Source organism: Talpa europaea (assembly GCF_964194135.1).
Source record: "Talpa europaea genome assembly, chromosome: 16".
Classification (NCBI taxonomy): Eukaryota; Metazoa; Chordata; class Mammalia; order Eulipotyphla; family Talpidae; genus Talpa; species Talpa europaea.
Genome location: NC_140084.1, coordinates 3420012 through 3564190, shown reverse-complemented (window position 1 = coordinate 3564190; position 144179 = coordinate 3420012). Strand labels below are relative to the sequence as shown.

At 46.7% G+C, this 144179-nt stretch overlaps 1 protein-coding gene across 2 annotated transcripts; it reads left to right on the top strand.

The window, feature by feature from the left end:
* Positions 1-32024: 32024 nt before the first annotated feature.
* On the top strand, positions 32025-130650 carry TOX3 (TOX high mobility group box family member 3; the record flags this gene model as incomplete). Of its 2 annotated transcripts, none has more annotated exons than XM_084257092.1 (7): positions 32025-32111; positions 100564-100629; positions 105454-105705; positions 118808-119077; positions 123277-123504; positions 125353-125433; positions 129845-130650. In XM_084257092.1, 7 exons carry the CDS (start codon positions 32025-32027, stop codon positions 130580-130582), a joined length of 1722 nt encoding a protein of 573 aa, XP_084113218.1. In that variant the 3' UTR covers positions 130583-130650. The 2 variants fall into 2 exon arrangements, with proteins under 2 accessions (XP_084113218.1, XP_084113217.1); XM_084257091.1 differs by having other exon boundaries at positions 105451-105705.
* Positions 130651-144179: the final 13529 nt, after the last annotated feature.

Genomic DNA, 144179 nt, shown 5'->3' with positions numbered 1-144179 from the left:
TCGCTAAGTGACAGGTGAGCGGACCAGTGGACAGGTGGTGCACCGTCCTTGGGAGGGGAGCCAGGAGCCAAGGCAGAGCAGGCCCTGCAGGCGCCCCACGTCTTGCGATAGCTCTTTCTTGCCTGGTTCTCTAGATCCACCCCAGAAAGCAGAAATGGGGAGTGTGCGAGTCCCCAGCTGCATTCTTCATTTTGAGACCAGTTCACATCCGGGGCCTTCAGGAAAAGCGGCCAGAACACTTTCCTGCAAACATGCAAACAAGAAATGACCCAAGGTGGTCAGCGCCACGGCCAGCGCCACAGCCGCGCCGGTGGGCTGCTTCCCGGGCGGGCGGTGCCTTCCCGGGGCGTTTCTGCAAATGTTGGCAGGTGAGGACAAACCCACTGGCATTTCGTTTGTCTGAAGTCCATTCTGGCCTTGGCGCTGCAAACACCTCGACCCATGCGCCTTTATCCCCGACGCCACCAGGAACCAGTCCTCTCTGGAGGATCCTCTTTGGCCCAAGAGGGTCTGCCCATGCCAGGCACAGGCCTGGTGTTCTGGTTAATGACCCCGGGCCAGAGATCCCGGGCACACGTGGGGCAACCTCATGCCCAGGGGACTCTGTTGAATTTTCCTAACTCTGTAAATATTTATTTGAGTGAGTGGCTGGAGAGGATTGTGTTGGTTTTGGAAGAGCCGAAGAAGGGGGTTCTGAGGATTCCTTGTCCTCCTCGAAATTGTCCAGGCTGGGAATTCGCTGCAAAGATCTAATTTCCTTGCAGAGAAGCTGGCTCTTGAATCTCTGCTCTTTCCATGGGCCAGACTCCCACGCTCCAGTCTTCGGTCACATTTTCAAACTAGCTGTGGGTGTGGCGAGGAGCCCGGTTCCTTTGAAAGGGGCAACTTTTCTGAGAAAGTGGGTTTGTCGCTGTTATGGGTGACGTGTCTCCAGTGAACGCTTGTGCAGGGGAAGTGAAAAAGCATCAGGGTTTTCTGCCCTCCCGCCTTTAGGATGGATGACGGATCCCTGCGGTCCCGGATGCAGGCCCGATGGCGGCACCTGGAGTGGGGTGTGGGCGTGTGTAGGTGGGATTCACCTGGGCTGAGGCTGGGCTGATAAGAGTGCTTCATGGGGACACCAGCAGAAGCAGAAGCACGAGAAGAACCATGAGAAACAGAGCAGAGAGCCCAGAACCACGAGAGCAGAGAACAAACAGGAGAGCAGCAGCAGAGGAGAACCTCAGGAGAAGCAGAGAGTAGAGCAGAGAAGCAGGGAGAACGCGAGACAAGGCCGGAGAGCCCAGAAAGAGTGAAGACTTGCTGGGGGGCTGGGAGGCTGACAGGCCTCTGCCTGCTGTGCACCCAGTAAAATGCCACTAAAAGCCTGAAAAGCCACTGAGGGCTTGTAGGGTAAAGAAAATGTCAGGCTTTTCTGCCCTTCCGCCATCGGGATAGATGATGGATCCTTGTCCTGAGTGCATGCCTGATGGCGGGCACCTGGAGCAGGGTGTGGGCATAGGTAGATGGGATTCAGCTGAGCTAAGACTGTGCTTTTAAGGGCGGCGTCACGGGGGGATGCCAGCAGCAGCAGCCGCAGCCGCCGCAGCCAAAAGAGAAGCCGAGAAGCAGCAGAACGAACGCCAGAGAGAGCCCAGACAGAGTAAAGACTTGCTGGGGGCTGGGAGGCCTGCCAGCCTCCCGGCCCCCCAGCACCCCTGCCTGCCGTATGCCTGGTGAACCCCAATAAAAGACCTGCAAAAAACCCACTGAGGACTCTGACTCCTCCTTTACCCGGTCTGCATGGGATCAGAAAACCTGCCCTGTGGCCAGTCCTGCCTTTACAGGGCTCCAGGACTCTCCCCTTTACCCCGTCTGCTCGTGTCATACAGAACCTGCGCTGTCCATTCCTGTCCCCCACACTTGTGTCCCAGCTGCCTCTGCATGTTTATTTTTTTCTCTTTCTAGATTTTTATCTTTCAAAAAGAAAAACGGTCTAGAACTTGACTTACTGACATATCCATTGCCTAGTTCAAATACCACACTTGGGAGTTTTACATCTTTCTTTCCTGAAAGTTACCTTATTTGTTGGGGCATCCTTTAGGCTCTCATCTTTTATTTTTTAAAAAGATTTGTTTATGCATACAAGAGCTGGGGTGTAGGCCAGGGGTGTGGGGGGTGAGAGGATTCAGCAGAGACAGAGTGGGGAGCAGAACAGGCGGATCCACTGAAATGCACTGCTGAGGGGAGCAGCGGGGAGACAGGAGAGGTCTGCTGCGCCCTGTGGGTAGCTCCCTGGCTGGGGATCAAAGTGCTGCAGAGGCTGCTGATAGCTTCAAAGTGCTGAGTCTTAACCTCTTGCGCCACCAGGGAGGCCCTCATTTCTCATCTTTTAGTCTGCCACAAGACAAACTTCTTTCAGCTGAGGTTGCTACTGTAATTGTCTTTTACAGAAAAGAGGTCTTTATACTTTATAAAATATGTCTTTACCTTTGACCCTTTAAAAATGAGACGGGCCCAGTTTGCTGGGATGGACCGAGCTTGCTCTTGGGGGCAGACGTCCCGTGTGGGTCCTGGTTGGATGTGGCCCAGTGTAGACACACAATCCCAGCTTCTTGCATCAGCCCACCCACGGCTCCCTGCCTCCAGGGACCTTGCTAAGGAAGCCATCTCCCAACAAGCACCCAAGGGTGGATTCATGAGCACAGTTAGCAGGTATCCAGGCGTGCAGCTGTTTTCCATGCAGGGAAACCCAGTGAGGGCCTCTCCAGGCCCCAAACCTGGATTCCTGGCACCTGCAGCCTCACAGACGTCACCTCCAATTTGGGACAATGAGCTTGGAGGCTCAGTTTGCACCTCTCATAACCCGGTTTCCAAGCCGAGGATTCAAGGGCAAGAAAGTTGTCTGTGATGATCTCAGCGGACACCAGAAGGAGACTGTGAGGCAAGGCGGGGAGACAGCCAATAAGTGACAGGTCAGCGGGCCAGTGGACAGTGGGGCTCGGTCCTGGCTGGGGGGCACCAGCAGCCAAGGCAGAGCAGGCACTGCCTGTGCCCCACTGACTGCGATGGAGTTGGGGTTAAAGAGGACCCCTCAATCATTAGTGAGGGCTATGGGGGGCATTAAGTCTTCAGGATTTGTGCCCTATGGGCAGAGTAGGCTCCGGACCCCAGAGAAAGCTCTCAGAGGGGTGCAGAGGCTGGCGACCGAGGGTGGAGCACTTGAACTGCACACTTGAGAGTCCTAGTTATCATTTGTGGGGCACCCCCGGAACAGGCCTCGAGGTAGGGTGACTGCAGGGGCAGGAAGGACCACTGAGCAGGTTTACTGATCCAGGAGACCGGGTAAAGGAGGAGTCCTGGGGCCCTCAGTGGTTTTTTGCAGGTCTTTTATTGGGGTTCACCAGACATATGGCAGGCTGGGGGGCCGGGAAGCTGGCAGGCCTCCCAGCCCCCAGCAAGTCTTCACTCTATCTGGGCTCTCGGGTGTTCTCTGCTTCTCTCTCGGCTTCTGTTCGTTCTCAGCTTCTCTTTTGGCTTCTGCTGGTGTCCCCGTGACGCCGCCCTTAAAAGCCCAGTCCCAGCCCAGGTGAATCCCATCTACCTAAGCACACACCCCGCTCCAGGTGCCGCCATGAGGCATGCATTCAGGACCGCGAGGATCCATCATCCATCCTAAAGGCGGGAGGGCAGAAAAGCCTGACATTTTTCCTTACCCTACAGTGACCCCCGGAACAGGCCTCGAGGTAGGGTGACCGGCTCCCGGTGAGGATGGGAGCAGAGTTAGGTCACGTGGACAGGGGCAGCGTCAGGACAGCCAAGGCAGGCAGAGGTCACTGGGCTGCCCCCCACAAAATCTGGGGCAGATGCTGGGCTGCCCCCCACAAAATCTGGTTAGAATCTGAGTCCCGAAGCTCCAGAAAACACTGTCCCCCAGGATCGGTTACTTCTCGGGTGACTCACACTGGGGTGAAAGGCTTACACTCGCTGTTCTGTTTAACCTCCTTGGGGCTGAGTGGCCTGTATTGTTAGCCCCATCGGGGGGCTGAGGACAGCGAGGTCCAGACAGGTTCAACCACACAGCTGGTGAGTGGAAGAGTCGGGGTTCAGGCAAGGTCTCCCCTTATCTCACACATACCAGACTACACAGCCCTGGCTTGGAGACGCTGCGTTTTCTACCTGGGCCTCCGCTGCGGGGAGCAGGTGTGTGGTAGAAGGAGCCATGAAAGAGAGCTGCACCCCCATCTGTCCCAGGGGAAGCAGGAGGGTCAAAGGTCACGGGCCATGAGGCCATCGCACGCTCTCCTTCCCTCCCCCACCTCCGGCTCCTGATCAGAACCAGCACAATCAGGTGAGGTGGTTGCTGTTTCTTAACAACCTTTGATAACGTCCCGCAAGGGCTTTGGCGTCGACTCCCCCTTCACCTGGCGGGCTCACCCCGAAACGCAGCCAACCCCGCAGGCGCCCAGAGCTGCGCCTCCAACGCTTTTTGAAAATTCTTCCTTCTGAGCAACACAAGGTCCCACAAGTTGGGGTCTTGGGGTTGCATCGTGCTGCTCCACGCATGAGGACAACAGCCTAATGCGGCCCAGGGGGAGGGTGCAAGGTCGTTTTGGGGCGGGAGGGAGGGGCACCCCTGTGCTGCTCGGGATACTCACAAGGGGGTGCTAGTCAAAGGTTTTCTCTGCTTCAAGGTTTTTCCCCTTGGCTCCTGCTTGGCTCTTGTTTCTACCATTTTCTTCCTGGAGAAGAGAGTCTCGCCCAGGAAATCAGGGCACCTGGTGCTCATTAGCAGAGTGCTGGGCGCTGCCTCTGAGCTGGGTGGCCCCAGCTCTTCACTTCATCAGCCAGGAGAGCCTTCTGCTCTCTTTTAAGGTGAGATCAAGGGAGCAGGTGAAAGATCACAAAGTCCACCCTTTAGAAAAGAAATTAAAATTAACGTTGAGTCTTAGTATTATTTTTAAGGGTAGAGTATACGTTTAAAAAAATACGAGCTCATTGGCATTCCTTGGCATTTCAGGCTGGCCCCCACGGCCCTCCATTCCCTGTGCAAGCTGAGTGTGGATACTGACCTCAGTGGGTGCTGGCTCAGCTGCCCCTGCTAGGTGGGGGGCTGTGTCCCACCCCAGTCCCACACTCACTGTGTGTTAGACTCACCTGTCTCCAGATTTGTAAGCGACTTGGGGAAGATATTGCCCCAAAGGGATCTCACATGCTCCTAAAAACGCATTTGGGTAGGAGATGTATGTGTCTGTGCTTTCGCGGTGTGAGGATGCAGAACAGAGCCCACAGCCAGGGCTCACCTCAGTGGCAGAAGTGGTATGTCCTGCACACACGGTTCTCAAGGTGAGTCACACGTCCCCCATTCTGGAAGCCACAGCCACCAGGTTCAGCTTGACTCTGCAAAATGACCAACTTGAGGGGCAGGGCGGTGCGGGGACTTGGTGGAAGATGCAGAGCAGGCAACTGTCAGCACCTGGGACACACTGGGGCTTGCTCCTCCTGGCTTCTGCGCTCCCTCACCAGCAAGTCTCTCCACCCGAGCTGGAAAATGCCTTGTGGTTCCTCATCAGCAGCTGTTTGCTGCTCTACAAGGGGGCAGGTGTTCAGGGCATCTGTTATCACACACATGTCAACAGGTGGGGAAACTGAGGCAGAAAACGGCACAGTGACATAAAAGCAGAGTAAAGGGTAGGATGGTTGGAGGGGTGGGCCTCAGCCTCTCTCTCTCTCTCTCCCTCTCTCTCTCTCTCTCTCTCTCTCTCTCTCTCTCTCTGTCTCTGGCCAGGAGATCAAGGGAGCAGGTGAAAGATCACAAACTCCCAAGCACCAACCTTACTTGGCAAATTTGGAAACATCAGCCCTGGATTCTTTTCCCTTTTTCTCTTCCTGCCTTCCTTTTCACGGTGAAAATAATCATCTAACAGCATTTTACATTTTCAAAATGCTTTATGGGCTTCTCAGTTATCCTTATCAAAATATATGAAAGGCAGAGTGGAAAGGTGCGTTCTGCTTCCCAAGTATGCATGGCCGGAACTGAGTCAGCCACGGAACCCCACACGTCCAGTGTCACCCAGTGGTTTCGCAAGGAGGCCGAGAGCCCACCCAGACGCCCTGGGGTTTCTGTGTGAGTCCAGTTAAGTCTCTCAGAAGAATTGTCACTTCGGTTTGGGGCATATCTACGCTATGCCAGCTACCTGTGGCTACCTTACACACAAAACCTCATAACTTCACAGACTATTCCCAGGAAGGCATCTAGTTACTGCATCTCACCACTGAGGGTGCTGAGGTGGGAGAAAAATGCCCAGGTTACCACCTCAGCCTGGGGCTCACTCCAGAGCCCACATGCTCTCCACCACACTGGTTTTGCAATAGGAAAAAAAAAATGTCCACCACGTTCCCCTACCAACAATCAGGGGTCCCTGCCTCGGGGTCTTTTCTTAATCCATCTACCCCCAGGGACCCTTCCAGGTGTTTGTGGGTTTCCTGCAGGTCCCCCAGGGTTGTCTGAAGACCAGCTCGTGTTTAGGGCACCGGAGAAGCAGCTCACACCTGCAGTCAGCTCGTGGGGCCCCGCTCAGGACTCCCCGCTAATGGGTGCCCCTTCGGGAGGGCAGAGAGCTGGCTCAAGCAGAGCTAAGAACATTCAGGAAGGGAAACCCGTGCCACACCCTTGACAAGGTGTACTTGGGAGAAGGGAGTAAATATTAACCAGAAGACAAATACGGAAACATCGAGGTGGTGTATGGAGCAAAAAGCAAGTGAGGGTAACAGCAGCCAGGCCGCGCTTGGAGATGAGCCAAGACCTGGGTTCAGGTCTTTCTTCTGATATTTGCTGGCTGCGGGGTGTCAGGCAAGCCACTTAGCCCTAATTCTCTCTGAAAATCGGTCCTGAGTCTTGTTACACGTGTTAAGCGATAGCAAGCTTAGAACGTGTTTCAGAGAGAGCCGGCCCTGCTCTGGCCTCAAGGATCACCCTTGTCAGATACAATGAAGCTGCAGTTAGAGTCTTCTGGGCGCTCTCCTCTCGCGTTTCTGTGCCATGCTCGGAGGCCAAGGTCCATCGGCCCAAGTCCCAGGCCTGCACAGCGGTGTCCTGGTCAAGCCATGTCACACAGAGATGGAAACTGCCAGAAGCAGCGGCCGTAGGTCTTAGGGAAAATCAGCTCCTGGTTCTGAAGAGACAGGATGAAAGCCGACACCAGTCCTTCCTGAAAAGAGAAAATGAGGGTGTGGGTACCTTTTTATGAAAAGGATATTGTGCCATTCGTGAGGCCCAGGGCAATGCAGGCCAAGCGACTAGGGGCACAAAGGCACTTAGAAGGGGAAGTGAAACCAGGCTGGCATTCTCCAGGAATGGGAAATTGACAAAGGGGATTCACCTGGTGACACGCATTCTGCGGTGAAACTTGAGAGTAGCAGGTAGGCCGGGCGCTGGAGTGCAGCCATCTCTTTTTCTCCCCGCCTCCTTCGGCTTCCCTCTAACCCACGCCGGGCAGGCCAGCCCGGAAGAAGGCTGTATTAACAAGGGCATTTACTATACGGGCATTAAAAAATATTCAGCACGTACCTGGAAACCCAACAGGAAGGTGGAGAATGACGTGCTGTGGGGTTAAGACAAGGAGGTGTCCACGACGGTTCTGATGATCTGAGATCGCGTCGAGGCATTGGAGAAACAGAAAAAGATGGCCAGTGGGACCTGGCTAAGTCTGCTTGACGTATTTTCTAGTTACCTTAATGGGTTAGGGTTGGGAAGAGCTTTTCTACCCCATAGAAACCTTAAGCACGGGGAGACGTGTTAGGGTGATTCAGAACTCTGTGTGCAGGGTCCTTGGAAGTGTCTTGGGGACAGTAGCACCTGGTCGCCCAGGGTGGGATGGTTGGTGAGGTGTTTTGAGTCAGAAAAACCCCAACAAGGGCGTGCACTTCAACCTGGCTGGACCGCAGGGCTTGAAAATTGGGGGAGATGGTTTGGGGCTGGGCTGGGTATTAGGTGGTAGTTTAATGTCATGCTAAGCGCTCGGTGCCTGCCACTGAGGTAATGGTTCTAGATGATGGAAGAAGGCCCAGGCTGGACCATGGAAATGCTTCCAAAGTAATCGGGAAGAGATAGAAGATCCTGTGAGAATCTTACCCTGTCTGCGGTGGGAGTAGCTGACTTATTGGTTCCACCACTTCGCAACCCTAATGTGCCCAGTTCCTATCCCACAGGCTCACAGTGCGTCTGATCATCTGTCCTGCCTCTTCAAGGACACCTACTGACTCTGCAAGAAAGCAAAACACTGGCACAAAACTGAACTTAAAGCACGACCAGGAGCCAAGCCCAGTCACAGCTCCACCAGACCCGGCCACGCCAGCCCGCCCACGCCTCCGTGGGGGACACACAGACGTGGCTACCAGACAATGCCGTGTTAATGAGGCAATAGCAGATTAAAACGCGAAGCAACAGCAAATAGGTTTCCTCCCTTTAATACCTGAATGCTCTTCAAATAGATGGAGGTCACTATTATTCCCTGAAAATATTATCATTTTGTTCCCATTTATCTCCAGCGCTGATGGCCGGTCCTGGTGTGACATGCATTCCAAATTCCCTCCTGTATGTCATTGCTCGCGCCTTCACCCAGGACTGAACTCGCAATATTCCAGACCTCACATACCCCTCTCAGAATCCACTAGGGTCACCACCGTCCTTTAACTGAAAATAATATTTTACTACTATGGCCTAAAATTGCTTGAACTTTTAAAAAGCAGTGTCGTTGTTGGGTTCTGTTGGGCTTTGGGTTAATTAAAACCCTTTGATCTTTTCTGATTCAGTGGCTGTCGGTCCAACTCCTGACCCTGTACTCACAGAGAAGACACATTTTTTTATGTTAAATGCAGATTCTATTACTCTTGAATTGTGGATACGGAGTTTTGACCTAACAACCTGTGGTGTCAATACAATTTGAGTCCTGATCCTGCCGTCAAACGTATCAACTCTTCTTCCCTCTGTGTGCCTTGCATAAATTTGGTGAGCATGCCTGCCATGGCTTCCTCTAAATCACCAAACAAGGAAAATTGAACACAACAGGGATAAAGACAAGACCTTCAGGCATATTTCTAGAGACTTCGAGGTTGAGCAGGAGTCTGGTTGGCTGAGATCAGCGACAGATTCCTTCTTCACTGTGCTGTCATATGTTATGTGTCTTGCCTTGTCGTCCACGAGAGTGACATGAAGACGTAACACAAGTCTTGTTACATCAGTTTATCAGTGAAGCCACTTTATCAAAAGTGGAAATTGGTACAGCACAATCCGCTCTCAGAGGACGATATGGGATCTTGGTAATTACTTCTTTCTTGTCTTTGTGCTTATTAATATTGTTAACAATCCCTGCCAGAGAACTGTTGGGAAACTATATTGGAATAATGTCTTTAGTCTTCAGAATCCACCTTGAAAATTAGTTAGGAATATCCTCATTGAGGAAGTACACGGTTTGGTATGAGGTACCCCAAGATCATGTGCCATACCAGGGGAGGCCCCCCCAGCCTTGGGCCAGCTCCCCTCAGTGCCTCCTGGGCCAGCTGCCACACGTGCCCCCCTCCAGAGGCATCTGGGCCTTGCTGGCAGCTGGGCAGCCTGACTCGGGCACATACTGCTCCCACGGTGGGGCGGCAGGCTCGAGTCACAGGAGGCACTGGCTCCAGACTCTTGGGGTTACGTGGTATCTCCCCACTCACCTCCACATGATGCACTGCTTATTTCCTGCTCTAGGACTCTCCTGTTGCTGCTAAGACACTGTGACTCCCGCTGAGCAACTTCCCATCACCCAGAGGTGCAGAGACACAGGTAGGGCTGTTCATCTCCTCGATGCGGTGGGGCTGCGGGGTGGTGGGAGACTTGCCAGCATCCTGTGGTCTCCAAGGAGATCTCCAGAAAGACTAAGTGACTAGCCTGTGGGGCAGTACACTTCCCTGGAGGGATCTCTCTCCTTCTGGCCTCATCAGCGCCTAAACTCTGGCCATAAGTATGGCTGATGCTGATGGTGTCCTGCCCGCATGTCCTGGTTCTCACTGGCTGCACCCCCCCCATCAGCATGTTCTCTGTGCCACAGCCTCAAGGCAGGCAGGCAGGCAGCAACTGCAGGAAATCCGGGCCTCTGGGAGTGGAGGAGAAATACTCCAGATTCCTCTCTCTTTGGGGGAAGTAATCCTGAAGTGTGTTCAACACTGGCTCCCGGAGGCACCAAGCCCAGCTGCCTGCGGGTTAACCTTCCGCCACCCACAACACCGTGTATTTGCTCATGCAGATGACCAGTGTCTATTTCTCCCGTATGTTTGGTCGGCAGCCCAGGTTCCTGGCTCACAGCTCCTAAAAGCCTTGGGATTTCTAGGGCTGAGGGTGATGAAATTGTTTCTTGTTATGTTAATGAGGTGGCTTTGGCGATGCACCCAAGGGTGGGGGCTGGTTCCCAGGAGAACCAACCCTGTGATTAGAGGGTTAGAACTTCCAGTCCCACCATGACTTCTGGGGAGGGGAGAAGGTTGGTGATTGAGTTCGGTCACCAATGGTGCAGGATTTCTCAACGGCGCCCATGTAACGGCCTCCATCAAAGCCCTGCCGGAAGGGCCTTAGGTGAGCTTCCAGGCTGCGGAGCCAGAGGGCTCCCATGCACCCCAGTCTCGACGAGGACAGAGGAGCTGTGTTTAGGGCCTCTGGTTGCTTCCCACCCTGCAGTATCCATGGCAGCCCAGTGGCCAAACGGGTTCCTGAGTTCCCTGAGCCACCCAACAAATTCATCCACACCCAGGAGGGGGCTGTGGGCGCCACTGGCGTCTGAAGTGGACTGTGGTCTGGAGAGACCAAACCCTCACCTGTGGAGTCTGAGGCATCCCCAGGTGGAGTGAGGTGTGAGTGCAGTTCTCAGACACCCTGCCGGTGGCCGAGGTTGCAATGGGTTTGGGTCCAGGAAACCCCAGCGACACCCTATTGATGCCCCTGCTTTCTTTTCATTTATTTCTTAATCAATGTATGTAGCATTAGGATCTCCCCATCAGGAGCCTCCCCTCTCCAGCCCCTCCCTTCCTGTCTTGTCTCCATTTCCCACCCCGCATTTTGTATCTCCTGGGTTCACCTCCCCGATAAACTACTTCCCATAAAATCTTTGCCTCTGGACCTGCTTCTTGGAAAACCCAGCCCGAGGCACTAGGAAACCTGCGACTTCCCTGCGACTCCGCCCCACCCCCATCTGCAGTCCCACGAGTGACAAGGGTGTGCGATGGTCAGATGGGGGTTGATTTTTCCCTACGTGCTCGAACGCTGTTTTGGGGTAAAGTTTCATCAGAGGCCTCGACCATCGAGGCCCAGTGAGTGTCCCCACAGTGAGGCAGCTCACTCGCTGAGCGCGCTCTTAGGAGAGTTCACTTTTTTGTTGCATTTTTGCCCAAATGTTATTTCCATGGTTTGAATAAGTAATACATGGGAACATGGGGAAAAAAAATATGTGCAAAAGGATAGCGAAAGGAAGTCTCTCTCCTCCACCCCAAGTCTGCCAGTCTGCTAGTTTCTTACGTATTGCTCCCAAAATAGCCCGTGCAGTCACAGTCTCACACACGCGTGCGCGCGCGCACGGACACACACACACACACACACACACACACACGTTCATCTTCCTTTCATTAAATGGTGGAATCCCATCCTGCCCCAGCAGATTCCCTGGGGCATTGCTTCCTTGTGTGAGAACAGATCTGGGCGATCATCTCACATCAGGAAACCTGGACTTGACCTTCCTTTTTTTAAATTTCTCTTTAAAGATTTATTTATTCATGCATACAACAGCTGGGGTGTAGGCCAGAGGTGTGGGGGTGAGAGGACTCACCAGAGACAGAGTGGGGAACAGAACAGGCAGATAGACTGAAATACACTGCTGAGGGGAGCAGCGGGGAGACAGGAGAGGTCTGCTGCGCCATGTGGGTAGCTCCCTGGCCAGGAATCGAACTCATGCTGCAGTGGCTGTGGACAGCTTGAGACTTAACTCCTTGCACCACCAGGGAGGCCCAGGACTTGACCTTCCTTGAAGCAGCTGCACAGGTCCCCTATGTGGGTAACCATAGGTGCCCTCATGTCTTTAACATAGTCCAAATCCTAACATACGTTAGATCTTAAAACAAGTGTCTCCCTGGCTCACAGTACTGAAGTCTGACCTGGGCTTGGCTGGGTGGTTCTGTTGGTCTCATGCGTGGGGAGGGGCCGAGCTGGGGGTGGGCCCAGTGGACAGACTGGGGTGGCAGGTCACCCGCTGTCACTTCATGTAGTGTCCAGGCCCCTCTCCTCCAGTGAGCTCTCCGTGGCTCTGCCCAGCCTCGCCAGCAGGGCAAATGGGCTTCTAAGCAGCAGCTCAGGGCTCTGAAACTGGCCTCCCCGCACCTTTGCTGCATTTGACAGGTTGAGCCAGATCACGGCCCAGCCTGGTTTCCAAACGAGGGGGCATCACAGGATGCGGATATGGGGCGTAAGATTCATTAGTGGTGGGAGGGAGTCACCGATGGCATAGACTCTTTCAAGGGACCGAGGAGACTCACCAGTTGAGGGGTGAGTCTCAAAAATCTCAGATTTGCACTATTTTATTTGAAAAAAATCACACTTTTTAATAATGGCTGAAAGTCACTAACTACAGCCTAGAATTATAAGAGGATTTAGAGAGATCATCCGATCTTCCCTGTCATCTGCCCAATGAGAGATCCGAAACCTGAAAGATGAATGGTCAAGAAGAGTTAAAAGCCCTGATTCACGGTCAGCTCCCCAGTTCTCTACGCCCCTTTCATCATCTGTTCCTGCTTCCCACTGATTTCCCGACTCTGGGTTTCCACCCATTCAGCTTCTGGTTGAACATCTGTTGAGCGCCAGCTGTGTTCCTGGCACACAGAAGGTCAGAATCTCAGCGATGTGGCTGTCCCAGCCCCACCTATGTTAGTCCTGTGCTGTTGCCAGCTGGGACGTTCCTGAGATGGGATCGCTCACCTCCGACCCCACGCTCAGTGACATCACATTGGGAGCTTGCAATCCACTGGAAACCGTGGAAATACGTACAGCACAAAATTTAGCAAACACTATCCACCGGGACTTTTTTTCTTCCCAAAGAGCTGGTGGGTGGTTAAACATTTACCAGCACATCCTGGACTTAGCCTTCAATCACGTCATCTTTCAGGTCTAGAGGGGTTCCCAAAGCACAGCTGACCTGCGGGTCTTTGTAATTTCATTCATTGTCATTCAGTAAATATTCATCCATCAACTGCTTTGAGCGAGCCCTGTCTACAGGGGGCAACCTCTGCTCCTTCCCAGGTACCTGTCTTCAAGCAGGAATGCAGGCCTATTGTTACTAGGTCTGGCTTGTTAAGAGAAGCTGGTCATCCAGATTTTGAACATAGACTCGCTCAGCAGTGAAGTGTGAGCAACAAATTTAAAAAAATTTAAAACTGTTGCCTGGGCCAAACGCAACACGCCCTTATGCGGTGTTTGTGATGGGGCCACCGGTTTGTCAGCTCTGTTCTGATCCCAGCAGAAGTGTATCAAGGCCCCAGCCCTTCTCTCCTTGAGTCCCCCCAGTCTTGCTACAGTTAAGTTGAAATCCAAACACACACACAGTGTCCCCCCATGTCCACTGTGGTTTTAGATGTGCGCTGGGCTCCCTGGGGAGCCCACGTCTCCAGTCTCACCCATTGACGTGCCACTGAGCTGCACTGGCCTTCATAGTTTTTTGCATAGTCCTTTCCCCTTGGCCACAGGGCCTTTGCACTTGCTTCCACCCCTTCCTGGAACAATACATTTTGACTTCATCAACACAATGCAAAGATTATTTTCTCAGAGAATCACCATTCTCCTCGATCAACTCAAGTTTCTCTACTTTATCCTCTTTTTTTACTGTATTTCGTTCCTTTGTAGCATTGCGGTGGCCTGGAAAATGCCCTTCCTAGGTGTCTGGCTAAGGGATGACTGGAGATACTCTGAATCCACTGCTACCTCCTGCTGAGGTCACACTCCCAGTGGGCAGCTCCAGCCTGTGAGTGAGCACAGCAGGACCATTCTTGAGAATGTGAGACTCTCCTCGTGGGCAGCCTTGGCCTTGGCAAAAGTTCCTTACAACTACACTCTCTTCCAATACCACCCAGCTGGCTCCTTCCCAGACCCACTTCACCATTGGATGGATAGATCAGTCTTTTCCAGCCACCTTCTTATTTTCACTCACCAAGAAATCTCTTGCAAGTTTAGTCCGTCTTAGCATCTCCTTCTTGGAGGATCTGAACTAAAACAAACAAACTAAAACATCTATTATGGTGGCAAGTGTATTTTTCTATGGCAATGATTTGACAAATGTTGACCTCGCAGACTAGACTGTGACTGCAGGGACCAGCTCAGGGATATGTTTCTCTTTAGTTTACCATTTAATCCTCACTCCTGTCCCTGGCACACAGTGGGGGCTCAGCTAACACCCACTTATTTAAAAGATGAATGACACAGTTGAAAACACAATGCCTTATGAAAACGAAGGTATCGCTAAATGCAGTGGCTGCTTGTCCTGTCTACAGACTGTACTGATTTGAGCTGAACTTGGGAGGGTTTCCTGGAGAATAATGTAAATAAATGTAAGACAAATACAGTTTGTCCAAATAGTCCCTGTGGCAATTTAGGGGCTTTGAACTACATCATGTTTCTTGGCGGGACCTCTGATTTCTCCTTTCCTTAAGCTTTGTTAGCTCGGGGCTGGAGAACGTAATACATTGACAAGAAGAGTCCATTCAGTACTGTGTGATTGACAGACTTGCAAGTGGTAGCAAGGAAAGCACTTGGCAAAGGAGTCTGGGGGCCTGACTAGCTGGACATCTATAATGACCTCATGATTCAGGATCTCGGACCAAACCCCTTCCCTCTTCAGATCCTGGAGTTCCCATCTGCAATGAAAGAGGGGGTACTGGAGGTGTTGGGGCACTGCTAGCTTGGAAAACCCTGATTCTAAGTGGAGTGAGCAGAGGGCAGAGGGAAGTGTCCTCTTTCTCCCCCCTTACTATATACCCCAACTTTGGTGCCTGCCACCAGGGAGGTCCTCAACACACTTGCTTGAACGCATCAATGAAGGCATGAATGGAGGCGAGCTACCCTCTCTTTCACCAGGTACGCAAAGTTTCAGGAGTCCAATCTGTGCCAGCAGGGAGGGCAGGAAGCCACTGTTTACCTTTGAGGGAGCGGCTGGGTGATGTACCTGTGTAAACAGCCATTTACCCAGTATCAAGAAGAGCAACTGAAAGAGAACACACATTTGTTCCTGTCGTCACAGAATGATCCAGAAATCCCAGCTTGTCCCTCTGCATTTTTCCAGGCACGGTCGGAGGGTGGGGAGAGCCTGGTTTTTTTCCTTATCTGGACTGGGATTAGGCAAATTCTCACCCTCAGTCTCCCACTTGCACCCCAAGTCATTCCCTCTCCAGTGAAACTTTGGGGGAATTATCAGCATCTGAGGTTATCTTACGATTGAATTATTTTATTTATTATTTTTTGGCCTGCATGCTGTTTGTGTCCTTCCACTGCAGTGGAACCACCCCGAGAGCAGACCTGACTTCTGTTCCTTGTTCTCTCCCTAGTCCCGGGGAGTGTCTGGCACTTGGTGGGGCTGCTCAGTACCTCGAGGTGGCTTGACCGATGGGAAGTGACATTTCCTCCAAATCTTGTCCAGTGCCATGGCCGGCCTGAAATCCCCAGCAATAAGGTGATTTCTCTGGAGTAAATCAGCATTGCTCACCCACCCAGGAGAGAATCACTTTCAGTTTTTGTCATGTCTCCTGCTATTATTGACTTAATATATTCCTCCAGTTCGTCTCTCCTCTTTAATTAAAATAAATGTACTTAAAAAGCACATTGTATGTCATGACTTCTAATGGAAACTCATAATACTCTCCAGAGGAGGAAATTAACAATATAAATAAATACAATGATCACAAACCTTAGTGCTAAGGGAACGGTGGGTGGATGTCTATTTCAAGGTATTTTTTTCCCCTGGAATACCTGGCACACTATTGTCTGCATGTACACACACTATTTTATTATTATTTTTTTACATAGAGGAACTGGGGTATAGGCCAGAGGGAATTCTGGGGATTCACCAGAGACCCAGTAGGGAGTAGAACAGGCAGATCTACTGAAATACACTGCTGAGGGGAGCAGCAGGTGAGACAAGAGGGGTCTGCTGCACCATATATGGGTTAGCTCCCTGGCCAGGAAACAAACTTAGGCTGTCATAGTGATAGCAATGAGATTTAACCCCTAGCCACCAGGGAGGCCCCTACACACTGTATTTTGATAAAGGGCCCATTGGCGTCCCCAGACTTCCAGCTCATGGCAGTCAGTCAATTTCCAAGCTAGAGACCTGAGATTTCTTTGTGAAAAATGAAAGTCAAATAGTATCAGGTCAGCATGAAAGACACATTAACACCAACTGGAGACCCTTGTACGCATTTTACATTTCTGATGTCTCACTTTGCATTTACATCTCATAGGCATCTCTTGACGAAATATTGTGCATTTAGTTAATTTTACTACTTTTGTCTTCTAATTTTTGTGCTTCCTCTATAAGTGACTGATCCACATCTTTCAATATATAGATATACCTTTTCCAGTGAGTTTTTTTCTTATGCATGGTTTCTTGATGTTAGTTATGACTATTTTTCAGCTTAGAGAAATGGACTTTAAATGTCCTTTAGAACTGTCCTTTTATTCTTTGCTGTTATCTTTTTAGCTGACTTTCTCCTTCTGTGTAAATTTCATAGGTAATTGTAGATATATATATATATATATTATTAATTATTATTTTTTGTGGGACCATCACCGGTGGCCGGGAAACGAACCAGCGCTGCACAGGCTGCGGGCAGCCTCGCAGCCCAGCGCTCAACCGCTGCGCCACCAGGGGAGGCCCTGTAGATATATTTTATCTGTGAGAGGAGGTACTTCTGATGATACCAGTTTCTAATGTGTTTATTATAGCCTGTTTATAAACCTTAGCCTATCCCAGGATCAGGAAGATATTCTCCTATATCATCTTCTGGAATTTAATGTTTGCTTTTCACATGCACATCTATAACCCATTTTGAGTGCATGAAGTGGTTGAGTTAAGATTGTTTTTATTTTCCATTTGGGCTGCTAAGGACTTAGAACTTTTCTAAAAAGGTCATCCCATCCTGTTGTTCTGGAAGGTCACCTTTTCCATAAAATTTTTCTGTTTGTGTTTGGTTGGTACTAGTTTTATTACAATGTGCTGGGTACTGAGTTCTCATATTTTCCTTGTTAGAAATCCAAAGTCCTGGGCAGAACTTCCACGTCCCAGTTGCCAAAACGACCAAGACGAGGGGGACGAGGCGAGGCCTCACTCACCTGGGCCTTTGAGAAAACATGGCCCCGTCCCTTTTCCCACACGCATGTGACTCTACAAGGTGAAACTGCAGACCTCAAGGGGACGGGCAGCATTCGAAAGGACGCTCTGCCCATGTTCCCATGACCAAAGTGGAGGTGTCTGTGATGTTACCCAGCACGCAGTTGGCATTATAAACGCACAAGTAATGGGCCAGCTTCCTGCCAAGAGATTTAATGTTTGCATTGAGCACACCAAGCATTCGAAGAGCTGCGATCGCTTCCTGAAATGCATGAAAGAAAAGGACCAGGAAGAAAGGCAGCCAAAGGGAAAGGTACTGGGGTTCAGCGGAAGCGCCAGCCTGCTCCACCCACAGAAGCTCCCTGGGTGAGAACCAGCCTGAGCTGCTGGAACCCACAGGGGTGAAAAATAATGAAAGACCTCTGGACTATAAAAAAACTCAAAGTCCATCTTGAATCAGTAGGTTGAAGTCTTAATTGTTTTGAAAAAACGTAGACGTTACTTTTTGTATTATTCCCCTCCCTCCATGCTCTCTTCCCTGTTCCTTGGAGACTCCAGCTACACCCCCCTTTTTAAAAGACCACGTCCCTCTACCTGCTAGTCTCGTCCCCACATCCATCTTTTCCCTTTCTCTTTGCTTCAGCTCAGCTATTTTCTCACATAACTCCCAGTTCACTAACCTTCTCTTCATCGGTGGCTAATCTACTGTAAAATCCATCTGAGTTATTAATTTCAGTTATTTTATTTTTCAATTATGGAAACTCCATTTCATTTTTTATAGTTTCCATTTTTTTTTCTGCAGAAATTCTCCATATGATAACAAAATGTTATTTTTCAGCCTCTCTCTGTAGTTCATCTATTGTCAGAGTCTGAAACTCTGAAAAAGGCCTGCAAATCCCTGCCAGGCATCCACCCAAAAGGTGTGAATGGGGAGAAGAGTCATTTGAACTTAAAGTAGGAGAGGTTTTGAAGCTATTAAACCACCTCCCTCATGCCTATGGAATATCATTCTTGGTCTGTGCTCTCAAAACACATTTCTCTTTTGAAATAAAACAAAGTAATATAATGTCCTTAGATAATAATTGTCCTTATTTTGAAGCGTGTGTCCAATGACTGCAATATCTGATACTCCTTAACTATGCTTCTATCGTTGATTTTGTTTCCTAAAATTGTTACAGGGCAGCGTGGAGGGGTACCCCAAGCACCCCAAACCCACCCACTCTAAATTGTTCCATCTGCTGCATCAAGACAAAACATACGCAGGCGTGTAAGGCCTTTTATGGAAAGGAACTCTAATGCAATTAGTGTGCAGCAAAGAGAAGGGAAATAATATAGTTTCCAAATCAAACACCAAAGTTGCCCATCCCCTTGTGAGTAAACGTCCAGCCAAACAGGGTTGGCCTAAAGCCACGGAGGCCCGAAAGGTGCCACAAGTCTAAGGCACCTCCCGGTGGGGACCCATAGGAAAGGCGCAGAAGGGGCCCAGCACATCTGGGACAGAAGGAGCAAAATCAAAATTAAGATAAGCACTGCCATGGTGAACACCCCCTTCCCCGGGGTCTCTCACCACGTCCATGTCACCCAGTCCAGGACCAAGAAGCAAGAGCAGCTTCTTCACATGTCTCTGCTCCATGCGCCTCCTCCGGGTCTCCTACTGGCTCCCCATCCTGCTTCCTTCCCTCTCCAGCCTCGTCTCCAGCTTCTCCTCCTCCCTGCTCAGCCCCACCCTCCCTTGAGTGGGGCAGGGAACCCGGAACCTCCCCTTTCCCTGGGGACCCCCCTGTTACAAAATGACCAATGGTTTAAAATTTGCCAGGGGTTGTATATTTAAAACTAAAAGATAATTTAGGGCACTGGGCACCTTATTTTCTTAAAAGGATGTGCTTTTACTTCTGAGTAGAAACAATGAGGAATTGAGCTTCTTGAAGCTGAACTACAAGCTTTGTGTGAGGGTGGATTGATTTCTGGCGTACCTCTATTTCTGGGGGAGAGCCTTGCCTTGATGCCAGCTGAAAATCTGGGGTTATATTCATGGCCCCTTTCCTTAGTGGGTTTTAACCCCCAGACCCCCTCAGTACGGTCAGACGGCGGGAACACCTCTGAGCTTCTCTGCGGTCAGTCCCTGCCTGTGAGTCAGATAAAGGCCTGAGCACAGAGCACACTGACCTGAGCTTCCCTCTTTGTCTTTTCTCAGGGATCTTAGCACCTCACACCCCTGCAGCCTTGGTTGCTTTCAAACCAAATCAATCAAATGTTTTGTCTGACTTTTCTAGTTGTCCGTGGCTGATGGATTGACATTCAGCAAACATGTCTGCTGTTAAAGGCTCTGTTATATATTGTTACATGGGAAAATGAAATCACAAAAGCGTATATGTAGTGTGATCCTATTCATTATAATGAAAAAAATCGACGATTTGCTAGAATATGCACGCAAGTATAATCTGAAAAGAGAGTCACCAAAACATTGGCACTGGTGGCTCATTATGCAATATTTTATTTTCTACACAATGTATTTGTGTCATGTTTGGACTTCAGTTTGCAATGAGGATGTATTCATATTTGATGGGAAAATAATAAGGTTAGCTCAAAAAAAATGAAAGAATAAGCATGGGGTCATAGATAAAACAGCTGGAAAGTGATCTTGTCTTTCCTTCTGTTTTTTTTTTTTAATGTGGGAAAGCGAAGAAGTCTACACCCTTCGAGCTATATACGGAGAGACAGAGAGTCGTGGTTAGGCCCATATTAAGCAGCAGGAGGGAGGTCCCTCCAAGATCAGGGGTTGTCTAGGTTGATAAATGACCCATAGCGCCTCACAATTACTTACTGGGTCTTGTTACCTACTTGATCTGCAAATAAAAGGGAAACCAAAATTATAGCAATGTTCCAACTCTAGGGAAACATTTACTTAACCAAACGAATGTTAGCACGCAACTAATTAGAAAGGACTTGCTTCTTGAAAAGAGAAGACACAGGCCTATTGAATGCTACCATGGACGAGGCTTCATTTGAAAGTTCCATTCACTGTGTCACAAGTTAATTCTGAAATCCAAATTTAAAAGTTAATATTTATCTGAGCTAATTTTCATCTTATTTATTCTAACCAGGTTTCTAGTCTATTAGGATGATTTTGAATCTGAATTTTGTCTCTAATTATATTAGCTAATGTTCTCATTATTTTGTCAACTGAAAATTCAATGGGCCTGTCTTCTTTGTCCTAATTTACGTTATTCATTAAAATGTTGGAAACATTTAAAAAATCAGAGTCAAGGGCAGAATAGAGACTTTACTGAGGCTGCACTGCGGTTGTCAATAATAAATCAACACCTTTTTGTGTCTGATCATTCGCTCTACTTCAAACCCACCTGACTGCAGTATGAAAGTATCCACATTTTCCCCATGCCACAAGAACTATCAGATATTTTTCCCCTACCAAAATTTTTTCTTTTGTGAACTCACTTAGTCATAGGCTGAGTGTCAGCCCTGATGTATGAGGGTGAACATAACCGGGCCAATCATATATTCTTTCTCAAGAATTTAGGAAAAAGTTGGTAAGAGAGTAGATCTTCAAGTTCTCATCACTAGATAAAAAGGTAACTGAACTTACTACGAGATTCATTTCACAATGTATACAGATCTCGAATCAAAATGTTGCATCCTTTTAAGGCATCCAATGGTGTAGATCAACAGACCCCCCCCCCAAACTGGGAATACTAGAATAAGAAAGAGGATTGGATTTTGAGTCTGTTGGCTGGAGGGAGCCAGCAGGAAGTCATGTGTCTTTGAAGCTGATACACTGTCATGGGGCATTCCTGGGGGGCTGGCAGGAGAGTCGAGGCTGATCTGCATGGAGAAAGAACCAAAGCAGACACACCGAGAGAAGGAGAAATGTGAGCAGACACGTCACTTCCAGACCAGAAAGAGGGGGAAAGGTGAGAGAGTAGCTGTCCATTGGCTTCCCAGTTGCCATAATTTCTTCTTTTAAAAAAAAGATTTATTTATTTATGCATACAAGAACTGGGGTGCAGGTCAGAGGTGTGGGGGGTGAGCAGATTCACCAGAGACAGAGTGGGGAGCAGAACAGGCAGATCCACTGAAATCCACTGCTGAGGGGAGCAGCGGGGAGACAGGAGAGGCCTGCTGTGCCATGTGGGTCAACTCCCTGGCTGGGCATCGAACTCAGGCTATTGTGGTGATAGCGCTGAGACTTAACCCCTAGGCCACCAGGGAAGCCCAGTCTCAATTTTAGATTAATTCATTTTCCTTCAACCATTATTAACCAAGCATATACCATGAAGGATACCCTATAGTAGTGGGGATCAGGGACAAGCAAGACAGGGTAGGGTGCCTTTCCTTGTGTCAGTTAAAGATGGGGCGCTGTACTGATCAGGTTGGGCGGGGCGATGCTGCAGTAACAAACAGTGCTATCTCGGGCTCAACACCATAAAGATCGGCTTTTTCTCATGTCAGTTCTGAGGCATAAATGGCCCTCCTCCATCTTCCATCCATGCCATCTGGAACACCTGGCCTCCAAAGGCCAAAGAGATATGGGGGTGCATATCAGCTCTTAATAGTCTCAGCCGAGAAGTGATGCAAGTCACTCATATTCCACTGGCCAGACCTGGTCACATGACCTCTCTCCTACTGACTGGCCAGATTGGGAAATGCAGGGGCCCTGGGTGGCTGGAGGAAGGAAGGGGCACAGGGATGGGCAGAGGGGTAGCCCATGAACATGTGGTTTGAATCCTGTTTCCTCCAAAGGATTCTCTACGAAATAACGTAGGTAAAGGTTTATTTCTTCTTTATTCGCTTATAAAGTTGGATTATGCAAAGAGTGGTTCTATGAACAACATTTTAATGACAATTTCTGCTTGAGGAGAAAAAGTATCATATTAACCTTGCTACTGGGCTGTAGGTATAAGGGGAAGATAAAGAATAACAAGTCAATACTAAAGAAAGGTGACATTTTTATTTCTTTGCCCTGCAGTGATGCAGTAGGAAGAAAGACCTCAATTTGCACGGCAGCTCCTCCGAGCTACTTCCACATCCATAAGCAAGTCATTTAACCTCTGTGAGCCCACTTCTCCAACTCACAAAGGAGGGAACAGTACCACCCACCGTGGAGAGATGTCCTGAGGGTTTATATTGTAAAACTGCATCCTTATATGCAAATGTCCACATTGCATTGCACATGGCACAGACAATAGACTCACCCAGTGGCCAGTGAGTCTGTAGTATGTGAGTCAAAACCAGCCTCAGTTTCCAGCACCCAGATGCCTGGCTTGTCTTCCTTTTTGCAGCAAATCTAACCCCACTGCCTGGCCTTCCAGAGCCATTATGTTTCACGTCTCCCTGCAGCTTCCCAGCACGTTATGGCAACAAGCTCTTCCACACTCACGCACTGCTCCTGATAACCATTCTTATTTGCTGTCTGAGGCTTTTTTTTTTTCTGATGAGTTTTTTTAAAAACAAAACCAGGGCCTCCCCGGTGGCGCAGCGGTTGAGCGCTGGGTTGCGAAGCTGCCCACGGCCTCTGCAGCGCCGGTTTGATCCCCGGCTGCTCCCCGGCCACCGGAGGAGGGTCCCGCATGGCGCGCAGACCTCTCCTGCCGCCCGCTGCTCCCCTCAGCAGTGTACTTCGATCCTCCTGCCTGCTCTGCTCCCTGCTCTGGCTCTGGTGAATTCTCTCACCCTCCCGCGCTTCTGACTGTACCCAGTGCATGTATAAACAAAAACAAACAAACAAATAAATAAACAAACAAATAAAACATGCCTCTATAAAAAAACAATTGAAAAAAAAGAATTTAAAAAAAAAAAAAAGAACCAAAAGCCAACCTCTTCCCCATCACGATATTATTGCAAAATATTGGGGGCACCTCCCTGCCAGACATTCCCTACTGGAGGGTCAAACTCTCTGCTCTAGTGGCATCAGGCTGGGGCGTGTGACTGGCTTTGACCAATGAAAAGTGAGTAGGAGTGATGCGAACAGAAGCTTCCGTGGCCACCCATGCTGTTCCTTGCCACAAGACCAGAGAGCAGCTTCTGTTTCTGTGTGAGTCGTGAAGTGAAGGTGTGGAGCAGAGCTGGGGTGGCCAGGCTCATGGGTGAGAAACAGCCTTTGCGGGTGGCTGTACATGAAGATATTAGGGATTATTTGTTACTGTGGCATCATCTATCCAAGAGATGCAGACACAGCCTCATGTGCCCACCAAACTGGTGACCTCTCTCTCTCTCTCTCTTTTTAATGACTGTGTTTAGAATCTCCCTCTGTAGGTCACTTTCACCCTCTGGCCTCCCCCAAATGCTCTTTACTTTCAAATACCTTCTCAGTAAATTTTCCTGATTACACTCATCACGGGCCATCTCTCCCTTCTCGAAGCAACGTTACCTGTAACAGTGTCTGTAAATAAATGTATCTGGGGGCCTCCCTGGTGGCACAAGGGGTTAAGTCTCAGCACTATGAAGCTGTCTGCAGCCACCGCAGCACGAGTTTGATCCCTGGCCGGCCAAAGAGCTGCCGACATGGCACAGCAGACCTCTCCTGTCTCGCCAGCTGCTCCCCTCAGCAGAGTATTTCAGTCAGTCTGCCTGTTCTGCTTTCCACTCTTCTCTGGTGATTCCTTTCACCCCCTGCACCTTTGGCCTACACTCCAGTTCTTGTTTGCATAGATAAATAGATCTTTTTTTTTAAAAAAAAGATTTATTTATTTATTTATTTATTTATGTATTTGTTTATACAAGCACTGGGTACAGTCAGAAGTGCGGGAGGGTGAGAGAATTCACCAGAGCCAGAGCAGGGAGCAGAGCAGGCAGAAGGACCGAAGGACACTGCTGAGGGGAGCAGCGGGCGGCAGGAGAGGTCTGCGCGCCATGCGGGACCCTCCTCCGGGGGCTGGGGAGCAGCTGGGGATCGAACCGGAGCTGCAGAGGCTGCGGGCAGCTTCGCAACCCAGCGCTCAACCGCTGCGCCACCGGGGAGGCCCAATAAATAGATCTTTAAAAAAATAAACGAAATGTGTGTGGATGTAAGGGCGGGCTTCTTCTCCTAAGTGCTTATAATATTTCATTATGGTAATAATTTTGCCATGGTTTTTCATGTTTAGTGTAGATAGATCATGCATTTTCCATTTCTGGGAGTTTAGCTTCACGTACCTAGAAAATGTGCTGGGCAATGATGCCCAGGTTCAGTTCTGTCTACGACGGAGCCACCACTTTCTGCCCGTCTCTTGCAGTGTTCACAGCTATGAAACTTGGAACTGGGTGATGTTTCTAGATTAAGAGAGTTCGCTCTTTCAGAACCACCATCGCTGACATGGGGCATCAGACTGCAGCATGGATCTGCAGACCCAGCTCAAGGCAAAAGCTTCCAGAAGCTCCTTTCTCTGGCTCCGAAACCTGGCCAGTGCCAAAGATCTTAACCAGAAAGCTGGATCTTGGATGGCTGGTTTTGCTGTTGTTGGTTGTCAGTGTGTGAGACAACAACTAGGCTGATAGGTACTGATCTCCCCAGACCTGTGGCCGCAGCCTCCCCAGGGAAAGGTGTGGGCTGGCACCAAGGGCTACGAAGACAAGGAAAGGTGAAGAGGCAGGCCTGTCATGCTCATGGCCGTGTTTGCCTGGCAATCCGGGTGCCTTGTGCAACTGGCTTTATTTGACAGGGCAAAAGGTATTTTGAGGCATAGTAGAGAGCGCATCTTAAAAAAAAGCTATTTACTCCCAGGGAAGAATAAAACAATACAAGATATGGTAGCGCTGGAGAGATGGGCTTATAAATTAGCAACCTCACGGGGGGAAAGTCCAATTTGCGCTTTAATGTAACGTCTAGAAGAATCCAGGACACTCATGGAATGTGTTGTGGGTGAGCAAGGGACAAGATCAAAGGGAGAAAGAAGCGAGTAGGTGGTAGCAGAAGCCGGTCTTAGAACCAGCCACACAAGTTGTGAGGGCGGCGCTCCGTCCTGGGGATGCTTCCTGGAGCTATTTAACCAGGCCCCAGGTCTGAAAGGTCGTCTGCCTTCACGATCTTCACTTCCAGCCTGCCCTGTGGAAAGGATGTGTGGGTTGGGGTAAATGGAGAAAGGGAATGGCCTTGCTCTTCCCTCGCACAACTGGAGGGGGCGCCACCCCTACCCCTTTCATGTAACGGGAAGGAAGCTGTAGGGATTTTCCCCACCGGTGACCTTCACCAGGAGGAAACATGATATTTTCCCTGAGCCACTTGCCAAGACCACCTTTCTGTTTGATTTCTATTATCTATTTAGCCATTCTTTAATTCCCAGAGCCCTAGTTTGAAATTTTTAGTATTTTCCTTCTCTTCCACCTGCTGTGGACACAAGACACGCCGAGTAGATAACACGAGATGACTTCACACCCCAGCCTTGCAGAGACAAGCTCTTTGGCTAACGAGTCTCACTTCTTCGAACAGGTTTTACAAATCACCAATCCTCTCATCTCACTCGTGAAATATTTCATATTTGGGATCTATGGCTGTCGTGGCCATCCAAAAGTCGGGGTGGGGACAATGGCAGCCGCCGGGCTATTGTGCATCGGTCACGAAGCCATGAGGTGGCTGTTTCTCCCAGGTCAGGAGGTCAAGCGCCACAGCATTAATTTTGCTGAGTTTCTTTGTTATAAATAACAAGCAAGGTCATTTATTTTCATTTTCTTGTTCCTAATTGCATGCATCTACTCTCCAGGATGAACTCCATAAACAGGTGGCTGGAATGCTGGGGAGAGAGCCTGAAGCTGTTCCAGAAAAGAGGGCCTGTCCCGCTCGGTGAAACAGTCTGATGAGTTCGAGATTTCGCCACTGTGGGGTACACACCTGCACGGTTCCCCGGAAAGCAAACATTCCCCTGTTTGGCACACACAGATCTATGTAAATGAGGGGAGATTATTTTGCTGCTCATCCTTGGCTGTTCTGTGATCAAATGCAATTGTTTCCCATTTCCACAGGCACAGAATACAGACTCGGTTCTTTTCTCCGTTATTTTTACGATGTTATTGTTCTACGGTTATTAAAAATAACATGCCATATAAATTAAGCCCAGAAATGCAGGTGCTTATCAAAGAAAGGGTGCCATCAGAAGCTCCAACTAGAGAGATATTTATGTGCCATGGTATAGAGCTCTGCCGTGGAAGGTTTAATTAATATCTGCCTAATGATTTTCTCTCCTAATGCCCCTATAGCTGTCCCCGGTGAAGAATAAAAAATGGGTTGACCCCCACCCATTCGCTCAGGGAGTCCGGGGTCTTCTGCTCTCATTGTTCAGAGGAGGGGGGTGGGGGCTTCGTGGGTAACACTGCAGGGTCCCTCGAGCCTCCTCCTGATTTCCAATCCTCTATCAACCGCCTCCCCCACCCCTACCTTTGTCTCTTTGGGGGAAAAAAAAAAATCTTTCTCACTTGAGCAAAATAAAAACTACCCCGTATTTGTTTCTGGAGTGTAATTATAAACTTCATTGTACATTCTTCCTGGCTTTGATGCTTATCTTGAAGAGTTCAGTGAAAATAAATTGTTTTTATGAAAGCAGAGAAACCATTTGATAAACACGCTGTCTCTGAAAATTGTTCCTGCAAAAGAGGTCATTCTTTCACTTTAAAAGAAATAGAATATATTTCAGAAAACAGGCAGGACACTAGCTTAGGGTTTCTGGGAATACAAGATTTTTTTAAGGCAGGGTGTAAACACCCTGGAAATTGCACACCTCCCGATTGTGTTGAGTGTATTGGTTTTTAAAATAGCTTTATTGAAGAGCTACTTAGGTCACAGGCAAATACGCGCTGCATTTCATATTTCTGAGAATGAATTCTCAGCGCAGGACTATTTGGCTACCAGGGTTTTGGGGGTAACTATTCCATAATTACTTTATATCTGTCAGAACCTCCAGGTCTATCTATTCGTAGTAAAAGTAATAGTCAACTGGGAAAATGATTCTTTTTCTAGAGCTCTCCTTATGCCTCGTGGTCAGAGACCAGTGTGGCCAAAATTGGTTGAAATAATGTGAGAAGCAATTTCACCCACCTAACTGAATATATATTTATTATTGTGCATGGAAAGTTCACTAATTTTTTTCCCACTTGTCCATCTTTCTGTTTTGGGGGCCTAAGTAAAAAAAAAAAAAAAAAAAAATATATATATATATATATATATATATATATATATATATATACCCAAATAGTTCCTTTTTCCAGACCAGAAAAGCTGGAAAATTCAAACTAATAATGACGATGCTCAGGGATTATTTTTTGAATTTTCTTTTTTAAATTGTAAATGCTCAGGGTGGATGGAATACCGTCCTGGTGATTAGTTGTTGAGTCTGCTTGAGACAGGCAACAAGGGCCTGGCTCAGAATTCTTCCTCTATGCCACGTGTGCAATCACTATTGTGGAGTCGAGCCAGGTCCTGACTTGATTTTATCTGCATGTGATTTAGACTATGGATGTGAGGTGCTGCTTCTCTGTCATGAGGGTCTCTTCCATTTCAGGGAGATGAATTGCACAGACCCCCAAGAATCCATGCTGGAAAGAAATGCTGTGCTTCATGACAGGAAGCCAAATTCAGATACAAAACCAAATAGAAGACGTTTTACTAATATAATACATTAGCTGTTACTATGGGAATAGATGGGAAGAAACTTGAGTAGCTCTGGCCTCGTTAATTTCCATTTGGAGCTGCTGTTAATTTGGCTCCATTACATATTGCAAACAAGGATCATAATATTTAGATAGGACATTTCATCACCAAAACTCAGGAAAATTACACCGTCGATGATGTTTAATAGGGTCCACATCTCAGCTGGGCAGGCAGGACACAGAGTGGTTAAATTACTGTTCCCAGAGCCCCGAAAGTAGGGTTCCCGTGCGCTCTTTGGTTAAAAATCTCAGCAGGTTTAATGCAGTCTTTGTGGGGATTTTCTTGCTTAATTTGGAGCCAGATAAGTAGAGAAATGGAGTTTTTGAGTTGTCAACTATACACCAGCGCTTTCTCTGCATGTGAAGCTGCTGTATTTACCCCACCTCTCAGAGGTGGCTGCATGGCACGTACCATTTAACGAGAAACATCAGACTTATCAATTAGAAAGACTGACAGTTTTGACCCAAATCATAAAAACACCCTCCAGCCGTTTTCTGATGCCCAGAACACAAGAGCCCCGCTGTAGTTTGGCTGTGTGACCCATTACTGTAGCACCCGCCTTAGAAACTGGGAACTGTCAGCCCCTCAGCATAAATAAAAAGCATGCTGAAGATAGGCTCTTGCAGATGTTTTTTCAAATTCAAGGCCAACCTACTACAAAGGAAAACTTTGTCTATGGCATTTCAGAAACAAAACTGCTGACCAGCTGTAGAAGGTAACACACAGCATGACGGTTGCCATGGCATTAAAATTTTAAAAGCATCATTTGAAAGTTTTTAACGGGTGGGGTTCAAACTTTTAATGGGTGGAACCCTTAAAATTAGAGGTATTCTGAATGCCATGGAGAGTGTGATCAGACAGTTCTCAGGGAAACATGGAATTCCTGTTCCAATGGGCACAAGGCACGTGAAACAGCAGAGCGCAGAGGCGCCCTGTCTCTGGGAGTTTGTTCTTAACCAAAGCCAAGGTCCTGGGTCCAAACCCTCCCCGGACCAGGTTCCCCGGGAATGGAATTCCACTAGGAAAGCATTTTTTCTTCCTCCTCCTTTCGCCTTCCACGCTCCCTTTCCCTCTCTCGCCTGTGAAAATTTATTTATTGCAAAACACTAAGGACCAAGCATGGCCCGAGGTTGCTGGGAGACTCGTGATCCAGCCTGGGCCCTGCCGGCCCTCTGCTTGGGCTTTCTTCTACCCCTACCTTGGAGGCAGAGAATCTGGCCCCCCCTGCACCCCATGTCGGTTTGTGGGTCAGATCTCATCTCTCATAGCAGCAGTCACAGCCTCCTGACATGGCCCTCAGGTGACCCAACGGGGCAGGGCATGTGCACATGAACACACGTGCACATGACAAGTGTGCGTATGAACACGTGTGCATAAGGAACACACACAAACAAGTGGCCATGCGCACACACGTGAACACATGTGCCTGCGAACACATGGAACATGTGCACCTACGTGTATATGAACCCACGTGCATGTGCACACATATGTGAAGGAGTGTGGGGGCCTCTTTCTCCTACACCTGAGCCTGAAGCAGGGTCCAGCTGAGCAGGCCTGCCGAGCGCTCGCAGCCTGGCTGGGCACCTGGCTGACCTCCCACACGACCTGTCTTTGTTGCAGTGATTTTTTTCATCTGAGGTGCTCAACACCCACACCTTGAGTGGCATCAGCTCCTTAGCTCTCTTGCCTCACCCAGATGCACACCCACGGCTCTTGTCTACCTGGCCACCTCGGCCACCCTCACAGCAAAACCCACACCAGCGTTTCCTTCCCAAAGGGGCCTGCACTGCAACAGGGACGGGGCTTGTCAGAGGGAGGCTTCCCCAAACAGTGGCCAAGCCCTGGCATGGGACCTGCGTGGGGGCATGTCTGCGTCCTGGAGGCTCCGGGGAGAAGCTTCTCGCAACAGTTTCGAGGCTGGAGGCCCAAGGCGCGGCGGCGGGATGCAATTCCAGGCCTCACAGCTAGTGGGGCTTCCGCTGGGAATAGCCGTGTGCCTGCGCCTCGAGGTCGGCTTGCAACTTCAGGTCTCGCCGCTCTGGAACTTGGATTCCACTTTCCTTCCCCTCTGTCATCCAGCTCAGATCGCTCCAGACGCGCCACGGAGCGCGCAGCAGGGCACAGCGCGAGTGCGCACGGAGACCCGGCCTCGCAGCCTCCAGGGCTCCCTTACCCACTAGCTGGGGAGAAAATAATTTCTGTTTTGGCACCGCCGGGCAGCAGGCTGCCCCGCTCCTGCGGCCAGAGGCTGCCCCCGGCGCCATTGTGCGCCTGAGAGTGAAACTTAAAAGATGTTCTCTTGCGGACAACAGGTGGCCACTGCCAGCTCCGGTTCTGATTGGCGGAAAGGCCAGAGGCGCCCGTGGCCCAGAGAAAGGGCCTCCACTCCTGCGTTTCCAGGACCTGCTCCGGGGGGTGTTGTCCCGACACCGGCTCAGCTCGCGGCCCGCTGGGCCATCAGGGAGCGCCGGGGGCGGCCAGCGCTCGAGGGGGCTCTGGAGAGGTGGCCCCGGCTTCTCGGGAGGGGGGCCCGGCTCCTCGCGGGGACACCGTGCGCGGTGGTTTCTCCCCGAACGCCGCTCGCTCGCGCAGCTCCGGCACGCGCTTCTGCGGGGCGCAGCGCACCCCCAACCCTCTCCTAACTGAGATGTGTTTTCCTGTTGGGTCCGGAGAGGGGGTGCAGGGCGAAGGCGCGGGCACAGGTGCTGCCCGGCCCGCGGGGCCACTCCGGGGAAGCCACGGCGGCAGGAAAGCCCAGCGCGAGCCGAGTCCGGGAAAGTTCAGGCCCTGGGCCCGCGGGGCGCGGGCGGGGGTCCCCGGGCCGGCGCAGGTCTCTCCCCGGGCCGGCGCCGCTCCCGATGGCCCGGCCGGGAGGGGCGCGGCGGCCTCCCCTGCCTGCTCCCCTGGCATCCAGGCTTTGCCCTCGCGGGGCCGGGGCCGAGCTCTCCAAGGCCCCCCGCGCCGTCCAGCCCGGGGGTGCGGTGGGGCGGGGGGCGGCAGCCCAGGGACCGCGAAGGCAACCCAGAGGGGCGAGCGCCGCGCGGGGAAGTTAATCACCCAGAACCTTTTAGGAAAACAGGGCATTTCCCGGGAGCGCAGGGACGATCCGCCCAGATCCAGCGACTCCCCTGTCTTCCGAACACAAACAGGGGCGCAGGCGACACGCAGGGAACCCTCGGGAGGCCGCGCCCGGGCGGCTCCCCGGCCGCCTACCTGGGACAGGTCGCCCCCCCCCCCCCCCGCAGGGGCCGCAGGTGCGCGCGGGCCGGCCCGGGGGCTCCGGGGCGCGGGCGGGGCGGGGCGCCGCGGCGCGGGGGACCCGCCGGGGCAGCCGGGGCAGCGGCGGGGGCCGGGCCGGAGGGGCGCGCGCGCGGGGCCGGGCGAGGAGGGGCGCGGAGGGCGCGGGGCGCTCGGCGGCCGCGGGGACAAAGAGGCCGAGCGCCGGGGCGCGGGCCGGGGCGCGGGGCGCGGGGCGCGGGGCGCGGGGCGGCGGGCGGCGGGCGGCGGGCGGGCGGCGGGCGGGGCGGGGCGCGCGGGCCGGGGCGCACCGGCGGGGCGGGCGGCGCGCCAGCTGCCCGCGGTGGGAGGGGCGGAGCGCGCGGGGAGGGGACCGGCGCGGAGGCAGGAGGGGAGAGGGGCGGGGCGGCCCCTTGTCTCCGCGCTCCGCGGCTCAGTCCGCCCGGGAGGAGGAGGAGCAGCGGGCCCGCCGCGCCGTCCCGGCCTCGCCGCGCACCTGGAGCCGCCGCGCCGCCCGGGCCCCCGCCGCGCCGCGCCCCGGGCCCCGGCCCGCGTCGCCTCGGAGCCCCGGCGGGGCGCGTCCCCCGGGCCGCCCCCCGCGCCCGCTCGCGTGGCCGCGCCTTTGTGTGCGGCGCGGCTCCCGGCGGCCCGGCTCGGCCCCGCGCCCGCGCCCCGGCCCCCGCCCCGCGCCCCGGGCCGCCCGCGGCGCCCCCGACGGTGGACCCGGCGGCTCCGAGGAGGCGGCCCGCGGCCCCCCGCCCGCCCGCGCCCCGGCCCCCGGCATGGACGTGCGGTTCTACCCCGCGGCGGCCGGGGACCCCGCCGGCCTGGACTTCGCGCAGTGCCTGGGCTACTACGGCTACAGCAAGGTGACCGCGGCGCGGGCGGGTCCCCCGGGCGGGCGCCCCGCGCCCCGCGGGCTCGGCTCCGGCCAACTCTCCCGCACTCCCGGGCCCCCGCCCCCCCTTTGTCCCCCCGCGGGCCGGCGCGCCCCGCGCCCCCCCGCCCCCCCGCCTCTGCCCCGCCGCCCCCCCCGCCCCCCGCCCCCCAGCCCCGCGACCCTCCCGCTGCCCCAGGACGCGCGCCGGCCCGGGCGGGGCAGGGGGCTCGGCGCGAGTCTTTGTTGCTGTTGCTAGTAAACAGGGGCGCAGCCCCCCTCAGTTTGGGGGTGGGGCGGGGGATGCCGGGCCCCCGGTTTCGTGGCTCTCGCCCCCCCTCCCCCCGCCCCCCCCCCGCTCCCCCCCCTCGCGCCCGCACCCCGCGCCGCCGGGGCCGGAGAGGAACAAACTTTGGCGCGCGCCCCGCGTGGGGGGCTGGGGGCGCGGTGGTGGCGACACCCCGCAGGTGGCTTCGCCGCCCCCCGCCCCGGCGCCCCGGGGCCGGGGGTGCGCGTCCCGCCGCGCTGGCACGAGGGGCTCCTACCCCTGCCGTTTGGGGGACTCGGGTGGAGGCCGCACCCCCCCCCCGCCCCGGGGCTCCCCGGGTCTCCCCACCTCCCGCACCCCGCCGGGGCTCAGGTGGGGCTGGAAGAGCGGCGGCCGGGCCGGGGCGCGGGGTCGGGGCGCGGGGCGCAGCCGGGGCCCGGGGCGCGCGCGCTCGCGCCCTGCAGCCCCCGCGCAGCCCCCCGGGCCGGGCTTCGGGGAAACAGCCCCCCGAGGGCGACTTTCGTAGAAGGAGCCGCGCGCGAGGGCCTGTGGGGTCTCTTTCTCCTTCCCCTGCGCCTCCCGCCTCTCCTTGTTCTTTCACATCGTAGTTTGTTGATGGTTGCGCGGCCGGCCGGGGAGGACCTCGGGCCGCGGAGGAAGGTGCGAGGCAGAACTAATGAATAAATCACAGGCGGGGAGCACTTGCGTGGGGAGCCAGCGAGGAGAGCGCGCGGTGCCCCTGGCTGGCGAGGCTCCTGGTCCTCGCTGTGTGTTTACACTCCCTTCCCAACTCCGGTGCTGAAGTTTGTGGAAGACCTTTGGGGGGTCTCTCTGCCTCGCCTGCACCCCGCCCCCCCTGTGTCAGCGGGGGCCAGCCGTGCTGTGCGCCTGGCACCGGGGCCTCCCCCCAAGCCCGGTGTGCTGGAACCCTTGGGGAGGGCCGGGGGCGCATCACGCTCTCCAAATTCCAAAAGTGATAGGCGCAGGTTGAAAGAGAAGCCAGAAAAGGCCTCTCCCAGTAGACAAAGTTAGGGTTTACTTTCTGTCCTCTGATTTTGGATTTACTCAGGTTATTAAATGCTTTAAAAAGTCCCCTATGGACACTCAGGGAGGGACTTAGGCAGCCTAATTAAGTATGGAGTGTTTCTGAGAATCCATCTAATTGTTCCAGTGGGGTATTATTTATCTCCCTCCAACTTCGCCTGTGCAGCAGGCCCTGGGTAGCTGGGCACGCTCTTATTTTTGGGAAGCCATTACCTGGCCTAATGTAACTACTTCTCTCTCTGATTTAAGATCAGCAACACGGAGTGACACCAAAATAGAAACCTTTTGTGCTAATCCAGTCACTGCAATGCGTGGCAAAGCTCTCTGTTCACCACCTTCCCAAGGGTACTTCAAGAGACCAGAGGAAATTGGGGGTGTTTCTGTGCGTCTCTTTTTATTTTTTGGAGAAAGGCTGTTTTGAGTCGATTGAAACTCAGAACATTTATGTCAGGGAGGAGCGGATAGGAGGCTGGAAGACAGACATCCCTTACTGAGATCCTTGCTCAGCAGTGGAGATGCAAGTTGGTTGGCTGGCCTGGTTTCTTCGTGCAGCTATTTGCCTGAAATAACTGGGGTGCTTAGTAATTCAGCCCTCTGCCGTGTGTGGGTACCCAACTTATGGAAGTTTGTGCTTCCTCTTGGGAGAAGCCACACTGTACTTACCTCCAGGGAGGTTTTTGCATTTCCTGTAGATAAAAATACAATTATTTTTAAACTGAGCCACACTATTTTATTTTCCTACACTTGATTTCTGGAGTGAAAAACTCCGTTTTATTCCCCGTGATTTTTCTTTATAGGGAGAAGGTAGTCGAAGAGGAAGTATTAACTTTATGGGTATAAAACAGCAAGTGCTAATTAAAGGTTTATAGCATTTTGTTTCACAGCTAACTTGTGTGTCTGGAGTGGGGCTGCTGTGCCGTCTGGGTCTATGCTGAAAATGTAAACGCTTGCACACAAAGGCAGGCGCTTATTTTATTTGCAAACACTTATTAATCTCCCAAGACTTAACTTTTGATGACGTGTGTTATCCTTCTGGATGGAAAAAGAGAGACTTCCAAGAAAGTAGGTTTCTGCTCTCTCTTGTTGCTGTGTGACCTTCTGGGAAACTTTAGGAGACGTGCAAGACCCTCAGCTCCAAACTTAGCCAGTGAAAAATTTGTGCCGATCTTTAAATTTATTTACACACCGTGAATAATAGGGTGTCCTTCATTTTCTCTCTTTAACAAATGACCCGAGTCCTTTGTATAAATTATAGGCGTGTGTATTATCTTTACCTTCTGTGACTATATGGATCCTTTTTAAATGTCAGCACCCGTGAACGTGGGCTCTATCTATGGAGAATGGATGAAAGAGTTGGGAGAGTTCAAAAGTCGCTGCAAGTAGGAGAATAACTTCAAATAAAATATAGCCAGGATCATTAAAATCAGTTAATAATTCATGAAGCAGCCAGTGATGTATAAACTTAAAGTCATCTCTGTTTTCTAAGGGCTAATTTCCATTTTAATTTCAAGTGGAAAATCTACTGTTTGAACATTTCTTTTTCTGGTGGGGCTCACAAATTAAGCTCGCACCCACACCCAAGTGTTTTTTTTTAAAGGTCAGATATTATTCAAGTGAATTGGTGACCTACTGTCTATAGAATTGGAATTTTCCTTTCCCTGCATTCAACTTCTCTCTCCACCAGTAAGAAGATGATAGGCGACGTATCAATGGGCAGATGGGTGTCAGAGGTCTTTCACCCCCAAATCAACGCTCCTATTTAATGTGGGTCGAGCGAGGTGAAGTCGCACAGTGGGTTAATAATGAACTTGGACTGAACTCTAGTGACTAGCTTTTCCTGCACATTCTTAGGGGTTTTCTGCCTCTTGCAGAATAGGAGCGTCGACCCCATACCCTACGTAGGAAAGTCCTATGTTGTTTTTACGCCATTCGTCTCGAAACATGCTTTCTGATGATTGTGTTATTGATCGCTGTGCTTAATGAAGATGTTCTAATATGAACGCTTTCAGCCCGGGTCCCTGGGCTTTCGCCTTCGCTGGCTTGAAGGGTGAGAGGCCTGCAGGGTAATTTGTCATGTGTCTGTCTTCTTGGAGACTCTGGTTCGGATTGAGAACATATTGAAAGGAGGATTTGATTGAAACTCCTCTTAAGTGGATATCTTGTTCCAGTATGAGAATTAATGATGTTATCTCTGGGGTCTGGAGGATTGGCCTGGTGAATCTGGAGAACAGATTGAGAGATTTCCATGTCAGGCTTTTAAACAAGAGATTGAAATGACATTGTGAGAGGGGAATCGGGTTTTACGGAGGACATTTGACCAGGCCCCCGAAACATGTGACGCTAGGGCTTTGGGGGTCAGTGGGGATGCGCTCGGTCTAGAGGGGTAGCCTTGTGTAGCACAGTAGATCGTGGTCATGCCAACATTTGGACCACATGGTTTACTGTTTTCAAGAGAGTAATCTGATTTTTATGTGAAATAGCTTGAATTAGGGATTTTGCAAGTAAGTTAAAAATAACTGAAATCACTGTCTGGGGTCCCCAAAACATGCTCGTGATCTACAGCGTTGAAACTTTTTGCTGAGACACATTCAACCTCATTTTCTGACCAGTCACTTAGGGCTTGTGTAGGACGAGCCCCATACACTGCCACCTTCGGTTGCTTGGACAGTTCAGTTGAGTAAGTGGAGAATGTTTTAATATGGTTCCAATCCGACCATTCGATCATTTGTTTAATGTATCGTATGTTAATATTATGGTCTCACGTCAATGGAACAACTCTAGTTGGACTGGTTCTAGTGGAAGAGTCGGTCCCACCGGCCTGCCACTTATTTTTGTAGGATCAGTGACTTCATGGTTTTAACCTTTTTAAATGGTTGAAAGAAATCAAAAGAGGGATGATGCTCATGACTGAAAATCACATGAAGTACACATTCGTGCCCATAAAGAAGGTTTTATTGGAACACAACACAGGCTGCTCTTTTGTCGATGCCTTTTCTGTGTCTGTTTCATGCGATGGTGGAAGAGCTGAGTAGATGGGACAAGACCGGATGGCTTGGACAGCCTAAACATTCGCTACCCACCGCCAGACAGAGTTCGCCAGCCCCCCGTTCTGGGTTCTAGATCACCAAACCCCTTGATGGTTCCCTCGTCATCCTTTGTTTCAAACTTCTGCAGCAGAAAGAAAATGGAGTTAAACAGATAGAGTAATTGGAAAGATTATGATCGCAGAGAGTGTTTCTCAGAATGCTTCTAGAACTGTGGGTTCTCAGCCCTGGCTATACTTAGCCCTGGGTAGGATGGGAGGTGGCAGTAACAGATCCTCCTGGCCTTGCCCCAGGCAAGTTCAATAAGAATCTTTGGGCTGGGATGCAGGCAACAATGTTTTTGATGGTTAGTGATTCCACTGCCCAAGCACAATTGGAAACTCTTTTAGGCTGAGGAGCCTGCTTTGGAGTGGCGAGCTAGGCTCTTTGGATGGTTCGATCGTGTCTTCAAGGACCAACCTCAAGGAGCAGGGGAACAGCATCAAGAAATTTATTTTCATAAGGAAGACAAGACTTTATGCTGACGCTCAGGGCCTTCCCAGGACCTCGGCTTGTCCCAGGCACTGGGGACCTGGCTCCCCTCTGTACTGTATCAGACATAGAAATGCTTTTACCTCCTGCACTTAATACATGACGCCATATCTGAGTCGATGTTGATTAGTTGACTTATGTTTGCGTTTTGTACACATTTAATTGAGCCTCTCTGAGTTTGAATTTTGTACTTCGTGCGTGTTGGGTGGCCAATTAATGTTTTCTTACTTCCGAAACATTCTGTGGTTGAGACACTTCTAGCTAGTTCTAGGTGTCCAGTGTATAGTGAATGATGGGTAGAACAGTTCTGCTGATGCTGACTAGGGGCCTACAACCCACCCCCCATTTTGCTACCCCAAGTAGCCGAATGCTGATGAAAGTCATGTGGTATTATTAGCCAGAGTACAGTAGTTTGAGCCATTTTAGATTAAGCCAATGAATGTTAGTGGTCACAGCGTTGAGCGTACGCGGAGATCTTTCCTGAGCTGTCAACTTCACATCACAAACTGTCAGGGGGATCCTGAGTCCACCTGAGAACCTGTTCTGTTTAACCTGCATCTAAAACCCTTTGCATGTAAACCTGACCCTCCCTACCATTTTGCTTTGAAAATAACCATCAACGTGGCAATACCGACTCGTCCCCTGCATGGCACCATCTGCTGTTGCCTTCCTGAGGCTGTGCCCCCATGGGTCCTCCCCACGCCTGGCTCTCAGACTTAGCCTTCTGTATTCTTCTCAGGCCCTGGGAGGCTTCAAGTTTGAACACTTTGAGAAGTGGTAAAGTTAAATGAGCAACAAATGATGCTCAACCCTAGTGAAGTGAGGTCACTGTCACTGGAGTAATCCAGGCCTAGCCCTTCTCATGATGTGTAGGAAGCAGATGAAATTAAAAAAAGTTAAGGTGTGATTATATTATGGAGCACGTCATTTACATGCTAAAGAATCACTTGGAGAGCTTTTATAACACAGACTCTTGGGCCTTATCCCTGGAGATTCTGCACCATAGGTCTGGGGTGGGCTGCCCAGAGGGTGCTGATGTTGTGGGTGTGGAGACCATGCTGTGAGTAGCACAGCACAGAGTACATGGGCAGGGACAGAGTTTGCTCTCCCAGGCTTATCAATTAGAATGTTTTGGACAGCAGGTAACAGAATATCCAAGAAACAGTGGCATAAACCCTAAGGACATTGTTTATTTACAAAGAAGACTAGGTAGGCAGTCTTAGGCTGTTTTGGGTGTTTGCAAGGAGCTTGTTAGTTTTTCTTTCAGCAGTCTCTTCATGCTCACAAAGTGGCTGCTGTAGCACTAGGCATCACATCCCCAGGTGATAGTATGCAGAATGGGAAGCAAGGTAGGGGTGGAATGGTCGTGGGAGGGATAGATAGAAAAAGGTCATTTCATCCTTTTGTGTATCTCCTCTGCAGAAAAGCTTGCTTGGAAGCACTTCCTCTCTACTTTAAAAAATCTTATTGATCAGAAATGGATCCCCTGCTCATCATAGGCCAATCACTGATGAAGACAGTTGCTGTGATTGGCTTAGACCACTCCAGTGTTGTCCCTGGGGCTGAACATAATGTCACATGAGTGTAATTGATGGTATGCTCTGCCAGCAAAGAAGAAGGCTGTTGCAAAGGCAATTAATAGCGTCTACTGAGTATAAGGGAGAGCAGGAGTTTCATGTAGACCAGTGGTTTGGTTAGAATGCAGGTGGATCTGACCCTTGGACTAGCTTAGTGCAGGATCCATGAGAGGTGGTGAGGAGAGCCAGGGAGGCAGCCATCACTCTACTGAGATAAGGTGTGAGGAGGATTCAACTCAGAGATGTGAATGTGGATGTGAAGAAGAGGAGGCACTGGACAGGCATCTCTGTAACTCAGGAAGGGACAGAGGGGCGCAGAGATGACTTAGGTTGTTTGATCCTGGTTGCCTGGAGGGTGACAGGCCCTTGAACAGAAGCAGAGAGGTCACAGGAGAAACTGGTTTTGGTGGAAGGGTAAGGCTGATTTTGGATATTGTGGTGGAATAGTGGCACAGAGATTTCAAACAGGCACTTGTGCCAGCTCCCTGGCGCCAAAGGAGAGCTCAGGGCTGGAAAAGGAGATTTTGGAGCCTTCCTGCACACAGTAGGGCCACAGACGTGGGTGTGACTTCTCCATGAGCAGGGGGAAGGGAGGTGCATACACTCTCCTCTGTCCTGAGGGCTGAGCGGTGTTTGCTGATTGTTTCCCAGGTAGTGAGGTGGTCATTTAGGAAGCAGTCTGGATCTCAGAAGATTCCGGAAATACTGAACCATCACAACAATGGTGTAAAGTGTGTGTGTGTGTGTGTGTGTGTGTGTGTGTTTATGTGATGGTATGGCCTTTCTACCTTAATAGTTATTTAGAAAGAAACATGGTTAAATGGTTGTTATTAAGTGGGAATGATGTACCATTTGCAATCAGGTAATTTATAACCCTATCAGTCACTTATGAATTAAAACATTTGATGGCTTTTTTCCCCCTTTGTGTCACAGGTGCAGTTTCAAATTGGATTTTGTGACATGTTAATAATGTCCTAAGAATCTGGGAGAATTTGTTTTGAGTGTGGTTAATCAGGGAGGACAGGGTTTTTGCTAACTATACATATAAATTCAGTGTATTTTGAAGGTGGATTCGGCTCTTTCAAAAACCTGTTTAAAATATAAGGAGTAGAAGCTTTTATTCAAGGTCTGCACGAGCTTCTGACAGGTTTTATCTTCTCCCTTTGTAGTACATCATTTTCTTTTCTTTGTTTTCTAGGCTTGTGTCCTTAATCCCCTCCTCAGGGAGGTTGTGTACTCTTAAATATGTCCCATGCTCGTGTAAAACACACCGGGCACTGTCAGATGGCCTTCTTGTAGGACCAGCTTGCTATTTTCAGTCTTCATTTAATTTTGCTTTGTTTATGAAAGAATAACTTGAGTGACTTGATAATCCATACATTAAACAAGTTGGCCAACATCAAGACGCATTTGAATGTCACTCTCCATGCAAAGCTGAATGATGGAGAACTATTTTGCGAGGAGGTAGACTTGAATCCGGGCCCTGTGCTTTGGAAATTTTGTACCTTTTTGTCGCTTCTTCCACAAGGACTGACTTCTTTCTTTGGAGGAATTAGGCTAAATCTGATGATGGGAGTGTGTTGTTATTTCAACTTGATAACGTGCACGTCTCTCCTCCGCATTGTGAGATCTTTCCAGCAATTTCTGCAGTTGATTTGTAGTGAGCGAGGGAGTTTGATGGACAGGAGTAAAATAAAACTCCCTCACTTTGTTTTAGGAACCCTTTAGGGCTAGGAAGTAGAAACCCCAAAGGCTGACCCGCCTGGATAACCTTTATGAAATAGGAGTGATTGAAGTGGGTTTTCTGCAGTCAAGGACAAGTTAGAGCTGGACCCCCTGAACCGTCGGGAGCGCACGCGCCAGGCCTGCTTTGCCGCACCTTCGTGTCTGTCTTTAAAGAGGAATTTGACTCCTGTCTGGCTTATTTAAACAATTCTAAGCAACTGAAAGATTCTAATGAAAATGTTTAATGGAGAAATGGCTAACATTTGGGTTGGTAAACATTGTTTTTTGATTGCAAGCGATACAAATGCCCCAAATAAGTTAAATGGAGAAAGGTCGGTAGGCCTGTGCTAGGCATGGCGGGGCTCAGGGTTCGGGGAGCTGTCCCAGGACCTCTTGGGTCAGCTCTGCTGCCATCTGTCCGCCTTCTTGGAGCTTGCGAAGCGGGAAGATGTCCCTTAGCTGCCCCAGGTCATGCCCCCTCAGCTCATCCTCCCCAAGGGGGGGAGATTCTTTCGCACTTTCTGCAACTTTTCTGGATGTCGTCTCATTGGACGGCTTGGGTCGTGTGGGGAGGCACCAAGACACAGCCCCAGCTCCGGACACTGTCGCTGTCGCCCACCGGGAGACCACCTGGGCTGAGTCCCCAGTAGAGCTCCTTGGAGGCGAAGTGCCTCTGAGCCAGGGAGGGCGGCTGCGGGCCAGGCAAGCCTCTCCGCTGCGCAGCGGGCGAGCCTCCCTGTGGGGGGATGTCTGAGCACCGAGTTGTCCACGCTGGTCCTTACTCTGTGGAGACCGGAAGTAGCCTGCCCTTGCCAGGTGCTGGTGTCGTATCATTATTGGCCAAGTACTAAGAGAGGGATGCACTTCTTGTCTGGGGCTGGCCGTGGATGTGGTGTGTCTTCAAGAGACCTTTTTGGTAGGGGAGCAGGTGTGGGGGGTTTGGGGGGGGAGAGAGAGAGAAGCATGTACATGTGCCCGAGGGAATGTTCTAGGCTGAGTAGGCTGAGAGCAATGATGGGCACTGGTGAAGGTGCCCCTGGAACAGATTGGACCAGGGAGAGGTCCAGCGTGGGGTGGAGGTGTGTGGGCAGGTAAGAGCAGCTGGAGGCCATCAGGCTTGGCATGGACAAGTAAGAAAAACTGGATGTCAGAGAAGAGCAAGCAGGAGAGACTCGGGACGGGTCTCTGTGCAGGAGCCGGAGCCTGGAAGTGGCCCCGAGAGGCCTGGCCAGCCGGTCTGTCTGTGATGCCCAGGGGGGTGGGAGCCGTGGTGGTGCAGGAACATCTGGTGAAAGGCCCGAGGGCTGCAGTCATCACTGGCCCCTTTTCCTGTGCCCTGTGCTGTCTTTTCTGTCCTTTCTCCAGTTTGGGGGTTTTATTTTGGGCTTGCTTAAAATATCCAATGATTTATGTCCTCCTTTGCAGAACTGCAAATCCTGATGTCCTAATTTTAATTGATTACCTATATTTTAGGCTGAGATTTCTCTTCTTCCCCAGATACCTCTTGCTTTTTTATACTCCCAGATCTCAAGCCCTAACTTGGGGACAAAGTTTTGAGCACCCATCAATCTCCAATGCCCATTTTTAAAACTAATTTTCTCTCATTGAGGCTTTTTCTTTTTTATCAAGCGTCAGCACCACTGGCCCCTCCCCCAGAGGCCTGAGCCCTTCAGGCCCTGCCTCCTCCCAGGCACCCCCTCTGTTAACCCCTGGGCCTTTCTGCAGCTTCTGCAAAGTCCCATCAGCCCAAGCTCCTGACCCCTTCCCTTCTCAACGCCAGGAGGAGTGAAAGCTGTCCCTTACAGCTGTCCCTGTAAGTGTGACATTGTGGGCGCCAGGCCCTAGCTGGCCCTGGCTGTTTCTTCTCATGGGTGTGCAAGTCTCCTTTCTTCCCTGCACACCCCAGTCAAACCAACCCCAGCTCATCCTTAGAAGGGGGTTCTCCTGCACTTCCTGAGGAGCAGCTGGGGTTCTCGGCAAACCACAGTGTCTGCTGTGGCTGCTCCTCTGTCTCCAGACAACAGTTCTCTGCCCTTTCTGGCCTCCAAAGAGCAGTGTTTACCCTTCCTCACCATCCAGAGTTCTCCCCCTACCCCCTCTTTCCTATTGGTTCCTTCCTACTCTCACCTACACCCCGGGGTGCTCAGTGCCCCCAGCAGCCTGGCCAAACCCCACTCTGCTGAGAGCCACCCATCACCACCTTTGCTCCTCCTGCCACCCACTTATCACACGCTTCTTCATGTTTTTGTTTAACTTAGTTTCTCCCCTTCTATTAACGTGACATGAAGACGACCACAAAGGGAAAATCTTGCCACTTTTCATAGACAGAAGAAAATCCTAACAATAAACACCCGAGGAGTCAACTATTTTGAAAGCTCCCTGGAGACCCTGCTTGCCTCAGGCCCTGCTCTCTGTTTGCTGAAAGGGGAGATTTGCAAGTGTTAGGGAGGTGCCGGAGACTTGTCAGCACCAAACTGAGGCTCTGCCTTTGATTTTATCTGGGGGGCTTGCATGGGAATCCCAATCCAAATGACTATCTCAAGATGTAATTAAATGTCCTTTGGCTCCGTGCACAGCCTGCGGGGAGCCCCAGACGCACAGAGCAGGCCAGGGAGTGGGCATTGCTGACCCGCTGCCAGGCGATGGGCCCAGCCAGACTCAGAAGTGGACTGCCCACACTCACGCTTTAGTCAACCGAGCTCCCCTCGTCAGCATCCCAGAAACACTGTTCAAAAAGCTGCTCTGGGGGTGCAAGTCTTCCCCACCCAGGCCCTCTTAATGCTCCTTACATCCAGGAAACAAGTTCTCTCTCTGGTGCAGGGAGCCAACCCGCCCCACCCTGCCCCGCCCCACCAGGGCAGACCTCATTCATTCATCCAAGACCCTGGAGCCACCACTGCATCCAGACCCTGCTCCGCGCCGCGGGGTGCTGCTTGCCATCTCTCTCCAACGGGGCGCCCCCACGCCCCTTGCGCTCACGCCCCTGGCTCCCCAATAGTGAATATTTTTATGCCACTTGTTGGCTTTTGCTCCATCACCTAGCACTGCTTTCCTTCCTGTCCTCTGGCAGCGGCAGTGTCCTGCCAGGGCTCAGCTTTCCGCTCTGCCTCTGTATTCGCTCACTTTGGAAGTGGTCTGCCCTCCCCGGCAGCTCTCTCTCCGGTGGTTGTAGCAGTTGTCAGATGCTGTGTAACAAACTAAACTTGGCCACTTAGAAGTATTTTGCTTGTGATCTATCAGTGGGCAATTCAGGTTGCAATCAGGGGTGGGGATTTTCCTCTCACTGGGCGCCCTTAGGTGCTGGCCGGGGGGCCTTTGATTTGGAGTTTGGCTGGCTACCCGCTGGGGCCCCTCATTCTCTTGCTTGTACTTTCTCGCCTCTGGGCTGCTGAGGAGCACATCACTGCACCCAACCCTGGCTCAGAAGGGGCATGCTGTTTCTTCTGCCCCTTTCTCCAGCCACCAGCAAGTCCTGGAGGCCAGCCAGGCTTGAGGACTTGCACAAGGAAGCCTGTATAGCTTGCAACGTGTAACAGATACCATTTCTTGCAAGGAAGAGCTGTAGAATCCCAAAGGGGCAGCTGCAGGGAGGGGGGAAGGTTATGGCTACTTTGCAGTCTATCCCAAGGCCCCAAATTTCCCTCTCTCGCTCCATCTACATTTCTCCCCTATTTGTGGCAGCTCCGCAGAATAGATCACCTTTCACTGCTGGCCAGCGTCAGCCACAGGGAAAGCTGCATCTCCTCTCCTCAGAGTGGCCCCCAAGTTTTCACCATCTCTCTCAGTGCCCCTATCATTTCCCGATGAAGTGACTGTGGGTGACTTGGCCTCTCTTGATGGCTGCGTGTGGTGGGGCTGCATGTCTTTATTTCTCCTTCTGAGGACCTCTTCCACCCTGTCCTCTCCCTGTCCACTGCTGGTTCCCTGTTTCCTCCTGGGCCCGTGTCCCCTGGATCTCCCCACCCCCAGTGAGTCTGTGCCCCACTACGGTGTGTCCTCCAGAGGCCCTCAGTGCCAGCGGCCACTCTGTCCTCAAAGCCCTTCCAGAGACCTGTCGTGGATCGTGGCAGTGCTTTCTCGGCTTGGGGCTTCCTTGCGACCATCCCATCCCACCGCCGGACTTCCTGTTACTCTGTTTTACATTGACTCACCTTTAAATTTTTATCACTGGTGTATGAGGCAGCCTTGCATGGCTTGTAATATACACAAACTACCCGACACCTGCTCGGAGGCCCCACTGGGTTGGTGTTGGATGGTGAGTGGACATTTGCTGGGAGGACATGGGGAGAAAGTAATTTTGGAGCCTCCCCAGCGTTGTCAACCAGTGTCACCTCAAAAAAAAAAAAAAAAAGCCCATATAGTAAATACAAAACTATTAAAATTTTTAACAATTCATTATATCCCAATTAAATTCACCCATATGCATAGTAGATACTGGGGTGCCTGGTCTACAGGATACATTGCTATGACCTTAACGTGACGTCGAAGACCCTCCATATCTCATATCACAGTTACCATGTTAAGCAAAAGCAAAATCCCTTCGAGGAAAGCCGCGGAGCTGTCTGAAGCACCAGCACCCCGTCCAGGTCTAGTGCAGCGGGTCTAGAGCAGAACCACAGTGGGGTGCCGTCCTCATTCCTGCACATTGCTGACATGTACTGTTTTGAAAATACTTACTTGAAATAGCTAGTTTCTGTGTCCCTCCAAAGCCGAGTTTTCACAGTAAGTGACTTGCGAGGGGGCATCGTAGCCCTGCTCAGCCCTGCTCTGTCTGCGTTAATCACTTCCCAAATAGCCTCTCGGTTATGGCTGTGGCGTAACAGGTTTCTAGTTGCCAGTTGACTAAGTCAGAGACTGGATATTGCCCTTTTCTGGGTCATCTTAGTCCTAGATTCCCAGTTACCACGTGTACTGCTCTCGGACCATCTGAGCTTCGCTTCAAGGTCAGACCCTTTCTGGAAGGTGGTGGTGGTCAGCAGGCACGGGACGGAGGCCTGCAACAGCCCCCACGGCCTCCTTCCTCCCGTCACGTAGGAGAAAGTTGTGAAAGTCCAAGGCAGAAACCAGCTGAAGGAAACCAAGTCACGTCAAAGGAGTTGTGATGGATGAGGAAGAGAAGTAGAGAAGACAGAAGGCAGACTTGAAGAGAGACTATGGATGAGCGCTTTCTAGAAGATTCTCACCAAAGGGGAAGACAGTATTCAAAGATGGAGAGATAAAAAGGAAAGATGTATATTTCTTTTCTTTTTTTTTTAAAGATTTTATTACATAGAAGACCTAGGCTGTAGGCCAGAGATGCGGAGAGTGGGAGGACTCACCAGAGACAGAGTGAGGAGCAGAACAGGTGGATCTACTGAAACACACTGCTGAGGGGAGCAGCAGATGAGGCAGGAGAGGTCTGCTGCGCCCTGTGGGTAGCTCCCTGGCCAGCTGGGGATCAAACTCAGCCCTCAGGGGTGATAGCACTGAGCCTTAACCCCTAGGCCGCCAGGGAGGCCCGGATGTAAATTTCTTAAAAAGCAAAATAATATGTCCTTGCTTGATGACAGTCACTAGCTACAATTTCTCATTTTACAACCACCCACATATTAGAATCCACATTCTGGGAACGATTTTCCGATGATAAATTTTGCCATCACATTTAACTATGAATACAGAATTTTGTCCTTTAGCTTCTTATCAGAAATTATGATCTGATGTCTCAGCTGTTGGTTCCTTATTAAAAACTCTGTTGTAAGAAATAATGTCTTTATGGAGGAATGCCTGAAGAAGGCTCCGTCCAGCCATTTATCCACATAACCTAATTTAATGTGATGAGAGGGCTGCAGACTGGGGGTGACACGCTGTTCTACCCCCCTGCGTCCCTCTGCGTTTATTGAATTGTATACTCTTAGGGCTTCACTTTCCATGGGGGGGAATCATGAATAATAGTGTCATGGACATCCTTTTTGGGGGTCTTATTTATGTATGTATTTCACATCCCAGCATCCTGATTTCCTAGAGAATATTCTTAGGTTATTACAATGGCCTGAGGAAAACCACTTAGCCTTAGCTTGTGGGTGTTAATTCATTTCATCATTTTTGCTTCTCTCTTTCCATTGGCTGCCAAGAATCTTGGAGTCCGACATGAAACTACTCTAGCACAGACCATCGGCTGGCCGGCCTGTGTGCTGGGGACATCTTCATTGCCATATCACTGATTTTAGTTTTCTTGGTCTTGCAGGTCTTACCTTTCTTTCTAGAACCGGATATACTTTTAAAAAGTCACCCCAGTTCTTTGTGGGGAAAAGCAGGTTCTGAATAAATACTGGGTGAGCTCGGAAGTGCAGTGCGTGTGTTTGTATAGTGTCAAGAGTACTTTGCATATCTTTCTACAAGAGAAATTTCCACTTAAAAAGTGAAAGTCTACTTCTTGTGTCAACATTGTGAAAGTAAAAAGCTCTTATCCATCCCCCTCCTTTTATTTATTTTTTTTAACCTTGCTAGAATTTGCTTCTCAGAGGATATTACCCCCAGGATTATGGAACTTACTGAAATGATGACAATAGGGGAGTCGGTAGGCTCCTGAGCTGTTACTGCTTGACCATTGTTCTGTGAGTGGTCATTCTGACGTGTCACCACCGGCGTGTCCCTCAACCCACAGGTGGGGTTTGGATTCCACCTGAAGACTGAGCGGAGGTCAACACGGACGGGGGGTATGGGCGTCTGCTGTTGGGGTTGGCTGGTCCACACCCAGACGTGTGCCCCCAGGGCCCACAAGTTGGCGCATTAGAGTCAGAAAGAGCTTCTCGCTGTCCCAAGGCCTTTGTCACCTTGGGCCTTGCTGCTGCCTGGCCAGGAGCTGGCCTGGTGGTCCCAGGAAGGGCTGTAGGGACCTTCATGGAGGACTGGCTGCCTCTGAGATGACGTCCGGTCACTCTTTGGTTCCATCAGCTGCCTGAAAACTGAGAGACGTCGTGTTTCAGTAGCTTTGGAGAACAGCCTGCCGCCCCGCCGCTGGGTGGCTGTGGCTCCGTTTGGCTGAGGTTGATCAGATCCAATGGGTTTCAGCAGCTCCAAAGCCTCAGCGGTTGGCACGTGTGAGGAGAGAGGCTGGATTTGCAGCGGTTCCTCCCACTTCTCAGCTGCGTGAGCTCCAGAACCTTCCGAAGCCTCCTTGTCCTCAGCAGGCCTGGGCAGACAGCGGGTGAGGCAGCAGAGCAAGTCCCACCCCACACGTCGCCCTTGCAGGGGCTGATGGACCCACCTGTTATGTGGGATTATTAGGTGTCGCAGATTTGCCACGTAGAGAAAAATAATGGTATTTACAGCATCAGGTTGCGGTAAATATTGACTCTGTGTCGACACTAAACACTTGGGTAATGCTAGCTATTACGCTCGTTATTACTGGAAGCTGTTGTTACCCAAAGATCACATACATTTCTGCACGTGTGTGCTGGTTGCTAAACACAGGCCGTGGGGGAAGGATCAGGGCTCTGAGTGTCCCCATATCCTCACGCGCTGTTGGGAGGACATCAGGCCTCGTGCACCCACGAGCCAGCCCCTGTCCCTCGCGCAGTGTCTGTCCGGCCCGAGCAGCTTTCTCAGTGTTTACACTCTTGACTTGTTGGGGGTGTCTTGTGTGTTGTGCGAGGCAGAGCTTCTACCCGCTAGATGCAGGTAGCCCCCCAGTGATAAGAGCCCACAGATGTGTCCAGAGCTTGTCAGATGTTCTGGGGGCAGCAGAAGCAGCCCTGGTTGAGAATCACCGAGCAAGAAGAATACTTTGGAAAACTCTCTGGCGGTGTCATTTAGAAAGTGCTAACTGGGATGAGTGGCTCCTTTGTTACAAAGGGCATTTATCTAAATATAGGGCGGTTATTTCTCTGGGGCCTCATGGAGCTAAAAGGAGCTTCCATCACCGCCTGTCCCTCCGCGGAGCTGAGAGGGCCAGCCCCAGCCTGCGGAGCACGTGCTGGCCAGGGAAGGGCCGGACCGGGCGGGAGACGCCACACCGCAGCAGCCCCTCAAGGCGGTTTTCTTTCTCTCCGGGTTATACAAAGTGTCTCTCGAGTTTACAAAGCTGGGTGACGTCGCTGATGGAGAAGAGCAGTCCCTGTGTCCACTGGAGGCAGCGGATCTGCGCGCGCGGGGACGGGTTCAGCTAAACCCTCCTGCCTCTCCAGGTGCTTGAGCTAAGCCAGGAACCGAGCGGCTGGGATGAACTGGAAAAATATCCCCGGGAGCTGGCTCTGTCCAGTGGCTGTTTCAGAAAACAGGATTTTGCAGAAGGAGGCAATGTTTTTACTCCATTTCTTCTGATTTTGTGGGGGCCCATGAAGTTGATTAACCTGGGCGTTGGGTGGCTCCCAGTATATCTGATGATCATTATTATTGTTATCGTTATTATTATTATTACTAGAATTATTTTTAGTCTCCAGTCACGTGAACCCCAGGCTCAGAAGTCTTCCTTCCTTCCTTCCTCGGGTATTTATGGAGTGGCTGAGTGTCTGGCCTGGTCCACATGGCCCTGTGAGAGAGAGTTTTCCTTCCCAACTGTGACCCCTGGGCTGCAGTGACACTTCTGTCTTGTTGGCTGCTGTGTCCACATCACCCATCCCCAGGCCTGGCCTGTAGGAAAATCTGGGTCCACAGCTGCAGGCCAGATTTGACTCTCTCTTCGGCATCCTTTGCTTCAAGGTTTTCCAGGCTGATTGCGGTCCACAGTTTTTGAACAATTAACAGGATGTCTTAAGGAAGCTTGTAGTAATGTGTTTAAAAGAACAAATTCCAAGGAAATATACTGGGGCGATCCAGCCTTTCCCAGCAGCACGTCTCAAAGCCTACCTGCCCGGCCCTACCCTGGGCGGTTACCACCCCGGGCCCCCCCTCCTCCAGGCCTGGAATTCCCAGAGGAAGGAGGGAGTGCTGCAGCCAACAATGCCCCATCTCGGCTCTGATCAGGGTTTTATTGTCAGGAAATCCCCCTTTTCAGGGACTTCATTGTCACATGCTCTCCCCAGCCCTCTCCCCAGCCCCCAGCCCGGGCCAGCCAATGATTTCAAGGCTTTATGGAAATGAAAAGTTGCTCTTCTTCACAAAAAAGATCGGGGGAGATAAAGTGATTAACACTTATTTTGTTCGGGAATCCATCCGCGCTACCACCCTTGAACACTCGTTTGGCTTGTTGGAAGGGTAATCTCTTTCAGAAACATTGGACAGAATTGACCAATTCATTATGTATGTAAGTCTGCTTAAGAATGTTTAATTCAGCGAGCCCTGTCGCCTGGCTTCGTAATCTCCTGCCTGGCTATTCTGTCCTCTTTGAGTGTCTGCAACTCATTTCTCCCCTGATTATTGAATCTTTCCCTGGACATTCCAGGCTTGGTAGAATCTCAATGAATAGATTTATGGGGGGAAAAAAATTCCATACTCTTACTTGGCTCTCGATGACTGTATTGTTCCAGAGTAATTAACTCGGGGAACGACACATTTAGACAGAAAACTCTGAGAATACTTAAGTCAGCGGGGGTGTTAGGGAATGTCTCAGTGGTATTAGGAAGTTCTTATAAAAAGTGGCTTTTTTGGACAACACCAGCAGCTCCTGCAGGGCCAATTAGGGGAGATCTATATGGAAACAAATGAACGTTTAATTTTTTATGGGCTTACCAGTATTTTTACTCTTTAAGGGTAAGAGCCAGTACTCAGCGGTGGGCGTCTTTCAGTGACACATTTTCTCAGTTTCTCTCCCGTCTGGGTTCTCATTACATTATAATCACTGGCATTACGTGGAACAGCAGAGTATTGGCAGGTGTCGGCAGGCCTGTGTGCACCCCGTCTGCACTGGACGCAGTGGTCTCCCAGTGCAGGGAGGGAGTCGGGCCTCCCTGTGGGCCCTCCTTTGTGGCACAAGCCGGCCGTGGCTGAGAGCGAAGAAGCAGTGGCCTAGACTTGTGAATGCGCCACAGTGGCCTCTGATTTGAAATGAGCGTTTGTGCCTCTAGGTCTCCTGGAGGAGTTAGTGGAGGCAGGCAGGGGGCAGACTTCCTCACAAGTGGCCAGATGCCTGAAGTCGAATTTGATGTATTACTGTGTTTTGTGTGGCCTTCCTGTCCTAGACATTTAGGTGGGTCCTCCGACTCCAGGTAAGTTTCCTTGACATTTCTTCTCGAGCAGGACTTGAGGGAAAAGGTCAAAAGCCAAAAATACCCCAGGCCTCCTTCAAGCGGCTCACGGCATGGCTAGAAATGCAAGGGCGGCCCCTCTCCAACCCTCAGCCTCTGCATTCATCGCGAAGTTTCTCCGGTCATTTTATTTATTGTAAGATTCGGGGCAGCGCAAACAGCACACGCAAAGCCTGGGACTGTCAAGTCCTGCTGCTTTCTCTTAAAAAAAAAAAACAAAAAAAAACCCAAACCTAAAAGCTTTGCTTTTTTCCCTCCACTGTCTTCCCTTTTAGATTTTGGAGACCAGAATAGAACAAAGTTGAATTTTTTCTTTTATAATTATCAGCCAAAGAAACTTTTTTTGGGAAAATTGAACCTGAACAGAGAAGAACCTTGGGGTGGCTGAGCCAGGTCAAGGGGAGAGCGTCATGCAGAGCTTTCAAGGCAGACAAGGGGGTTCTCAGAGGGAAGAGGCCTGGAGAGTGGGGGCCCCGTGTTGGAAGGTCTTGCCTGCAAGCTGCAGCTTGAGATTTGCCTCTCAGGCACCTCCAGGCTTCCAGGTCACGCTTGGATTTCTGTTTTGGGATTGCAGAGGAGCTGGTGCAGGGAGACTGGGGAGCCCAGGAAGGAGTGGCCTCTGTGGGGAGGGAGGGAAAGGCACAGAGCCTTCACCTCGGCCGGCCTCGTTCTGCGAGTGCCGGAGTCTCATTAAGAGACTTTGTAATCACGGCCACGTCCCCGTGGTGATTTGAAACCATTTGCATTTGCTGGTCCATACATGTAAATCACAGTAATTTTAGGAAGAAAGAATTGCAAACATCTAAAAAATTCATTTGAATTCATTGCTCACATTCCACTTTTATTTTTTTTTTTATTTTTTTTTTTTTTTAAAGAGGCATGCTTTATTTATTTGTTTTGCTGGTTTGTTTGTTTGTTTTGTTTATACATGCACTGGGTACAGTCAGAAGCGTGGGAGGGTGAGAGAATTCACCAGAGCCAGAGTGGGGAGCAGAACAGGCAGAAGGACCGAAGTACACTGCTGAGGGGAGCAGCGGGCGGCAGGAGAGGTCTGCGCGCCATGTGGGACCCTCCTCCGGTGGCCGAGGAGCAGCCGGGGATCGAACCGGCGCCGCAGAGGCCACGGGCAGCTTCGCAACCCAGCGCTCAACCGCTGCGCCACTGGGGAGGCCCACATTCCACTTTTAATACATCGTCTTGCTTTCAGACAATCTCATGTCGTAGCACAATTATTTTTTAAAAACCCAAATAGGCCACTTTTAGGCCCTGTTGGATTCAGCGAGTTATTAAATTTCACATCTTCCAGGGTTTATTTTTTTCTGATGCCATAGTTCAAGATAATGTTTTTTTAATACTACATGCAGAATTCCAGAGATTCATAATAGCTTATGACATCTTAATGTCCACAGTGACATTCCGCTGGTCATATCCAACTGTGATAAACAGCTCTGTACTCTATAAAGACGACAGTCGCTAAGTAAAATGCAGGGAGAGGCCAACAGTCCCTCAATCTTATGAATAATGTTACAGATCCTGAATGTTAATTTTGAAGAAAACACATGCTTAAATTTAAAGTTTATGCTTTCAATTCATAGTCCTTTTATTCTTCCAGGAAAAAAAAAAATATCAAGCAGCTATACTTTAAATGAATTTAATGAACTGCAAAGACTGACATTTTCACTATAAAAGTCACACTTCATTTAATGAGTAGTTAAATATTGATGCTATATTAAAATACAGGCAGAATAAAAATGGCACAATGGATTTCAAAATAGGGATTCAGGGTTCTTTTATGTTGAAAATTTCATGAACTGAAAAAAAAAAGTGTCGTTCATCAGAATGTCTTCATAAACACAAATATCCCAGTGAAATAGCATATTCGCCTGCAGGACGTAAATCCTACTGGAGGAAGTGAGGTAAGCCTGTCACTCTTTGATTCCATGTTAGTCTTTGTTGCCAGATGTTGAATGTGGCTTCTGTCTTTATTTTTTTTTTTTAAGATTTATTTATTTATGCACACAAGAGGTGGGGTACAGGCCAGAGAAGCAGGGGATGAGAGGATTCACCAGAGACAGAGTGGGGAGCAGAACAGGTAGATCCACTGAAATACACTGCTGAGGGGAGTAGAGGGGAGACAGGAGAGGTCTGCTGTGCCATGTGGGTTGCTCCCTGGCCGGCCTGGGATCGAACTCATGCTGCAGAGGATGCGGATTGCTTCCTAGTGCTGGGCTCAACCCCTTGCGCCACCAGGGAGGCCTGGCTTCTGTCTTTAATGGGAAGCAGCTGAAATGATCCAAGGGCAGGAATCTAGTTTCCTCGAACTGGCCTACTTGGGTATGAAGGAGAAAAACAAAACAAAACAAAACAAAACAACTCTATGACCATTGATGACTATTCTAGATAAGTGATTGAGCTAGATCCCATCAGAGCTCAGAGCTCTCCAGAGCCTTCCTGATTCATTCATAATTAAAGCCAAGTGCGCACAAAGGCCGCCGTGACCACCCCACTCCCCCTCCTGGTTATCACCCAGAAATCCAGCTTCACACCCACCTGTGCCTTTGGTTTTCTCCCCTCTGCCCCAGATCCAGTTTCTTTGACTCTCTTGGGGGCTTGCCTCTCCATCCTAAGGTCTTGTCTCGAATGTTCTTTTTTTCAAGGTGGCCTTTTAGGATCACCGTATCTGAAGTTGAGCCTTCTTCCGTGTCTGTGTTATTCTCCACCTCACTGCCCTGCTTCATTATTGTCTAAGCATTGGGTCTTACAACATCCTCTGTGTTTGTTGACTGCTTGCCTGTCTGCCCTCCCTGTCCGCACCCCCTCCCCAGAGGACATAACTTTGTGAGGGCAGAGTTTGGTCTGTTTTGGTCACTGCTTTGTCCCCATTTGCCCAGGCCTGTGCCTGCCACCGTGGAGGGATCCTGCAAGTATTTGCAGAATGTGCTAAGGAATGAGGGGTAGGTGGGAGGGAGGGGCGCGGAGAGGGTTACAGAACCCACTTACAGACACTTCTGTAGCTAGTAATTTGATAGTGTTAAATAGATGATCTTGTTACTGTATTTTTTCGGGTAGTTATGCTCTATTTATGTTGAAGAAGACTGGTTGTTTTGTACTTAGGATATAAAGTTTTGTTAATAAAAAAGCACCATTGTTTTTATTCAAATGCTTCATTAAAGAGAAATAAATATTTGCAATACCTGATCCATAATTCCAGAATTCTAGAAGCTCTGCAAGGCAAAGTCTCAAAGACACCCAAACAGTTCATGGCAACACATTTGCAGCAAAACCTGCACTAAACTCGTCCAAGACTGTTTTCATTCTGTATTTATCTCGCTTTGTGTGAATATGCAGACATTTTGCTGTAGCACTAGTCATGTGTTTGTGCTGTCCCAGGCTGAGAGTCAGCTTGCAATAAATGGGATATGCACTGTCTCTTTGAAATTTTAAAAACTCTCCATTCTTGTAAAGCACATTTGGCCCCAAGATTTTAGACAAGGAAGGATGTGGGCCAGCCTTCAGTGGCAGGATTCACAAAGGTGTGGGCACATAATTGAAATATGGCAGTCACTGATCTAGGAGGAAGAGCTGTAAATTTGAGGTGAGTCTATTAACATGAGCAGGAAAAAAAAGCCTCATACCTGTTGGGGTGTCTCAGTGTTGCCCGCCGCCCACAGCTGGTAGAACTGCACCTATTTGGTGCATGGCCATTGGATTTTGCATAAGATGAGGTGTTAGTCCTGCCACTAAGCCTGATCTTTCCAAGTAAAAGGCTCAGGAAAATTATAGTATAATAAACTAACCGAGTTTCCCTGGAAAACTGAAATAGTCAACCATGGGCCCATTTTTAGATGAATTCAAAAAGGATTTAAAAAAAATGCATGCCTGGCTGTGAAGGACCCGCTGTGCCTGCGTGGATTTCCTGGACTAACACTGCATCATCTGGGCCACAGCTGACACGGGCTGCGGCAGCCACTGCACTTCCATCCACCCAGGCTGGACGTGTTAGTAGGTCAGACTACACCTGCCTTGGGGAGAAGTGGTGCCTGGATTTCAAGCCTGTCTTCTCAGTGTCAAACAGATCTTGTTGCCCAATCTCAGGCCCCTTTAGTCTACTGCTCAGCCCTCTCTTTTTGCACCAGCCTAATCCAGACGAGGGACTGAGGACATAGAACCCAGTAGTGAAGGGGGGCTCAGGTGCGCACTAGCACTCAGTGGGGCCCACTGCTTTTAGCTCAAGGTGCTGGGCTCCTGGACCTGAGTCCTGGTTACCTGCTAACCAGCTATCATGCAGGAAGAGCTCCTCTCTGGAGAGGTTGGCTAATGGGTCTTGGTGGACCGACTGACAGCGTATTTGATCAGTCTGTGTGATGAATGAACTGGCCCTTACGTATCTAGTTTAAATAAGATGAAAATGATTGGGAATAATGAGGTGTAGATTCCAATATAGCATGCACCAGCTAATGTAGGTTTCATGGGCTTTAAACAATTTGTAGCCTCCAACATGTTTGTAGATAACTCAAGACAACTTAGCCTGGTGCTGGGAGAGGTTGGTGTCACACACCTTGAGTCATACAGTTTCTCTTTGATCTTCCAGGCCCTGGTGGTCCCCTAAGCCTTTCTCATCGTGAGGAAGGATTTTCTGATAACTGGCTGTTGCCCTCCTGTGCCTTCTTCTGGCTTCTAAATCCAGGCTCATTACTCATTGTCCTTTGTGTTTACACTCGAGTGTAAATTTTGGTGGAAAAAGATTGAAACGATTTACTCAACCACAGAATATTAATGATCATTGAAATATGATTCAAATCAGAAACACATGCGAGGAAAATGTTTGGGAAAGCGGCTCATTGTTCACTGTGCCTGAAATCCCTGAGAAATGTAGCGAGTGAAGTAGTTGTTCCTTTTATTTTTGTTATTCAGATGGCTACGGAGCCCCCAGTTCTTAATTACCGTGACTCTTTTCATCCCTGTGCCATCTAGGATTGCATTTTATCAAAGCAAATGTAGATATTTAAGAAGTATGTGGCTGCCAATTCTTGTAAATATTAGAATTCTGTATGGGAATATTGATATTAAAGCTGTATCAGGACTGATACCATTAGCAGCAATATAGAGAAGATGTTTTATTAAATACTAATTTCGTATGTTATTTAACAAGTAGCTGGCTTTGAACACATTAATCTCTCTTTTTAATTCAAGGTTGATGGTCTGGGTCTTACATATTGTATCCCTGAATAGGCCATTCAATAACTATGCAAAATATCTATTTCTCCCATGGGTATTTGTGCTTTGATATATTCTGATCCTTATTAAATTTAAACAGGATCAAATTTATACAGCTCTGGCAGAGATTTATTAAAATACACCGAATGGACAGCTTGTGGGAGCACAGTGTACTGTAATAACATATGCCTTTTACCAGAGAATAGTAATTATTGAGAATCAAATAAATCTGTAGGAGGTTAAGTATATATGGAAAAGATATCAATTGCAGTTCTTCAAAAACTAGCCTGAAATATTATTTAAGGATGTGTTACTGTACAAAATAATGAACCTCATCCTCTCAGACTCTATTTTTTTTTTTTTTTGCAGACTCTAAATATTTAGCAGTATTTGAGGCTGCAGGTTTTAGGGATGTTTTCAATTCCAAAAAGGAAAGGGGAAGAATTCAGCATTATCAGAGGTGTGACTTGCATTTCACATACTCCATCTGTAGGGGCACCTGTTTTTCACTTTGCCCTACTTTTTATTAAATAAAATGGAAAGCACATGTAGTATATATTTTGCAAGAGGAAAAAAAAAAAAAACACCACCAACTGGTTTTTTTGGGAAACAAATCTGTGTCTGCTTTGCTTGGGGGCTTAGAGACAGGATCGTGGATGGGCTGACCACTTCTTTCATATTCTTAGTAGTTTATATTTTTAAAGGTTTTATGCTGTTGCCTTTGTGTCTTCCTGCACACTCTCAGAGTGGTCTTGGTGTGTTCCATGTCATTGGAGAGGTTGCAGGAGACCCATTGGCTTGCTTGGTGCTACAGCATGTAGGGGATGGCTGTGAAGCCATCAGCCCTTTGGTAGGACACGTGTAGCCTGTCCCTGCTCAGCTCCCACGACTCTCGTATTTCATCCTTCATAAATTACTTCATGATGTTCCATTTGCCACGAGGAGTACTTTCCCCTCCTCTTCCTATTTATAGACTCTCTTGAGGGCAGGCAGGGGCCCCGGTGGAGAAGAGCGTGAGGTGGGGTGAGAAGGTGGCCCTGGCTTGCCACTGCTCGCTGCTTCTTATACTTGAGTTTCTTTCTCTAATTCTTTCTCATAGAGAGGCAGAGACACAGGTGGAGTTGGGCCTCTCTTAGTGTTTATTGGGCAAAATAATATGCATTTCAGGTGAGACTGAAGTGTCTGGAAACAAGGGAATTTTGATGGTGGAAGTGAGTTTAGGTGGCATGTCCAGGAATGCTTGCAGTCCTGCTCTGAATTAGCTTGAGCCCTGGCAGGTGATGGTTAGAGTGGCGGCAGGGAATCTCTCTTCTGCTGTGTACTGTAGTGTTTAATTTCCGTGCTGGTTTCTCCTTAGCTAGTGTGTATGTTTTATCAGCGAGTCACTCTTGAGGCTGTCTATGCTTCGTAGTTTGATGTTGGGTCATAGTGAGATGCCCTAGGTGGGTACTCTTAGGTGTCACGGCACACCATAGCTTTGTGTGGGTTTTGGGCGGTATTTATTGAGCTATAACTTACATACAATAGGATTCGCCAATTTTAAGTGTACAGTTTTAGAAGTTTTGACAAAATTGTGTAATTAGGGACACCCACTGCCACGATAATAAGGGCCATTTCCATGTCCAAAATGCTTCCTTGTACCCTTTGCACAAGTCACCCCCAGCCATGAATGTGCTCTCTGCCTGCTCCATGTCTGTGAGGCCGGGGACGTGAAGGCAGCTAAGTTTAACCAGCAAGTATGAACATGTTTAGCTCTATCCATGTTAGCAAATCTTTATGGTTACCATGTATGTTTAATTTTTAAAATCCTTTGCTACGCTTTGGTAATGTTGAGTCCACATCAGAAAAAGGAAATGTCAGAAACTTAAGTAAAAAGTTTATAATCAACTATAGTGAAAAAGGTTTTTAATTGCCTCAAATTATTTGTTACTTAGACAATCATTGGTTCTATTGCCAACTCTTCTTCTTCATTGTTGGTGATGAATGAGACAGTTTTCTTTTTTTAAAAAAAGATTATTATGCGTGCAAGAACTGGGGTACAGGCCAGAGGTGCGGGGTGTTGGTGGCGAGAGGATTCACCAGAGACAGATTGGGGAGCAGAACAGGCAGATTGACTGAAATCCACTGCTGAGGGGAGCAGCGGACGAGACAGGAGAGGTCTGCTGTGCCATGTGGGTAGCTTCCTGGCCGGCCAGGGATTGAACTCATGCTACAGAGGCTGCGGACAGCTTCACAGTGCTGTGCTTATCCCCTTGCAGCACCAGGGAGGCCCGAGATAAGAGTTTTCTAAAGGCATATAAAGGGCAGGTCCCTTTCTCCTACATAGTTTTCATTTACATGTTTATTTTCTATGTTCTAGATCCAGAGGGTTGTATTAACCTAGTTTTTTAAATTTGGAAATTGATAAAAAATATCGGCTATGATGATTTTTAAAATGTAAATGTGTTCCTGTTAATCTTTGTTGGCTGATCTTCTTAGCTATATACCCATGGCCGTGTTGGGTATTTGTGTGAAACTTGAAACTTATTTTATGCTTGAGGTTATCTGCAGTACTGCGACTTTGGACTAGAACGCAAATGCCCTTTCATTTCTGGAATATATTATTCTTTTGAGTTTTTCAAGGCAAACCTGTATTTGATTTTTATGTGTGTGAATGTATGTAGATTTATGTATATATACAGTTTCACACACTCACACACACACACAAATTATAAATGGGAAAGAGAGAAATCCAAAGACATTGTGTCTTTGGTATTTTAGACTTATTTTTCCAAAGATTGATTATAAAAATAATTTAAGATAACTTAGAGACATTCTGTATGTTGACTATGCCAGAGCAAACATTGAAGAAACAGAGAGCTAATATATTTTGCGATGGGAAACCAAGAAAGAGAAGTTAAGAGAGTAAAAGGAAAAAAAAAAAAAGCAGCCTCTGATGTTCTGTTTTACCTCTTTCAATTTTAGAGTAACATGATCACTAGCTTTGTAAGTGCCAAGCTCTTAAATCCTTTGCTGTAACAAGGGCATGCTTTAGTGTTGTCAGAACTTTTGTTTGCACCTGGTGTTACACTTGAGCACTGAATAATTGAGTGATAATGACTGTTATTTTTAAACTCAAGTATAACATCAGGGGAGGATGAGAAACACACAACGCCCAACTTCCCAAAGGGAGTAGGGAAAATATTTATAAGTGTTAAGCGTGATAGAACTGTTGAAACTGCATGCAGCCAGCTATGAAAACTCAGAAAAGAAGTCACGGAATGATTTGCTCTACTGCTTGAAAAATCAGGCTCTTTTTTATTTTATAAGAGATGAAGATTTAAATTCAAATTCAAGAAAAACCAATAAAAATTGGACACCCGTGGGTTGAGATTAGGAAACTCTTATATGTAGCCAAAGTTAGTTATTCAGGACCAAGGACAGGGGCACAGACAGGCCTCTCCCCACTTAAATTTGCTTAATTTTTTCGGATAAACTCTTCATAGCTATGCTTTTAAGGTACATATTTGCTTCATTAATCCAGCAGTTACCTGTTGAGTATATACTGTGTAACAAAATAAGATGGGCCAGAACTCAGGAGACTTGTATTTGCTTTGGTCCTTTTATAAAGTTAGTTCTATCATAAAGTTTTGTGCTTCTTGTAGGATCTGGCCCCTCCTCCACGCTACGTCCAGGCTCCCTACATACCCGTCTGTTTAGACTCTCAGCCTGCTGGTCTTCTTCTGATCCATCTCCCTGTCCTCCCGCACTTTTCACAAGTCTTCTGTTTATTTCTGTCTCTATTGAACTTGCCGGGAACGTTCTTATCTTAGCTTTTACAACCCTATTGAGAAAAACAAGCCCTATTTTCCTTGGTTTTAAATGGCTGTTGCAAAAGTGGATGAAGTGTCCTGTGAGTCTGTTAGTGCTGAGGAACAGTCGGGATCCACGCAAGACCAGTTGTGGGATGAAGTTAAATTTGTAAGCGTGAAGTTCAGTTCGTAAGCATTGGCTCTTGAACTGTGACTGAAATGATACCCAGAATCATAAGGGAAAGATCCACAGTGTGTAGTAAAACGGTGTCTTTTTGGTCCCTAATAATTTGGAATTTGATAAACTTATATATTTGAGAGGCCATGGATTTATGACCTGATAACCTTGCTTTGGTCCCTACAGTTGCCCTTTATTAGCTTTGTGTCTTTGCATTATTTTGTATCTCTGAACCATGATTTCTTCTGGAATAAGGAGGTAGCAATATCCACCTGCCTTCTTGGAAAGGGCTCGTGTATGTCAGACGTCTAGAATAATAGACACACGTTCCCTGCGCTCATCAAGGCAGATGAGTCAAATAAGTAGTGAACTTCCTCTTATTTTAAAACTACCACAGTTTTGACTTTTCAAATCCAGATTGGGCTTTTGATTTCAATTCTGGGTCACTCTGCTTCTGCTCAGTAGAGTTTTTAGATTTATTTATTTGCTTGTTTATTAATCTGTTTTTTTCAGCACATGGCAAGTTGATTGAGTGAAGGCAAAGGAATGAGATCCTTGGCCTAGACACTGGGGAACTGTCTTGGGGAACAAGAGCTGCTAGAGTTTTCGCTTTAGGACCAGAGTGGAAACCACGCAGATAACTCGGTCACTTTTCTTTGGAAAGTAAACAAACATTAAGTGAACCCTCACAGGGCTCTGCAAGGAGCGTTGCACATATTTTAATGGTGAGAAAAGTCGTTTTCAGTGTATTTTCAATTTCTCTCTCCTCCAAGCTTCTGTGATGTTCTCTCCTGCCTCAGCCCTGGTAACGACGGTGGTTAGGTGGGTGTTTGGGAACTACAGGCCTGGCCCTGAGTGTTTCTATACGTGGAAGAGAGAGAGAGGAGATGCCATTTGTCATCTTTGTGATGAACATACTGCCCATCTCATCACACCCAATGTTTCTAGCATATGACGGCTTTGAAATCCTGGTGTTGGGTGGCAGAGACACCAGCGAGTGGAGAACTGGCCCCAGCCGCGGTGGGCCAGGCTGTGTGTGGTTTATTCAGCCTTTTGTGCTGGTGTCTCCACCACTTTTCCCTTAAACTCCCCAAAGAATCAGTTGCTGTGTGTTTGCATTTAGCCAGTCTTTCCTGCTGATTCGCTGCTGTGGTGTACAAGGTGCTGTCAACGTACATGTAATTGTTTTTGGAATTGCAAAATGGAAAACCAACCAACTCTTGGATGTTTTTTCTTCCCTTGCTTGCTCACACCAGGTGTTCCTGTCCCTCCCTCTCTGCCCCAGCCCACATCATGATACTCCTGCCATTGACTCTGCTTAAGCCATCTTAGCTTCCTTTTTATTTTTCTTTCTTCCATCCTTTTTTTTTTTTAAAAATGTCAGTCCTATTCCCAACTCGGGCCTCTTCCCCTTATTCTTTCTTCTGCAAAGGATGCTTTTCCGAGCTCTTTGTATGGCCAGCTCTTCACGCCATTCATTTCTCAGTATAAACATCACCTCTGCCCCTCCTCAGAAGTATCCTCTCACCAGGTGACTTCTAAGTAACCTCATTTCATTTTCTCCATCTGAAATTCTCTGTTGTCATCAGTCTCTGTCCCACTTGTCAGGGACAAGGACTTGTTCTCCGTTGCTCACAGCCTTAGCATGCAGACTGTGCCTGGCATCAGCAGGACACGTGACATTTGTTTTGTAAATGCTTGTCTTGAGCAGTGACTGTGCGCTGGGTCATCAGAAAGCAAAGCCTCACGACGGTTGGAATGTCCCTGCAGTCAATTCGGAGGTTCTAGAACATGTTGGATGGGGTGGTTTTGAGCGAGTTGGACATAACCCATTGGCTTTGTAGCTTTTCCTTTAAAAACCTTCCTGGCACGTTGGCATCTATTTCTGAGGCAAATTTTTTATCCCTTTGATTCAGTTGAGAGAAAATCAATGGGAACCGATATTTCTGTGTCTTTCCAGAATGTGTCCTGATTTCTGGGGCTTGGTGATTAAAGAAAAAAATCTTATTTGTTTCATGGTCAAACTATCTTAAAGATAAACCACCAGACTCAATCAGTTTACACATATCACTTCACATTTGGCCTGCCCACAAGAGGTATGGCAGGTGTTAATATTTTTAAAATTAGCAGAGAAGCAAATATTTGGTTGCTTGAACCTGAAATATCTGTTTCAAGTTTACTTCTCCATGGGGTTCTGTTGTCTTCCATAGGAGTTCTGAATTTACTCAGTTGGGTAATGTCTGTGTGGCTTGGTTTTAAGTATTCTTTGAAATTATAAAATCAAATGTGGTTTTGCACTGAAAAGCTTCTTTTTCAATACTTAACATTTTTTTTTTCAATACTTAACATTTTTAAGTGAATGGCTTATCCTTATCAAACTTCTTGAGACCTTAAGACTCAACTCTTCATACTTGCTGCAGTCCTTGTTTTCTCAGAGTAGTTTTTACTTTGCTGGAGCTGTTTGGGTGACACAGAGTTCTTATATCCATTCTTCCCCCCCCCCCCCCCCCACACACACACAGAGAAAGAGAGCGCGAGAGAGAACAGATCTGGTCTCTGGATGAAGTACGTGTTTAATAGGTGGAAGCAGAAAATCCAAATCTGTAATACATCATCACCTCTTAAAATTTTTTTAAAAAAGTTTTTTTTAAATTTATTTATGCATACAAGAACTGGAGTGTAGACCAGAGGCACAGCGGGTGAGAGGATTCGCCAGAGACAGAGTGGGGAGCAGAACAGGCAGACTGACTGAAATACACTGCTGAGGGGAGCAGCAGGCCAGACAGGAGAGGTCTGCTGTGCCATGTGGGTAGCTCCCTGGCCGGGATTGAAGTCAGGCCTTAGCGGTGAAAGCTTGATAGTGCTGAGACTTAACTTCTGAGCCACCAGGGAGGCCCTTAAAATTTTACTTTTAGTATCTTGTAATCACTCTTCTTTTGTATTACACATACCTTGTTTTGTGTGTGGCATCCTTTACATAACTTTTCTGTGTTAGCATCCTGAACCCAGAGCTTCTGATAGGATGCACCTGTGCTAATTGTGATTTCTACTCTCAGTTGATGTTCAGGTAGTCACAGCATGACTTGTTGGGAGGGAGTCTCCCCACCTGCCTTCCAAAAGCACCTTTGTTTTCAAGACCTTCTAGATTTTCTCCCAATGCATGGAATCAGTTATTCTCTAAGGAGCTCTGATTCTTTTTGGCAGTGAATGGCATTAGAATCAGAAACTCATACTCTATTCTTTTCAAATGCCTCTGGAAGGAAGAAATACCTCCCCTGGTAGGTCATTTTAGGGACAGAACTGGAAAGATAGTTTTTTCGTCAAGGTCATGAGTTCAAATAGCTGTTTCTAATTAAAATCCAGCATTGCTAAGTCCATTTAAGTCCATTTTTATTTTGCTCTAATACAAATTTTTCATGTGTGTTTCTGCTCAGCATACTCTAGATTTATAAGACCCTCATCCTAAGTATTGCTTTTATTCCTTTCCCTTCTTTAATCTTTATGCCTCATCCACCACTTGAATATTTTTGACACAAATATTTTGAGATTATCCATGCTTATCATAAGGCAAGGGGACAGACAAGTGAAAAGGAAAGCTTGTTTGATCTTGAAACGACATCATTTTAAGCAAGACTCCTATTTTGTCTTTTCTTTGGGAAATCCAGGTATTTTTTGAGGTCCAAAGGGTGGAGGTGTGTTGCTGGGGATTGGAAGATGTGACTGATTTTGTACTTAGAAGCTCCTTCCTTAGCATTATCAACCCCAAATATCTCTGGTTTCTGGGAAGAGTCAGACTGGGGGTCCTTTGTATTCATTTCACAAACACCACGACTCTTCATTGTAGCACCAGCTTGAGAACCCCTGTGAATCTTAGACTTTGGACTTGCCAGTTCAAAATTTAAGGTTGATTATATTAGTAGAACCGCCGAAATAATCATTGTGGTCAAAACATAATAAGTTGGTATGCTAAAGCTCTGTTTGTTTAAACAAATGCCTAGTAGTTAATGTGTATATATGTACTTAAATATTGTCTGTGTGCATGCACATGTACACACACACAGATAAACATTAGGCCACATTGCATCATCTGCAGGAATTCTGAGTGGGCGTATGTGATTGGCAAGTGTGAAATTGAATTTAATATGAGAGTCTCTGTCTTAGGTAAAATATTTAAAAGAACACTGATAGCAAAAAGCTGTCTAGCTTTGGAAAAAATGGCTTAAGTGTTTTGGGAGCCAGAGGTCTGAGTGTTAAAATTTCATTTAAGTGGCAAAATACTTTTAGAACTCCACTAAAGAGTTGGTTTTCGTGGGGAAACTTTAATTTGCCTATAACATGAAGTACAAGTTATTAATTGCACCAAAGATAACATACTAATTAAAAGGTTCATGTATAGTTGTCAGAGGTTAACAGTGCATACTGACAGACTTGGAATAGAAACTAATTATATTATGTTCTCTAAAAGGAGTATTTTTACCCTCTAATGTAAGATACCTTATTATAGTACTGTTTCTTCTTAGCTGGGAAAGAAATCTTTTAGATGTTCTTTGTAATAAAGCGGCAGTGATGAGCATTCAAGCCAATGATGGGGCTATATAAATAGCTTCACTTGCCACATTAGCTTCAAGCATAGTTGTGCAGCTAATTCCAAATAAACATTTATTTATATTTGTAGCTTAGAAGAAAGATCCACAACATGGAAATTTCCTAAATTTTATTATTATCCCGGGTTGAAAAAACGTCAAAACAGCCAGCATTTCTGGAAATAGTCTCAAGCTATCAGTAATGACCATCTTTTGATGCTTTGGTCTATATACTCTTACTGCACTTTACACCTCTTTGATGTTACATTTGTAATAGATACATGTCTATAGAATTATACATGTGAATATACATTTTGAAATATATTTCACTTTCAAAAGTATAATTAATGAGTACATCTAAAGACTAATAATGGCATGATCACCTCTGTTTGCCCAGTAACCACCTTAATTGGAAGTTATAAGTGATTTTGTAGCTCCCGTGTGTTTTTCTCAATTGCAGCTCCTTCCACCTCTATCCCCAGAGATAGTCCATGTCCCTTAATTTTGCACTTATCCTTCCCTTCTTTTTTTCTTGAGTTTTTAAAAAGATTTATTTATTTATTTTTGTACAAGAACTGGGGTACAGGCCAGATGCGCTGGAAGGTGAGAGGATTCGCCGGAGACAGAGTGGGGAACAGAACAGGCAGACTGACAAAATACGCCGCTGAGGGGAGCAGCGGGCGAGACAGGAGAGGTCTGCTGCGCCATTTGGGACCCTCGCCGGCTGGCCAGGAGGGTTAAACCCGCGCTGCAGAGGCTGTGGGCAGCTTCACAGTGCGGCGCTCAACAGCCTGTGCCACCAGGGAGGCCCCCCCCTTATTTTTCTTTATAGCTCTGCAGTGCATCTATTTACCCCTCAGTTTTGTTTTGCGTTTTCCTGATTGCTTTAAAAACAGAGTTATACTGTGCATTCTCTACCCTCCCATATTATTTTTGTGGTATTCATCTAAATGGATATATGTGATTCTGCCTTTACTCTGCTGTATTGTATTCCTTTGCATAAGGATACTGTCAGTGACATTTGATTTCGTACATTTTGCTATTATGAACAGCATCTCTGCAGATATACTTGTATCTGCTCCCTGGTGATACCTGTAAGAATTCCTCTTGTGTTTATTTTAGAAGTGGAACTCATAGGTTATGAGCTAGATTCTGTGCTTGACTCAGTAATACTGAACCCTCTCCCAGAGTGGAGGTGGTTATTTACATGCCCATCCAGAATGTATCTGTGTTAGGCATCTTCTCCAAATCAGCCTTCATAATAATGTCTCCAGATATTTGGATGATTAATTCTCTAATGAAAGCAAAGGACACATTTTCTTATATAATGGAAACTTATAGGAGTTTGCTATGACAGCATATTTCCTTGCTTACAGTGCTTAGTCAGAATCACTCAATATTTTTGATCAAATATTAAACATGTTCAGTAAAAAACCTGAAGCTCATTTATAATACTGTTATCATTGGGCTTAATTGTGATATAGTGGCGTCATCTGATTTCCTTTCATTCCTCCTAGACTTCTGTCACCTGACATGACTGGAAGCCATTATTTATTTTCAAATAGTATGAGATAGAAGCTAAAAAGGAAAATAAAAAGAGAGGTACTTTTAGCTCTAGCAAAATGTGATTAAGATCCTAGATAAACTGTAATCGTTACCAAATGTACTTTATTTCTCAGCATATAGCCACTGCAGCAGCTAATAGGTGGGCTTCCCCATAGTGTTCCTTTGCTCTGTTAGTCTGGAAACCGTAGATACCATTTTCCTTAGAAATAGCTTTTGAAATAATGTTGCTTGTTTATGACCGACTCTGCTTACTACAATATGAGCGAACAATTCAGCATAAATGTTGACATGAAGATAGCTGGATTGCCTCTAACGGTCACCTTCCTAAAAATTGCCTGATAGCACAGAAGGCAGAAAATCCATACTCTTCAAAGTCACTTAGTCTGCAACAATTTTTAAGTCTCTTCTTTTATTATATAGATTCTTCCACAAGGTCTCTTGGTATTTGCCATAGTGCGAAAGTCACCCACTGCCTCTTTCCCCCCGTACTTTGAGTAAAATTACTGTCTGGGAAGTTGATGAGTTTATCCCATGACTTTGGGAATTTTCTGGATGCACCCTAGGCCAGACATTAAATGTGAACCACGTTTCCCTTGCATCTCATTGACCAGTTTGTGGGACATTTTGAACAGTTTGAGCAGAATTCAAATCTCTGTCCCGACTCCCATCAGTGTTTCCAGCTGCTTAAATCCATCAGCCAACACGAGACCCTCCTGAGAGCTTGACACGACAACATGAAGATGGCACTACCCAGGTGAAGCAGGTTTTCGAAGGACGTGCTGAGAAAGTCCGAGTTCTCAGGAGAATGTAGTTTTGAGTCTTTAAAATGATTGTAAGTTGGATCTCATAGTTGGCAGCCTCACCTGCAGCTGTCCCCCGCCTTCCTGTGCCTACCTGCACCTACCTGCAGCCTCCCTCAGGTCCCGATTACGCCAGGAACTGGCCGCTGTGCTTGCGGGGCTGGCAGCTTGCGGATGAGCCAGCGGCATGACCACGGTCATGCTAGTGTCAGACCCCCCCTTCTTCAAGAAGGACTGAGAATCTATGGCCCTTGTGCTGTGCACTGAGCCCCTTTATGTTATCTTGGCATGTGGTCTGTCCAGTCTGGTGCGTTACCTGGTAGCTGCACTGAGCTGAGAAGGCACCAGTTGCTCTGAGAGGTTGTCCACCTGGTCCTTGCCGCTCTCTTCGCCCTGGATCTGGCTTCTCGCAGTTGGGGAGAACCCTTCTCTATGTCTTTCGTTCATAGCTTTAGGTAGTTCGACCTCGGGGTGGGTGGGTAATGAAGCTTGAGCATTTTATGTGCTTCAGGCATTGGGTCTCTAAGTCTTGAAACCAAGAGGCGCTGTGTCCTTTAGTGTGAGAGGAGTTTTCATTGCTCAGCTCCTCAGTCTTGGTGGCTGTGGACGAGCCTTTGAATGGTGACGGCCTCGCCCTGCACCCATGGCTGCTGTGACCAGGAGTGTCACTTCAGGGCCACGTCAGTAAACTCCTCGTTGAGCTTTCAGGTAAGTGTAGGTGAGCACTGGGACTTGCCTCGAGGGTCTTCATTCTTGCTGCGATACAAAATTACCTAACTCTCTGGATGTGACTTTGACTGTTTTGCAGTCTCCTGAAGGAACTTGGGGCTTATCCATTGGGACATTCTCCGGACACCAAAGCAGTTAGTGATTTTTTGTGTGCGTGTGGCCAAATTCCTTTATTGGCGTCATGCAAATCCAGTCTAGTTATATTATCTGGAATAAATCTCTAATAATTCCTGTGCTTCCAAATTGTCCATCGGTTTGTGGAATGGTTGGTGTGGAGACGGTGGTCCTCAGTTTATAACAGCTAAAGAAACAGCTGTTCACCCTCTGAAGAGACGGATCAGCCAGATGATGCTCTTTGAAAGAGAGTGGTGAGATGGGCAGGCCCGGGGGCTCCTGGGTCCTGCACTGCTCTCCTAACCTGCTCTTCACTGTCTCATTTCTGTAAAAGTTCCTCCTCGTTTAATCCATCCCCAAGGACTGCTGCTCTATTAAACGCCTTTCATCTCCCCTCCCACTTCCCTTGATCCAGTGCCTCGCTTGATCTTTCTCTTACGCGTGCTCCCCAAGCGTTGGGGTGCTTGTCTATCCCGATAGGTTTCCAGCACCCCCTTTATCCCATCAGTGATGCCAGCCACCTTCGCCCACCCCTGGACTCTCACCTGTGCTTTGAAATGCCAGGTGAGTGGGAGCACGGAGACATGGCTGTTCTCCAGCCAGTGTTGGGGTCCCTGGGTGCACCCAGGTATCCCTGGTTTCTCTTTACTGTAGAGCAGCTCAAGGACCTTCAGGTGAACCTTTTCACCCTTCCCCAGTAGAGAGACTTGTTGCACGATCAGAACGGCTGGCATCTGCTTCCCTTATGTTCAATTTTGCTAAAAGAAACTACTTAATCCCTGGATTTCCATGACCTATTATTTATTACATATCTTTCCTCATCCTGTGCTGAATATGAAAGTGGTGATTCTGTTAGAGAACAGATACCAGAATATGCCTATTTGATTTTGAAAACAGCAATAAAAAGTGGCTTTGGAGTGGTGTGTAATTATCCGACACACGGGTTCTCGGAGGAGTCTATCATGTTGGAACTGGTTAATTTACAATATGTGTGTCATTCCCATAAACATCTCTTTGTTTCAATGGGTAAATAACTTCTTTTCATTTACTTCTTATTTCTTTGGGAGTTGGAGAAAAACAAGTTCTATAGAATCTTTTCTGGAAAACCTACCCATGCAATTTAAATATTAACTTCCGTTCTGTGGCCTTTTTCTTTTTGGAAGATGCAGGTTATACATTGACCTGGACACTACAGTCAAATTGTGTCATCTCTCTCCCTCCTTTCACCTCTTTTATTTTTGCAGTATCGTGTCCATCTGTCGGCTTTATGCTGAGGTTAGAGGTGAGCTAGGAGAAAGCTGGTAGCAAGTGGATGCTTTGCACACAGTCATTTCTCTGCCCCTCCCATGTAGGACTCTGAGGTCAGAAGAGTCATCATCTTGAGTTTGTAGGTGCAGAAAGCCCCAGAGGTGGGCGATACCTTGCTCACAGTCAGTCACACAGCTGTCCTGGCACCCAGCCTTGATGACTTCCCAGCCAGGGCTCGCTCTTCATTCTGCATGGCTGTCCTTCCCCGATGAACAAACATATTTGTGTGGTGGAAAGTTACCGATAAACATCAGTCTTTGAAACAAATCAACTAATTTGCAACTAATTTAAGGCAAGGCGTCAGCAAACTATGGCCACGGGCCAGTCACTGTCTTTATAAATAAAGTTTTGGGCCTCCCCGGTGGCACAGCAGGTTAAGCATGGTGCTGTGAAGCTGTCCACAGCCTCTGCAGCACGGGTTCGATTCCTGGCTGGTCAGGGGGATTCCCACATGGTGCAGCAGACCTCTCCTGCTTCGCTTGCTGCTCACCTCGCAGTGTCTTCTGCCTGTTCTGTTCCCCACTCTGTCTCTGGTGAATCCTCACCCTCCTACCCCTCTGGCCTGTACCCCAGTTCTTGTATAAATAAAAATAAATCTTTAAATAAATAAATAAATAAATAAAGTTTTATTGGCACACAGGTGTGTTCATCCCTTCATGTCTTGCATGGCTGCTTTCATGCGCCTCAGGCAGGCCTGAGTGCTGGCAGCAGGCACTGGGCGCCCTCAGAACCCAACATATTTCCTCTCTGTTCCTTTCAGATAAAATTTGCTGACCTCTGATTTAAAGTGCACATGACAATGCAGTGTTATTATTAGTTGTAGTAATAGGCCAGCCCGCCAGTGTTAGACGTGATACATCAGCAATGTTATTTGACAGTGTTTTAAAATTCCCAGAAATTGAGTTACTGAGATTCAGTGTTTATTAAGGTATCCTGCATTTTCATATTAATCACTCAAAAAAAAAAAGTACGTGTGAAATACTTCCACTGCTGTTGGTTTTGTTGAAAGTTGTGTTGGAGAGATCTTCCTGGCATTCTTCATTTTAACTACAGTGGGATTAATTTATTTGGTTGAACTTTAATACTAAAGATTTTCTTAAAAGCTAACTGCTTTTTGCTAGAAAATGGCAGTCTGCACCGATGGCATTTTTCTTTCTTTACTATTGAAATATTTTCTCAAGCTGTACTTTTTGTTGATAACAGACTTTTACATTTTGACTGAAAATTATTCCTTTTCTTGAAAGTGCATTCTTGTATGTTTGGCCTGCATAATATTTATTGCTGCTTATTTAGCTGGAAACTGGCTTTCTGGCTAATATATTAGAGAACACATTTTAGAAATGAGTGTTAAACTTGAAGCATGAAGAGTGTGACTTCTCCCTCCCATGTGAGACTTTCCTCCTGTTTTTTACCTTGAAACCTTCTTTCTGAATGACTGTAGATTTTATTTTTCCATCCTGGGTAGTTCTCACAGAATGGCTAACAGTAGGTGCTCAGGAAGTACCCAGGTGTTTATCTAATTGTGGGGTCAAAGAAATTTCCAGAAAAAATGGGGTTACAGGGCCTCCCTGGTGGCGCAGGGGATTAAGCACTGCACTATGCAGCAGTCTGTAGCCTCTGCAGCACAAGTTCGATCCCCGGCTGGTCAGGGAGCAACCCACATGGCGCAGCAGACCTCTCCTGTCTCCCCGCTGCTCCCCTCAGCAGTGTATTTCAGTACATCTGCCTGTTCTGTTCCCCACTCTGTCTCTGGTGAATCCTCTCACCCCCCACATCTCTGGCCTGCACCCCCCCTGTTGTATGCATAAATAAATCTTTTTTAGGGCCTCCCCGGTGGCGCAGCGGTTGAGCGCTGGGTTGCGAAGCTGCCTGCAGCCTCTGCAGCGCCGGTTCAATCCCCGGCTGCTCCCCGGCCACCGGCGGAGGGTCCCGCATGGCTCGCAGACCTCTCCTGCCGCCCGCTGCTCCCCTCAGCAGTGTACTTCGGTCCTTCTGCCTGCTCTGCTGCCCGCTCTGGCTCTGGTGAATTCTCTCACCCTCCTGCGCTTCTGACTGTACCCAGCGCTTGTATAAATAAATAAATCTTTAAAAAAAAAAGAAAAGAAAATATTTAAAAAAAAAAATCTTTTTTAAAAAATGGGGTTACAGAGTCCCAGAAAACCATGCATTGAGAAGCCACTTGGGAAGCTGTGACTCCCTCCTCCTTACTGACTCGCCCAAGCCTTATTTGTATTTAAATTATAGAAAATCAGGACTTCTCCTCTTTTCTACTACTTCCTTCCCTTGAGCAGTTGCAGACTAGTGAAAAGAATCTTGCTGTCCAGGACAGAAGGCAGAGGGAGCTTTGGTGGATGGCATGGTTGTCACTTCTAGATCATTCCAGAAAGGGAGGGTTAATAGAAGGAATCTGTTGAGCGCAGTGACTTAGGGCAGTAGCTTCCTTAGCTTAAGTTAGAGTAAGCCTTAGGGTTGGGGAAGAAAGTATTAGTAATGCAATTTGTTATCTGTTTCTGTTACGACTTTTGATCTGTTTTGAAATATGGATATCAGAATGTGGCAGTTATGTGTCTAATTCATGAATAAATAATACATAAACCCGCAGATGCCATGTGTTCTGAGGAAGTGGTGCAGTGACTCTGCAGCATATGCTGTCCACAGCCCTTTGTGGCTCTGTGGAATGGGTGCAGGCCAGCCCCTCTCACAAGCCATGAGGATGAATCCACTGGTCCACACACGAAGCGGCGTGGAGGGACTGGCACCAGGGGCATGCAGAGGAAGGTGTTGACTGTCGTTTACGTGAACACCTTTTGTAGCGATGTGTAATAATAATAAAAAAAAAAAAACTGAGAATACCTCCTTGGAGCCTACGATTTCAGAATCAAGCCATTCTTGCTTTGAGTTCAGGCTTCCTTCCTGTGTTTGTGGACAAGTCACTTAATTTCCCTGAGCTGTGTTTCCTTTGCTGGAATATAAATGGGGAGGGTAGTCATTATAACAATACCAATCCCATTGATTGAGCAACACATTTTGGCACATTTGAACCTGTATCTTCCAATCAGTGGTGTCTTCGGTTGTATGAAATGTGGTACTTTCTACCTCCGAGGGTGGTTATGAGGATAAATGAGATAATGAATGGGAAGTGGTGAACCTAATGCCTATCCTGCAGAAGTTGCTTGGGCAATATTAACTTAGTATTAAAACCTATTGGCAAGTTCATGATTCTAAAAGGGAGGCGAGAAAGAAAAGGTGGTGACAGAGCTTGGAGGGTGTGGACACCAGCCTTTGATCTACTGCACTCTTGGGAACACTGCTCTCGTCCCAGCTTGAGGACAGGGGCGGTTTCACTGGGCTCCAGAGCCTTTTGCAAGCCATCCCCGTGTGATGTTCCTGCTTCTGTGATCAAAGGCTGTCGAGGTTGTCCCAAAACCCGTCAATTAGCCGAGGACGTGTTGATTATACACCGGTGCCAGGAGGCTTGGGTGTCCCCGGGGTGGGCCTGTCTTAGCTATAAACTCCCTGCTTTTTGTGTGTGTGGTTTTTTTTTAAGATTTATTTATTTTTATACAAGAGCTGGGGTACAGGGCAGAGGTGCAGGAGGGTGAGAGGACTCACCAGAGACAGAGTGGGGAGCAGAACAGGCAGATCTACTAAATACACTGCTGAGGGGAGCAGCGGGCGAGACAGGAGAGGTCTGCCGCACCATGTGGGTTGCGCGGATCAAATCCACGCTGCAGAGGCTGTGGACAGCTTCACAGTGCGGCGCTCAACCCGTTGCGCCACCGGGGAGGCCCACCCCCCTTACTTTTTGGCTTAGCCATAGCGCCGCCTCTTCCAGTCACTGGGGTGTGCACACACATGTAGGAAATGTGCAACCATAGGGCAAAATTTGATGCATTGCGACTTCCTTTGCCAACTAAACATTAGTAAGTTGTTGTGTTTTTTAACTTTCATAAATAGAACACAGTCTCTCTTATTTGGAGAAGAAAACCTTGGTCAGCAAACCCTTCCAGTTCTAGAACGCCCTGTCTTTGCAGAGATGGAAAACTTCTGGCCTCCATGAAAGTTTCCCTTCTTACAGTGCAGAAATTCACAATGGTCACTTTGTAGCCACAGGCTCCTTTTGAGGCCAGAGATGAGAGCTTGCTGTGATTTCCTGCAGTCCTGGACATGTCGTACACGGTCAGAATCCCGCTGAACCCCAGGGAGAAGGACCGGGAAAGAAGTTTCGTAAAGGGCCTTGCATCTGTCCCTGACCACCTAGGGTGGCGGTGGAATTACTGTTCAGTCGCTTCTGTGTTCACCTTCTACCTGTCCAGGCAGGTGTATGTTTGAAGCCAGAGGGAAAGCATATTTTCAGCTCTCTAGAACCATCTGCCAGCAGAGAGTATCCTGAGGTGGTTCTTAGATCCTTCCAGACTGCCAGGGAGGAGACAGGTGTAGAAATAATCACAAGATTTACCTCCTTTTTATTTGGAGTGGTAGCAGGGATAAAAGGGGGACTTTGACCAAAATCCTCAGGCAGTTTTCCTTCATCATTTTGTTGATTGTGGATTTTTTAGACTCAATCTGGTCCTAAAAGTCTGTTTCCAGGAGTGATGGATTCTTCAGACTTTCCTGAGCATCCTTTCATTTTTTTTTTTTTAAATCAGAAAATCTTGCGTTAATACAGCACTCCAGCACAGCTCTAGTGAACATGACGAGTATTTGCAACACACGGCGGGAGGAAGCCGGGCTGGATTCTGCCGTCTTTCTGGAGTCCGCGGCCCTGACTTCCTCGGACCATCTGTCTGCACCGCGGCGGGGTGTGGGGGCACCTGACTCCCTTTCGTGCCTACTGGCGTTCTAATTTTCCCCTGTGATCATAGTTATAAAACCTAATTTCCAGGGGGTCTTGTGAATCATATTAGTAGCTCTGTGTTATAATAGCAATTTTATATTGCATTGGTATTCATTTTCACTATTACGGAATAATCAAATCAGCTCCTCTCTTATTATGCTGTTGAAATAGAAAATAATGGGACTGTAATGTAAAACTGCTAATGTGGTGGAGCTGGCTCATTGTGTCAGGCTCCTTTCTTGTTCCAGCTCACTTGAAACTGTGATTGAGGAAGGAAGTGGAAGGCATTTCTACATCTGTGATAAGGCCCCTCGTACATCCTTCATCTGAATATGTGATTGTCTTTTATGGCTGGGGGGGGCGTGCTTGTTCATACCCTTGGAGGCCCCCCCCCAACATGGGGGTACTGTGATGGCCATCGGGATGCGGGGAAGACCATGCTCACCCCGTGGCTTCCCTACATGGAGAACAGGTGGTGTCTTCTGCTTCTTTCATACTCATCGGGACCTTTTTCGGGCTTTTTTCCCCACCCCCAGCCTGAAGAGCATATTTAGGCCACATGGCTAGAAAGTACGGCACCCCCTCTACCCCGACCCACCCCCGGTGGTTGTGATTTGACAGGGATGTGGGGAGGCAGGTCAAGTGACCGCCTAATGAAGATGAATGAAGAAACTTGCTAGTCCGGGGTCACGTGGGGCCTCCAGCCCAGGTTGTTGAAAGTGATGGAATCTCTTCGCTTCATTTATCAGTGTCATATTTGGGCTAAAAGTGAGCGGTATTGTTCTCCTTTCTCCCAGATGGATAGGTCAACTTTAATATTTATTGCTCTTGTAGAACATTTGTTTGATGTATTTCCATTAGCTAGGCAATAATAGAAAAGCGGTGGAGAGAAACATAAAACAGTTCCCTTCCTATTCGGTTGAAATACAGCGTACACTAATGTATAACTACGGTTTGAAGTGCCATTGATTTCCCCCCTTTTGGCTGATGACATGATTGTATATATTAAAGATTCCCGTGAAAATAATGGGGAGGCAGCATGAATATACTATATATTGAGAGCAGCTGGCAGGGTATAAATTGTGTTGTCTTTTGATTCTCGTGATTTGGCCACATAATTGGTAAATTTCTCTTGACTGTATATTAAATTCTTAGCCCAATATCATCTTTTAGAATTGGGAATAATGTGCAATAGATCGCATCATCCGCTGGGTTCTACGGCGAATCTCAATAAAGCTAGACTGTTCTTCCCATTACAGAGCAAATTGTTTTCAGTCGCGAATAACGTTGATTTTTTTTTTCTTTCTATCTTTGCGGAGAAAAATACCTTGTTATGAAAAGCATCGTCCCATATGTTGTGAATACGGTAAAGATATGACCCTAAACATTCAAAAACATGGACCCTGCAGGAACGGCTCGCTCTCGATTTATTAGCTGATGTTCACATTTTGCAGGAATCTGAACATTGGGATAGGATTTTATACTGTGAAACAAACCTCGTTCTTTGTGAGGTAGGTGTTGTCTTAAGTGCAAAGCAAACATCCTAGCCATATGTTTCTATAATTTAAATTAATTTGGTACAGTCATACTGTTAATCTTTAGTGACTTGTTGATTGGCATTTTGCAGACATATTTCTGGAAGGCGCCCAATGCCATTTTCTGCAGCCTTTCTGGCAGTAGCAAAGAGCAACATTTCCACAAATTGGAATCTTGTACAGCACTGGGAAGCGAGCCAAGATTTAAATTAGACAATAACCTCTGCTCTGTATATAGCTTCTATTCTTCAGCTGTAGGCATAGTCATTTGTTTAATACAGTCAGCCCTGTAGCATATAATAGACTGATATATGAGTCACTCCTTGGCGATGTGTGTTTCTTAAATTTATATAGATTGAACAACTGGTTGGTAATGTACTTAGTTACAGTTGTACAAACAATAACTATTAGCAGGGCTGAAGCAGGCCTGGAAGAGCTCTGTGGGGCTGGTGTTCGTGAGGATGGGATCCTGAGTGCTGCCGAATTTCAGGATAATTCCCCTTTGGAGGCTAAGGGAGACTCTATTTCATAAACATGAAGTGTGCTTTTTTAGCAACGTGGCAATAAAAGTTTTATGTTATAGTTTTCTGTTTCTCATTTTCTGTTTGTTCAAAATTGAATTGGGGAACCTAATTGGCTTCAAAAATTAAACTTAACGTAAGTCTACACTGGGGGCTGGATGATTTGGTCTCAAGGCTTTGTCGGAGGGGGGGAGGGGAGGTATTTTATTTTATTTTTTTCAACCTTTGCGACTTCTTTTCAAAAGAACCTCGGTATGAAAACATGATTTTCCATTTCTTTTTCCAGGTTAGACTGTCGCTGGCATTAACTGTGCATAGGTTGAAAAAGATCTTTCACAACAACAAAGATCTTTTCTTAAGGGAAAAGCTTGTGTCCCAAGCTCAGTTCATGTTTATTTAAAAGATTAAAATCATTAGACCAGATCTCACTTTTTTGTCCAAAAGAAAATTGATTTTGCTCCCCATAAAAGTGGGATCTGAAAGAGGATATTCAGGAATACGCAAATAGAGGCGATGTAGAAATCTGTTTGTGCAGCTGAACAAAGCAATTCTGTTTTGACGCTGAACATTTACTTAGCCTTGGTGTGAAAATTTCTGAACAGAATTGTCACCTGTCTTTAGAAAGTGCTTCTTTTGTAAGTCAAAGGGGATCGTTTTGATCTGAAATGTTTTAATGCCTTTTTTTTTTTTACTTCTGCCAACTCAAGGATTTATAAAATAAAGCACCCTGTAAATATTGAACAATACAAAGACATCTTTCATAACAGTTTATAGTATGTTGCGTGTGCTCCGTGCATGCCAGGCAGTAGTTAGTGGCAAATGATATGCCAATCAAAAATTATTATTGCAAGTATAACCTGGTATAATGCAGTATCTTATCTGGGAGTGTCAACTTGATATAAGCCACGTCTTTGTCTTTTAAAGTTAAGCTCTTGTTTGCCCTCAGTTATTCTGTCTCCCAAAGGCTCATTTGAATTGCATAAAGGATAATCTACTTGACAGTTTTATACATTTAAACAATCTTGATTATATGGTATTTTACATGTTTTTTTAAGCTCCCCGTTACTGTTTTATGGAGGGTTTTAAGTCTTTAGTTAGAAAAGAATGAGAGAAACTCATAGGTAGAATTTGATATTCTTTTGTGAGCTGCGTTCAGTACAGCTGGCCCCGGGATGGTGACGGTAACATTATCTCACCATTGCTGGTGGGGTGGAGGTCGATTTCCAAGTTTCTCATACCAAAATCCTAGTGAGAAGCCATAGAAGCAAATAGAATACTCGAGTGTCGCTGTATTGAAATCGAGACCTACAGATAATCTCTTGCCATCTCCCCGTGAAAATTTGGAGATTTTTAAGATGACTTTGGGGGGAAATTTCAGGATTGGGTGTCTTGCTGCAGGAGCCTGGAGATGCCGGGGTGCCAGCCACGCCCTGGAAGGGCAGGGCTGCGCCTGGCCACGGCAGTGGGGTGAAGAGAGCCCCGTCTGGCCTCGGGTTGGCCTCAGCTCTTGTGTCCACCACCCGCGAAGGTCCTGGGCGACATCTGGACAAGGGCTGCACGCCCCACCTGGCAGATCCTGCGTCTGCAGCTGCGGCCGTGGTACGTCTTCCCAGGCCTCCGTGTGGGCAAAATGGGCCACGGGGCCTGTGATGTTTCTGCTCACATGGCCTGGCTGTGGTTCCATGTGCCAGAGCGATCGAGAATTGGGCAGAGCTGGACCAGAGCGGGTGCTCGACCCTGCTGTCCTTTCACCAGCACGCTGTGTTGAGGAGCCATGGGAAGTCACACACTGTGCTCCGGAGCTTCCGGAGACATGAGTTTTGATGGGAGCATCAGGGACCAGGGAGGTGCCAGTTGAGAGAGATCTGCTTCCAGAAGGACTTTCTGAGCTGCTGCCCTTGGAGTGCCACGGGGGACAGGGGCTCCTGAATCCACTCTCTCATCAGCTGGTGGATAGCCGTCCTGGAGGCCAGGACCAGCATAGCGCCAGGACCAGGAGGCCAGGAGATGGGCACTTCGAGGGTGTGAGGACGTTGTAAAGAGCTGACCGCACCCCAGCTGATAGGCTTTGGATCCAGTGTCCCCGGGAATGCAGACTCCCAGCCCTTCCCAAGCACAGCAGGTGGGTCCCCATCCTTAGAACAGCCTCTTCAGAGGGGACGCAGCAGCCACCCTTCTGGGAGCATCCTGAGGAGGGCGCTGTCGACCAGTCGGCGTAAACTCTCGTGCCCACAGACGGATGGTGTTTCAGGAAAGCAAGCGGACTGAAAAAGTACCTCCTCTCTCCTCCAGCGTCATCTAATCAGGTCGGCAGAATGACTTTGCACCTGACGTCAGAGTGCTGAATAAATATTTGATGGCGGGATTGAAAGAGTGACACAGCCAAGAGCAAGTGGCTGTAATTCGGACAACAGACAAGCGTTGACAGGATGGCTTTGGGGGGAAGATCTTATCAGATGAATTTAATCAATGATTTGAAGGACACACGCTAATCTAAGTAATGTAGAACATCTGAGATGGCCTGGAAAGATAAGGGATGCAGCAATGAGTACACGGGGTCGGCGGCCAGCGAGGACAGGCTAACAGCGGGACAAATGGACTTGGAATGTGAATGGGGCAGACGTCATGGCCGTGTGTTTCTTGTTCACCTGCACAGCATCGCTTTGTCGCGTTGGTGGTACACCTGGGCTGGAGGAGACCCTGCCACTTTCTTTTAACCAACTGGCGAGGGAGGGACAGAGAAGCTTCCAGAAACCACCCTTGCTTCTCCAGTGCTGTGGTCCCCGCTTGCAGCTCGAGTTGCTCTGGCAGGTGAGCTGGTGAGAGCTCACAGCCTGCGAGCCTATCCCGGGCCACCAGGACTTTTAGAAAAGAATTAGCTGTTGCTGCCACTCATGACAAGCAAGTTGGGTTGGCAGTTTTAGAGGATTTCTCGGGCGTTGGAAGAGCGATTATAAAATTATCCTTAAAATGGTGGGTGGAAAGTAATAGGAGAAGTTTGGATAACCGGCCAGAAAGTACCTGTTCTGAGATAGAAATTCATGCCTTTCAATATTGGTGAAGATAAATGTTTAAAGACCACGTGCCCGTGGAGAGCGGTATCAGCTCTGGAAAGGCAGCTCGAGTATTGACATTGACTGTGAGGTGTGGCGATGAGGCACTGGCTGGTAATTATGTGCTTCGATGGAGAGGCGTCGGGGAATAAGGACCCCCTTTCTTTCAAATAAAGGGGGAGACTTTGGAGAAAGGCGAGGTTTTGAGAGGTAGAAACCAAGGAGCAGGGGGTGCTGATGAGAAGGCCCTTTCTTAAGTCGGTTTTCAAGACAATCCTGGGATGCAATGAGGTAAAAAGAAAGAAGACATTGAAGAAATTTTCTGGTGGGAGAGAGAGGGCTTAGGAGAAAAAAAAGAGAGTATTTAAGGTTGTCACATATTTATAACCAGTTGTCTCTCTGTATTCTGGCCAGTAAATCATTCTTTTTGGATGATCTTTGGTGTAAAATGTGCCTTATTACTTTTCATCACCCTGTCGTTTATTCATACATTTATTTTTTAACCTCTCCTGGGAACTCACCAATACTACTTTTATTTTATGGTCCAATTTATGGATATGCTCAACTGGAATAAAAATTATAGCTCTCACTTTTGCAAAGAACCGGTTTCTGAGTGGAAGAGGGTTGATGAGTGTGTGCAGGGGTGTGTGTGTGCGCACGGGTGTGTCCAAGGTCAAATACTTAACATGTCCTGTTTCGCCTTTGCACGCACCCTGCACACGTTGCGTGGAATACGCTGCTGCGCTCCCTGCGCCCTCGTTAGAAGTCCTGGGTTCAGACGCCTTTGCAGGTGTGAGTGTTAATAAAGAAGAGGGAGGCTGGTTTCTGTGCACTTGTTCTGTGTGCAGTGGAAGTACAAAGTACATGTTTGTTTCACTTGTAAGTAGAAAGGGGAAAAACCCACCTGTTTTGCCTTCAGAAAAATTCTTTTGATCTGACTGTTCTCAGCACCAAAGCTGGGGGTGAACTTTTTTTTCTCCATTGGACTGTCTGATCCACTTTGTGCCTCGCATGAAAACAACACTGGGAGTTGAAAGAGTGTACTCTTGAGGGAAAAAAAAAATGAAGATGCTTTTCATCATCCTGCAAATCAGAAGCAAAGACAGGACCTTTTATTTTTCTTGTCCTATCCGATAACACCTGGTAACGCTCGGAGCGGTGACTCAACTGGGAAGGGGAAGAGCAACTTCATTTGGATGGGCCATCTGTCTTGGTCCCAGCTACAGTGCCTGGAAATTCAGTTTCTCCTGAGTGTTCTACATAAAAGGAAAAACCAAGGATTTTTTTTTGTAGTCTAAGAAGTAACTGACAACAATAGCTCTGTTAAAAAGTTGTAAAAATATCGCCAGGGTCATTTGATGCCACGATTCATTGTTCGGCTCCATTTAGAGAAATAGATCTAATTTATAAAGCCAGAGCAACCGAGGGGGTGATATTTCAAAGTCAGCTTCCAGTCGCGGCTGGAGACACGGCAGGCAGCCCCGGGCACGGCGTGGCACGTGGCTGTGGCCCCTTCTTTTGGGAGAGACAAGACACCTTCAGAAAAATTATCCCGGGACATGGGAACACTGAGGTGTCATCTGGGTTTTGATGTGGAACTGCAACCCGAATGCCTGTGCTTCGTTGCCTCTCTCCAAGGATGGAGAGAGCAGTTCTCAGGATGCCCAGGGTTTTCGGAGGGAGTGTTTAGCACTGGCCTAATCTCACATACTCAGAACAAATCTTATCCAGTGCTCAGCACAAAATAGTGAGCCAAAGAGAAGCAGTTCCATGAGGACATTTATGACTTGGGGCCATGCTAGTTTATGGGTCAAGCAGCCACCCAAAGATATTATGAAGTTGCAGTCCTAAGGCTCGGACACTGTCGTCCAGGGCATGTACTGCGCTCGCGTGGTGAGTGTTCAAGTCTTATCTGGTGATGCCAAATGAGAAACCATCATCTCTACTTATCAACAGAGATTTGGGGGCTGTCCTGAGTCTTTGGCTGTGCAGGTGGGTGTCTCCTGGAGGGACTCACAGCCCAGTGAGGGGAAAGAATGACACAGCCAGTCATCATGTGGACAACAGCTTGGGCCTCATGGCACAGGCAGGGGAAGGGCCTTCTCGGGGACAGACAGAAGAAGCAAGAGGTGAAGACTCACAGGAATCAGGGTGCATCAGGTGCAGGGAGAGGAGTGGAAAGAGATGAAACCTGAGAGACCGAGAGAGAGAGAGAGAAGGTGGTGTCAGTCTGGGAATGGCATTTTCTACCGAGTAAAGGAGGGTGTGATCAGCTCTTGGATATCCCACCAACAACTCAGAGGCAACACTTCCAACGCAGAGCTAGTTGTTACCAGTCTTAGGCGTGTGTCTTCAAGTAATCTATCACTCTCTGCTCTGTTTCCTTAGAGCGACTTTAAGCCCAAGAGGGACGGGCATCATCTGATTCCCGTTCTGGAATCTGTGGGGCCGACCCCACTGAGAGCTGATGCCATAGCTATGCTGTAGCCAATACTGTGTCACTACTGAAAACCACATCTTTGGAGGCAGTGGTGACAAAGATGGTAGCGGAGTAGCTTTAAGAAGTGTGTCCAGAAACTTTAACTGAGCTTAATATTAAACCCTCCCTGGAAAAAAGTTGATCCCAATTTTGTTTAAAGGTGAATACACGGCAGAGAGGGACAGCACCCCCAAATTATGGGAAACAATCAAGCCCAAATATTAAGTGACTGACGAGGGGTGGGGTGAGAATGCTTTCTCTGTTACTGGTGCTTCTAGCATTTTCCACTTTTTCACAATGCAATGAAATGGTGTTTAAGAAGATAAAGACGGTAACTCCAGACGGTGAAGGGTGGGCTCGAAAGAGAGACGCTGGAATCTGGGGTGGTCAGGACTGCGGCGCCTTTAGAGGAAGGGCTGTGTGTAGAGTTGGTGGAGCTGAATGGCCTCAGGTGGTGGGAGAAGTGATTTGGGAGGGGAAATAGAGCAGAAAGTGATCGATTACTCAAGGACACACGTCTAGGATTGGTAGCAATTAGCTCTGCATCGGATCTGTTGCCCTTGCGTTGTTGGTAGTATGTCCATCGAGACGCTCAGGAGTGGACGCTCGCCGCTCAGCGGAAGGCAGGTGTGCAGACTGGAGGGCGTTGCTAGTGGGTGAAGCAGTGGGGTGCGGTGAATCATCAGCACATGTTAGGGAACCGGGAACCCTCCGTGGCGATCAGGAAACTGCCCGCACTGTTGCCAAACGAAAATGCTCCGAAAGGGAATGGTTAAAGGTGGCAGAGAGATCATTTGAACAGAGATGCCAGGGGGATTTGGAAATCAGGAGTCCTTGGTGGACTGAACTGTTCGCTAAGTCGAGGCAGACAGTTTGCTGGAGAGTTAGTGGAAGGTCAAGGTGTGGGGCTGGAATCTGGCTAATTGGGATGGGGGAGGCAGGTGAGAGATTAAGAGGGGCTGTGTGGGCCTCCCCCTCCCCGCCCCAAGATGAGAAAGGTTTGAACATTCTTATAAGTCCAGGCAGGAAACCCTGGGATGCGACAAGCTGAAGCTCAAGGAAGAAGTGAACGAAGTTGAGATGGAGGTGGGAGTTAGAGTAGAGGTGGGAGTTAGAGTAGAGGTGGGAGGGAAGGGTAGGGGTGATTTAAGCCTCTAGCATCTCAGGAGTCAGCTGTTGGCCTCTATTTTCTTGGTAAGGGACAAAGTCCTTTAGTGGAGAGGGCGCTGAGATTGGGGTGGGGCAGGGCTGTGCTGGGAAATGCTTCGGGAGCGAGGTAAAGGGATGGCTGAGTTCTCACAGGGACTCTGTTGAGATGCAAAACCTAGTAATAAAGTAATGTCTAGTGGGAAGTGCATAATTTTAGTGCTCATTCTCTAAGGGGTGTGTGTGTGTGTGTGTGTGTGTGTGTGTGTGTGTGTAAAATGAAGGCTCAGTCCACATTTACTGAATAAATGAGTCAATAGTAGATTTGTTTTTCCTCCTATTTCTTTCCTGGAACCCCTGTAAGAGAATGTCAAGATTGGAATCCCTCTTCCTTGTTAATTCTTACTTGGCGTGACTTGGTTTTCTTTCTCTACAGTTGGCATTTCCTCGTCTGTTTAAAAAAAAAGTTCATGCAAAAATGAAAAATTTAATCCTAATATTTAAGGTGACCTTCTCCGAATGAAGTATCGTGTGTAGCGTCTTGCCAAAGACTCGTAGGACACGAGCTGGTCCTCGCCCTTCAGGAGCTTCCAAAGTGGTGGGAGGTGTGGGTGTTGAGGTAACCTGTAGGAAGAATTCATTATCATCAGCACATGCTGAGTGTCGTGAAAGAGAAAAAAGGAAGGTCCGAGAAGATTCTAGAGAAGGAGACAGCAAAGCTGGTGCTTGTCTTGAGAAAGGTTTTGGCTGGAGGGCAGAAGTGAGGTGTCTGCAAGATCTTGGTGAATGTGGGGGAGCTCAGCGGGTGACCACGAGCCCCTGGCAGGGGCACGCTGGCCTGGGGTTGGAAAATATCAATAGAAGCATTTCTGATGGAGGAGGTGGTCTGAGTTGGGACAATGAGGCACGTGTTCCAGAAAGAGAATCTGTAGCAAAACGCTGTGTATGGAGAAAGCCAGCTACTCATTTTCAGGGTTGAGGACTTGGAAGTTTATCTTTTGCTGACTCAATAGTGCTGGCTGGACCTCAGGTGGAAGGGATAGAAGCAGTAGGGGTCAGTTTCATTCTCTATGCTTATCAGGATCAGGGAGAAAATGCACTTTTCCTGATTAGTCATTATTATGTTTTGGGTTCCCCAAATTGCCGACTGGTAGGAATTTGCATTGCTTTATAGACAATCTGTCAGTTTAAAAGTGCCCCAACATCATGTTTATCAAAACCAAATAGCTTTCTGAGACATGGCTTCAAATTTCCCGTTAATATTTCATGCAGAACTTTAACTACTACACCTAGTCTGATTTGGTGATTTTTAAAACAATTTGGAAAAGCTGTGTGACAGTCGCCACTGCAGGCTGCCACCTTTCTCCCGGAGGCAGAAGCCACCTTAACTTTTAGTCCCGTGCCTTCCAGTAGGTGTCATTTCTTCCGAACACATCTGGATAATGCCCAACTGAAGGCAGTGGGTGAATCAGATTGGGGAAGGGAGTGGCTTCTTGCTCAACACACGCATATTTAATTTTGAGCTATCCTTATTTTAAAAATAAGTCTCAAGGTGCAGGTCCATCGGTAAGACCTTTTAATATATGGTGTTTCCTAGCAGTGAAAACTCCAGTCTTGGGAAAATTCATTTTTCACCTGATGAAAAATGGCTTTTTTCTGTTCTATTTTTGGTCACCTAGGACTCAACCGCTCTGTGGGCCTCTGAGCAAATGGTGCTGGGCAGGAGGTGAGGTCAAGGGACAGGACGGACCTGCCCTGGGCTTGCCATGGCCAGTGACCCACAGTTTCTGGAACGTACAGTTTCCTCCGGTGTGTTGGTGAACAAGACCTTTCCATGAACCTCAAGCGATGTTTCTTCTACTTGATTATAAGTGCATCTTTTTTGGTCCATGTGTTCTCAGGAATTTTCCTGTGCAGATATTTTTGGACCCTTAGCTAACTTGCGGACTAATTCATATGCTCAGAGCATCATGTTTATTGTATTTTCTCCCATAATAAGTCAAGATCACGTGACAGGCATGCATCACGTCTTTATAGATATGATTCTTTCTGAGCCACAGCGTTCTTTCTCGCTCATCCGCACTGAATGAGCACTGCATGGTTCTTCCACTGAAACTCGAGCTGGGCATTGCAGTCTCTCTTGGATGTAGTTCCCTGCCCTGTCTGTGTGTCTTGCTCCCACAGCTCTTCGAGGGCAGCTTGTTCTCTCCTCCCCTGGTGTTTCTGCTCTGGGTCTCTGTGGCCGGCTGTGTGTCTTGGTGTCACAAGATCGAACAGACACTGCTCAGCCTCTTGCTAGTTCATGTGTTGTGGTTTTCAGTGTGGCTGACCCCTCTCATCTTGCTGACGTTTTTCTTGGCCCCAGGAATGCCGCCCTCCTCTTGCTGCCCCCTAGTCCTCTTGTCCCTCTTTCCTGGGCTGCTCTGCTGGACCAGTGTCCCGGTCACTAAACACTGGCATCCCGGTGGACTATGGTGGAGGGTTATGGACATTTCGGTGGTGGGTGTGGGATTCTGACAACCTCAGAAGTGGAACGTCCTGTACTTCTGAAGCACAAATAGTGCTGTAGACCAGTGTTCCCTCAATTAAAAAAAAAAAGGAATTTCATTTAAGATGTCAAAAAAATATTGACGTTCCTCAAAGTCTGCTGTCAGCCTCCTGTTGCTCACTTTGGGCCCTCCCTTCTGGTCTCTTTCCTGGGATGCATTCACTGACTAGCCCCATCACCAGTCTCGCGAGAAAGTCTCTTTATTTCAGACCTTTCCTAGAAACCTCAGCATCTGGTGGTGCCTCTGTCCCCACATATTTCACCAAACCAGCCCACTCCCCAAGACTGATTCTGTTACTCCCCCTCTGTTTCGATGAATGGTGTCACCACCCGTTCAGTTATGCAAGCTCCCTTGATGTCCTTCTTCTCATCCCTGGCCACTCATCAAGTGCAGGGCAGAATCCTTGGAATTCACCCACTTCTCACCGCCCCCCATCTTTTCTGCCCACCCCATCACCACTTCATTCATGCTAAGATCGTCTCTTACCTGGTCTGTTGCCATATTTCCCTCCTAGTCTCCTGGCTCCTGTGCTGGTCCAGGCTGCCCTGTTCCTCCCCAAAGGCTCCCCCTACACTGTGTGACCATGGGATAAATGTCATATTTCCTGCTCTGGGGTAAATGCTCCGTGAAGGTGAGGCTCGTCTTTTGGGGGGCTCAGGTTGTACCCTCAATACCTTAGCAAACTGCCAGGCACATAGATGTTATCAGAATATATTTGTTGTAAGAATTTGTAAGAATGAGTGAACAGATTATTACTGTTGTTTGATTTCAGGCTGTTATTTACCTACATGCTTAATCCTTCTGGACACTCTGGAAATCCTTCTTGAGCAGCTTTGCTGTAAATATATTATTTTTCTGATTGGAGAACTGGCATGTGCTGATTTTAGAAAGCGTAAAGGTAGAAAACAAGAAAAAGGCCACCGCGCTGTGTATTTCGAACCATGGTGCTCTCTTAAACCGTGACCATTTTCCTGTCATTTTTAAAAACTCCTTCAGAACTGCTTAAAATGAAGCCAACACATTTGAGACATACAACCTTTTCAGAGTGTTTTGATCTGATGTAAAAAACTCTTGGAAAAACCTTGTTTCGTTCAGGTTTCTCTCTGCTGTTCAAGTCGATAAGGTTTGCTCAACATTAGGCTCCATTTGAAATATATGATATTTGATTTACTGTCAAAGGTAAGTTTCCTGTCTCCGTACGGCTGCCACTTTGGAAAACTCCATGGTTTCCATCTGGACCTACCATCCTTCAGATTTCTGAAGACCAAGGTAAAGATTCCTTGGTTAATATTTGCCAGAAGCATCCCTCTATAATCTCCTGGATGGCCACAGAGGCATCGGCATTCTCCCCGTAGAAACTGAGTCTCATTTCTTCGGTCAAGTTATTTTTCTAGAGTTTAAAAAGTACCCCAAGTGAGGGCTCGCTCATAGCAGGAATTTAAAAAACCTAAATAAGGGACCAGGAGAAAGACTAATTATACTAGTGTAAAAATCTAAATCAACAAGCAACTATAAACCAGAGACACACTATGGGGGTGGGGGGCAGGGAGTAGGATCAAAACAAGGGGTGGGGGGGTGGGAATTGTACGGGGACTATAACCAAGATGAAAATGCATATATTGTGCAAAAATGAAAAATGATGTAAAAATATATAAAATTGAAATAAATTAATTAAAAATAAAAATAAAAACTACCCCGACTACAACTTTAACAACGTTTGCCCAGCTCTGGGTGGAGACTTCTAGGCTTTCCTTTCAGCCTTTGTTCTCCAAGGGCCGAGAGGGGAGTTTGTAATCCCCCCCCCCACCGTGCTGGGTGAGGGGAGCACGTGGAATTTTCTCAGGGCTTCTCTTGGGGAACGCCAGGCTGAAGGACTGTGACTTTACAGGCTTCCGTTGTTAGGATATTTGCCCTTGCCTCTCCATACTCCTCCTAAAACGCGAAGCAAACAGTTTGGGTGTCGTGTGGCTTTGTGAGGATGTGGTCTTTCTGTGACAGCTTATTTTGGGTCGAGCGCGTTTAGCAAGAAGAGTAGAAAAGGGAACAGCTTATGGCCGGTGCCAGATGGACATCCCTCGTGGAATCTGTTCCTTATCTCGGGGGTCCTGTTCTAGGGGGTTGTTTGCAATATTAATCCTGATCGGAAAGCAGCTGGAGTTCCTTTAAAAAAAAATACCCCTAACTTATTTTTATTATGGCTAAAGAAATTTATAGATAAACTTTATTAACTGGATCTTACTTGTCCCTTCAGTTATTCATCAACACTGCGCAATGGACAGTCAGCTCCCTGTGTGCCACACATATTCTTCCACCAGTAACAATGAGGAGAAAATTCTCTTTCTGGGAATAACTGCAGTCAGCGTAGCTCCGACCTAGGTGCCCTGTGTGTAAAAGTCACTGTAAATAAGGTGCTAACATTTTACTTCAAGGCCAACTCTGTTTGGCCTTTTTTTAAAAAGTTTCTAAGCAAAAGTTTCTTCCCGGATAAATTGCATTTTAACTGTGGCACATCAGGAGAGAGTGAGTGAAGTTTTATGTAGCATTCACACACTGTCTTTAGCTGGACAGGCCTAACTCATCTCCCTTGATGGCTGTTTTAAGATTTTTACAACGTTTTCTCTCCTTTTTGGTCACTTTTTGCATTTACAACTTGATGTAATTTGCCTCCGTAAGGTTGAGTCACTTTTCTGGAATAGAATTTGGCTCTTGCTGAAATGAGCACAATTTGATATATGACTTAAAAAGAGCTGCTTACAAATTGCTATCTAATCACAGCTTAATTCATGCACGGAAATGTTAAGGTAATCTTGGATGTATTATATACAAGGACTGTTTGGGATTCCAGGAATAAAATACATCCCTTATTTTGAAATACTTACATTATGGTTATTTTCTATAAGATGCTAAAATAAGTTTGAGCTATACACCAGATTAACATCGACATCTTGACTGAATTCAATTATTTGTCTCCAAGATGAAAGCCTCGTCCTCTCCCTGCTTTCAAGGGAGTTCATTGTACGGTGTACTTAAGAAGCCATTAGCCTCATACTCAGAGTAATTAAAATATAGGTCGAAGCAGAAAAACCCTCCTTTAAAAATAAATAGAAGACAGAAAATCTAAAGTTGTGGGTTTCAGAATAGTTGGTTGGGAAGAAAGCAATTTCTTTCCCTCCCTCCTGCCCAAGATCTTATCAAAAGTGGGATTTAGAGCCTCCTGTGAGCCCCGTCCTAGTCAGAGATTTTGGATAAATAAACAAACATAACCGGTAAGATACCGAGAACTAATGAAAGCTATATGATCACCCATCTGGTAAAACGTCCCTACAGGATTCAGGCAATCATAAAATCACAGGGAAAAATGTTGGTAATCAAGATACTCTTGTACAGCGAGGCTATAAAATGCTCGCCCAGACCATACCGGTGGTTTCCTGTGGACTTACCATGTCTTAGCAGGTACCTGAAACTTTTAACTTCTGGAAATGACAGCTGTGAGCTCATGGACATGAAGAGATTCCACGTGTAATCCCGTTTGATTTAAATGATTCTGTTGCATCTGCTCAGGAACGTCTTACCATTGATGGTTTTTGAATTAAGTCAGCTTCCAGTGCTTAGTTTATCAAATATAATTGAGACTAGGAAGGGAGCACCTGAATCACTTAAAATTCTTCGGGAAGAATTTATAGGTTTATTGATCTTTTTTTAATGTTAGCCTTAGAATAACACGTTAAACCATATCTACTTCTTGACTGACTTGCAGCAGGTAGAGAAAGGTGAGTGGGTATTTTCTATGAGCGCAGAAAGCTTCATCGCTGTCAACCGACTGGTGGAGACATGTTGCGGATAAGCCTTGATTGCAGTCGTCGATAATCTTTTAAGTAGATATATCCAAAGTCAGCAAAAGGAAGACAGAACACTGATGATGTTTGGGTAATGTGGAGGCAGTGATCCTATAATATTTATTTTGAAATACTTTAGATATCTTTTGCTTATGCTTACTGTGTGATTGATCAATGGCAGCTTGTCAGTCTCATCTCGATCCACATTCAGAATGGGAGGGGGGGTGATTCTTTGCTGTGGGGGCCACTCTGTGCCTGGGAGGATGTTAGCAGCATCCAAGGCCTTTACCCACTGGCTGCCAGAAGCATCTCCTCCCCAAACATCAAATGTCCCCTGGCGGGGGGTGGGGGGGGGCAGGCCTGCCTTAAGTGAGAATCACTGATCTCCATCCTGCATGTTTATATCTGTGCATTACGTCGGTGATTAGGATATTTGCTTTTGGCTGCTGAACCTGATGTGGTGTAAGAGCATTTAATTTTGGACTTCAGAGATCAAAGAACAGCAGAGAGCGTAGGAAGGCAGAATGTTTTGAGGTCGTTCATCCTACGTCCTAAACAGAGGCAGCGATGGGGCGTGAGGGGTTGTGTGTTCTGCTCTTGGTTAGTAGTTTGGTTACTGAACAAAAGAAATGTAATTATTTAAAATGTTTTTGTTGAAAACTATTGAGGAACACTTTACTTACTTTGTTATTCCTCTTTTACATGTGAAATTTCAGAGGGTTATGCAAGAAGCAATACCCAGGAGACTTTCTGAGGGTGCTCAGTATAAATCTTTCGTCTCATTAGAGACCTGAAAGTTTGTTTTCAGCGGAAAGTCTCCAAGGTCCTCAGTCATTTGATTGCAGCATGAAGCATAAAGTCTGGCAGTACAAGGAAAATAACTCAGAGTTTATCTTATATGACTTTTCTATTTTGCTTCAAGACTTGGCAGTTCTTTGGCAAACTGGACAGTGGGTTCCCCTGAATTTGAGGTGGGCTGAGTCAAGTGCACACTAGTAATGGCTCAGTTGCATCTTTAACCACAGTGAAGCTGCGATTGCAAGCACTCCTGTGGTCGATTGCCTTTTCAGTTGGAGTACCTACTATGTGCTGGAGTGGCCAGTGAGGTGCCCACAGTCTCTGCCCTCAAGTGTGCTGGCCAGTGAGATGGATCCATCATCTTAGCAGAGAGCACAGTGAAGCTCAGGCAGCCTGGGATCTTGGAGGAGGAGAATCCAGCCCATCTGGATGGGCGAGGGGCTGCCAAGGAGACCTTTTCCAAGGAGTTGGCTCCTGAGCATCCTTGAAGATGATACCTGCTTTGTGCATCACTGGCTCTTCTTAGTATAAATGAATTCACACTATGTGCTCCAGACAGATAAACTGGGTGGTTATTCCTCCCCCAGGATACTAGAATTTATCATGGGACAGGAATCTGGAGCCAGCTCTGCTAACAATGGATATTTGCAAGCAAATGTCAGATCCTCTGGGCCAGGGGAAGAGGACCTTTCTGGTTCTTATAGTAACAGCAAAGAAAGAAGCCACCTTTCCCCACATGGACTAGCAGCTACTCTAATAGCTGCCATTTCAGTGATTTTTCAAGACACCAAAACAGACCACGCACAACTATTTTATAAGTTGCTCTCGTTATATAAAAGATGCCCACCGTTTGCTAGACGTAACAGAAGACACACAGAGTGGATAGTTTTCTTACCTTCTGGAAGTTTTGCTCAGAATCTTCTGCTTGTTGTCGACTGGCCTTCTTTCTCCATCGTGCTGAAATGCTGAGTGTTTCCTCCACTTGCAAACGTGCTCCTCTCATAGCCAAACAGCCTGTGCAGACTGGCCCTCTCCCAAGTGCAGGCTGTATTTGCTGGCTCCCAACTCACCCTTCTCGCTGTCTTCTTTCCCAAGAGTGCCTGTGTCTCCATTTCTTGGTCTGCCAGTCCCACTTGTATTTCCCTCGGCCTTTGCTCAAGTGATTTTTCTCTCCCGGTCTTGTCTCACAGACAAACTCCTCCACATCCTTCAAAGCCCCACTCAAATGACATCTCTTATCTGAAATCTTACACTGACTTTCCAGAGGGAAAGTGATCACATCCTTTGTGTAGCACTTATCCTCCGAGTGTGTGTGCATGTGTGTGTGTGCGTGTGTGTGTGTGTGTGTCTAAGGAAACTCAGGACCTTATTTTCCAATTCTGATCTTCTCCAGTAGAGCTCTTAGATAGAAACTGAGTCTTACTCACGTATTTTTCCCAACACCTACCGTTGTTACACAAAATGTCTTAAAGACGCATTTCCTTTTTCCCAGGTTCTCTCACCCCTACCTGTCTAGTCTCTGCACTCTCCACTCGCTTGACATGGACCAGGTGCCCCTTGTGTATTCTTTGCTGGGGGTTTCTTTTGTCTCCCTTTTCCTTATATGGCCCAGTCCCACAAAGTTTTGTCTTTCATCCTTAAAAATAAGGCAGCAGCAGCTTAGAGCGATAAGAAGCAGCTCTCAGATGGAACTGGTGAGCGATAGAGCTGCGACTTGAACTTGGATCTCTCTGGTGCCTTCATGTACTCATATGTCCAGCAGATGAGTGCTTGGACACCTGCGAACGGCATCCCAGGGCCAGAGGGAAGAACAGTGGACCAGACAAATTCCTTGTCGTGTCCAGGGAGGAGGGAGGCAGGAAACAGGTGGGGACAGCCCAATGCAGTGATCCCAACAGGGACGGGTCCCCTCAAGGGACAGAAAAGTAGACAAGGGGCTGAGGGTGGGAAGTGCGTGGGGCCCTCCCTGTGCAAGGGCTGTTAACCAGAGGCACAGAGTCAGGATAGAGAGGGGAGTGGCCCAGGTAGGGAGGGCAGAGGAGCCGCAGCTGGGAAAGGTGGAGGACAGCCAGGCCCTCCGGGATGGCATGTGGAGGAAGCACCAGCTAACGTGGTAGCCTGGGGTCCATGGGCAGGACTTTGGGGTGTTATTTTAAATATCTCTGGGAAGCCTTTGGAAAGGTGTTTAAGAGCAAACTGTCCTCCTCTGACTACTAAACGGCAGCACTTTGTAAGACAGGCGACTGGGGTCTGTTTGGGTTTCTACAGGGCTTGCTGGAGTGTTGAGACACACAAGGTGGCTTTGTACGCGCTCACCATGGGAGCCTCAGAACCTCTCCTCACCCCTATTCACAGACGGGGAAACCGAGGCGCACAGGCAGATGGCATGAGCACAGTCACACCGCTCCCCAATAACTCAGCCTCCGAACTTGGCCTTAGGACAAATCAAGGAACTCGCCTCCTGGCCTGCCCTGGCTTGGGGGTTGCAGTCCGGGCAGGTGTGGGCCTCACGCCAAGATGTTCTCTGTGTCCATCCTTCTGCCATCACCTCTGCCCGGGCAGCCCTGCAGCCCCGCCGTGCCTGGCTCTGAGCTGGCCCCTGGGTAGCCTGGTCTTCCGCAGCCCCGGCCCAGCCCGCCTCCCGCCCGTGAGCTCCCGCCCTGCTGTCCACGTGTTTGCTCCCTCCAGCAAAGCCCTGTGGACCTTGCATGTTGCTCACTGTTTCACTAGGCCTGAGGGCTCTGAAGATTGGCTGCCCCCCACCCTGTTGTGCACGGGATGGGGGGACCTCTAGGGGAGCCCCACCCTATGTGGCACCTTCCCTGCAGCCAGATCGCTCTCTGCTTTGTTCTTTAAACAAAATGTGCTTGCTTAGGTCTGTCCTCCGTTTCTGCCATCTCTGCCCAGCGGCGTCGGCTCCTGCCTCTCCTGGCTCAGGCCTGTTGTTCTGAGCGGCCATCCCCCTCCTGGTCCTCCTGCTGGGCTCGCAGGCCGCTGGTCGGTGTCACGCCCTGACGTGGCCCTCAGGTTCACCAGTGCTTCTGTGCCGTCTCCCTCACCGAGTTGTCACCCCTTCAACGCAGCCGTCCTGTCCTCTGGTGCTGCTTCTCAGCGTCCGGAGAGAGGTGGCCACACGCCGGGCCTTGCAGTAGCGTCTAATCGGGACGCACTTAAGTGTTGGGCAGACTTGGGGGTGGAGGGGCCAAGCAGGATTACTAATAAGTAAATGAGGTGATGTAAGAGCATGTCTGTCACCAGTGACCACTGTGTGTGTGTGCGCGTGTGCGTGTGCGCGTGTGCATGTAAGGAAATTCAGGGCCTTTTCTGATCCTGTGGATATTGGTGATACTTGGTCGCTGCATCCATCTTGAAGATTGCTCTATTTTTGCTAGAAAGAAGATGTAAGGAACCTTGTGCCCTCTCCTCCACTTATATTTGTTTTTCTGATATTAAACAAGTGCCGTTGGGTTTGAAGGTTTTTTTTTTTCCCCTTGCCACTTCTCACTAGTCCAGATGGCCATGCAATTCACAAATTCAAATGCGTCCAGATCATGAAAATCCAAAGGCCTAGTGTTTGGGTAGCGCCCATATGTTTGGGCATTACTGCTGCTTGTGTGGGTCCACAGCGCTTGTCGAAAAAGCTAACAGTGGAACTTGCATTCCCTGCTGAGTCCAACTTGGGGGGGTGCCTGTCCCCCTCCTTGGCGAGCAGGCGCTGAGGTGGGAGGGAGCCGATGAGGACCCCCAAGTGACTGTGATCACCTGTGAGCGCGGAAGGCGAAAAGAGAGTGTAAGTCACTGACCTAAGACTGTCGCTCTAAACAGGAACGTGCCCGTAAGACCTGCCTCAGGTCTGCACAAGGTTGATTTTACAGACGTAATGGCCACCACGTTAGTCTAAGGTGAGCTTGACTAAGTTGTTTGAGAGTGTTCGTGTGTTTTAGCGTCCTGAGAAGCAGGTGAGAATTACAGATTTGGGGGTCCTGCCACCTGGTGATTCTGACACCATGGAGCCAAGGTGGGGTCCAGGAACTGGTGATTCTGCAAGAAACTCTGACCTTGGCCCCAAAGCAGGAAGTTTTAGATTAGAATATATTTGACATCAGGGAAAAAAACAGCTGTCAAAATGAGTGCTCAAAGCCTTGCCCGTTGATGTTGCGCCTCTGCCCACCTCTCCTGGGGCTTCGTGCCTGCAGGCCAGAATCTGTGTTCCTGCAGCCTGTCCCCCGGCAGCTGAGACACCACCCCTGACACCCCAACCCGCCCTCCCTGCCCAGGGCGCTCTCTTTTCTATAAAAGGTTTGGTGCATCTTCTCGAGCAAAGCATTGTTCTCAAGCTCCGTATCTGGCAGCTGAAATATCAACCTGTGAGCATGTGCTGCTCCCGGTACCGCCTCTGGGGGGAGCTGTGTGCAGGGAACACTGGCAGTGGTGCTCGGTTCCCCCCTGAATTTCAGGGGCTCCCGCTGGACCTCCTGGGCCGGGAGGGCAGTTCTGGACACCATCACTTCACATCTGGAAATAAACCCATTTGTTCTTTCATGCAGCAGAGATTTATCGAGCACCTACTATGTACCAGGCAGTCTTCTTGGCCCTGGGAGCAACAGATGGCGCGTGCTTATCCTCATTAAAGTTGCCAGCTAGCGCGGGAGGAAGACAATAGCTGTGTCGTGTCATGTTGGGAAGCCTTATGGAAGAGTGAAGAAAGAGAGAGAACTGGGGAAGGAGCGAGGTCACAGAGCAAATGGCCAGGCTTGTCAGGGCTGACATCTGAGGAAAGGCTGCAGGGGACGGGAGTCGGGAGCCTGGGGCCCGTGGAGGGAGGGCAGCTGGCAGAGGACGCAGCCAGTGCAGGGACACTGGCAAGGCAAGGCCTGGGGTCTGGGTGGACCAGCGAGGAGGCCAGCAGATTGTGGCAGCAGGAGCAAGGGGGGGGAGCTTTGGCCAGGGGTCAGCGAGGAGAGGGAAGGACCTGGGCTTCTTCCTGAGCGAGAGGACGCGCTGGAAAGCTCTGAGTGCAGGTGCCGTGCTCTCCACGGAGGTTCTCAACGCCTCTCTCTGGCCCTGAGCTGAGAATAGACTGGACACGAGCCTGTGGGGCAGGTGGGACCTGGAAGGGACCGACAGTGACCCCACAGGGCATGGGGGGGCTTCGCAGATCCAGGGGGAGCCCAGTGCTGCTGCTGACAGGCCATCAGCGAGGGGTGCAGTTGGAGAGACTCAACGGTTTGAGGGGTGAAGAGAGAGAAGGTGAATTCAGGGACGGCTTTGGTCTGAGTCACGGGAGTGAGTCATCGCCCCTTCGATTTAACGGGAAAGGCTGTGGGTGGAACAGCGTCAGGGCCAGCGCGAGAGTTCGCTTTTGCTCTGAACGTGGAAGAGAAGTCTCTGGAAATGCTGTGGGCCGCTGGGTACACGGTGTGGTGCTTGCAAGGAATTGTCTAGGAGTTCTATCACGTGAAAGGCACATGTTTTTTAAAGTTTATCTTAAAAAAATTCCTGCTTTGTGTATGAACCGGTCAGGGTACATGTGTGTATGTGTGTCACTGTACACGTGTGCGCGGTTGATTCTGCGTCATCGTGTGTAAATAATCAGCACAACCGTGTCTCTCTATGTTCGTGTGTTTGTGAGCATATTTGTACATCCCGGAGGGTGTATGTGTGCTCTGTGTGTGTCTGGGTGTGTCTATATTACATGCAAAGAAATGTATTTTCTCCTGCTCTATACGCAGTACTTTGCAGATTTTGCTTCAGGGCTGCTGTCGAACCCCTAACCTTTGGCATAGCTGTCTTCATTCACCCAGTCTGTGTGTCCTGGCTGCCGCCCCACACCCACCCTGTCATTTGTCCTGTTTGGGGAGTTATATCAGAACGGGCTACCACGGCTGCAAGTGGTTTAAACTTGACTATCTCTGCTAAGTTCTCTTCCACCGGGTCATTGCCAGAACCTTCCAGAGCCTTCTCCACCAACGAGCCGTGCTTGGCACACTTGACCCACGATGGCACAGTTCATTCGTGTGAGCCACTAGACAGATGTCCTTACTGAGGCATCAAATTGGATGGTGTCTGCTAACACATCTAATGGGGAAAAAGAAAAGAGAATTCAAAGGATTATCTTTTTTTTTTTTTTAAGGATTAAACTTGTGCCATTTAGCTGTTTGATACCCTGTAGTTAACGCTGCTTTATTAGAAGCCTATACAATTCTTCACAGGGGTATCAAAATAATTTCAGTGAAAATAATGTTGTAGGGACTCATCAAGGCCAAGTGCTTGTTTTGTGATTACAGATGGATTTTTTTGCTCTAGTTTCTTGCAAGCCTTTTGCTGGACAAGCTAGACTTACCCAGCTCCCTTCATGTCCTCTGGCGCTCCCGTGGTTAGACAGGCCTCGAACACCATGGCCTTCAATAATTCTTTTAATCTGGCGGTGCTGCTTTTGCACTGCTGGCCTTCATGAGTTATATTTGCCCGAACTGTAATGGCTTGTTGAACAGCCAAAGCAAACCGACCTGCCGTACGATCAAGACGTTCTTCTGTACAATGATTAAGTTACAGAAGTTCCCCGTGCACAGTAATTTAGTTCTGCTGTATAATGATATCTTTGGGGAGTCTCTCTTTGGGGAGCCCCTCTGGTCGAGCCTGTCACAGTGGAAAGGATCCATCACCCCCACCGCGTCTCCGCAATGCCTCTGCCTCACTTGGCTCCTTCCCCAGATACATTCACTCGTTAAAACAGGTGGCATCGGCCCATTTCCTCCATGATGTTTTTACGTGCTCTTCAGATCGCTTACCTGTAGCTCACCTGACATGCGTTGAGTGCATTCGCTGTGTTTTGTTTTGCTCTTGAAATAGCAGAGAACGTTCTTTGGTTGAGTGGGAGATCTTTGAAGGAATATCCGTGAAGAGCTTTGGTCTAGAAAGTCTGGAAGGAGCCCCAAGCAAGGCAGCCTGAATGGATCCTTTAGAAATTCATAGTTAGCAGCTTTCGGGAATGCATGGACGTGAAATGCATGTTAGCTGTTATATAAGATTTCAGGGGAAATAGAAGCATATTGTCAAGGAAGGGCTTGCCGCAGGCTCCCCAAAGTGTGTTTCCATTGGATATTGGATGGGGGGCGGCTTCTGTCTCCCACTTAAAGAAAATTGCAAGCTCCACCCAGATAGGAAACTGGTCATCTTTTTGTTGACCATTTTGTCTCCGGTGCCTTGCACATAGTAGGCACTTAAATTTTAGCCGAGTGAGCAGACCGCTGTGTTCCTCGAAGCCTTTAACTTTCGAGAAGATGTCTGACGCACAAGGAGAGGCAGCGGCTGGAGGCCTTCCCCAGTGCCCTGGGCTGTGGCTCCAGATCCCTTCTCTCCAGGAACATTTTACTCAACTTGGGCACCTTGATATACCTCCTGGGAAATCCTGGCTTGGAGTAAGATCCATGAAAATAAAGTCTTCAAATTGAACATTCAAATAATTGCAGTGTCTGTGAGACAGAATGTGAGGCAGTGGGGGTGTCCGACACCCATGTGATTTGGGGCAAGTTTCTTGACCCCCCCGCAGAAGCCTCCGTCTGTTGATCGATAAAACACCAAAAATACTTTATTGAACTGGTTGTTGGGAAAATAAGTTTAGTGCCCCTTTGGAAAGTGCAATGCAATAGTGCGTAGAGGGTGTCATTAGATAAAGACGTCATCATTGTCCTCGCTGTCACTGTCACCATCAGGAACGAAGCGATGACATCACTCCTGGTAGGATGTGTCATTACGAGATCCTGAGGCTGGATGTGGTCCGTCTTTCACCCTCTCTCCTCCTCTAGAACAAACACTGGCGTGCTTCCGATAGGCCAGGCGTTGTAGCTCTGGGGAGACAGTCGTGAACGTAGGCAAGGCGACCTCCCTGTGGGCCCAGGGCTTTTATGCCCTTTGATGTGTTCGCTGATGTCACCTGCCCTTAGAATATCAAGTAAATTTAATTGCACACAATTCAGTTAAAGTTAATTGTTCTGAGGTCGTTATATGAGAGATGAGCCCCAAAGGATCACATTTTTTCCTCTCAGAATCAGATCTGTTCCTACACAAACAAGTACAGCAGGAGTCACAGGCCAAGGATTAAAATTTTAAAAAATTACATTAGTGTTACTAGAAAAGGTAAATCAGATACCACCTTTCATCCGGACCAGGTCAACCACCAAGGCTGGGTGTCCAGTTGAGCAAGTGAAAATACCACGCATCGCCCAGTCAATCTGCATCTCAGGTACAGAGATTCCTTTTTCAGTATAAGTATATCCCAAATACTGCATGGGGTATACTTTTACTTAAGGGAGAAAAAAAACAGCATTTATTTGAAAGTCAGTTGAACTAAAATACAAGAGAGAGTGTCCCCTGTTTTATGACAAGCCAACCACACTGAGCCAGAGGGCCGGCCACCTGCACAGGAGCACGACAATTGTGGGAACAAGTTCACGTGTGAAGCTGTCTTTGTCGAGGGGATCTTCCGCCTCAAACAGAATAGAAACCTTTGCTTCTATTTGAAATGATTTATAACGGTTCCCGCCTGATCGCCAAGTGTTTCCAAATTAAAAGCCATTAATTAAGGCCTTCTATAGATACAAAAGATATGCAAGGAGTGCTTTGTAATTCCAGCTCAGTACTTCAGGTGAGAGCTTTTCAAATTACGTGGACCACTGAAGCCACCTGCTTGGCGGAACGCAGCCCCGGCGTGGCTCAGCACACCACGCTGCCAGCCTTGTTACTGATTTTTCTCATTTCTCCAGGGCAAATACTAATTAATGGATACAATTCACAGCTGATTAGCTGTAGTTTCTTCAGTAATTACATTCGCATACTAACTGTTCAGAAGAGGATTTCTAACCCAGTTCTTATTTCACTCTAAGCTTAATTTGTTTTTTGAATTGTTTAGGCCCTTAGTTTAATAGCCATTTTATTTTTCTTTGTTGTTTTAGGTGCTATTAGATAATAAGTGAGTTTAATCTTAAAAAAATACTCTCTGATAATGAGCTGTTTGCCTTAAATGGATTTCTAATTCCCCAACAAAAGCTACATTTAAATAACATTGAAATCGTGATCCCAACTGCCAGGCGTTTTGGGGGGCCAGGATTGGTGGGTGAGAGGCCACTGGGAGCCCGGGTTCTCGTAAATACTCAAAAGAACATTCAGAGTCGAGGCCTGAGATGTCTCTTCTAGGGTCATTAACTGGTCGAAAAATTTCAGAATGGAAACCTTCAGTTTTTTGGTGCGTATGTTTAACATTATAGAAAAATGGGGGAAAGGGGTGTGTGTGTGTGTGTGTGTGTGCCCACACGTGTGCACACACGTTTTAAATGATTCCAAGTAAGGTTCTTTTCAGACCACTTTATAGAGGCGTGATGGACTTCCCAGAAGCTGTGTGTATTCAGTGTGTACTGAATGAGCTGGAGATAAGTGCATTGATGTACCCATTGCCACATGTTTTTGATGCCATGGGGGCCTGTTGAAAGCCAGGGAGAGGGCTTACGTGCTGGCAAATACATCTTTCAGGAATCTTTAGATATGTATCCAAATGAATCTGAGTGCCCAGTGGAACCTTTCTGAGGACTCGTTGTGCTACTGCATATCTAGATGTCACTCAAAGGGTGGGACTTTGCTTCTGAAGACCCGAACGGCTCTCTGGAACCATCAGGATCTTGTGTATAAATCCTGCTTAGTTCTTGGATCCCTGACAAGATAAAGGGTCGTGTGTCAATCCGTTTCCAGGCATGGATGTTATAGGTTCAGAGTCGGGGGCTGAAAGCCCCCCAGAAATAAGTGTTTGTGGGTTTATTGAAAGGAGGATTATGTGGCTCTTCTGTGTCTATCTCTATATATTCTGCTTATTTTCTATGATCATCTGAGACTCTGTATCTATTATCTACCTACCTACCTACTTGTCTATCATCTGTCTCACTTTATCTCTCAGTGGGAAAATTGTACCTTTTACTTTCAATAATTACTAGCTCTATTTATATTAGAGAATAGGTATATACATTTCACCCTGTGGAGACCAAACCTGTGTGTTATTTGATGCATTAAAGGAAGGACATAATACACTTCATAAACAGACAGCCACTCTTTTACCATTTAAAAGCCATGAAAATAATATAGCTCCAGATAATTATGCCCACAGAGCCTTTCCACATCACCAGACTGATAACAGAATGTTTAAAGCAACAGAATGTACCTACTTATACCATCTGAACCTGAAAATACATTCTGCCAAAATCCAAGTTTTACATTTTGATAACGGGTCTCTAGAAGTAAAGAGCTTATGTCTGAAATGCTGATACAGTCTTATTTGTGATGGAATGAATGGGCCATTGTGTTAGGGAATTAACTAAAAATTGCTGTGTTCATAGGATCCTGCTTATTTTTTAAACCTCTTTGCACTTAATGTTACATTGAGAGATTAAATATCACTGTTTTCAACAGCTCTGATGGACATCGATAGAGTTTTAAGCTCTGTTTGGAGATTTTAAAATGTTCTTTAGTCTTCCTATTTATTTATATTCATGCCCCACCCCATTCACTAGAAGATAGAATTTGAGTCCTGGGAATTGAATTCTATTCCCTTTAATTCACATTTTAACCTCCCCACACTTGTGACATCTGTTCTTGGAAAGTAAGCTGTGAAATCCCAACATGCTTTAAAAACATGTCAAGGTGATTTTCTTGGAAACTCTTTTCCTTCTAACTTCTGACAAATGCCAGTTCAATAAACAACACTCACCAGTGACCAGTTGGCCAAGTGTTTGTAATCGTCTGCCTTCACTATTAGTCTTGATGAAAAACAACACTATTTTCCAGAATGATCGAGTTAGCTTAACTCTGTGCTCTATTTTCCGAGGGACCGGCCGCCGTGGGGAGCAGAGTGCTCTCGACTGTCATAGTTCACATTCGGTCTGAGTAGAGCCACCCTTTTATCTCCCAACACCAGCATCCCTTCCAAATCCCATCTGAGTATTCAGTCACCCACCACAATTCTTTGTGTTGCTGCCTATTAATACAAAACATTCTGTTTTCTTTCAGTTTGGAAATAACAATAACTACATGAATATGGCCGAGGCAAACAACGCTTTCTTTGCAGCCAGTGAGGTGGGTGTCTGTCTTCATGTGTCTGTTCATGTTTGGTGTGTTATTTAGATCACTTAAAAGGCTTGAAGGGAAAAGCAAAGTATTGAATTTCTCTCTCTTCAGTGGCATGAGGTAACGACTTTGGAGAAGTAAGAAAAGCCTGTTAGAAAAGAAAACCTGGGCCTCCCCGGTGGCACAGCGGGTTGAGCACAGCGCTGTGAAGCTGTCCACAGCCTCTGTGGTGCGGGTTCAATCCCGGCCAACTGGGGAGATACCCACATGGTGCAGCAGACTTCTCCAGCCTCGCCCGCTGCTCCCTTCAGCAGAGTCTTAGGTCCGTCTCCCTATTCTGCTCCCTGCTCTGTCTCTGGTGAATTCTCTCACCCTCGTGCCTCTGGCCTGTACCCTAGTTCTTGTATACATAAAAATAAATCTTTAAAAAAAAAAAGAAAACCTGACAAATCTCTATCACTTGTCCATAGGCAGTTACTTATGTTAGTCTTTCACTCAGCCTTCTTGCTGAAAACGTCATCTATGCAAACAAAGAAACATAAGAACTTAAAATCTACCCGGGTAGCCCTCTGTAGATACAGCTCTGTATCTCTCCAGACTGTATTGATATCAAAGTAGATACGTGATTAATTTGGAAACTAGGCTGGAAGTGACTTTTAGTAGAAAATATTTTGATTTCACACGTCTCGGGGGATAGATAATTCTCTTGAGTTGCCATGGTGTGGGAATTGGCATGGCAGGACAGCATTAGGGTTTTTTGGCCTTTGGTGGGTGTGATGGGAAACAAGTGTTTTGGTTTTTGTCAGTTTACCCACAGCCCAGAGCACAGCTTGGCACATGGTGGGTGCTCACTGCATATTTATGGAGCGGGGGCATAGGTGTGCTCCCAGACGTGGTCACAGTGGGGAAACTGAGGGGTAGAATCTGAAAGGCGAGTCCTCTGAGTGGACTCTGGCTTGTATGCAGTTTCCAGGCACAAATGGAACAAAGGTCTTGTTACTGTTTTCGTTGTTACTAACTTAGGACTCCTGTCTGGCCCCCCTGGCCTGCCCTCCAGAAAAAAACTTGATCTTGATTAGATCAAGAAAATGGTTTCCTAAAGTGGTAAATTGGGTTAGATCTAAGATTTTCAAACAAGAACACACAGCAGTGAAACTGGTCCAAATGGAACATTTCCTCTTGTGGTTCCTGTAATAAAAAGTCTTCATTTTCCAAATACATTCAAATGTGGGAAACCGAACTAGTTTGACCCCAGAGAATGAAAATCATAATGGCTTCGTAAATGATCTTGGTACAGGGAAGCAAGTGGTATGAAAGAAATTAACTCTGAGAAATTATCAAAAAAAAAAAATGAGGAATCGCGAATTAAGGGTCTTCGTGGATTAATCATTTTTGCAATGACCATCATCTCACGAAGCAAGAAGACAGTGGAGATAAGGGAATATTGTTTGGCATGGGCTGCTGTGTTGTTTGTGATAATGAACACAAACCCCATCTGTAAGGACAACACGATGTTTCATTCTGTAGGATTTTTTTCCCCTACATTTGAATCAAACATTGATGAAAGCTCTACTGCCAGCAGCTGTTCAGAGACAATTTAATTCCAGCTGTGATAATTCACCGTGTCAGACATTGGCTGTTATATGTTGATACAACAGTTCTCCAGATTTGCATTTTTATCAAAAGGAACAAATGTTTTGAACATTTCAGTACAGATGGTATTTAACCATGTGCATACTACTTTAACATGTTCAAGGTAAACACTGAAAAGTCAATCCCTGTAAAAACGTAATCATAGAAACTGTAAATGATAAATCTGATATTGGTCATCCAGCAGTCGCCAGCGTCAGTGTTATTTTTGTTAGTTATTGATGCCAGACGTGGTTATTTTTATCGTCTTAGCCAGCCAGTGATTTGGGTTACTCTTTCCTCTAAGGAATACTTAACTTACATTTAACATGTTACCTCTCTTAAAAAGTGGTTTACGATGTTAGCATTTTCTTGGTTATATATTAGAATATAATTTTATTTTATTGTTTTATTAGGTGGTAATATAGTCATGGACTAAATTTGAACTTAAAAGTCTGCCTTTTGTAAAAGTATACTGTGGGGATATTTTCGATATGACAGCGCTAGTTCTTAACAAAATTAAAAGTGAAAACTCCCTTAGTTTTGACTGCCTATGCTTTATGTGGAAGAGGTGGTTTTGTGCAGGGAATTTACAGCTTTCCTTGTACCAAAAAATAAAGCCCGAGTAAATGTGAATGCGCGGTATTATAGCATGTGCCTATTTTCCCAGTCACTGCATTAAAAGTAAATTTATTTGTGTGTTTTTTAAAACATTTTAATGAGTGCAAACTAATTCAGAGAGACTTGGTTTGAATGCTGTAAAGTCGAAATTGTGCCTGAAACCAATTCCCTTCCCATAGATATGGTCCCGTGGATAACACTACCGGGACCAGGATACTTGAGTTTGAAATTCACACATTTGCTTTATGTTTTCTGTCTGTGTCATGATTACCCTGACCATTTTTAAAGTACTTTAAATATTTATTGAAATAATATTTCAAGTGTTAATTACAGTGGTAATGAAAACAGCCAAATGCCACATATCAAGAATGAGTGTTTATCCGTATTGTTAATGTGATATGTTAGATTTCATTAAGCAGTAATGGGGTAGCAAATGAGTCACAAATTACAGTTGCATCTGTTACTAGACCACATTAGTGCCAAAATAACAGCAAATGCAGCCATAGGGTTACGTTCATTAGCCAACCACGTTTGTGGCCAATTCATCCCTTTGTGTTTGAGAACTCGGGGTGCTGCAGGAAGAAGTTGACATATTCGGGGTCCTTATTAGAATAAATGTCCAAGAATCCCATATTTCCTTCTAGCCTTCAAATGGGTTATTGTGTTATAAGGTTTTACATATCCTGAATGCAATTAGCTGTGAGACCTGCAGGTGTTCAGATGTCTCGCCATGGTTTCCACTACCTCGTGTCCTCTTTACTTACTGGCAAGCTACAAATAATAGTTGACAGGTTCTGTATGCAAGGAAGGGTTTGTTTTGTTTTGTTCTTTTTTTTTTTTTTTGAGTTTGTTTCTGGTTTTAATTTTTTTTTTTAAAGATTTATTTATTTATTTGTTTGTTTGCTTATACAAGCACTGGGTACAGTCAGAAGCAAGGGAGGGTGAGAGAATTCACCAGAGCCGAAGTGGGGAACAGAACAGGCAGACTGATGAAATACACTGCTGAGGGGAGCAGCGGGCACAGCAGGAGAAGTCTGTCGCGCCATGTGGGACCCTCGCCGGTGGCTGGGGATCGAACTGGAGCTGCAGAGGCTGCGAGCAACTTTGCAGCCCGGCGCTCAACCGCTGCGCCACCAGGAGAGGCCCTCTGGTTTGAATTTTTTAAAAGATTTATTTATGCGTACGAGAGCTGGGGTGCAGGCCAGAGGGACAGAGGGTGAGAGGATTCACCAGAGACAAAGTGGGGAACAGAACAGGAGGATCTACTGAAATCCACTGCTGAGGGAGCAGTGGGGAGACAGGAGAGGTCTGTTGTGCCATGTGGGTCAGCTCCCTGGCCGGGGATTGAACTCATACTGCACTGGTTGCAAATTTCTTCATAGAGCTAAGACTTAACCCCTTGGGCCACCAGGGAGACCCTGTTTCTATTTTTTAAAGTGGTTATTAAGTGATATCATCATTGATAATTTGAAAAATGATGATTTTCAGCTCTTAATTATTTCTCTTCACCAATGATAGCTGGTTCAAATTATGTTACCCCAATGCAGTCTTTAAAAAATAGTATGATGAACTACAATGTTGACCCTCTGAGCTAGGGAAGAAAATACTGGACTGACTCCCCAACCAAAAAATAAATCCTTGACATAACTCTCTCCCCCCACCTGACCTCACCTCTAGTCCAAGTTCAGTTATTAGAAAGATGGCAGGCCTGATTTACATTAAAGACTCTCTTATAAAACACCATCTTTAGAGCCTGAGTAACAGTGAAGAAAAACTGCGCGTTATTTGCTTAGGTCTTGAGAAAATACATTTGTGTAAGTAAGAGAGCAACATAAGATGTTATTTTATCTCTGCCCATGTCTCTCTCTGATCTTCTATTGACTATCTTTAAAAGTTGAAGACATGTAAAGACACATCAAAACCTTCTTATGAAAGAAAAAAACTCAGAGTTCAAATAAAACCACTGGGGCCTTTTAACATATACCCTGATAACTCTTACCTAAAACATTATATAACAAAAATAGCAATTTTTGTAGACATATTCATTGTACTTGCGAAAATACCAATAAGGAAAATTAAAAAGCAAACCACAGATTTCATATGACTTGTTTAATCTGTTGTGGCAGAAAGTAAATATGTGCAATGTTCACGTCTGTGCTAATGTGTGTGTATGTGCATCACAGAATCGTCAGCATTTTATGAAGCATGTGGATAATGTAAGCGGTTTGAGCTGTTTCACTAACATATCAATAAAGTGGCAATTTGTTATATAGCCAAATCTAATGTCGTTGATGCTCCAACTAACAACAAAGACAGATGTTGCTAATTAAGTACGCATTAAAAAACTGTTAATACTGATACTCCATTAAAACCATATGATAATGAGACTTAAATCTTTAATCAGAATGATCAGCAAAACTTTATATATGGAAATCTGTGTTTAAGATGTTTTCATTTGAGAAATAAATATTTGCCCTAGCTATATCATGTTTTCATGCAAAATCTTTGTTTTTTCCCTCCAACGAGAAATCAGATGGAGGGCTGGAATAAGGAGATGTCTGTGTTTGTGTTTCCTTTTAGCAGACATTCCATACGCCAAGCCTGGGGGATGAGGAGTTTGAGATCCCCCCCATTACGCCTCCTCCGGAGTCAGACCCCACCCTGGGCATGCCCGATGTCCTCCTGCCCTTCCAAGGCCTCAGCGACCCGTTGCCTTCCCAGGGAAGTGAATTCACGCCTCAGTTTCCCCCTCAAAGCCTGGATCTTCCTTCCATTACAATCTCAAGAAACCTCGTGGAACAAGATGGCGTGCTTCATAGCAGTGGGCTGCATATGGTAGGCGACACATTATTGCTTCCAAGTATTCTGTTGTTTCTCTGCCCTTCTGGTGCAGACCTGAGAACGCATGTCTGAGCGTGTTCTCGGCCTCCACACACGGATGTGCGGCGTGTTCTTCAGTGTCCCTTAGGAGCAGGTGTTACTTCTCTGTCTTCCACGCCAAACCACTAACAGACTCTAAAAATCTGACTGTGGGATTAAAGCTGCCAGAGCGGGGAGGGGACCCGGGTGAGCAGAGTGGGGAGTGGGCACGGTGGACCGGGGTGGAGGACAGTAGGTGTCTTGGTGGTGGGCGTGGTGTGGGGACAGCACGTGATATACAGTGATATACAGTGTGGCCAACCACGTGACTTAAATAAGCAAACAAACAAGTTAAGGTGTTAGATCAGTCCCTGTATTGGCTGTGAGGGCGTTGGCTGGGTTGACAGTCCCGGGAAAGATTATGTCCAACAGGATCCTTCCGATTTGAAGCCAGTTTTGAGAAGTCTGATTCACTGGTTTTGAAGCCATCTTCCCTTGCCTTTGGCCTCACAGATGTGTACTTGACTTGAAAGTTTGCCCAGGAGAGATTTTCGAAATGAAAACCCTTATCAGTGTCTAGGTCTCTTGCATTTGTTGGATTATCACGTAACGCAGAGGAGACATGATTTGCTTCTCCCTCAAATGAAATATCAAACTGTGATCCAGAGAAAGGGAAAAAGAATAATTGCTCATAACCAGCAGAGGAAAATGCAGAGAGGGTTACTATGTGAAATATACCTAATTGTGTTATTTATTGTCGTAAACATCGGATAAGACACTCCAGAGAGCCGAGATTACTAATGCAATAATTTTGGTTCTGTTTTTCTTAGTATGCAGCCAGCAATCACCAGAGTAAATCTGCTTAAGTATTTTAAACTCTGCTGCTGGGATTGTTTTTTTTTTTTTTTTTCCCCCACCATAGTATATTGTGCATTTGTGTCGATCTAGGTAAGGAAATAAGCAGACATTTAAAAACAAGATTAATAGTTTATAGAGCTTTTTTTTCCCCCCAACCCTGATAAAATGAAACAGATGTGTTGGTATAACAGAAAACAAATCCTATTGCTTGTTTACATATTTCTCTGCACATTAGGACCAAGCTAGTGATGTTTATTGGTTTCATTGTTAATTCCCCAGATAACAACAGAAGATTGCAGAATATGTAGTGGATTAGTGGTACAAAGATTCAGCGTGCTCTCTGAAATATAAGATTACTTTCTCAAATAGGATTGCGGCAACACCATTTTCCTTGCCTGTGATCTTTTTGTGTTGGAGCTGAACATCAGGGTTTTTATTTTTTACTTTTTTTGTCAGAAAAGAATGCAGTGAACAGTCGGGAAATGGTCATTAAGTATTCATAAGTGTTCCTCGCCATCGCAAATAATTGTTTCCGGTGGACTGTCTTACATTTTTGTCCCTTTGACACTGGAATGGAGGGTTCTGTCCTCTCTTCCGCTACAGCCAGGCTTGTAGCGTTGTGCCTGGAAAATAATAAAAATAAAAAGGATGTTTAGTCACCAGGGATGTTTGCCAGGGTTCCCCATTATTCATAGATGCTTGGCGAGGCTCATTGAAGTTGTGGAAATAGTTAAAAGACCATATAATGCATGCAAAAATGTGTACTTTATTAAATTGGTAAATATTTATTAATAATATAAGAATCTGCCTTTAAATTAAACATCTGATGAATTACCTTGCCTTAAAGCTATAAAACTGTTATTGCTGCCATAAAAAAGTGTAAAGGAGGCATTTTGACTATGAAATTTCATTTCATGGTCAATTGAATTTACTATATTGGAAAGAACTAAAGATGGAATCATAAAATAATTATGATATTCACATACACTTAAAGAACAATGCTTTCACGGACCGGCGTTGGAAGAGAGGACTCAATTTTTAATGCTTTTTTTGGGGGGTAATGTATTGCTAATCACAAAAGCAGTGGAATGATTTCATTGATTTTTTTAGAAGTATGAGTACTTCAGCTAAGTGCAGCTGTCATCATGGTATTTACATGGACCTCGTCACATTTATTGGTGCCTTTCTAAAGTTCTGCTGAACCTGAATGGTATTTATTTTGGCTGGAAACAAGCTAATCTTGTTGAAAATTCGAGTCGAATTTCACCTTGAAGAAATGTCATGGGATTTTAAATCACAAATGCTGGAAAAAAATAAAATGTACTAGGACAGAATTATGATGAATACAATGTGTCGTTGGCTTTGTTCTATGTACTACCTGACATGTTCACCTATAAACTTGAATTCAGAATCGCCAGAGGCATGGTTAAAAATAGGCTGTGTCAAGGTTCTTCTATATCTCCCTCCGGGTACCGCCGAGGCTGGCTACCTCATAATGCTTCACAGCAGCTCCTCGGAGATTTCCCTGAGGAAGGTCACCAGGAAAATAATAAATAATACTTTATACATCATGCATTCGGCTTCCCAGTGCGCAATGGATATTTCCTCCCTTATGCAAGTGAGAAGTTTTATTATCCAAATGAATATGGCTGTCTGGTAAGGAGGGCTGTGTGAATTAAGGCGAGCCTGGAAGAAGAAAGCCAGAGACTCGGTGTTGTGTGGGAGCAGCTTTCCTTCAGAGCCTCGTTGGTTTGCCTTTAGAAAGAGTGACAGTTTGTCACCTTACTGATTAGCTGCATTTTTTGTTGGCAACAAGCACAACATGTTTATCTTCCTGAAATTTATGCCATTATCCTTAAAAAAAGAAAGCAGGAACAAAAAAAGGGGGGATTAAAATGAGTCCCACGATTAGCATTCACATTTCAAAATATGCAAATAATGCCTTAGCAGTCAAACCGAATTGGTGAAAAATTGAATGTCGATGCCTTCGTGACTTCAAAGAATAACCTTGATTTGCTTGTTGTGGGAACGTGGATTTTTAAACAGGATGTGGTTAGCCTGTCGAAATCAATCCTGTATTTTGGTGCAGAATTCTCTAGCTCTGAGCATTATTGTCAGTTCAGATGATCATCTGGAAATTATTTTAATCTACAAAAGATTACAATTCTAAAAATCTACAATGTGCGCTCCAAAGGGTTTTTTTTTTTTTTTTTTTTAACACCTCTCTATAATCTGCCCGGCCTGCTGACTAGCATTGACATCAGCAGTACATCAATTTCAGAAAGTGGATTATTTTTACTAGACAGCTATTGTGACATATTGGGTCAGTCATAAATGAAAGATATTCATGCAAGCATGCAATACTTGTAATGAAGTCTCACTCTGACCTTCTGTATGATTGATTCTGTAATTTAGTTTTCTCAGGCAGTGCCTGAAATGAAATGAAATCATGTTGAACAAGTTTTGAATACCCACAGTGCACCAGGAGAAGAAAAATCTGCAGCCCTAGAGGCTTGAGAGAGAGCAGCTGAACGATTTATCTCTATGCTATTATAGCCTTTGCCAGCATTCAACATTTCTTTTTTTTTTTTCTTATTTGGCTTAAGTACTTAATTCTGCAGGTAGCTGTAAATGGGAAAATAAAATGCTGTTCAGATTTAAAATGACAGGACAGGAGTATGTGCAGGGGACTGATAAAATATCTTGAACAGAACTGACCTTTCATGTAGCTGAAAGTTACTGGGGGATTCATCCTCATAATTACCATATAGATTATTTTTATTTCTTTCCTGCAATGAAACATTTCAGAGAGCAGTAGTGCTGATTGAATGAAAATTGAACTTGTTAACATTCTTTTCAGCTTAGCCTGTTGTACATAACAGAAGGTTAGCTTTGATGAATTTCAAAATTCTCTTTGATAGCCAAGAAACAGACAGTAAAATAATTGTCTCTAGTCTGATATTTTGTATGCCCCCAAAAGTGAATTTATAAAAAACACACTGATAATTCACATACTTTTTCTTCATACATTATATTGCATGTTTAGAGGCATGGATTGATTTTTCGGTTTGATTCTGCTTTGGATTTAATTGTGCTAGAAAAAGCTATCCTGGTGCTCTAGGAATATCACACACAGTATTTGGAAATTGAAGAAGATGGAAGTAAGGGAGTTAAGGAACGAGAAGAAGAGAGGGAACAGAGCCTATCGGAGACACGTGCAGAAATGAAAATGATAAGCTTTTAAAATATTCACAAGACTCTTAAGTCATCATCCAGACAGATATCACTGGTGATCAGAGAAATGGGGAGATATCAAAATAATAAATCTAAGATCACCCAGCTTATTTTAGAGGTTTTTATTTTTCATTCAGTCCTTTGGCTCTAATTTTGAAGTTGAGTTATTTTTGATTTTACAAGATGACTTCCATGCCATTTTTGCACTTAAAAAGACTTCCATTATGAGAAATAGCAGATTTTCAATTAATACATTGTTTCAGCTACGTTGCTTAATGTGTTAAGATAAACCAGTTATTTCATGGGTCATTAATGTGTTCAGTGTGGAACGTTCTATTAAAACAAGCCCTTATTATTGTTATGAACATGTTCCCTGCCATTGTCACTGGAGGCTCAGGACTAAATTCCACAGCATGATTGTGACTTAGCCGTTGGGGGACGAGCAGTTTCTCATACAAATTGAATGATTACGTCGGTAATGTTTATAATGTTTATATTTGGTGAGGTTAGAGTCAAAGCTATTTTTACCGTAGGCTAACAGTAGAAAAGGCGTGACTTACACGAGCAGAAAGCTCGCTCTGAATGGACTAGGGCCTCTCTGTTCAAAGTCCAAATCATGAAATTGTAGCCACGTCAGCTGTCAGCCAGTATTTACTGAGCACCTACTAAGTGCTGTTGATTCCTCCCAATGGATACTGATGATGCAATTTGTAGTTTTTTTTTTCTTGATGACCATTGGCTTTTCCATCTAATACAGAAATTCAGAGCCTGTGCTGCTTCAAAGATGCTTAGTGTCCAAAGTCAACTTTAATTTAACTGTTATTATGCCTTGACAGCTGTTAGCCCACAATACCCAGGCCACAGACATTTTTATGAGCTACCTTTCTTTGTGGAACAAATAGCCTTGTATCCTACATAGCTTAAAATAAATACTCCTTATTCTTGGCCTGTAAATACCTCCTGTGCCTGAACACACGAGTTGTTGTCCTCTTTAAGGTGGCGTTAACTTCAGGATGGTCTAATAAAGGGAGAGTACATTCCAAACATTTTGTGAAACCCAGTTAACTCTTGTAAAGTGTGACACTTGATGGCTTGCTTGCTAACATCTCAGGAAGAGGGTTATAGGAAGTTAGGCTATAATTTGCTTCTCGGGTCTTGTTGGATGTGTCCTGTGCAGGTGGCCCCCTATACTCTCCTGCAGGGTCTCCACTGCTTCCCTGCAGTGCAGGGACAGCAGAGAACACTATTGTACATCATTTGGATTCCCAACAAAAGGGGCCTAATGGCTCAAAAATTTCTCCAAAGGGTTAGAGTTATTCTCTATTCCATGTTCTTTGCTTGTTGATGGCCTGTTGTCTCCCTACCAGAATGTAAGTCCCAGTGGTCTCACTGAATGTGGTCCTCAGGTCTGGACCAGTGTCTGGACTGAAATCGTCTAAACTCGCAATAAATTCTCTGTTTGAATACATGGTGTATGAATGGAAGGAGAGTGTATGAATATGTATTTGTTAGTAAGCACGTCCCTTGTCTGCTACACAAAAGTAGAGGAGGGGTAGCGAGTTCAGATGTGAGGAGCTATAACAATGGGATTCCTTTTTAGAATTTTCATTTAGGAGTAAGCAAAATGAGCATGGAGATGACTTCTTGATAAAACAAAGTAGTTACCAAGGTATGCCAGTAAAATTGCCATTAAACGTTTTATGACAAGCTCTTTAAAGTTCTATTTTGCTAATAAGCTATTGAATAACTTAGGAAGACTGTTTTTCACAAAACACCCATGTCTAGATATGTTTGATTATAATTCTGAGGGTAGCCATTAAGTAAAAAATGACCATTTCACGGCAGCTATTTTGATGAATGTAAAATTTGTGGCATGCAGGTCTGTAACTATCAGTGGTGTGTATTTGGCATAACTGTAAATTTCAGCGTTTATTGGGATTAGGAATTCAGTAGCTATGTATAATGATTGATTATTATTAACTTGGAAACAAATGTTGACATGTCAACAGGGTAGAAACAAATAGTTGAGCATAAGATGACGGGCCTGAATTTCATACTTGTAGTTCTCTGTATTAGTAATTTGTAGTTCTTTGTATTTGGTAATACAAAGCAATTTTTATTACCGATAATTGCTTAATTAGTCCATTTCTCAAGAAATATTGACTAAAAAATGGCACAGCGAAAATGTGTTCAGTCACACTCTAATATATTTGGTTTATTTGCTTCTTAATTAGATGTTATCCTCTGTAATGATAATCCAACACTGGATCGTTACAGAGTATTTACTTGTAAACATGGATGGAAGGTGCATTAAACACATTTGCATCCTAGATATGTTAAAATCCTTTATGATAAAATCAACCCAGAGGGAAGTAAGCATCATTGTAATGAATACAAATAGAGAAAAGTGAATACTAATACATGGAACTTACAAAATCAGTTTGAAAGCTTGGTCCCTAACCCAGCATCGCGGCCCCTAGCCCAGTGTGGCGGTCCCCAAGCCTGCCTTGAGACTCACTGTGCTTCACTTTTGCTACACTGTGTCTTGATGAAGCCCAGCAGAAGTCTCAGTTTGAGGCCAGTGTCTTTCATCCTCTTTCATTCTTTATAAATAAGAGAAAACAGAACCCCAGGTAGGTCCCCCATTGTTAGGCGGGGGGAGCACTGTGATTTTCTGTTCTTCCACGTGTTTTTCAATTATGCTGCTAATCTGAAGTGTCCTTTTTAATAGGAAATTATTCTGATTTTCACAGTTCACTCAAATGATGATTGTTCACTAATGCATTGGGTTTGGGGCAACTGAAGACAGTCAGGGACTGCTACCAGAAATAGCCATTTTTTTGGTTCCCTGTTTATTTTTTTTTTAAAGATTTATTTATTTATACAAGCACTGGGTACAGTCAGAAGCGCAGGAGGGTGAGAGAATTCACCAGAGCTAGAATAGGGAGCAGAACAGGCAGACTGACAAAGTACACTGCTGAGGGGAGCAGCGGGCGCGGCAGTGGTTAACTGTTTTAAAAAAAAAGACAAAAAGACTCTGACCAGGTAAGAGAGAAGCAAGCCTCAGCTGAGCACCTCCCCTGTAGAGACACAGGCACAAACCATTCAGGCTTTATTGAAGTCAGCCCCTTTCCTGGGGCCTCCCACTCTGAACACCCTTCTTTTGACTATAAAATGAACCCTTGGGTACTCCTCAAAACCCAGGTCAAGGTGTTAGGCTAGATATTTGTTTCTTAAGATTTATTTATTCATTTATGTATTTATTTATTTATAGAAGAGCTGGGGTGTAGGCCTGAGGTGCAGGAGTGAGAGGATTCATCAGAGGCAGAGTGGAGTGAGACAGGAGAGGTATGCAGCGCTTCGTGTGGGTCAGCTCCCCGGCCAGGGATCGAACTCATGCTGTAGCAGTGATCAAGCTGAGACTTAACCCCTGGGCCACCAGGGAGGCCCTACGCTAGATGTTTATAGCTATACTTACCAATATATTTAAACTAAATCTGTTATAGGGCAGCCCCGATATTGAACGGGTTGCCTGGCTGTGGATCCTCACCGCGCGCTTAAAAGGGACTTATTAATACTCCACTGCAGGCACACACAAAAGGTTAATAAAAGGTTTATTTACAGGGGAAAAGGAAATAAGGAAAATGTACAACTCAGGGAGAAAATAGGGAAATAAAGTCTTTAATGCGTCCTACCTGATCCGCCGACCTGGAAACCCAAAGTCACTCTCAGAGCTGGCCGGACGCTGCGAACTGGCGGAGAGCCAAAATGGGGGACCCCCCCCCCAAAGCCCACGTGTCTGTCTTTATACTCACTTGGCTGCTTAACCCCACCCTCAGGTCCCAGCCACCTTCCCTTTGGTGGTGACGGGATTTGGAGTTCCCAGTGTCTTTGGCTTTGGCCTGGGGTGGGGGTGGAGTCCACAAAGCCCATACGGAATTAGCTTTAGGACACCCTTTTCCCCCTAACAAATCCAGTCACCCGCAATTGAACTAGATGGTTTGCCCAGAAAGTGTAAGTTATGTTTATGGGAATGATGAACCCCAGTAGGCAGACGCTCAGGCTTTCAGCGTTCGGTGGCATCCTTCTACACTGTAGCTAAATCCTGTTTCTCAGATGGACTAGAAGCCGTCACTGTGTGGCTGTCCCTTACTTCTCCAGCTTCACGCCTGCTGTGCTGCTCCTGCTTCAGTAACCCTGGCCTTTCTTGACTCATCCTGAAGTGCTTCCTCATGGCCCAGGCCTGTGTTAATGCTCTTCCCTGCCTGGGATGCTCTTCCCTCTTCGGTTTTGCTCTCTCTTTGCACCTCAGCTCAAGGGGTGACCTCCTCACCCCGCTTTCCCCACCTTCCATGATCTGGACCATTCCCATCCCTCCCACCCTGCTGGATTTTGCTCATCTCCTTGCCTCCGCTGCTCCTTTTCATGTCTCAAGCATGCCAAGCTCTCTCCTCTCACACTTTGCAGATGCTGTTCCCTTTGCCTGGAACATACTCTCCCCTCGTTTGCTGATTGACTGCTCTTCATCCCTTAGATATCAGCTCAGAGGTCCTCTTGGAGACTTTCTTACTGACCTATTCAAATGTAGTGGTTTTGGTACAATCTATTTGTTTTCTTCACCTTAGTTAGCACAGAGTGAAACTTGTTCTTGCACATTTTCCATTTTATGGACAGAACATAGACGTTAGCCGCTTTACCCACCGAAGGTGATTTCCCAGATTACATTTGCCTAAATGACACAGTTCTCAAACAAGGGGGACTTTGTCCCTTGCCACCGTTAGAGACATTTTGATTATCACAACTTGGGAGGTTTTTTTTTGGGTGGGGTGGAGGCTACTGGTATCTGGTTGGTAAAGAACAGAGATACTGTGAAGCCCTTACCTATAAGGCAGAGGATTCCCCCACCACCCCAGGAAAAAAAAAAAAAAAAACCCAGAGCAGAATCTCTTTCCTGATCAGGTTGAGAAACCTAAATATCATCAGGGACAGAGCGAGACCAAGAGGAGAGAGAGACCGATTCAGGAAATGCTATGAGTAGCTCTGCATATAAAACATAATTGTGAAAGGACTTCCAAGCTCCCAGCTTTCAGATGTTCTTGTTGGATGGGATCATGACAATCCATGTCATCCCCTGGTCACTTTGCCTCTCATTGGTCATTGGTAAACCTTCCAAAGACTTACTTTTAATTAGTGAGAGGTAGGGTCTTAGCAAAAGGCACGAGCTCTCACTAGGGCTACCTCCCTGTTCATCCATTTCCTAATGTCATCACTACTACTAGGAAAACTAAGCCATTTTTAAGAGGTCTAGAGGAATTGTTCTTGCCTACCCTCTGTCATAGAGAATTAGGCCATTCGAAGACACATCTAACTAGACTGGTGTGTGAAAGAATCCCGTGGTGATGTTGTTCTTTTGAAAGATACAGACGTCAGTCCACTGACTTCTTTGGCCTGGAGCATAGAGGTGCTCAGTAAATACTGCTGAAAAGTGGCCACTTTCTCTTTTTAAATCGAAATTGTAATCAAAGGAAACCTCTTTAAAAGTTACTCTTTTATGGAAAATGGTTGGTGCTGTTCAGGACCTTGGAGTTCCTCAAGGCAGTTGTTAATAATTGGTAGCCTTAAAGGAACTTGAATCTCTAAAGAGACACTTTTACCATTAATCTTATTATCCTGTAACCCTAACTTGAAGGAAGTTATTACCAGTAACTGTGGACCATGGAAAACGCCAGCACATTCTGATGCATCGATTATATGGTTCAGAGGTTACTTGAATATATTTTAGAGGTCCTTGTATATTGTCTTGTGGGAGATAAGAAAGGTGATGTTCCCTCTTTTCTCTTTGGGATCTGGCGACTTCATGGGTGGCTGTAAGTGTTGGCCATACCCCTCACCCCACCACCAGAGTTCTTCGAATTCAACCCCTAAACACACACACACACTGTAAAAGAACCCCCCTTTCTTTTAAAGATTTATTTATTTATTTATACAAGAACCAGGGTACAGGCCAGATGCACGGGAGGGTGAGAGGATTCTCCAGGGACAGAACGGGGAACAGAACAGGCAGACTGATGAAATACACTGCTGAGGGGAGCAGCGGGCGAGACAGGAGAGGTCCACCCCTCCATGTGGGACTCTCACCAGCCAGCCAGGATCGAACCAGCACTACAGAGGCTGCGAACAGCTTCGCAGTGCTGTGCTCAACCGCCTGCGCCACCAGGGGAGGCCCAGAACCCCCCTTTTTAGTGAGGAATCTCAATGTATAAAACAAATGTAGTTGCCTTCATTAAAAGGGGGTGATGGCGAGAGAGCCAGTACCCTCTCTGTCAGCTCCCGCCTCCCCCTGTCAGCCTGTCTCCGGGCCAGAACATGTCTCTATGCTGGGACACCAGGGCTGCTTTAGAGCTCAGTTTTTCCATCAAGCAATCACGAGCCAGCCCCGTGGCCTGCAACCACTCTTCTCTGAGAATGAGTATAATGGTATCTAATTCAGAAAGCTATTTAGAGGACTGGATTGGAAAAATGCATGTTAAACTTAGCACAAATCCTGGCACCCAGTAAACATTGTAAATGCTCCTTTTTAGTACAGTGAACTGAGCTGTTGGTCAATAAGAGCTCCCAAGCTACCAGGCCCATTAGGCAAAAGTTGCAGATGGAATTCAGAATAAACTGGTGTGTGTATGTGAGAGAGAGAACACTCTTTAGGATGCTCTTCTACCACGAGATCCGGCTAAAGTGCTGTTAGTGTGGGTTGTTTCAATCATACGCCGTGTACGCTGATCTTTACAGGCAATGCAGCCCAGAGAACAAAGTCACTCCCCTTTAATGAGAAAGTGCATTAAATCCGATCACCATACTTCCCGGCCATGGCAGTTAACTAATTTGTTATTATTCAGCCAGAATTAGACTTATTAATCTAAATGTACTCCGGAAGTTGCTTGTAGATACTTGAAAATATCTAGATTTAAGTAAGTCTAAAAGAACTGCTCTGTAGAAGGAGGAAATGCATGGGGAGTAGAATTAAGAAAAATGAGAGCTTCGTTGCCAAAATCCAGGGACGTGGAAGTGATGTCTGCAAGCAGTGGTTGAACTTAAAAAGAATGTGGAAGAGTGGACAGACCGCTTGAGTTTTTAAAGGAGAACTCGCCAAAAATATGCTAGAATTCTAATCAAAAATATTAGGACAAAATGATTACATAAACTCCACTTTTGTGATACAAGTCTGCAGAAAGATGGCTGCCAACAGAATGTAATATTTTAGGAACGGCGAAGAGAATATTGTCAGTGAGACAAGGAAGAATAGGATGGTTCTGATATGTGTGACACATTTCTCCAGGATTCCATGGCAATTTTATGACTCAGAAATTATTAAGAAATGGAAATTTTATATAGTTAATATTAAACCCTTGCCATTAGCTACAGCCTATTTTAACAGCTTGTATTGCTTGACATTTTTCCTGACTAAAGTATTTTAGTTTTTATTGTGCTTTGTTTTTATACATGGAAAGGTCAAGACTCTCCCCTCCTTACCCCTCCAATCCTACCTCTTATAATGTAACCATTGTTAAGAGTTTGGATAAATTTTTTTTATTTTATAAACACAAAGAGGTAACTGTTTGGCAACTAACTTTTTCACTTATTTTATCTTGCATGTCATTCTTGGCCATTGTTCCCAACTCTGATCAATTTTATCCCCCAGGGGACAAAGTCCAGAGACTTTTTGATTATGACTAGTGGTGAGAAGGAGGTTGCTACTGGCATTTAGTAGGTAGAGAGCAAGGATGCTGCTGAATGTCCAACAACACACAGGATAACCCCCATAACAAAGAATTATTTGATCCAAAATGTCAGTAGAACCAAGATTAAAAGGCCATGTTCTAGGTCAGTACACATAAATCTAATTCATTATTTTAAAAAGCTTCATAATAACTTTGTAGTATGTGAAGACCATAATTTATTCAACTAGCTTCCTATTCATGGCTGGGGCTTTTTTATTTAGTGTCATTTATATATTTAATGCTATGAAACCAAATGTTCCAGTTTAGTTATTTGCAATTTGTTTCTTTAAAGAGCAAAAGTAAACCTTATCAGAAAACTCAAGACCTCATAGGCTTGTGTATAAAATTAGATTCTGGGTCACTGTGAGTCAAGAGAATTTGGTTTCAATAAAATCACATACTCACTCTAAATGACAAGTCTCAAAGTAAGTCATTTAAAAGAGCTTGTCTTCATTTTTGAGAATTTGGAATTAAAAAGTAGCAGCAACAACCCTAAAACCTTGCCAAAACCAGAGGGGACAAGTTGGGGGTGACTGCAGTCGCTTTCAGAGAAGGCTAATTCTGATGACCCTCCCTCCTCCTCATACATATTTTTAAAAATCCATTAGAAGGTTAAGTCATGGTGGGTTGAACAAAAGAAAAGAAAGCAGGTTTAAGATAAAAAAAAGTGACACCCAATCCAAAAGCCATCGAATGACTTCCAGATACCGTTGATGGTGTAATTCGGGATTGGAGTGACCCAGTTAACCACAGAGGGTTTCCTGGGGCCGGCGGATGCTGGCTCTGTGCTTCAGCCCATGCTCCCTGCGTGTGGCGTGTGAGCCTGGCAGGATGAGCGCCGAAGCCCATCTCTGCGGGCCGGGGACAGGGTGGCCGGGACAGGGTGGCCGAGCCCGAGTGCTCACGTGGGTGAGGCATCATCTGCTCCCGCTCTTCCTTGAGAAGAAGCAAAAGTGGAAGTTTCCATTCCTTCGATAATCGTCCTTTTCCACAAAGTCACCGAGGGACGGCCCTGGTGAGACTGAGTGTGCTGGGTAATTCAGGGTTTGTGGTTTCGGCCTTTCGCTTCTTGGACGTGTGTCCTGGTAGTTAATAAATGAAGACCATCCTCTGGGCACGAGCCGACCCAGCAGACTTGCACCAGCTTTGATGGAGCGCATGTGTCCAGAGTGGGAGAACTGATGGCGTCTTTCCCTCTCTTGCATTTTCAGGACCAGAGCCACACGCAAGTGTCCCAGTACCGCCAGGACCCCTCCCTGATCATGCGCTCCATCGCGCACATGACCGACGCCGCGCGCTCGGGGGCCATGCCTCCCGCCCAGCTCACCACCATCAACCAGTCTCAGCTCAGCGCCCAGCTGGGCCTGAACTTGGGCGGCGCCAGCCTGCCCCACACGTCTCCTTCTCCTCCAGCGAGCAAGTCGGCAACTCCCTCCCCTTCCAGCTCCATCAACGAGGAGGACGCCGATGAGTCCAGCAGAGTAAGTTGAGTGCCTCCGTGCGGCCCCCGCCCCAGAGTGGGGGTGCCCCCGTTTATGTCTTTGCATTTCATTCGGGGTACTCTTGCTTCATGGGGTGGTAGCATTCAAAGGCAATGGTGACTGCAATTTTTGTCTTTCACTTTGACTTATTTTCTGTGGAAATTGTGTTCAACTGGAAATTGGGGCCTCTGACTCCTACTGGCCATGGGATGCTGAGCGACTCATTTAGCTCTCCTAGGCTGCTTTCCTGTTCTGCTAGAGGGAAGGCTTGCACTGGGCTTTCCGGAAACTCTGAACTGCCCATGTCCCAGTAACTGTCCATGTGGGTCAGCTCTCTCTGGTCGGCTGGCTGAATTGCTCCCATACGTGACAGCCTCACACCTTCAGCGGGTGGTATTTAGCACTTAGTAGGTTATCATCTGTGTCACTGCTTTGCTTTTTTTCACAGAACATGGGCAGTATCCAAATATGTTTGGAAATAAACACTCAGCTGCAGGTGTGCCTAGAAAAGTATTGATTCGTTGAAGTTACTTAATCTAGGTACATGTTACTAACTCTTCATTCCTTATGCAGTGTGTGCACCTACTGTGTGCCTGGTGTTCTTGATTCCAGTGGTTGGTAAGATAATCATTGCCCCTGGGACTTCCTACTGGGGGTGAGTAGTCTGTTTAAGACCAGCATCAGATGTGATTACTAGTATAACTGATGGATCTGCTGTGCTGAGGTTGTAATCGATTCTGCTTGAGAGAGTGATTTGAGGGAGACTTTACTGAGAAGGTGATATCTGAATTAGGTCTACAAGGGTCCATAAAAGTTTGTGAGGCAGAAGAGAGAGGCGGCCATGCTGGTGGAGGGAACAGTGAAGAGTAAAAGAAACACTTGCCAATTTGTAGATCTCATGAACGGTTTGCTATGGGGCAGGAGAGAAATAGGAGGGACGGAGGAACTGGCCGAAACGTGGTAGCCTCTGCTCTTGGGAGCTGAGAGTGGGTGAGTTGGCTGCACAGACGGATGGCAGAGGCAGATCTAGGCTCTCGGACATTCCTTTGGCTACCTGGAGAAAGTGTGACCAAGGAAGAGAGCTGAGAGGAAGAAACCAATTTAAAGATCCGTTTGTTAGAAATGTGAAATGTTTGATGTTAGCAAAGGAAGGGATGACAGGACGTTGGGCCTCGTGAGACATTTAAAAGGGACAGTCACCAAAGCTTCTTGATGTCCTGAGCCTGGGTGGGGTAAAAAGTGGGCTGTGCGTTTGCAGGCCAGCGTGGGTTACCGAAGGAGAGAACCCAGAAAGCGAGGCGTGTTGCTTTTTTTTCCCTGGGTGAAGAAAAGCGTTTGGCCTGCTCTGGGCATGAATTTGAGGTGCTTGTTTTGGGGACCAAAGCTCAGTTCATTGGAGGTGGCAGTGTAGACGGGGCCCTTTAACACACAGATGCGAAGACTTGGAAATCCTCAGGATTTTTCAGAGTGTGCGGCCAGTCAAGGCCAGCCTCATTTCTTCTTGAGTATCTAGGGGAGAAGAGGTGCTAGAGCAGATGGAAAGTGATGGAAGCGGGGAGAGCTCTGGGGGTGTTTCAAGGAGGGTTGGCTCATCATGTCGTTGGCTGCCCATTGGACATAGACGTGTACGTGCCTGGCCGTCACAGCCACACTCACGAGGATGCAAGGAGACACAGTGGTGGAAGAAGCTCGAGCTCAGTTCCAGCAGGCCACGCCCCAGCTCCATGGCTTCCTTTCATCTCATTTATCCCCAGCAGGTGCCCAAAACCACAGCTCGAGCTGTGCCCGGTGGGCGCTGTGTATGTCTCCTTTACGTACATGCCAGGGACGGTGTTTGAGTTTATAAATGAGGCGCAGTAAGAGATTAACAATAGGAGCTAATAATACAATGGAATAATTATAATAACATGCTATAATAAAATGACTGTGGTCTCCCTCTCACAAAATACCTTACTGAACGTAATATTTTTAGACCAAGATTGATCATGGGCAAGTGAGACCACAGAAAGTGAAACCACAGAGAAGGGGTTCTGGGGACTCCCACCCTCTCTAAATAGGATGTCACTCCCGGCTCACTCCATGTGAACAGAGGATCTCAGTTTTGTGTAAGGACAAGGAATCCAGTTTGTTCTCTTTTATGCAACTTAGCAGAGAAAGGAAGAGGAAAATGATCTTTGATTATGTCTCTCTTTCCGCCGTTCCCAACCCTTCTGAGTCAACGACACAAAAATATCTTCAGAATTCATTCTAAATTTTTATTTAAACTGCGAGATTCTTTATTTAGGGTTTATTCTTAAAAGGGAATGATGATTAGGGCAAGTCATGGTTTTCCAAGAAAGACATCAAAGGTTGTCAACATCTGATTATTGTTTTATAGAGAATGAAATTGAACTCCCCGTGTTCGAGTCCGCGCGGCCCTGGAAATGGCTTTGATGTCTCCACTGGCCAGGATGCTGCTCTTGGCTCTGATATTGCTAAGTTTTCTTCCAGGAAAGAATAGAGCTGTTTGACTCAATTAGAAAACTATGTGTATATATATTTTTTCTTGTTGCCAAAGTAATATTTTTTTTTTCATTGAAAGAAAACTTGGCTCAAATTGAAGCTCTTAACTGAAAGGCATCGCACTCCCTTGCAACTCAGATTCATTAACTAGAATTAAACAAGTTTCAGCTATTCTGAGAATGTAGCGGGGAACACTACGAGGTCTACAGAGTCACTGAACTCCTCATGCGAATTATGAAAATGGCATTTGTGGGGAGAGGTGACGTGGCGTCACGGGGTCTGGAGTGTGTAAAGTACCTTATAAAGTGCGGATGGATGTTGTCACTCAACTAGCAGGAGCAGTCGGCCCGGGAGGGACTAGAGTTACCTAATACCCTGGAGGTCCAGAGCTCTCACAGACAAGTTACTTACCAGTTTCCTTCCTGCGAATTTTAGTAATTGGATTAAGTTCCAAATGACCCTCATTCAGAAAGTAATGATACTCTTGGAAAATTTGAATTAGGACTCAAGGCTCAAGGCCATTAAAAGACAATCTGTTAGTAACTTGAACCTATCTCTGTTGATCTTGCCCAGGGCTGGCTTTTAAAACAGATTTTGTCAAATACTTCAGCATCCTCAGTAAAGTTAACAGCAGAATGACCTTCCATATATTGTCATGTCATAATCTAGGGGACAGAGCCAGGTCGATACATCATTTCCCCAGCTTCTCTGGGGAATTGCGTATTAGGGATCATTGGACTGAGTTAATGGGGGCAGGTGAATATGGGGCTCTGGGACGTACATTTGAGGAGCTGACCCTGTATCATTTCTATGGTTTTGACCTCACAGTGTTCATGGGGTAAATACACGCCTCTCTCTAGCTGTCTTCTAGGTATACGCACCATATGTAATAAACGCTTTCTAGTTTTATAGATTTGAAGTATCTACTTTGTGATTTTAAGTATCTACAGTTGTTCTTACAGGGTTTTAATTTTATGAAGAGTATCAGTTTCCCTTCTCTCTGCAGTAAAAGTTTTTATTTTATTTTTACATTTCTTGTTACCCTAGTCTTTAGAAAGTTATTATTTTGGAGACTAAAGATGACTTACCTCTGTGGTGCAAGCTTAGGGATTGTAACTTAATTTCCATTTCGGTTTCCGGAGACCCATTAGCAAAGTAAAATTCTGGCAAACTAAAAATGGGACTCAAAAAATCAATTCCCACAATCTACCTATGGTGTGCGACTGTGGCAAGGGACCTCATTTAAAATACCTGAATATGATCAGCGTCCTGAATATTACTTTGGTTCACTTCTAAAACCTCTGAAAATGTAAAATATTTTGTTTATGTGTGCATGCATAGCACAGCATACACACACACACACACACACACACAACACGCACACATATATATGTATATTTATATATAGCAGCTCCGGGTACAGAGTGTTCTGTTTTCCATTACTCATAATTGCTATTTAGAGCATATGTTGTGAATGTATTGAAGATGCTTCTGGGTCTCATTAATCAGTGTTCTAAATGCTAATCTCTGCTGCCCAGTTAACTTGAAGCCAATTTACCCCTCCCTCGCTTTTGGTGGTGATTCATCTGTTGATGATGCTTAACAAAACCTTCAAAGAACAATTGTGGACCTGACTGAGTCTTGCTGCATTCTTTGCAAGTACATTCTAGGCAGTGAATTTTCTTCCTGCTTTGCAGGCCATTGGAGAGAAAAGAGCTGCTCCAGACTCTGGCAAGAAGCCCAAGACTCCAAAGAAAAAGAAAAAGAAAGACCCCAATGAGCCCCAGAAGCCAGTGTCAGCATATGCCCTGTTTTTCAGAGACACTCAGGCTGCAATTAAAGGTCAAAACCCCAATGCAACTTTTGGAGAGGTCTCAAAAATCGTAGCGTCGATGTGGGACAGCCTCGGAGAAGAACAGAAGCAGGTGAGGCAAAGGCCCCTCCCGGCCATGGTGAACATCACCAGAGTATCCATCTCTTACGCCTTTGTTGAGGGAAAATGCCCGCTGGATAGGATGGCTTCTTGTGAAGGCCTTTCTAAGCTCTGGAATTAAAAACCATGAACATGTGCGATCCAAACATCCCCGTTACCTGGGTTTCTCAGCCCCCTTCATGATATTTAGAACCCATTCCGTGGAAAGCTAGAGGAAGTACAGGCAGTATTCTGCAAGCAAAACTTTTGATGGTAATCTTTTCATTTTAAATAATGTGGAACCCCCCCCCCCCACTTTGTTTGGGAGGGAGTGCTGAAGGATTAGGACCATCCTGCTTGCCTTTTTTATTTGATCATTTTTCCGAACCCTTGTGCTGCCCTGGTCGGCTCCAAACTTTGAAGCTGCCTCTGCATGTCTCATTATTGTCACCAGGCATTGGAAATTACATCCCAAGTTCATTTGAAAGCTCAGTGGTGTGACAGGTATGGAGAGATTAGCCGGGCTGCTAGGAGGTACTTCTTAAGGCCTGGACTCCTGTCCTTCTCCATCACTCTCCACACAGATGGTGAGAGAATGGCTTCCTGGCAGGCCAGCCCCTACACCCACACCCTTGTTCTGCATGAAACACCAGTGGCCTTAATAGGAGTTAATGTCACATGTCCTCGGAAGAATAGACCCAGGTTAGTAATGGAGGAATAAAGAATGGAAAACCCTGGATTTATCTCTCCAGATCATGAGCTCATTCCTATGAGTCTGTTAACCTTGGGGTGATCTTTACAGATCGTGAAATCATCCCCACTGGCTGGTTAACCTTGATGGTGCAGCCATGGAATTTGCCTGCTCCTGCTTGTAGGCAGAGAGGTTATCATGGTAGGGACCACACTTGTGATCCTCCAGGATGGGCAAACTGCCTCATTGAACTTTGAATCCTGGAGAAAAGGGTCATTTTGCTCTAATGACCCACTTTGCCCGCCTATCAGACAAGGAAGCCCAGATCGTGGTGCCTATATTAAAATTAATTTTAGTAATTCATCAGAGTCACTAAAGGGAGCCTCCCGTCTCTTACTATTCCTGACTTTTTTTTATAATTTTATTTTATTTATTTATATGCAAGAGCTGGGGTACAGGCCAGAGGCACAGGAGGGTGAGAGGATTCACCAGAGACAGAGCGGGGAGCAGAACAGGCAGACAGACCAAAGGCTCTGTTGAGGGGAGCAGCGGGTACGACAGGGGAGGTCTAGCCGCGCCATGTGGGTTTCTCCCTGGCTGGCCGGGAATTGAACCCGCGCTGCAGAGGCTGATGGATAGCTTCACAGTGCGGTGCTGCGCTCAACCCACCGCGCCACCAGGGAGGCCCCTCCTGACTTACTCTTTTGCCCAGAATAGGAGCAGGGTGCGCGAGGCTGCCATCTTCTCCCGTCTTTACACTGCCCACCTGTTGTCGGTTTCTTATTCTTGTGACTTTTACCGCTTAGAAGCGTGTGAGGCTAGGAAGACATGGATGGAGAAACTCATTACTTTCTATAATTTAAACCATTTGCAGCAAATGTTCCTCTTCTGGCTACCTTATTTATTGCCTTCACGTGAAGCCCTCGGTGGTTTTGTTTAGGCTATGCTGTTACCTGAAATCTTTTCTCATTTATAATAGTAAACATCAAAATGTATTCCATTGAGGAGGCAGGGTCTCGTGTTCTGTTTTATTTTAATGTGTGTGTGTGTTTAGATTTAAGAACCAAAGCCGTGGAGACCAGCTTTTTTTTATGTGAATTTCGCTGTGACCTTTTTTATGGCTGAGATTTTTGCCTGCTAAAGGTGGTGCTAATTGTGGTCTTTTAATAGGTGTATAAAAGGAAAACGGAAGCTGCCAAAAAGGAGTACCTGAAGGCCCTGGCCGCTTACAGGGCCAGCCTCGTCTCCAAGGTAAGCCTGGCAGGGGCCGCGCGGCTCAGGAAGGCTCACGTGTTGGGCACAGCCCTGGAGCACTGAAGCCATAAATGCAACTCCCCTTCCAGTTGACCAGAAAAATCATCTGGAATGATTCACAGCCTTTTTTTCCAGTAGAGTTTACTTGAATGATGGCGTGAAAAATAGGAGTTAATTTAACCGGCTGAATCTCAATTGTTTCCAAAAGACCCACCGATCTTTATTGTGTTGAAGCTGTTTAGGCACATTTTAAACAGCCTCTTACTCTCTCTTGTCATCGGGGACTGAGGTCTGCGTTCATGCCCTCTCGTGAAACAGGGAGGTGTATTTGGCAGGCCTTTTTGAATAGCCAACATAAATTCTGCAGTGGTTATATTATTGTAATAGGAGTTGTTGCTTTTTCGACCAAACTGTTCCACATCATATAAATAAATAAACCTCATGATTATTTAAAGTAAAATTATGCTCCAAGTACTTTTTAAAAAGACATGTATATGTATTATACATAGAGTATACAGTGGACCCTGATGTATTCTAAAATGCACCAGTATCCCAAAGCAAATGTCACTCTAGATTATTATTACCTTGATCCAAAAGGAGCATGAGCTATCACATTATATTACTTTAACATTTAATAGGCTTTGTCTTTAGCTTTCCTAGAATTTAGAGAGGCTTTGGGGAGGATAATTTGAACTAATGTTTTTGCTCTTGAGGTATTTCCTCTGGCAAACAGAGATCCCATTTCATGGTCCCTGTTCTGGCCTCGGATCCCACACTGGACCTCAGGGCATGGTTGGTGTTGCGGGCAGGACCATTTTAGAAGCCTTCATCCTCTCCTTCACCTGAGTTGTTTCTTGACATTAAGATCAACCATTGTCCTTGCTCAGAATCAGAACAAAGAGGTCCTCCTGCCTTTGTTGACGGTGTTTAGGACACTCCCTCCTTCATTGGAACGAGAAAACATTCGTCGGCTTAATAGCAAGACCTTTATCTGAGACTCACCAACATTGGACTCAGGCTGGCACGTTGGCCGAAACAGCTGAATGTGTGGGCTGTAGGTGTTAAGGACCGAGATATAGTTGATGACTAATTAGATGGAGTGAGGTGGACAGAGTAACAATGTGCATGTACCTCTTAAGTGGATCATTTATTCATTCATTTACCCACAAGAAGGTATAGGTGATCTTTGTGCATTAGAGCATGAATAATTGACCAAACATGGATTTCAGCCAAGGGCCTAATAACTTAGAAGTAACTCAAAAGGCCTTTAGGAAATAGCAACCACCAGAGCTTATCAGCTCCGAAACGGACAAGAAAGCATGACTTAAAAGTTATACATTGGATCCCAGAATTGGGATTCAGAAGGATTTCTGCATAGAATTCAACAACTCAAAAAATACCAGCGGAGTAAAGTTTGAAGAGAATAAATCTAAACTAGTGTTTGGAGTTTGGGGGTGTTGTTTGTTTTTTTCATTAAGTAGGGTTTGAGCGCATCCAAAATGGATATTCAGAGAACTGGCAGGCAACTCAACCAGTCTTTGAGATGTCAATTTAGAATCATCTCAACTGGAGCCAGAGGTGTGAAGTAGCTGCTTATACAGTGACCCGCATAGGAAGCTGCATCTGATTGTGTGACAGGGCAGGGAGAGGGGCGCCCCAGAGCCCCAAAAACTGTCCCTTCTAAATGGGCTCTGCCATCTACTACCTCAAGACAAAACATAATCTAGTGCATAAGACCTTTAATGGAAAGGAACTTTAATGCAATTTGCGTGCAATACAAAAAAGACAAAGAATAAAGTTTCCAAATCAAATACCTGAAGTGACCCATCCCCTCGTGGGTAAATGCCCAGCCAGAGTTGGCTGTGGCTTGGGCCACAGAGGCCTGAAAGTCTGTCACAGTCTAAGGCACCTCCTGGTGGGGACCCATAGGGAAGGGGTAGAGGGGCCCAGCATGTCTGAAACAGAAGGAGCAAAATCAGAATTAACATAGAAGCTGCCATGTCCAGGGCCCAGAAGCAAGCACAGCTCCTTCCCATGTCTCTGCTCCATGTGCCTCCCCCCAGGTCTCCTCCTGGCTCCCCATTCTGCTCCCTCCCTTCTCCAGTCTCCTCTGCAGGGTCTCCTCTGCCCTGTTCAGCTCCACCCTCCTGTGGGTGGGGCAGGGAACCTGGCGCCTCCTCTTTCCCTGGGGACCCCCCTGTTAGAATTGTGCAGCCTGGAAGAACCGGTTCTGTTCTGGACCCTCAGCTTACAGAGGGTTAGGGACCAGTCATCACTGTCCCCAGGGAGCTGCTGCCATGCTGGAGAGGACTGAGAAGCAAGTCAGCTTCAAATAGTTGAAAGAAGCAAGGATTGGGGGGGGGGGGGGCTCTGATCTTAATCCTAAGATCCCAGAACCACCATGTCCGGAAGTCTTTGTTTAATCTTCCCAGCGACCAAGGGAATGAAAAAGTTAGTAGGGACTAAGCCTGGCCAGCAAGCAGGAGCTCTGCACAACCTTCCACCCATCTCTGTTAAAGCTAAGGTGACATCCTAAAGGCTCAATGGGGTGTCTAACTTTAGACTTCCCTGGTGATTTTTGAATATTAGGTTCTGTAAGAATTAAGTTCAAATACATATATCCCAAGTATGTCTTCTATGGTCTGCATTATGGGTCATCTGTGTTTTAAAATACGGTGATCGGTAATTTGCAGGGTCTTCTTGTCCTCCTGCCACAGGGAGCCCCACGGAGATTTTATTATTATTTATTTATTTTTAATGATCATAGCTTTTTGGGGTTTTGCATAGAATAACTAGGGTGTAGGCCAGAGGTGTGGGAGGTGAGAGGATTCACCAGAGACAGAGTGGGGAGAGAAACAGGGGGATCCACTGAAATCCACTGCTGAGGGGAGCAGCGGGTCAGAGACAGGAGAGGTCGGCTGTGCCATGTGGATCAGCTCCTGGCCAGGGATCAAACTCATGCTGCAGCGGCGATAGTGCTGAGACTTAACCCCTAGGCCACGAGGGAGGCCCCGCGGAGGTTTTTATAACCAGGTTGCTGTGCACCAGTAGATGGGGCCTTTGGAGGAGGAGGTGTGTTCAGACCGAAGCCATCAGCTTTGTCTTTTTCATTGAGTGACTCACCATAGCAGCGCACTTTCCTTCTCATAGTAGATTTTATAAAACTGAGTAGTAAGATCTAGAACTAAGCTTTCTAAGCTTTCTTTAAAAGAGCACGGACAGCAGCTTATGGCTCCAGGATACTAGCAGGACCCCATGCAACACCCTCAGATTTTGTGAAGAATAAGTCATGTTGCAGTCATGTTGCGTTAGTGAAACAATTTACTTTGGGGCAGATAATTGTATGTTTTTAGCACAAAATATAATAGAGGATCTCTCCACGTCGAGCCCCAGATGGGGTGTGGACCTTCTAGCAGTTAATTCACTCACGCGGATATTGAACCTTCTGCCCTTATCTCCACCTTCTTTGATCAATTCTGGAAATCTTTGGTAAATTAAAACATTTCCGAAGTTGTAAAGTACTTCCATTTTGAATCACGAAGGAATTCAGTCATGTCGTTCTTATATTTAAGTGATAATTGTCTGGTCATAGATGCCGTGAATTAATAAAAATAGCTACATTTACCAACACTTAGGAGTTAATTTAATTCTCACAATCTCTATGCAAGGTAAGTCATATTGAACCTCATTTTATAGCTAAGGAAACATAAGAACATAAGTTTGGGGAACGACCTGGCCCAAAGATTGGCACGCCAGCAATCTCTGCTCTTTTAATACGTGACTGTTGTCGGTGAGGTCAGTTCAGACTTAAGTGTGGAAGAATCATCGCACTAAAGCACACGGCAGTGGTGTTGTGTAACAGCCAGCCACAGAGCAGTGGTGTTGAGTAACAACTAGCCACAGAGCCCAGTGGCCTGAGAGGAAAAGTTAGGTCAGAGAGTGCCGGCAGCTGGCTGGCTCTGCACGCGTGGGCCGGCCTGGCAGGATCGTCTGCAGCCAGTGCGTGGCCAGGCCGGAGGCTGGGACTCTCAGCTGGGCGGGGGGCTGGAATTCACACACATGTGGCCCTTGGCTGGCTCTCAGCGAGCGGCCTCTTGAGTAAGTGGGCCATGTGTCTATTACCGTGCACTTGATGGTGGCAGGTTCTGAGAGAAAGTGGGAGGTGCACAGTCCCCTGAACCCACCTTTGGCTCCCATTCTGTGGACCAGAGCAAAGGCAGCAGGCCAGCTGGGGCTCCAGGCATAGGAATTGGACTCCAGCACCTTTGGGTCATGTGCCAAAGGGCTTGACGGGCAGTGTGAAGAATGGTGGCCATTTCTGCGGTCAGTTTCCAATGCTTAGAGATGCTTCGATGTCTTCAGCACCCGTGTGTTTCAACTCTTTGCAACTTTCTGCCCCCAAACGCAGGCTGCCGCCGAATCCGCAGAAGCCCAGACCATCCGCTCTGTTCAGCAGACCCTGGCGTCCACCAATCTGACATCCTCCCTCCTCCTCAACCCTCCATTGTCGCAACACGGAACAGTATCAGCATCACCCCAGACTCTCCAACAGTCGCTCCCCAGGTCGATCGCGCCCAAACCCTTAACCATGAGAGTCCCCATGAACCAGATTGTCACGTCGGTCACCATCGCGGCCAACATGCCATCGAACATTGGGGCCCCGCTCATCAGCTCCATGGGCGCGGCCATGGTGGGTTCCGCGTCCTCCACCCAAGTGAGCCCTTCCGTGCAAACCCAGCAGCACCAGCTGCAGCTGCAGCAGCAACAGCAGCAACAGCAGCTCCAGCAGCAGCAGATGCAGCAGCAGCAGCTCCAGCAGCACCAAATGCATCAGCAGATCCAGCAGCAGATGCAGCAGCAGCATTTCCAACACCACATGCAGCAGCACCTGCAGCAGCAGCAGCAGCTGCAGCAGCAGATCAGCCAACAGCAGCTGCAGCAGCAGCTGCAGCAGCACCTCCAGCTGCAGCAGCTGCAGCACATGCAGCACCAGTCTCAGTCTTCTCCTCGGCAGCACTCGCCCGCCACCTCCCAGATCACGTCCCCCCTCCCCGCCATCGGGAGCCCCCAGCCAGCCCCCCAGCACCAGTCGCAAATCCAGCCTCAGACACAGACTCAGGTGTTGTCCCAGGTCAGTATTTTCTGAGCCGCGTGTGGCAGCTGGATCCGCGCGGGTCGAGGAGAGCGGCCCAGGAGGGTAAAGCCGGTGTGGCCGGGACGAGGCGGCGGCGTTGGTCACGCAGAGACGCGCACAGATCCCGGGGTGCTCCCGATGTCTATTAGATAGGCAATAAGAACTACAGTGTAGCTGAGTATCATCTTTTAGCTGACGATAAATCCCTTTGTTTTTAAACAAGGAAAAGCTGTGCTCTTTTATGTGATGCCTTTTTTATTTATTCAGGCTCTACCTACAATATGTGAATCAAACCGTTTGATGAATCCGGGGACGGACCGATGACTATAAACTGGCCTCTCTGAGTCCTAGGAAGTGGCCTTATTGCTCTAGAAGTGAATAAACCGCCCTTCCAGGCTATTTGAACTTCCGAAGCCCTAAAAAATAAAAAAGCACAGTTGTAACTACCTGAAATACGAAGATCCAGTTTCATACAAACACTTGTATGACGTGAATCGTTGATGGCATTTTTTTGTCATGAAAAAAAAAAAAATAATGTAAATCTCAGACTTTTGCCAAAGCTCTTATTTTTTTTCCTAAATCTCTCCAGAAAAAAAAAAAAAAAGCAAGTGATTAGATTCAATTACTGACTCGTGTCCACTTTTTACCCACGTCTTCTCCAAATCGAACCGCGGTATATGTTGTAACGCTCTATATGACCACTGTTAGCCCACGACATTCATTCCAATTAGAAAAAAAGAATGTGAATATTATATTCTGTGTTTTGAGTGACAAGTTTCGAAAAATAAAAACACTGTATTTTTCAAAGGGAAATGCACTTAAATGAAAACAGTTATTACAAAAGTTAAGATTTAAAAAAAAAAAGCAAGAGTTTTTATTATGATGTAATACCAGTAGAATATTTAAAAGACGCACCACATCTGAATAATCAATGTAAATATTTTCTTTCAAAGTTGTAAGTTTTCATATGTGTTGTAAAGTTTTCATAAATGAGGCTTTAACGTACACACTGGTGACATAAACCATTCATTGCTACGTTGCTTATTGTGTTTTTATGCTGTTTTATACTTTTTTATGAGTTACGATAGCAGCGATTAAGTTGTTTGTATTTTGCTTAACTAAAACAAAAAAAAATGCTTTTATCTTGCTATAGAATAAACACATTTCAGTAAAAACTGTGGACTGTATTTTGATGCAACAACCAGGAAACTGTTCACTTTTCAAATAAAATGATATGTCAAATCTCCTCTTGGTCCTTGAATACACGTGAGGTGGGAAAACAGGCCTCATGCCCAGTTTCATTTGAGCCCAGCATCGTTGGAGAGACCATCTTCGGAGCTGAGAATATGGATGGCATGACCCAAAAAACTCACTGGAAATGTTTTTTTTGGTGATCATCTTTCAGCGAAGATACCGGGGCCAGGTAGGTGGAGAGGAACAGGCAACTGTGCTGTGTCTGGGCGCGAGCTGGCCGGCCTTGTGTTGTGCGCGCCATTAAAAGCGGATGGTGAATGCTAATCCTTAAGCCAAAATAATTATTGCTCGGCCCGTCTCTTCCCCCCTTTTCTTGCTCTGTAGTGGCCCCTCTTTGAGGACAGTGCGACCACTATCCCCAGTTGTCTTGCATGATTAATTACAGCATCTGTCCTGTCAGAAGCTATAATGAAGAGGTCTTGATAAAAATTGCAAATTACCACTGGCAACAGTCTTAAACTGCTTATGATAAAATTAAAATTAAAAACAGCAAGTGTCAACCCTGACCGGAATCCTAATCTGGAAAAACGGAGGGTGTGCGTCGTGGCATCCGGAGCCATCGTGGGTGAGATGTTCACAGCTATTGGAGTATGGATTCCTCGAAGTTGTTGTTGTATTTCAAAGAATATTTATTGTATGTTGTGGGCTATGAATAATGAATTCAGCTTTCAATATTTCATAATCCTCTCGTACTCTGTATTATGTACAAATATTGAACAGCAAGGGATTCTAATTATAAATTTATAGATTTCTTGCTGTAGAAAAATTTATGTCTAAATTGAAGCTTTTCATCAGATGTGTTAGTTGACAGGTATCAGTGTTCAAACAGCCTTCGAAGTATAGGGGCAATTGTCTTCCACAAAGAAATGCTCTGCCTGCATCAGACCCATCGGAGGCAGAGCTGATACTAAAAAAAAAAAAAAAGAAAATCTTCCGTGAGTTGAAACTACCATTACATAACAATAAGAACCATTTTATATTCTGTTGTAAAACCTTTAGACAAATGTCTTCAAAATTAATTGCTAAACTACACGTGACAGTAATTGTGTATTAGTTCTGTAATTGTCATTTTGAAAACCCATGAAGTATTGCTTGGAAAAAAATTGTCACTAGTGATAAGACTTAATTGCAGGTGAAGTCTGTTTTCAACTGTTTGCAGTTAGAAGCAGGTGTTGGAACATCTATTAAATGATTTTATAAATCTTGGGTTTTATCACATTTGATTAAATGTTGCTAAGCCACTGACGGTCAATTTCAAGGGGGAAAAAAAAAAACAAACCAGTTTAATTACTACAGTTGAAAAAAAAATGAATCCCCAGGCAAAACTATATGTTTAAAATGTCAAAAGGCTTGAATCATGAAAAGAATTCCCCAACCTTGTTGCCAAATTATTTTTCTCAGGATTCGCTAAAGCAGATCGTGAATCAACTTGTATTTCAGTTTCTGTATACATAGGACTGGTTCCTATGGCCGACATGTAAGTAAGCACTCGCTGTGGATTTTTGGGTAACTGGTCAGAAACATAAGTCAGGATAATGAAAAAGACAGAGAAATGCGAGACCTGGTGAGCCTCCCTTCTTAAAAGTGGTCCACAGATATTAACAAGGCTCTCCCGCACCCCCCACCTTCATCACACACACCTTTTCTCTTCCCCTGCCGTGTGCACATTATTCCTCTGGCTAAACACGTTCTCCTTTTTTGCATTAACCTGCACTGTGCTGGGATGGAAGAACTTAAGGAGTTTTCATTTTTAGCTGACACGGGGCCATTAGTTCCCGACTCCAAGAACAAAAGCTTAAATGCCTTCGTGCAGCATAATTTCTGCAATATATTACCACCTGACGGAGGTTTAAAGGCTTTCGAGGCAGATGGATTAATATCTCAAGTTTAAGTAGAGTCCTCCACTGTGTCCGTCCAGCAGGCTTTAGACATCTGAATGGTTTCCTTCCCATTTCTCACTTGACGGAGCATTTCTCAGCACTGGACTTCAATCTAACCTTGCCTTCCCCCCACCCCCTTTGTTTGGCTTTTGTTCTGCAACAGCTGTTATTATCGTTTTTGGTCAGCTGTGATTGCTGGAGGCAAAATAGGACCAGATGGTGTTTTGCTATGCATGAATGGCGAGTTAGAGGAGTTGCGATTGAATAGGCCAAGTTTGAATGGTGTCTATGTGCCACCTGCCTGCCTGGGCTGTGGCACACACATTGCAGTAGCATGATCTGCTCAGACCCAGAGTCGGATGGGAAAGTGGGGAGCTGGGGTGGATTTTCCCCATATTTATTGATCTCCCATGCACTCACAGAATAATGCAGTGTACAGTCAATTGGAGTTAATTGGATATGACACGGCGTGGCATGTAATCTATCGCTCTAGAATTCTGGGTCGCTTTAAGGATTTCATTGCTCCCCAAAATAATGTGCGTGTGCGCGTGCACACACACACACACACAGAGTCATAGCAAAAACTGTTGTCTAAGTGAGTACAAAGACAAATAGAGTTAGGGGCCTGGAGTTGATGTTTTGAGAAGGGGAGGCCATTGCAACATGGCATTTGTATCCGTGGATAGTGCAAGGCCAAGGAAAGCTGTAATTCTGATACGTGTGGAGAGCGCTCTTGTTTGTAAATTAGCCATCGGATATTCTGTATGTCTAAGAAATCTGCCTCACTAGAGAACACCGCGCAGACACACAGATTAGAGGTCTCTTAGAAAATAATGACAAATTTTTCTCCCCTGCCCTCAAATACAGCCACCTTTGCTGACTGCCTGAACTAACCTCACGGATTAACACTTCCCCTGAACTTGAAAGTTGATGAGCTGGTTTAAGCCATGTTGACTGTGATCCTCCAGGTGTGTGGGTTGCGTGTGTCGGTGCGTGTTGCCGAGGAAACACTTAACCATCCAGGACGCATGGAGGGAGACGTGGGGGTAGACAGCTCCATTTGCCTAAGGCCCTAATTACTTAAATTTACTTCTGCTACATGCAAAACACTGTGATGGGTCCCAAGGGAGATGCAAAAATAAATAAGGCCTTCTGTTTACTTGGTGTATGTTTGAAATTTTCCATAATAAAAGTTAAAAAATAAGCCATCCTTAACTTCAAGAGCTTGTATTTTTGTTATCGAGGGTGGGGGCAGTTGCCCACCAGACGGGATTAGGTTGCCAACAGAGGCATAAAACAAATGGGGGTGGCGGGGTGGGGGTTGTAATTGGCGGAAATTAAAATTCATTTAGAAAGGGGTGATTGCAATTGGCTAGGGGTGTTAGGGGAAGCTGCTTGGAATGAATGGCATTTACGATGGGCCTTGAAGGGTGGGTAGGATTGCAATAGGCTGAGACAGAAGTCCTATTCTCGAAGGAGGAGGCCACATCTGCTCCAGGGAGCAGAAGAGCCTTTTATAAAGCAAGTACTGACACTGTCACAACAGCAGTGGAGAAACAAGCACAACGGCACGTGCTGTGCTTTGGAGGAGGTGAGCAGGAGAAGGTTCTAGAAAGGAAGTTTGGGACCCGATTTGTAGAAAGTCATGATGCTCGGCTGGGGACTGCTTAAGCAGCAACCAAGGCCTCTGATAAGGAAGGGCATCATCGGATTGACAGAAGGCATGAAGAGTGTTTTCTTAATACACTATTTGGAAGGGAGTATGCAGTTGGCTGTGGAAGCTGGAAGGAGAATGGGTCAAGATTCCGCTTGAAAATACATCCCAATATTTTAATTATTCACATTGGTAAATAAAATAGCACTCCGTGGCCTTCCTCACACCACTCCCTTCTTCCCAGTCTAAGAGCGTTGCACGGACGAAGCCAAATCAAGGCCTTTTTTGGTGGCAACTAGAATAAGCCTCGTCCTTCCATGCGCATCAAGAGGGAGATCAATTTCTGTGTTTTTGCTGGGAAAAGAAAGCTATTTTCACCACTGGTAAAAAGTACCACTCGGTGCTTGAACTCAAATGTTATGAATGATGAAAAGAAGCCCTTGCTTTGTTGCTGAGTAAAACCTCAGGCAGCCCTGGGAGGGATGTTGGTTATGGTCTCAATTTAATTTCAAAGAAGAACCTTCAGAGAAAACGTGAATGTGGCTGTTCACTTCTTAGCTAAGGAATAATACTCTTTTGTAAAACACCTCATTATCCCTGGCATTTGTATAGTGCTCTGTACTTTTCAAAGCAGTTTTCTGTAGCTTACCTCATTCTATTCACCTCGAGATAGGGCAGGAGTTAACCTCTGGTAACAAATCAGGAAACTGAGGCACAGGGGGAGTTGTGACTTGTTCCAGTAGCTCTTTGTTTATAAAAGGCACAGTGAGAACTGGAATGGAAATGTTCTCACTCTAGGTCTCCTATTATTTCATTTATCTTCTGCTATTTGTGTGACATACATTTGACATATATTTATATCTGTCTTCTATTTGTCTATAGGATGTGTATGAATAGAGACAGGTGGTGGGTGGTGGGTAGGTAGGTGGTAGGTAGGCAGGCGGATGGATAGATGGAAAGACAGAAAGACAGGTAGAGAACAGAAATCCATCACAATACCAGTTAACCCATGCTTTCCCCTGGCTTCAGGCAGTAACCAGAGTGGGAACCACCTACCTATGTCTTCCATGGACTATAATGCCACTCGGCAACTGCCAGTCTCATCCAGATCTCTCTGTGATGATTCTGTATCCAGGTAAACAGCTCTGACTTGTGATGTTCAGCTTTGACTTGTGATGTTCAAATCTTCACAGCATATTTTACCTGATGTGTTTACAAAGAAAAAGAAAGTTGTTTTAAGGAGGCTTGAGATGGGAGACACGGGGTAGGTGTGCATTATTTCAGAGACCCAGTGAATGGCTCCCATGTTGAGCTGGTGGGGGGGACTCAGCGGCAGCTGGGTGGGGGGCGCCTCTCCCTGGGGGTGGTACAACAGACCCCTGCACGCTGCCGCAATGGTTCCCACTCCATTTCCAAGACCATGTCCGTGTGCTTAAGTTGTGTGTCCCCTACCACACGTCGCCACTGTCACAGGAAATCCAGAGGTGAGGACCGCTAATCTTTCATGCCCAGTTCTTAAGATTTCATTATCGTCTTAACTTTGAAATGAACAAAGTACTAACGCAACTTTGCAAACAGCCCCTTGCTAAGATCCATCAGAAATGAATGGCGATCCTCACATCTTCGTCCATGGCACAGGCGTGGGTGAGCCTGCCGTGAACAGCTAGCTGGGGGCTTCCATTTGCAAGGTATCTGAGTGACTTAGCGTTAGCTTGAGACCACGTCTGATGTTTATTATCCGACTTTTGGCCGCCTTCTTCTTCCATGCATCCAAAGCGGCATTGTCACCAAGATCTTTTGACGACATTCCTTGTTACATGTCATCGCTCTGACATGCAGAGAGAGCCTTAATTTTCAGTTTGTCACCATGAGCGAAAATGATACCACATTCTAAACCTGCCTTAATTGCTAATTTGCAAATTTGATACAAGATCTTAGTCCAAATCATTCAGGCCCGCTGTTTCACCCTCTCCTTCTGCCCATTCTTAATCCTCTCTTCTATAATTGGAATTGAGTGTGTGGAATTCCAGGGGACAAATAATCGCTCGAGGAAATTACCTACACACGGCCTGACCTCGCATGTGCTCTCCGAGATGCCAAATGAAGACATCTATCTTTGCGTGTTTAGACAGTTACCTGGAAAACTGGCACCATTTTCCCTCCATAATAACATCTTTATAAATTGCAGCTGAATGCTCGCCTATCTAGCATGGAACTTGTTAATGACGTTCAGAATATTTTGGCCAATGAACAGTGAGTACAACTCTAGTTCTTCCCAAAGCAGAGCCTCATTCCATGGGGGGAAAATGCCCCAATTTCCTCTTGAAAATAAAGTCAGCATTGCTATTGGGAGGTAGATATTTCTTCTAAACAAATATATTGTTTACTCACAGTTTAATTCCTAAGCAAGGAAAGCAGGACTTCTCTCAGGGAAATTTTTCAATATTTAAATCCGCTAAATTTTGCAATTTAGCTTGGCGATGACTTGTTCTAGGTCACTTGGCACCCCGGAACGTGCTGCTTGATCTTCCCAGCAAAATGCACTGACGATTAAGAATGAACATGAGGGCCTCCCTGGTGGCGCAAGGGGTCAAGCACCGCACTACAGAGAAGTCTGCGGCCTCTGCAGCACGAGTTCGATCCCCGGCCAGGGAGCTCCCCACATGGTGCAGCAGACCTCTCCTGTCTCGCCTGCTGCTCCCCTCAGCAGTGTACTTTGGTCAATCTGCCTGTTCTGTTCCCCACTCTGTCTCTGGTGAATCCTCTTACCCCCCCATATCTCTGGCCTGTACCCCAGCTCTTGTATGCATAAATAAATAAATCCTTAAAAAAAATGAACACGATTTATCTTTCTTGGATTGAATTTAGCTCCTGTGATGAAACTGTTCATTTTCAGGGTGTGTCTGAAGTTTGTTTATTGCTAACGAACAACTTACTTTTCTGCTAGGGACCAAATATGGAGTTTGTTCATAGTTTGCATGAAATATGGAGGTCAAACTCTTGAATACGTTTGGTCTTTGGCCATAGAGGTTAAATTTTTTCTTATTTTTTTAAAAAGATTTATTTTATTTATTTATGCATACAAGAACTGGGGTATCGGCCAGAGGTGGGGGGTTGGGGGTGACAGGATTCACCAGAGACAGAGTGGGGAGCAGGACAGGCATACTGACTGAAACACACTGCTGAAGGGAGCAGCAGGGAGAGAGGAGAGGTCTGCTGTGCCACGTGGATCAGCTCCTGCTGCAGTGGCTGGTGATGCCTTGATAGTGCGGAGACTTAACCCCTGCACCACCAGGGGGGGCCCAGAGGTTTAAATTCTTAAGCCAAAAGTAGTTCAGAGTTCAGAATCACCTTTTTAAAGTCCCTTCTAGTGAAAGGTTCAATCTTTCAGCTGGTGAGGGGCTTCTTATGGGAAGCTGCACTGGGGGGTTTCTGAGGAGCAGCCTGGCACCCAGAGACCTCAACAGCAATTTACAAAGGGACATTGGGGAAGCACCTCTTGGCCAAGCTCAAGTGCTTACATCACCGCTGCACATATAGGGAAGGAACAGAACTCTGCAGAGCAAATTAAGCACACTCAGTGCTAAATAAAAACTCTGCAGAAGCCTGTCAGCATTCTGGGAACGCAGGTCAAGTTTCCCAGCGCGAGCTTGAGCACACAGGTAACTGGGCTCCAAGTCAATGAAACAGAAGGAAGCCCGAGGAAGAAGGGGGGAGGGGGGCTGGGATTCATGCAGTTCTGGGGGGCCAGGGCAATAGCCATGAAACTGGTTGGCCCCAAACTAATAAATCGCATTCTGTAAGCCTGTGTTCTTAAAACAACTAAGAGTTTTATGTTTGATACAGATGGTGTTTATATAGAGCGTATGAGCTCAGCATGAGAAGTAGTCATAAAACAGACTGGGGTTTGGTATAATTATTCACAATTACTATTGTATAATTGGATGCTATAACTATAATATAAGAAATATTTTAAGAAGTAGACTCCTCGTACTTCTACAATAGTTCTTAACAATAAGAGACATATGCTGTAAACATTATAACATATTTGATGGTGTTTACAAACATACAAGGTTTGGCAACGTTGCAAACATGAAAAGCCAGGTTCTCTTTCTTGCATCATGAGGCGAACTGGTTGCCCTTCATGCAGTGTGGACAGCCACTCATGCTCGAGCTACTCCTGGCGACTCAGGAGCCAGTGGGATTAGGTGGCTCCGGTGAATGGATGATATAGGGGACAACGCTATTGAGCAGTTTGAAAAAGAGAGCGAGAGAAGAAGAAGAAATGTTCTGTTCCATGAAAAGGACCCAGTTCTTTAGTTTTCTCCAAGCAGTAAAGGAAAATTCTGGTGGGCCAAGTCGGGGCAGTAGGCTCATTGGCACAATATTGAATGTTTCTGGACGGAACCCGTGAATTGACAGATACCAGATCACGAGAGACATGCATCTCCTATGACTTCTGACAGGAAGAAAGGAGAAGCCTGGGCTCCTACCGCCCCAAGTCACAAGGCAGGCAGGAAGGAAATCTGTGCACATCTCGGCAGGACTTTATCTCTTGCTGTCCGCAGCCACTGCAGCACGAGTTCGATCCCTGGCCAGGGAGCTACCCACATGGCGCAGCAGACCTCTCCTGTCTCCCTGCTGCTCCCCTCAGCAGGGTATTTCAGTGGATCTGCCTGTTCTGCTCCCCACTCTGTCTCTGGTGAATCCTCTCACCCCCCACACCTTTGTCCTGTACCCCAGCTCTTGTATGCATAAATAAATAAATCTTTCAGAAAAAAAAGAATAGGAATGCTTAGCATGCAAGGACACTGGGCTTTTGCCTACGTAGGTCTGGACTGCCACACTCTATTTTTTTATATAAAATATAGAAACTTCTGGGCCTCCCTGGTGGTGCAAGGGGTTAAGACGCAGTCTGTGAAGCTGTCCGCAGCCACTGCAGCACGAGTTGGATCCCCGGCCAGGGAGCCAACCACATAGCACAGCAGACCTCTCCTGTCTCCCCGCTGCTCCCCTCAGCAGTGGATTTCAGTCTGTCTGCCTGTTCTGCTCCCCACTGTCTCTGGTGAATCCTCTCACCCCCTGCACCACGGGCCTGTACCCCAGTTCTTGTATGCATAAATAAATCAATCTTTAAAAAACAACAACATAGAAACTTGTGCGTATGTGTTTCTGTCTCCTAAGCTTGACCAATATATGGCAACTGTTGCTTTCTGCCTGTGTGGTTTCCCCTTTTCACCAGCCTGGCTTACTTCTACAGGACTCGCAGCCCAAAGGATTGTTGATAAAAGAAAACAGTCGTCCTTCTGGATGTTAACCTCGGAGCTTAGGATTTTATTTCCAACACCCTCGATTCCATTAATAGCTCATGTGAATGTATTACCTGTTAACGATTCTCACCTTTTCATGTTTACAAAATTGTATGACTTTTCTCTAAGCTTTATGAGATAGAGTATCTGTTTATCTGACTTCTTACCCTTTATCCCATCATCACGCTGACTTCGGCGGAGGCATATTTATTACCCAATTGAATCATTCACGCATGCACTTATTCAGCAAATATTTACACAATGCCACACTCGTGAAGTTCTATTCCGATGGAGGGTATAGTTTTATCAATTCAGTAAGTCCTTGGGTACCTACTAAGTTGCAATGCCTTAAAGGAAGCAGGAAAGCAGATAGGGAGGCCATGGAGAGTGGGTGGTGGAGGGCTACAGTCTGAGAAGAGCCGTCAAGAGGTCAAGAGGAACCTCACTGACCAAGACGGTGAGCGAGGGAAGGAGCTGGGTGTCTGGCATGGAGAGGGGCGAGAGCACCCCAAGAGAATAGCAAGCACAAACTCTCTAGGCCACCGGTGGAGGGTGGGCAGGCTGTGGAGGGGGGTGGTTCTTAGACCTCCAGGTGCTCACAATTTTTCGTTTCTTTGCTTAGGTGTGAGCAACTTCTTGCGGTTATGCTGAGAAGTCCTTCACTTTCCAAGCTCCATACTGAAATATTTATGGATAGAATGAGATGATGTCTGGGATTTGCTCCATAATAGTACAAGATTGAACTGGATGGAACTGAATGAGGACTCGAATGAGCAGGTTGGCCACAGGTTGGGAGCTCAGGGATGGGATGATGATGGGTGATTGGAAGTCAGTATATTATTTTGCCTTATTTTATGTATGTTCAAATTTCATCATAACAATTACATAAAAATTAATCACCTGGGAGACCCTGAAGATTATCACACAGCTCCTGCGATTGGTGTAGCTGGTTTGGGGGCCGTATAGGCCTTGTTGTTGTCTTAATTCCCCCACCCCAGGTTTTGTTCATTTCCTGCTCCTGATCACTGATATAGGATCTTCTGGGCATTTATTAGGACTTGCGTGTTTCCTCTAAGTGAGAAAGAGAATTGTGAGCAGTTGAGTGACATTACTTGACAATTTCAAATAGATTATTCTCACAGCCGGCTGGAGGATGAACTCTAGGGTAGCAAAGGTAGAAACCAGGAGATCAGACAATTACAGACAAAGGTAATTGTGAAAATCTTTTGGGGGCTGTCACGGAATGGTAGCACATGGAAGGGCAGACTGAGCACACATCCTCAGTCCTAAAAAAAGAGGGACACTCCCGGATACGCCAGGGTGACCCCCGGAGAGGGCACCTGACGTGGCACTTCAGTTTGGGATGGAATGTGGGGTGTGCGGAGTAAGATAACCAGGAACATTCCTGTAGCAGGGAGAGCCACTGGCCCTTGCCAACTTTGGCTACCTTTATCTGGAGAATCATACCAGGCTCTGCCCGGATTTCTGATTTTTAACGAGCCAGGCAAGGTTAGGAAAGTTAAAGAGGAAAAAAATGTTTTCAGAGTCTGACTTGCAGAAACCCAGCGTCTCATAAAGCATCTTTCACTCACTCACATTTGCTCAGATGGCTTTGGAAGTCCAGCCCAGCTGAGCAAACCTGTCTTTCAATGACAGCTCTGCCCCATTTTCCTGGATGATGGAATCTTACAAGTAGAACAGAACACTCTTCGTCCTCCCAGCCCATTTCTTCCCAACAGCACGCTAGTGAACCTTGTTTAACCCACAACTATATATTTACTGCTTGTGTTGTATGGAAGGCCCTAGATGGGAACAAATTGCCTAAGAGGCCAACCTTGGCTTTAGGGAGCTTACAATCTGACCCCCTAGCTCCTTGAACCTGCTTTAGTGTTTTAGTTCATTCAAAAATAAGTTCTCAATGTGTTAAGTTAGCTCTGACTGAGTCTCGTACCCAAGCATAAGCCAATCACAGCGGATGAGGCATACTGAGTGGTTCTCTAATTTGCTGTTTATATCGCTATGATTTAAAACCTCATGGTGTGCAGGGTCCCTGTCTTGAACATGACTAATTGTATTCTCTCACTACCAAGGCCCACAACAGAGGTTTAAAGATGTTGGTTGACTGACTTCTAGATAGATTTCCTATAAAATTGACAATAAGATCTTTAGTTTATGGGCAGCACACTTCCTAACAGTAATGGCAGGGGAAGAGGTGACGAGAAAATTTCAGTTGATCCCACCTGGCCTCTGGGGGAGGGGAATAGCTCCCAAACTCGCTTACCAAAGCACACGCAAGTAGGGCAAGAGGAATGGTTAGACTAGCCAGTGGCATCAGAGTATCGCAGGGTTGACCAGGACTCTCAATGCTGTCTCAAGTCTGAACCCTTTGGTTCAAGTCCATCTGATTAAGGGAGAGGAAATGTCAATTGATTCAGCTTATCTCACCTCCAAGGAAACCCTCCCTCTGCTTCCTGAGTTGATCTTTGGGTTTGTTTCCCCTCAACCCTTCTGTATGTCATCTGCTATATAAAGCTTAACCCTTTTGATGGCCTTAAGTAGAAATGACTGTTGTTTGTGCATCGTCTCTGCCTTAAGGGACTAAGCAACCTGGTGGGAGGACAAGGCCGTCTACTTCTGTAGGAGTCCACAGCAGGTGCTCAAGAGATAGTTTTTAGAGAAACAGAATTAACAAAATGCATCATTCTGTTTATTCCCCTTTTAATTAGGATTCTCAACTGCAGGAAATAAACTCCCAAATCAAATTGGTTTAGGGAACAGAGGGAATTTATTTGCTCATTTAACTGAAAAGTCCAGGGGAAGGACTAGCTGTAGGCACAGGCTGGTACCAAGAACTCAAACAAGTCACAGAGCTCTTTCCTCTCTGCCCTTGCTCTGCGGCCCACTACATTATCCTACTCCTCAGGCTCCACTCTTGGAAGTCTATAGTCAATATCCTTCTGCTGGCATTCCAGAGGGAGAGAACGTATTCTCCTCTCACCATCCCAGGAAATTCTCAATGTGTCCAGTTGTTCCTGATTGGGCCTTGTGCCCAAGCATAAGCCAACCACAATGGAGTAATAGAATCTCCTGATCGGATTGGTTAGATTCTAATCACCTGTTCATCCCTGGCACTGAGGAGGGGTGCTGCCCACTAGATGTACATGGGGTGAGAGCAGGGAGAGTAGGTTCCCCGTTGTAGGGTAAGTGATTATCAGGCTTTTCAGCCCTCCTGCCATTAGCAATAATGATGGATCCCAGCACTCCTTGAATGCATGCCTGATGGCGGGCACCTGGGTGGGGTGTGGGCCTATGTAGGTGGGCACACCTAGGCTGAGACTGGGCTTATGAGGGCGGCGTCAGAGGAGCAGAACCAGGTGAAGAGAACGAGAATGAAAGAGAAGCACAGGCCACGAGAGAATGCTGGAGCCCCCAGAAGAGTGAAGAATCGCCAGGGGCTACAGGCCTGCCAGCCTCCTGGCCCTCCAGCACCCCTGCCTGCCGTGTACCTGGTA